Source organism: Haliotis cracherodii, unplaced genomic scaffold, assembly GCF_022045235.1.
Source record: "Haliotis cracherodii isolate W230 unplaced genomic scaffold, xgHalCrac1.p SCAF_2, whole genome shotgun sequence".
NCBI classification, from domain to species: Eukaryota; Metazoa; Mollusca; class Gastropoda; order Lepetellida; family Haliotidae; genus Haliotis; species Haliotis cracherodii.
The window spans coordinates 66161959-66286954 of NW_027266275.1; the positions used below are offsets into that span (position 1 = coordinate 66161959).

Consider the following 124996-nt stretch of genomic DNA (forward strand, 5'->3'; position numbering starts at 1 on the left):
AAGGAGAATGTATTCCATGCTTGCTATTGTAGATATCTGAAACACATTATACTATTTATAGAAGTTATCACGCCTACATTATATATTTTACATTATCTTAAAATCTGTAATGTATTCCCAATGTCAATAAGAGAGAATAATGAATCTCGATTATCCACCGAAACAGATTCCATAGGGCGAAAAAGGTAAATAGTGATGCATCTTACACGAATGGATTATTCAAAATAAGAGATGTCACCAGGTGTTTCCGAAAAGGGGGAGCATGCCCTGCTCTACCGACAGCACCTGGTGGTTCTCTTACTTGCCTAATTTAAAAAGAATCCAAACCTCCTCCTCCGACGACGACGACGACGACGAACCAGAATAGAGCATTACAATATTTCGGCTCTTCTGAAGCAAATCAGTCTTATTGTCTAAGACTACATAGATGTGAGGCATATCCCCGACATTTAGGTTCACGTGTGCTGAAAGGAGGCAACATAAAGAACTGTCCTCAATACTCACCCCGTTAGCCAGCCAGTCCGATGGGTGTAGATGTACGTTACCTAACTGTCCTAAAAATAACCGAGCCTCATTTATATAACACCTGTATTTTTAGAAACGTTTCTCAATACACGAATTATAATCGTCTGAAGAGTGTGAACCATCACAACCTTTTACATAAGTGTTTTGCACTAAATTAAAGTGATACCTTTAAAATTATATTATACCACATCTTTATCATCATTGATAAAAATGGGTTATAAGGACCCATTTTGTTTGCTGACTTAACCTGACAAAAGTGAAAAAAAACATGATTTTGTGAAATTTAGCGAAAATATCAGATACAAACTAGCATCTTTACTTCATATACTTGAACATTTGGGATTAACACAAAAGTATATACACGGAGCTAAATCTAAATCTCATGAAACTGGTCGATGTTTTCAAACTCCTTGAGTTAAACTTTCTGTGAGGAAGTTTACATTTATATCTCATTGAACATAGTCTGGGTCAAAGACTTGCTCATATCAAACACATTTACAAAACTCACAATGACGTCTTTAAAATGCTCTTTTCGCATATTTAATTTCATTTTACCTTTTCATTTTTTAATCATGAATCATTTTAATCATGTATTACGTTAACTTTAAAACAGTTTGTTAGTTCCAAACTTGTAAGGGTTTAATAGAAAAATGGTATATGGGAACGTCACTCACACAATGTTAATAAAAAAGGGAGTGTTTTGTTTGTTGCCTTTCGCCGTACCCAGCAACATTACTGCCATACGAGGGCGGCATGTAAATAATTTAATCCAGTGATCCGTATCCAATGTCAACCAAGTCACCAAGCCTGACCACGTGATCCATTGAAGTAAGTGAGTGAGTGAGTATGGTTTTGCGCCGCTCTTAGCAATATTCCAACAATATTACCGCGGAGGACGCCATCAAATGCCTCGTTAAGTCATTCCAGTCGGTCGATGGCGTCACTTAGTGGTAAGATTGTGATGGCTTGCAAATGAAAACCCAACGTTTTTATACCCCATCAAGTGGTGTTGCACATGCATGACATGTTGGTGTGTTTCGGCACCAGACTCTCAGGTGGTTATGTTTTTGCGATTTTCCCGTCTTTTCACTAAATTTCTGCAGAACCTCATTTATGTAGAAATGACCAATTCATTTTTTGTATTTATTTTGTTTGGATGTCGGCAACACTCGATTTTACTACTTTTGCGTTTCTTTTGCAGAGTATATAAAGCAAAATTTGTGTTTCCATGCTGGGTTGTGGGAAGGGTTTTACCCATGTTGTTGAAATGATCTAGACTTGGTTGGGATCTAACACATTTTCACACACGTTGGGAACTGAACTCAATTCATGATTCTGCAGTGTGACGATCGGTTGACTTCACCTCACAAACGAAACGCTAATAGCGTGAGTGAGTTTTGTTTTACGCTGCTTTTAGCACTATCCCCGTGATATCACAGCGGGGTACACAATACACGGGCTTCACATATTGTACCCATGTTTGTTTGTTGTTTAACGCCGCACTCAGCAGTATTCCAGCTATATGACGGCGGTCTGTAAAATAATCGTGTCTGGAGCAGACAATCCAGTGATTGACATCATGAGCATCGATCCACGCAATTGGGATCGATGACATGTATCAACCAAGTCAGCGAGCCTGACCCCCCGATCCCGTTAGTCGCCTTTTACGACAAGCACGGGTCTTGTACCCATGTGTGGAATCGAACCCGGCCTTCGGCGTGACGAGCCAACGGGTTGACCACTTGGCTACCCTACCGAAAGCAAAGAATAAGTGAGGGTTTCAGCAATATTCCAGTTTTTTCAAGGTGTTTCAGCTTCATTTGGGAGGAATGCACAAATCCATGCAGGTCCGCGATGGTTATCAATAGATCAAGTACATGGCATGACAAGATAAGGAGCTCTTAAAGGGTGTACATAGGAGTCGAAATCTCAGCCATTAGATCCTGTCCCGCAAAAGTCCAACAACTCTGCACCCGTGTCATCAAGTACATATGAGGGCAGGCAGTAAGGAGAGCCTGGTCTAGTGATGAGCATAGTCTGCGACACTATATCTGTGTGCCCCATAGGTGTGACGCGACCCAGAACGACCCAGAAAGCCGTACTCCACTTACAAAGATCGAGTTAGAATAGGTCTTTAGCAACATATGCTTGCCGTAAAAGGCGGCTATGCTTGTCGTGAGAGATGATTAACGGGACCGGGTGGTCAGGCTCGCTGACTTGGTTGATGCATGTCATCGTATCCCAATTGCGTGGATCGATGCTCATGATGTCAATCACAATCAATAAACGATTATTTACAGACCGCCGTCATATAGCTGGAATATTGCTGAGTGCGGCGTTAAACAACAAACAAACACTGTCTCCCTGTAATTTAAGTGTGTTTTTGTTTAACGCCACACTCATCAATACTCCCTCTATTTCGCGGTGTCCTGTAAAAAATGGAGACTGGACCAGATTAACAAGAGATTCATATTATACACTGCTCGCAAATCAATCAAGTCGCCGATACGAGCATGTCCAACCCGTCCACCGAGCTGCCTCTTACGACAAGCATGGGTTGTTGTGGGCAAATTCAAACCCGGAACCCAAACGGAATCAGACCGCCTCCGTGGTCTAGTGGTAGAGCGTCCGCCCGGAGAGCGGAAGGTCCGGGGTTCGATCCCCGGCCGCGTCATACCAAAAGACGTTAAAAGATGGAACTTGTTGTTACCCTGTCTGGCGCTCGGGATTAAGGGGCTAAAACAAGGACTGGTCGGCTCGGAGTCAGTATGCTGTGTCTGAGTGGGGTATTCATGTTAAACTGCGGCATGGTATCTCAGTGAGCTAGCACTATAAATCGGCATCAGTCCGGACTAGTACAAGCAGCCACACAAACACACACATGTACATGCACGTCGCTATATAAGTGCAATAATCTTGGACGCGACGTTAAACCCAATTTCACCTCACCTCACCCAACGGAATCAGCAGATACGAGGGATTTCTCCGACTGAATCCATGTTATGGTTGATATATAATTTCTCTATAATTTTGCAAAATGACCTATAGTTGCATCAGTGTTACTTGTTTGAAATGAACGTTCAGAATGGCAAGTGAATTCCTGGTTCAGAATCAACTGTTATAACAATAGCGCGACGTAATCATGCATGCTTATTTAACTCCCTACAAAACCTAAAGACATGTTCATCCCTCTTTTTTACTGGATTCCAAGCTCCATACAAATCCTTACAAAGAGATATATATTTCTGGGTCCAGAAAAAGTACCACCAAATAGCTGTCCTTAAGATCAACCATAATGCTATCAAGGAAGTACTTTCTTTATATTAACCAGTGGAATTAGTACCATGTGGATTTGCTTGAAATGTTGTTTGACACAATGCTATCCCACATAGCAAACTTAAGGAAAAACTTCATTCCTTGATCCATGTGGTATTTGCTACTAAACGTCGTAACCATTGACACAGTTACATATCTATCATCCAAAGTTCAGGACAATTTGTCAGATATGAAAGCAAATGCCATATGAAGTCTACTGAGAAAACAATATGTGAAATGATGAATATGCTCATTGACAAGATATATGTAAAATTTGGGGTAAGACCTTTAGACAAGAGGTAAGCATCTCCATTTGCACGAATTGTGCTCCCCGTTTTACTGATATTTTTCTTTATCCAAATGAATCAGAATTTATGTTCGGAGAGGCAAAGTCAACATAACGTAATTTAGCCAAAAAGTTTAATTTAAGCTTCCGGTATATCGATGATCTGCTATCGGTCAATAACCCTCACATAGTCGATTCCCTTCCACTGATTTACCCAACTGAGATAGAAATAAAGGAGACCAGTGAGACCGCCTCATCTGTTTCATAGTCATATCCATGCATAAAGACTCATGCACTTTCCACAAGACTGTATGACAGGAGTGAGGACTTCAGCTTTCCCAAAGTCAACTTTTCCCTGTATGTCGAGCATCGTTCCAGGCACAGCCTTTGGTGTCACAACGTTTAAGACCTGCTGTTTCCACAAAGGTTTAATAGAGCGCCATGCGACTTGCTCAAACGTCGTTTGATCAAGGTTACAACATTCAAGGCCTCAGTAAAGCTTTCAAAACGTTTTATGGTAGATATGGGGATGGCATTTCCAAATTTGACACATTTGTGACACAAAATCGATGCAATTCACTATTTTGCCTCGTACCACATGTTACGTGAACAAATGGCTTGATTTTGCATGTGTTTGTGACGGGTGCCACCGGTGGGGCAGGATACGCTCACATTTCCACAAGCACCTGGTATCATCACTATTTGATGGTAATTCATAGATTTATATACTCATGATATGGTCAGAAGTGTACAATCTTACACTCCTTGAACTTTCCTGACGAATATCGAAATGGTTTTGTCCCTTTTATATACTCATAACACGCACACCAAGAAGATTCGACTGCAGTGAAAACTTTCATTAAAAGTGACGACATCAAGGATATAGTTAACATAGCACACTATTAAAAGAACATAAAATAATGTGTACTAAAATAATAAGTGTACTGATCCAACCAACTGACCCCCATATCAAAAGCATCCACAATCACATTTGTCTTTACCCTTGGTAAGCTTGACCTCAAGATTAACTCTCGCAAAGACAAACTCGAACTAATCAATCTGCGGATTTGGATCCGTGAACTCTTCATTGGGATACTTTGTATTTCGCAAATACAACTCAAAATGTGATAATGACAACATGAAAGCAACGGTAACTATTTTCTGCTGCTGTCAATGTCCTTTGACAAACTGGGTGGTCGATGCCTTTGGCATCTTCCTGTAAGATTACACCACCACCATCTATTGCCTGCTTCAACGTCTTCTCAAACTAAGGTGCTAAGGGATTCATGTGTATGGCCTTTTACTCTGGCAGTGATTGTCCCCGAGGCGTTCAGCCTTTCTTGTCACGACACCAGAGAAACTTGCCACAATGTTCTGTAGTAACCATATGATGACTTCCTTTATGTTTGTCGGAAAGGGAAAATAGTTGAGAAATATTCCAGCAGCTCCGGCCCTTGATGTCTACATTTCACTAATGTTGAGGCACAGTCGAGCATGCTCTTTCTCTGAAGACTTTTAAGAACGTCAGAGGACTCTTGCTAAAAAATCTTTGATCAAGGTTACAACATTCAAGGCCGCAGTAATGATTTTCCCCCAAATTTGACGCCATGTGACAAAACTTATGTCTGATGCAATTCCTTGTTTTGACTTGCCTTTGCATGTGTTTGTGACGGCAGCTACCAGCGGGGCAGGATACACTCCCCTTATCGCGAATACGTGATATCATTACTATTGACAGTGAATCGTACACACGTGTTCATTAAATAGTTGGAATCTATAGCGAACTCTGCTTATAGACGTGATTCCTTGTGGATATTGAAAAGGTTTGTTGCTCAATCCATCAGACTTTACATGCTCACCAGTGAATTCAGAATTACACTCATTTTAGTATCTAGGTTTGCAGGTATGGGCACCAGAAACCTATCGCCAGGACTTTTCTGTGCTGCGATTACTTTTCCCAGGCAACTTCAGTAGCCCCGGGAAGTCTGTTTCGTAAAGAAGACACATCGTCTAGTTAGCTCAAATCTGACTGGCCATTAACTGTGACGGACGATCAGTTTTGAAAAGTTGAACGCCCGGTTGTCGGGAGTATAATTAAGTTGCTATGTTGACAAGCCACCAGCTTATTGTTATTTTCTGAGAAATAACATTAAGTTACTATTCTTATGATTACCCTTTTCTTAATTTTGTTCGTTAGTCTTAAAAATTCCGGACTGGCAACATTTTATTTGGTCTAGCAATTTGCCAGTCCGGTTGTCTGACTGAAATTTTGGGGAATTTTGCATTGTCGTTAGGCAATTTAAGCACATATAGCTATTACCTTTTCAAATGTTTACTATTGTCCAAGGGCGTTAGTTTCGTCCCTCGGATGGTAGCTCAGGGTGATGACGGAAGACAAAACTCAGGGGTGAAGTTTAGACGACAGCAGCCATATTTATTGTTGATGGTTGAAATGAGTCGAAAAGGTACATGTTGATAATAACGTGACAGAACGCACACCGGGACCGAGTGGCCAATCTTCCCGGGTGGGAGAACCGTTCTGTGACTTACACGAGTCGATCTTCTGGCTGTCTCCAGGCTGTCTCCCTGACTGACCATGTCAGTCCGGTTTTGTAGAGCGAGGTATTACGTAACGCGTGGCAAGGTCATTGTCCCACGTGTATTTATATACGTAAGCTCCGGCGACGTTAGGAGGTGTTAATTGAAATTTATAGATAGCGCTGGAGATTAAGGGTCCTCCTGAGGGGCTTATGATAAGAGGGGATACGCCGAATGGTTACTGAATATATAAAACAGACAAAGGGCATAGAATTTCGGTGGACTTGGAAACATATTGAACCAGTTAGGTATTTAGATAAATGAAATGTTAAATAAAAGTATTGAAACGATTTACACTATTACACTATGGTAAGCCAGTCATGGTGGAAGCTTGATCAACGCCTTAATGGCAACTCACGCAGTAATTTACCTCTAGGAAAGGCTTCTGGGAATCTGATTGAAGCGAACATTAACTAAACAGCAGAATTTGCTTTAGGCAAGGGACCAACACAATTAAAAATTAATTTAATTTATTAATTCAGGTATGGGCTTCAAAGGGACAGAGGGAACTCTCTGATTGGGTGGTCCTACCATCTGACATGCATCACAAATCTTACAGAACTGACAAAAACTTCGGCAGATAAAATCTTATCACAAATTTTATACCACTCTCATGCTGTATATAATTATGAGAAACAAGGTAACGAGTTCGTAATTCTGAATATTGTTGACATACTAACAAGAAATTGTATTCATTTCGACATGGTCCAATCAAATATTTAAATCATTTTTTTAAATTTTTAATTCTTCTAGGTCTCCACTTTTTGTGTCTTTGACAGGCACAAGGGAACGAGTTAAAGATATCCACTAAGGTCTACAGTCGATGCACTTTAAGTAAAGTTCCGGTTCAGGAGTTGATTTAAAGATGAACAGGCATGGTGGTTAGGTTTAAAAATATGAATGGATGTGTCGTCCTTGAACCTCTCAGTTCAAGTCGTTCAAGTTGAGATAGAAACGTTGTTGAATTTCCAACATTTTGAATCCTACTGATCCAAATCCGCATATGAAGATAATCGGCATTTTGGCTCCTCGTTTAATCCTTTTCTAAATAAGTCATTTTTTTATTTCACTGTCATCATATCTTAATTTTGTATGTATTATGTTAATTTTCCTCAGACCATATGAGAAATATAATGGAACTGTTGATCTATCTGTTCTTAAACTGGATTTAAATCGAGGGAATGTTTTAATATTCCTTTACTGAATAGGTAATGTAGTCCACAATTTGATAGCGGATGTTATAAACGAGGATTCAGATAAATTAATAGGTAATAGAGGCAAAGTTATATTGTGAGCAGTTCTAAAGTTGTATGATACGTTTGTCCCGACAGAGTGAGGTACGAGATCTTTAAGGTATGACGGTGTTATATATTTTATATATTGTTATAATTTTTTATAAAATAAACACAATTTACGTTTTCTCCTGAGCTCTGATGAGGGTTCCCAGGAAGTTTCGAAATATATATTTATGACGGAAGTATAGGTTGGTAAACCAGTAACAGTTCTTGCTGCTTCCAGTTTTTCTAATCTGTCACCCTGCTCCTTGGTACAATCATCCCAAACTTCACATGCATATTCAAAATGTGGTCTAATAAACATTACATAAGTCGTATTCAGCACACTACGACAGAGCATATACTTTAGCTTTCTCATTGAATAAATCATCTTTGATATTGTTTTAATAATTGAATCAAGACGACATGACAACTTCCCCGATGACGACAATACAACACCCAGGTGTTTGTGTGTTTTAACATTTTCAGTGTTTTAATTATCCAAAATTAATTTCAAAGTTCTCTGCGGCTCTTTAGTGGAAACAAGAATTGATTTTGTTTTGCTCGGATTACACATAATTAGCCAGTTTCGAGCCCATTCATTAATTTTGTTTAAATTGCTATTCATAGTAGTTTCCATATATTCAGTGTTATTAGATGAAATGCCTAGGGATGTGACAGTAACGACTTTACGCATGTGTGTACTACAGGGCGACCGGTCGTTGACGATGTCGTAGTACCGCATTTGTGAGGCTGCCACAGCGTAAAAGTGCCACATATATTCTGGTGTATCTATGGATATGATCAGACATAGGGCTCCGGCGGTAGATCCTTCTTAAGCAATCTATAGGTCATCAGCTTATTACCATTAGGGTTATTAGCATCATTCCACAGCTCTGAAAACCAGGCAGTTTCGTCCACTTGAAATACTTTTTTCTTAATGAGAGTGAACTGACCACGTGTCATCGAATGAAAATCGATCAAGTCGACGACGTTAAAGTTTCTAGCTAGATTGTTACATGTATGATGATTTGCGTTATGATGTAATGAACGCTATGTGTGAATGTATGCCAAATTTCTTAATCTTATCTTCAACCAAGAAATTTATGACATTACTCAGATGTGAACATGGGTGACACTCATTTAATTCTGTGTGCGCTTTACTACATGCATGTTGTTATGCTTGCGAATAGTAATATTTCTGCTTGTGATCAATATTATACTTGTAACGTTTATGTTGAGTGTCGGTGAGGAATGATGAATATTTCCTGATAATTCCATATAACATCCCCATGGAGCCCTGGGGTAGAATGTGAACCCAGAAACCCATTGCCGGTCTTTAGAGGCGACCAAATTGGGCAACCTGTTTGCCGTGGCTTGTGTCCCTGTGTCAGTGGAGCACAGGATGAGGGCACAGGTTCCAGGAATAGTGTTCCTGTGCCAAATACACCACTTCCACCCTTACTTTGGATATCTACCTCTTATCTACTGTCTTTATGATACTCTGTGGTGGGTGGGAAGCTTGGATGATGAAACAATATCAACTCAACATGGATTAAGAAACCTCCTAAAAATACCCAAACGTCCACTTGACAACGATGATGATCAGCGATCACCCAAATCCATCTATTACTGGCCAAAGGTCCTAGTTACTGAGAGACTCCCGATAAGACACCTCTATAAGTTAAACCCATTTGCAGTATCTAAGGGTGTACATGGTACAGCAGGTCACGTAAAAAACATCAAATGGTTGCAATTAGGCTCTTTGTTAATTTATGTAAGCTACCAACCGCATGGCAACTGAATTATGCCTGTTTCGGTCTCTGCACATAGAACACTAACACCAACAAAGGCATAGTGAGAGGGATCGTTTTTTTGCTGACATGACAGAAATTGACGTTGTCAAGGAAATGAAAGATCAATGTGTTACGTATGTTATATGATTCACAAACCCTTAAGAGACTTTCCAAACAAACACTGATGTCTTTTTGGTTTTTCTTCTATAAATGCTCCAAAGTCAATACAGACAGTTTAGTGTTGATGTCTACATTCCTAATCGTTTGAGATACTTCAAATGCAAACGGTACGGCCATTGTTACCTGTGCTCAGTGTGGTGAGAATACACATGGAACGAAAACTTGTGACTGTACTTTTAAATCGTGCACCAACTGCTCCGGAAGTCACTCATCCTCTCTAAAGACTGTTCAATCTGGAAATAATATTTGCAGTTAAACAACATTAAATTCACAAGAAACATTAGTTTTCTTGATTAAAAAAACCCTTGTCCAAGCCACAGAACCGAAAGATACCTATGCCACCATCACTAGAATGCCCTCTGAAACAACCTCTAAAGTAACCAAATCGCCAGGAAGCATTCAGTCAATAATCTGACAGTCAGATTTGGTATGGACTACTACGGATTTTCCTCGGACTACAGAATCACTCCATGGCACATTTCAAGTTCAGAATCATCTTGTGAACAGGATTCCTCTTTATCCCAGGAACATTCATCTCAGTCCGCTTTGAAACCCCAATCTCAAACAAAACAATTGGGAAACAAACTGTTTAACCCAGAATCAAACCTAGAACAGAATCTACACACACCCCTCCCACCCACCCACCCACCCCCCAAAAACTAAAACTAAACAAAAACCCAAACCAACATCACAAAAACATAACAACAAAAAACAACAACAAACAAAACAAACTACAATGCAAAAATCACACACACAAACAACAACAACTAACAAAGTTGCAGAACAAAAGGGTCAGTAAAACAACTCAAACTTTGTAAGAAGTGTGAATCCCTAGGATACTAGGATGTGTCTGAAGACGTCCAAAATAGGGCACATAGTTTGTTGCCCGCAAGGAAGTTGAGGGATAGATCCCAAGTCAATCCTCAGAAGAGATAGTTTCTTCGCATATTGTAAGTTGAAACTGTAGAGGACTGAAGAATATTTTTAATGAATTACAGCTATTAGTCCAGGATTAGAAATCTTCAGCGTTCTGTTTACAAGAATCTTATCTAAAGCAGACAGATGATTTTAACGTACGTCAGTTCAAAGCATATCGTTGTTGTTCTCCACCTGGCGACTGGGCCACTGGGCCACTGGGCCACTGGGGATCTTCAAATATTGTGACGCAGGATGTTATCCATTGCATTTTTCTACTCAACACCAATCTCCTAGCAGTTACAGTGCGACCTACTTTTCACGTTGCATTTACATTGTGTTCTTTATGTATTCCGCCTTCTTCAGCTCTTCAGCAGTCTTATTTTCAAACTCTTTAAAATCAACTCCCTAAGCAGTGTGTAACCATGGGTGATTTAAATGACCACAATCCACACGGGGGTGGCACCAAACACTAACCCTAAAGGTAAAATACTAGAGGATCTATCTCCGAAAACGACAAATCTGCATATCTAATGATGACGATAATTCTCATCTGCATCCTTCAACTGGCACCTGCTCTTTCTTCACCTGATTTTGTCTGCAACTGATGTTAACCTACTCAATGAATTTGAATGGTGAGCCTACAATGACCTTTGTGGAAGTGACCATTTTCCAACTTCTCAACAAAAAAGCCATCTGATATTCCACCTTCCACAAGATAAAATTTTAATAAGGCAAACTGGTCTTTGTTTCAAACTCCATGTGCAAATAACCTAAAACCTGCATGTCTTTATGACGTTGCTGATCCTAATCAGGTTATTTTTGACGTTTTGCATGAAATTGCTGATGAATATATACATATATTCCTTACAAATATTCATGTATGTAAACCATTGTTAAACAACGATTGTAAACAAGCTAGGAAAAAGGCAGAGAAATATTTCTGCCACCACCCTAGTGTCCATAACTTATTTAAGTTAATTTCTAATACAAAAACTGACGTACAACTATGTATAAGGTTTGGAATATTGAACAAGGGATAAATGGTAAAGGTTCCTAAATCTACTGTTCACCATCTTTAGGAGGGTGAGACACTATTAACCGACAAATCTGATATAACAAATAAGCTGTAGGAGAAACTTCAGTTGAAAAATCTTTCTCGTCAAAATCTGTACCGAAATTCGAAATTTAAACTGAGAACAAGAAAAAATAAAATATTTTTAGTTCTATTATAGTGAGGATTATAATGAAGTTTTTTCCATGAGTTTTCATGAGATGCATACAGTCTTTGGGCAAATCTACACGTGCTGATAATATTTAATATCAGTTATGTAAACATTTACCCGATTCCCGTCTTGAAACACTGTTATATATATTTGATCAACTCTGGACAACGGGAAATGTCTCTTCATCTTGGAGAAAATGCTGTTGTAATTCCAACCCCCAATTCTGGCCGTGATCATACTGATCCTTCAAATTATAGGCCAATATCGCTTACTAGCTGTATTTGTAAGACCATGGAAACAATGGCCAATAACAGATTCATATGATACTTCGAAACAAATAATCGTATTACAAATATTCAATGTGGTTTTAGAAAACCACATTTGGACATTTTGTTCGATTGGAAACATTTGTTAATAATGAAATCATAAAAAAACACACCGTTTCTATATTTTTCGATATAAATGTGTATGATACTACCCGATGGACATTAACAGATAGGCATTTCCAGGTACATGTGGGATCCACCTTGTCTGTTTTTTACGACCAAGATCAGAGTGTCCCACAAGGTAGCATACTATCAGTAATGTTGTTTTGTATCAAAATTTAAAGTTTATCTAAAGTTGTAAATGACTCTTTTGATGGGCCATTATTTGTCGATGATTTAAGTTATGAGGTCGGGGTGAAAATATGCACGCTTTGTCTAAACAAAATCAATGATTGGAACGGCTTTAAAATTTCTAAATAATGAAATATTGCATTCATTCATGTCAAAAATATATACTACATAGTGACCAGAATTACATCTTGCTGGCACTCCCATTAAAGTTGTAAAGGAGGCCATATTCTTTATCCGATATGGCCGAAATACTGCCGATGTGACGTTAAATTTTAACTCACTCACTCACTCACTCACTCCATATAACCTTTGCCCTAGACCTGAGGTAAAGAGATTCCTCTTTAGTTGTGTTAACCTGATCTTTAGGTGGGTGTGATTGAGTGAGTTGGGTTTAACGCCGCTTTTAACAGTATTCCAGTTATATCACGGCGTGTCAGCTTAATATGGGAGGAAAGTCCGAAGTAATGCAGGTCTCAGACGTTTACCACTTCGGGGAAACCCACGAGCACGGGTATGGTGCTGACAAACCTAGAAACATAATCGGGGCGAACCGGGATTCGAACCCACAATCATAGGTTTCTGGCGTGCCCAAGGGACGCAACTCTGCACAGCGAATCACGGCGCCATAGACGACTGGGCCACCCGTGCCGCCTGATCTTAAGGACCTATCTTGTATCTCCGCCATGTTTCAGGGTAGACACCCGATCTCATTATCTCGTTGAACAGTTTGACACATATTGCATCAACAGGAGGGAATTTTTAAACAGTTCAGCTAGAAAGTCATCCGGGAACTTTATTTTGTTTTAAATTCAGAATTACTTGTGTCACGTCTTGTGCTGTGATCGGCCATTTTAGTTATTCAGGTTGTCCAACATCACAGTCCTTACATGGTTCGGGGTCATGCGTTAGCAAATCGCGATTACTGTATCTCCTATAAAAGAGATTGATAGGGACGAGTTTAAACATTGTTTCTTGATTTCTTTCCACAGTTTATCACTATCACTTTTAATCGCAACAAACTTAGCTCTTGTTGTATCGTGGATTTCACTTTTCTTTCGATTACATAAAGACTTGAAATGTCCATGTTGTTTATAACGTTCATGGTATTGTTCAGGTGCTTGTGCGCCTTTGCAATGTTACAGCCCATATCCCACCAGGCCTACTGAGTCGAGCGCTGGAGGTCACGACTTCCGGGTCGTCTGCCTATTTGGGGAGTTGCCCTCGTATACAACTAGCATACCACGGGGACGGATTTCACAATAACAATATACATGTATATGAATGTCGTCTGTAAGGATGGATTTTGACGTTTCTTCTTGTAATAATGAGATAATCTTGTTGGGTGATTATTATACCAAACGTACGTATGACATTCAAATTCATCAGCACTTGTATCATATTTCAAACTTTATGTCAAGTTCACACACGAAACGATGATCTGAAGTATCAATATCTGATTCTCTAAAGTGTTTCATTAAATAATGACGAACTAGCAATGAAATAATCCACACCAGTGACATCTCCATTTGCTACCCAATGCATGCTTTCTGTCTTTATCTGGGGCGGTCGGGTAGCCTGGTGGTAAAAGTGTTCGCTCGTCGCGCCGAAAACCCGGGTTCGATTCCCGACATGGGTACAATGTGTGAAGCCCATTCCTGTGTGACCTGTCGTGATATTGCTGGAATATTGCTAAAAGCGGCGTAAATCCATACTCACTCACTCACTCACTCACTCACTGCCTTCATCTGATTTAACACTTGAATTGCGTACATGCTGCAAAGGTGAAGCAATCTTGGTCCATGTCTTTATTTGTGCGCGGAGAAGTCATTACTGTCATAGCAGTCAGGGTATTCAACTGGAAGATGATGTGCACTGTCATCAGTAATAAAAGCATCTTCCTCTCCAGTGCAACTGTTCAACGTTGTATTTACAGCTATTATCATCTGAGCGTCATATTTACAGCTGGTATCACCTCAGTGACATATTTACAGCTAGTATCATCTGAGCGTTGTATTTACAGCTAGTATCATCTGAGCGTCATATTTACAGCTGGTATCACCTCAGTGTCATATTTACAGCTAGTATCTCCTGAGCGTCATATTTTCAGCTGGTATCACCTCAGTGTCATATTTACAGCTAGTATCACCTGGTCGTCATATTTTCAGCTGGTATCACCTGAGTGTCATATGTACAGCTGGTATCATCTGAGCGTCATATTTTCAGCAAGTATCTCCTGAGCGTTATATTTACAGCTAGTATCACCTGAGTGTCATATTTTCAGCTGGTATTACCTGAGCGTCATATTTACAGCTGGTGTCACCTGAGCGTCATATTTACAGCTGGTATCATCTGAGCGTCATATTTACAGCTGGTATCATCTGAGTGTCATATTTTCAGCTGGTTTCTCCTGAGCGTTATATTTACAGCTAGTATCACCTGGTCGTCATATTTTCAGCTGGTATCATCTGAGCGTCATATTTACAGCTGGTATCATCTGAGTGTCATATTATCAGCTGGTATAACCTGAGCATTATATTTACAGCTGGTATCACCTGGGCGTCATATTTTCAGCTAGTATCTCCTGAGCGTTATATTTACAGCTATTATTACCTGGTCGTCATAATTTCAGCTGGTATCACCTGGGCGTCATATTTTCAGCTAGTATCTCCTGAGCGTTATATTTACAGCTAGTATCACCTGGTCGTCATATTTTCAGCTGGTATCACCTGAGTGTCATATCATCAGCTGGTATCACCTGAGCGTGCAGGATATTTACAGCTGATCTGACACAGAGCAGCATCTAGCAGGTGGAGACTGTCCTTGTCCTGGTATTGGTAATACACCGACTTCTCTGGAGAAATGTAGACACATCCTAGAATCATGTCTGTTCCTACTTTCTCTTTCTGAGACTTCATCAAGCATTAAATACACTACCACCTTGTAACAAGGTAATATTCGCTAAAACCGCGACGTACGGACTTATGAACAAACACACCCACCCTCCATGTTTAGCCTTGTCTCCACACACACACACACACACACACACACACACACACACACACACACACACACACACACACACACACACACACACACACACACACACACACACACACACACACACACACACACACACACACACACACAGGCACGCACTCACGCACTCACGCATGCACGCACGCACACACACACAAGCGCGCACGCGCGCACACACACACAGGCACGCACGCACTCACTCACGCATGCACGCACGCACACACGCACGCACGCATGCATGCATATTTGTTCAGATTTACTAGGGTAGCAATATCAGAAAGAGGGAATTCAGAAAGAGGGAGAGTTACTTGATAGGTTTAAACAATGACATGATGTTTTTAAAGAATGTTGACAGTTTTCTCACTGTTCCTAGACGTGAATTATTGAAAAGGGTGGTAAACACATCCAACCCTACAGGGTGTGAGCTGATGGATGTCTATTCTCACAAAAGAGAAAGGGGAATAAATACGGCCTGAAACAATATATAAATAATAAGACATACAAAAGACAGAGGACACTGGCATTTTTATAATATAAATAATGGCCTTAAATCTAATGGACGTTCAATTGAGTGAGTGAGTGAGTGAGTATGGTTTTATGCCGCTTTTAGCAATATTCCAGCAATATCACGGCGGGGGACACCAGCAATGGGCTTCACTCATTGTACCCATGTCGGGAATCGAACCCGGGTCTTCGGCGTGACGAGCGAACGCTTTAACCACAAGGCTACCCGACCGCCCCTCAATTGTATGAACTTAAAATAGCGAGAAACCTATGTTACTCATGCAGGAAGTAACCTGCACAATGATACAGTAACATATATGCTTATGATGCTATAATCAATTTAAACTAAACATAAACCCTGTCTACTGTCATAACATTAGACAAGTACAATACTACATGATAATTACAAAGATATACGAGGTCAGCATATATATAGATACATACAGTTATACATTCATGAATAACACATAAACAATACATACCAGACTGGTGAAACCTGTGCCGTGTCACCAAGGCTTCCAAGTTAGCGCCAGTTACATCTGCACTGACAAAGTATAAACTAATGTAGATATCTACACTATATATGCATACCTTCTTATACATAATTAGCACAAGTACCTTAATGTGATATGAGATATAGAATTACTATGAGTTTATTTAGTTTACTTAGTTAATGTTTTCAGTTAAGTTATGATAGTAGCCTAGGTAAATTACCTATTAATCGATTAAAGGAACTGTTTTATAACACTTTATCATATAAAATAATCATAACCAGTATACAATGAACTGTGAATTCAATACACAACCTGACTAGCAATAAACCTAGCACAACTTATTTCCAACTTTGAGAATTAGAAATACACAAATACATATAAAGCATCACACAAGAAATATACTACGACTAACCTTCAAATACATGAAATTAACACATCCATTGGATCCATGAATAAAATTCTGAACACAAGATCCATTCAATATATTCACAAAATGACTATGATGTATGTACGTCAAGTGTAATCTGGCAACTTCCCCAGATCACTAGAAAACAAAGGTATACCTGTGGTCAGCTGTGAGTGACCACAGAGAACAATAGAGTACTCTAAGCTCAGGGTGGGATACTAAGTGCTGTGGGTGAAAAGCATGCACTGGAATGGTTAGTAAAGACTTGATAAGTAATAGACTGAATGAAACAGATAAGCTATGGTATTAATGTTCAAGTTGAAATACAATTATATGGCAAAAGTAAGACATAGTAAATAAACTATGTAATTTATTCAAATCTGAAATATAATGTGTATAAAACTATGGCTAAAATAGAATTAAAAACCTAACTTGTATGTACATAATATTACTCTGCCACATACTTCCCCCTCCACACAAATGACGTCCTCGTCATTTGCCGGATTTATCCAGGAGGGATACTATCATCTGTGACATGGCTCCGCCAAGTGGCTCGAAGACTCCAACCTCTGCCAGTTGCTCTAGGAGTTCGGCCTTTCGTCTCCTGGTTCATAACATAGTCCCCTGAGCGCTGCCATTCCGGTGGTCCTCTCTGTCGAGTAGAGGATCTTGGTGGTGGCTTTGATTCTGGTCGGACATCAAGTGTCAAAGAGGTGGGGGCTCCTCTAGGTAAGTCTGGTTCCTGATCCTGTTCTTCAGTTCTCGGATCTCCAGCATCAACTTCTGTACTGAGGGGATCTCTGTCCTGTAGTGTATGGCCGTCACCATCAGAAGTTACACTGTCTACCCCTCCAGTCGTCAGGTCGTCACCTTCAGGCTGTGATGTAGCGTCATCTTACATAGATTCTTCACTGATGATTGTGATGTCACCAAGGTGCTCCAACTGTCAAGCTCTCTGTACTAACAGACTGGACTTCATCCTGGTCCGACACTTCTGTTTGTCCTTTCCTGCGACGTGGTCTAGGAGTTGGCATTGGTCTGGCTGGCTTGTCTGGCTCATCTGTCCTTAGCAAAGATCCTAGAGGAAGGAGGTGATTCCTGTGCAGAGTACGTGTTCTGCCTTCTCCGTTTTCCTTCTGCACAACAAACACTGGAATGCCCATGTTTGGCTGAGAAGTAACGATGTAAGAGTCCTCCTCCCATTTGTCCGAAAGCTTGTGCTTGCCTTCAAAGGCTAGAATCTTGACAAGGACTCTCTCTCTCTCTCTGGGTCGCGCAATAGCACCTCTGATCTTCAAGTCATAGCCTGCTTTCAGTTGACCTTGGGCTGTTCTTGATGCTTTAGAAGCAATATTGTAGGACTGTTCCTGTCGCTGTCTAAGGGCTTCCGCATAAGATGTTAGAGTGTGCTTGTCCCTGTTGGTTTCGATTCCAAATGCAAGGTCAATAGGTGGGCGAGGCCCTTTTCCATACATCCAGTAGAAATGAGTGTAGCCAGTCGACTCGTGCCTGATAGCGTTGTAGGCATGGACTAAGGGTCCCACGTGTGATTTTCAATCCTGCTTCTGGCTTGGCTGTAGAGTACCAAGCATGTCAAGTAGTGTCCGGTTAAACCTTTCTGTCATGCCATTCCCCATTGGATGGTACGGTGTAGTCCTTGACTTAGATACGCCTAGAATGTCACAAACCTCCTTCATAAGTCTACTTACAAAGTTTGCACTCTGGTCAGTGTGGATCTCTGCATGTGCATCCCATAATGCATGACGAAATTGTTGAAGAACGCCTCTGCTGTTGTCTTGGCAGTTAAGTTCCGAGGAGGCATTGCCTGGGCGTATCGTGTGAAGTGGTCAGTTATCACAAGCAGATGTTGGTATCCTACCTTTGAAGTCTCCAGAGTAAGGAAGTCCTACAGACCAATTCCAAAGGCTGGGTACTGGTGATACTAACCAGAGGAGCACATGCATTTGTTGGTGTCATCCTTTTCAAACATGTTGCAATTCCTGATCCAGTCTTCTGTGTCAGCTTGCATTCCTGGCCAAAAGAACCTGTCACGTAGGAGTGTTCTGGACGTCCAATCTCTTTTGGCAAACCTTGTAATGCATCAGGGATAAATCGCGATTGCAACACCAGCTGATACTTTGTCTCTCCTTCAGGCTTGATTTGGCGATATAGAATCCCGCGCTGGACAGTGGGGTTGTCGAAGCATCGATGTAATGATGTGTCAGCTGGGGTATGCCGATAGTCTTGACTCCTGGTTTTCCTCTTGGATCTTACTGCCTGGATCCCCGGATACAGTGTTGCATCAGCAGCCTGTGTCACACGCCAATCCCGGTCTGTCAGTCCTTGCAGATCAACTGCAGCTGCAGAAAGGCAAACAGACTCTACGTAAGGCTGAGTATGTGGAACTCCACAAATGGCTTTCACAGATTCCATGGAAAGTTGCTCTGTGGGGGCGTAGATCGATACTCATGATGTTAATCACTGGATTGTCTGTTCGAGACTCGATTATTTACAGACCGCAGTCAGGTAGCTGGAATATTGCTGAGCGCGGCGTTAATCATCAAACAAACAAACAAACAAACAAACAAAGCAAGCATGAAAGCGATAACCATATATCCACCTCTGTAATATATGTTCAAACTCACTTGAATATTTTTTTGATTTCAACACTCGCGTTCATATGTGCAAAATTGGCGGCCAAATGACGTGACTATTTCAAACGGGATTGCACGTTCATTTTCTAGCGTGAATACATTTTGGAAAATAATGCTCCTTCGTGTTGTGTATATGATTCGTTGATGTCTGATGATGTCATGACCTAACTTGTGATGTTAAACGATTCCCATGAACTGAAAGTGTCAGAATGGGGCACACAGAGTGAATTAGCATGGATTGGTTAGCATGTGTGTAATATTTAAAACGCATGTGTGTGACAAACCATGCTGAATGGCCACACGAGCCAGTGAACATGCCAATCTCTTTTTCGCCAAGATAGTCAAACACCGTAAACGTTTCATCCTCAGCAACCTATATGTTAATAACACAGCCTTGAAGCATCTAATTACGTTGTTACTGATTGAGTGCATGCAATTTAACTAACAGAGATTTCCTCAAATGTAAAATTGACATGAAATGGCATGCGTTTGATTTTTTAAGCATTCAAACTCTAAACAGTGTTTCTTTCAAACAACTTCAAAGAGAAGCGGTGAATGTCTGTAGAATGGTCTGTTTTATGAGTGTTTAACTGGCCATCGTAAATACTAGTAGTACTTAATTTCATGCATCGCAAGAGGCGTAAAAATACACCTGCAGTGTAACAGACAGTCTGCTGTTATAGATAATCACTCGACCTAACCCATTGCCCAGTGCGGCTTCGAAGAAAGTAATAGTGGGTATTCTACCTTGAGAGGATCAACTATCATTGTATTGTACATGTATAACAGAATCCCCGAGTGGTGTAATAGCTTCACTTGACTTTTATAAGACGTTTCGCCGACATTTGAAGAGATAATTAGAATGAGATACAGTAACACAATGTTAATATTAAGTAAAGCACTTTCCTGTTATGAACATGTTATAAAAATATTGAATTAACAATAATTAACGTTACGACACTGATTCAGAAGGAATAGGTCTACTGCTTGTGACAGTTTAATAGCTTTGTAAGGCATCCCTTTTAAACAAGAAATAAAGTACTTTTTTAAACCAGGAAATTCCTTATGAAATGGTTGTAAACAAGTGTATTGTTTCGAAAAATAACAAAAAAAAAGCTTTTGACACTATTATTTGTTTTAATTGATTACTCATGAAAAGGAAAGTTACATGTTTCTATTCTGAACCGCAAAAGAGTCGTCACCCCAAGTAATATTGCATGAAAAGTTGTCATTTAAATATCTGGGTAATTTTTGTCAAAGTTTCTAAAATTTCACATTACCTTGTCCGGGAAAATGAAATTTGATGACAAAAAATCAAAGCAGATGACAATAAAACCGAATGCCAAAGCGCATCACGGCAACGGCCATGGTAACCCGATGCACTTGAGTTCCGTGCAAATTGAAATGCACATGCGTTCCCCCGTTTCTTGCCCTACAAAAATCCACCCAGATCGGATAACATTCATTTGTTATTGAATTTCTACCACATGAAAGATTGACAAGAAAACAGCGACACCAAACCCTTGGACGATTGCAAGCTGGACAAACCGCCCGGCAAGTAGACAATGCCTTTCAAGTCCACGTGAGGACCATATACAGGCTCCAGCAACGGTACCAGACCCTCAGATGACCGACCATGTATTGGAAGACCAAGGGTCACCTTTCGACGTCAGGATGGGCAACATCTTCAAGGTCACTTTGTTACTGCTGCGGAAACTTCTCGACAGACCTTGGGGACACACAGGCGACACATTAGTGCAGTGACGATTGACGAGCAGACACCTCCACTGTCACAGGCCACACCGAGGACCCATTCTGACACCACGTCATTGCCGGGGCCGTCTTCAGTGGGCAACACAGCATCAGCATTGGCGCCACCAGCAGTGGAGTCCTCATCTCAGACGAGAGCCGTTACTATATCTCAACAGTGAGAGAGTCTGGCGACGCCGTGGGGAACGTGATTCGGATGCTTGTGTTGCTGAGAGAGACTCGTGGGGTGGTCCGAGCATCATGGTGTGGGTTTGCCTTGTGGTCTTCCAGAACATCGGTCGAGGCAGAGGCATTGTTGTCACAGCAGCTCGGTACATTGATCAAGTCTTGGGACCACACGCCATACCTCATTTGGCAAGTCGCCGCAACCACGAGTTTCAGCATGACAACGCCCGTGCCCACACTGCGAGAGCAACAAGAGACTTCCTCCAGCAGAATGGCGTCAGAACCATTCACTCGCCTGCCCTCAGTCCCGATTTAAATCTCATTGAGCAACTGTGGGACGAGATTCAGAGACGGCTGAATGACGTCCGACCAAAGCCGACAACTGTAGCTGAACGGCCTCAGAATGTGGGCTCAAGTGCCTATGGCCTTCACCAACCGCCTCATCCATTCCATGTATCGACGTTGCACGGCAGTCATCAATGCACATGGTGGACACACGAGATACTGATTTGTGATGCAATTTTCTCAGAGACTAGTGTTGTGTTTCACTTTAAGAACATTTGACACTTTAATTTCAACCTTGATAATCATTTTTGCCAACACTCATCTTTTTAATATGTCTCAAAGTATGTTTACAGTGTTCGGACAAATAAGGTTTCTCATATATCTATATATGGTGACGTTTCTTTTACGGTTCAGTATATTAACTTTTTGAAGTTCGACCAAATTAGAGTTATCTCCCTTGGTCGAGTACTGGAATCCTTCAAACTGGACTCGAGTCCCACTAAACTCAGCCCGTGCCCAAGTACTCGAGTACTCTTTGAAGCCCTAGTTCTCAGTACCCCAGGCTTGATGAATTCCTGGGTAGAATGGGTTCCCGGTAGGCCATGCTTGACGAATTCCTGTATGGAATGGGTCCCCAGTACCCCGTCCTTGACAAATTCCTGGGTAGAATGGGTCCTCACTCCCCCATGCTTGACGAATTCCTGGATGGAATGAGTTCCCAGTAGGCCATGCTTGACGAAGTCCTGGGAAGAATGGGGTCCTAGTACCCCATGCTTGACAAATTCCTAGGTCGAATGGGTCCTCAGTACCCACGACTTGACGAATTCCTGGGAAGAATGGGTTCCCAGTACGCCATGCTTGACGAATTCCTGGGAAGAATGGGTTTCCAGTACGCCATGCTTGACGAATTCCTGGGAAGAAATGGGTTCCTAGTACGCCATGCTTGACGAATTTCTGGGAAGAATGGGTTCCTAGTACACCATGCTTGAACAAAATCCTGGGTAGAATGGGTCCCCAGAACACCATGCTTGACAAATTTCTTGATAGAATGGGTCCCAAGTAGGCCATGCTTGACACATTTCTTGATAGAATGGGTCCCAAGTACGCCATGCTTGACAATGCTGGGGTTACTGGGGAAGAACAGAATTAGTTTAAGACTAAATTCTTGATCTGATTATGTTTCTAGGTCTGTCAATACCATACCCGTGCTCGTGGGTTTCACCAAAGAGGTACATGTCTGAGACCTGCATCACTTCGGGCGTTCCTCCCACATTAAAGCCCCAACAACCGATCAGCCTAATCGGGGCGCATGCGCAATAAATATTTTACGTATTAGGGAAAATGGGCGGAGCATATACGAGTGATCTGACAGGTCAATATGACGTCATGATAACACACGAATTTCATTGGTTAATGCGTAAACGGGTGACGTCATGTAAACATTCACCAACGTGGGCCGTTTGACAAGGACGACGTAAGTTTTAATGGTAATTAATATCCATCAAACGATTCCAAGACTGTTCAACAAACACGTCGGTATTTGGTTTCAAAACCTACCTGCCATGTCGTCTTCACATCTTCATAAAATGAAACCGTGGAACGTCCACGATTTATCCAACACAGTCCAACACACAAATTATAGCTTTGAGCTATTCTCTGGACGAGAACCGGAGAGCGGAAGGTACGGGGTTCGATCCCCCAAAGACCAAAAGACCTTGAAAGGTGGTACTTGATGTTAACCTGTTTGGCCCTCGGCATTAAGAGGCTAAAAGAAGGACTGGTCACCTCGGAGTCAGTATACTCGGACCCCATGGTACCGCGGCATTCATCGTATCGCGGCATTTGTGATTTCCGATAGTTCACGCGGGACACGCCTCTTAGCGGCTGTGTATTAATGCAAATCAGTAACCACGAAGTGCTCACTTCGTAAACAATTTCAATTTCCTCGGAATGTTCCGTCTGCTGTAAGTAAGGAGTTATTAATCAGTTGATACATATTTCTGGCATCTGTTGTAATATTGCCTTACCCCCATTTATCAATGGCCCACTATATAACCCGCAGTTCCCCAAGTAAACTTTCTCTATCGACCTGAACTAGACCATCTGCATATTCATGGCGACTAATGAGGTAACAGAAGTTACGTAGTCCGCACATTTTTTCCCGCTCTGTGCCCAGAATCTATTGGGAGATCATAAAGGGCCATAATGCCAAACTTAGAAATACGTTCTTCACTATTAACCAAAAGATAAATACATACTTTGGGCATACTAGGAGTGCTTTTTATATATTTATTGTTGACTTTTAACATTTTTCCATTTTGTGACAAATTATTGTCATCCAATTTTTTTTAAACAATCTTAAAATATCATTTCTGATATTTTGATGTTGACTTATAAAAAAAAAATTCTCTTACTTTTCGGTAAATATGCATTGAATACCTATTGCTGATAACACATTTTGAATTTTACTTGTGCTGTCTTTGCACTTGTCTGGACAAATCACTGATGTCTGGCATGATCATACCAAGTGGTTGGTAGAATTATGTCCTCTTTTTGTCCAATTCGGACCTCCAAACACAACTTTTCTCTGTACCACGATACGATGGAGTTCTCTCCCTTGTCAAACGGAGAGCGAGGCCCGGCTTGTACTCGGAGCTACTGATGTAAATAATGAACTTTTATCAGTAAAATATGCATTGTTTGATAACATGAATGATATCTGATACAGAGAACACGAATAAACTTAAAGGTTAGTGAGTGCATTTTGTTCCGTTTAGCGTACATGACAAGTACCGCGATACCCCAAGGTTGCAGGCTATATTTTGTGTGAGTAGGGTATTCATGTTAAACTGTGGCATGGTATCTCAGTGTGCTAGCACTATAAATCGGGCTAGTACAAGCAGCCATACACACACATCCAATAATCTAGGACGCGACGTTAAATCCCATTTCACCTCATCTCACCCACCTCCTCTTACTTTAATCTCCTCTTACCACCATCTCCTCCACTATCTTCTCATCATACTGTCATCTCTATGATAGTGACTTATATTTCCTCATACACCTCCGAAGACTGAAGTGAGCCTTGGCTTACTCTATTTCATCTACACAGCGTCCTGCGTAACACAGGTGAATGGTACGTGAATGTGTCAGTCATAATTGTAGTTTACTTTCCGAAGGCTGGCAATGTTGCGTGACGACATCGTCAGACACTTGCAAGTGAATAAAGGTCGAATGTACAGCGTTACGACAACACCTCGGAGATTAAACACGTAAAAATGCGAATTTCCTGGTACGGATTTTATGCATTAACGGTTGACTGGCATATTGTATACCTCCTCAGACAGCTGAGTATCAAGGAAGGTAGGTCGAATTTCACCATCGGTGGTACTTTCACTATCAGGAATGGCGGCAATATTTTATCATATATAATATACTTGAGGATCACGAAGCTAATTCTCATGGACTATATGCATAGATAAATAATAGATTAGTTTGTAAAGTGAAATATTCTCTCTCTGTGAGTGCGCGCGCGCGCGTGTGTGTGTGTGTTAGTAGTGTTATGGCGTGTGTACGTGCGAGTGTGGTTTAGTCGGACTCTGTGTGTGTGTGTGTGTGTGTGTGTGTGTGTGTGTGTGTGTGTGTGTGTGTGGTTTAGTAGTGTTATGGCGTGTGTACGTGCGAGTGTGGTTTAGTCGGACTGTGTGTGTGCGTGTGTGTGTGGTTTGGTATGGTATGTGTATGTGTGTTGTTTAGTAGTTTTGTGTACGTGCATGTGTGTTATAGTCGGACTGTGTGTCTGCGTGTGTGTGTGTGTGTGTGTGTGTGGTTTGGTATGGTATGTGTGTGTATGGGGAGGGGGGTTAGTAGTGGTGTGTGGTGTGTGCGTGATGTTTGGTATAGTATGTGTGTGTGTGCGTGTGTGTGTGGTCTAGTAGTGTTGTGTCGCGTGTGCGTGCATGTGTGGTTTAGTGGTGTAGTGTAGTGTTGTGTGCGTGTGTGCGTTGTGTTTGGTATGGTTTGTTTGTGTGCGTGTGTGTGTGCGTGCGTGCGTGCGTGCGTGCGTGTGTGTGTGTGTGTGTGTGTGTGGTTTAGTAGTGTTGTGTGCGTGTCCGTGCATGTGTGGTTTAGTAGTGTTGTTTGCTGTGTGCGTGTGTGCGTTGTGTTTGGCATAGTGTATGTGTGTGTGACTGGTTTGGTATGGTGAATATGTGTGTGGCTGTGTGTGTGGTTTAGTAGTGTGTGTGTCTGGTTTGGTATGCTGTATGTGTGTGTGTGGTTTAGTTGTGGTGTGTGGTGTGTGCTTGCGTGTGTGGTTTAGTCGGACTGTGTGTGTGTGGGTGTGGGTGTGTGTGGGTGGGGGGAGGGGGGGGGGGGGGGGGTATGGTATGGTACATATATCAGAAATGAACATCTGCCAACAACCAAGATTTCTTGTTACGACGTCAATTGTAATAAAAAGGTAAATTGTAACACTTGCAGCAAATTGTAATAATTTTGACGTAAATTGTTATAACAACGTCAATTGTAATAAAAATTGACGTAAATTGTAAGACGCAAATTGTAATAAAAATTGACGTAAATTGTAATAATCTCAACTTGCGGTAAAATGTAATAACTTTTTACGTACATTGTAATAACCTTATAAGTTTAGTGTCAGAGGCGTTAAATGACTAGAACCTATCCTTGTCAGGGTTGGTACAGGGTTTAGCGTACAATCGTCATTAAATATGACTTTGTGTGGGGTGTGAGAACTTTTTGAAACTTGATATATCGAACATTGTTGTATATATATAAACTCACTGGAGCGTTATTTCTGTAAGTTAAGTAAGCGGTTATCAACACAATATATTTATGTATAAAAATATATGTTTGGGATGCTTTCCTTGCATTTAAAGTGTGTTAGCAGTAGTGAAAAGAGTGATTCAGCATGAAACCAAATTTGAAATGGTGTAAAACAATTGTTACATAGTGTATGAAATAACCTCTGAAGATATATATTGCAGTCTCAAATTTAGAAGTTTTAACACAATTTCAGAAAAAAGTGATAAGGGTAGTATATTATTACAGTATATTATTACAGTGCTTGATGTTAGCCCAACTTACTTTAATCCTCTTAATCTGTCAGAGGAGGTTATGTTTTCAGGGGATTATTGTACGTATATATTTCGTATCAAGGTTTCTTGGCGCAATCCACCAACGATTGACGAGTGTAATGATCTCCAAGTACGTTTCAAGGTCAAGGTCAAGGTCAAGGTCAAAATTTACTTTAGTGACAAACATATTTTCATTATAAATTTTCAATTCCTTTCTATTTGGATACAAGCAGATATATTTCAGCAATTGATTGCAAGAAATTTATGATAATTCGTATACTCTTTGAAACTGTACAAGTGTTATCCGAAGATACCGGATGTTATTTGTGTATGCACGGGATCTGTCAACTCATTTGTTGTTTTTGAATTCTTCGTCAAAATAAAATGAATTGTATAAATATGATTAAATTCCCTCGTTTGTTTCAAGAAAAGGATCATGTACTCCTTATCAACTCGTATAGCGTTTCCACTGCAAATCGACACACTGGTTGACCAGCCTGTGTTTGTACCCTTCGTCATCCCTCGTTCAGTCGTGTCGAACTGGTCAACGTACTTTTGAAGCAAGACATGCAAAAAACATCTTGAATAGCCTTATAAGAGTATTGTATAATATGTCACAATTAAATTATTTGTCGAATATACGGTTGTGTAACCGATCATTTTTAACCCGAGGATGGATCTTTCTGTCATTTAAATTTATCGATGTTGACACCACCCTTTAATGACGATTGTACGATAAAGCCTATACCAACCATCCCTAACTTAACAGTTTTGTACGTTTGTCATCATACACAGTATTTCTCGAATTGTGCATGTGAAACGCAAGCTCAACTGACAAAGATCATTTCTAGTCAATTTGCGTCTTGGACACTACGGTAGTAAGGTTATTACAATTTACGTAAGAATTTATTACATTTTACCGCAAGTAGAGAATATTACAATTTACGTCAATTTTTAATACAATTTGCGTCTTACAATTTACGTCAAATATTATTACAATTTACGTTGTTATTACAATTTACGTCAAAATTATTACAATTTGCTGTAAGTATTACAATTTACCTTTTTATTACAATTTACGTCGTAACAGTGCTGCTTTAACATCTCCATGGCCGGAGGTTGAGACGGTTCTTGTGAATATCACCGTGAAATGTTACGTGTAATTCTCTTTTCATGGAATGTAGTCCAACGGCCCCAGGTACAAAAAGTTTGTGCAGCGGACATATCTTTTGCAAACTATTTGCTTGAAATATTCTAACGGAAAAAAGTAACTGTGCTGCATATAAAGTTCAACGAAAAAATTATTCTGAAATTAAATACATATTCATGAAGACATCTCTTCACCTTTACAGGCATGATTCACAATTTGCACGTTCGTGTTCATGCACGGCGCATAATTTGGATGTTTGCACGTGGATTTTGAATTCAAACAGCACACAATGATCGCATGCTTATAAAATAATCACCGTCAATAACGCTTGCGCAATGCCACGGCCTTCCGAAAATCAACGTCTACGTGTCGTGGGAATGCTGCGAACAGGAATGTTTCCAGACGAAGTAGCCAGACGTTTATGTTCATCGAACCACAATATTATCTCTCTGGGGGCGTTAATCTTCAGCTGCGCAACACTCATGATTTCCCAAGGGCCGGACGTCGCGTCAACAAGACAACCATATTCAGTTGGTGCATCTACGGAATCGTTACCAAACTGTTACATTAACAGCTCGGACAGTTTCTGAGTTGAGATCAATTAGTGGAAGAACCTTTCGCAGCTGTTTGAGGAAGCACAACATCCGGTCCTGGCGCCCAGCGATACGCCCAATTTTGCTTCCACGTCACCATCAGGCACACCTGGCTTGGTGTCGACAGCACCTGAGGTTCAAAAGACCAGACAAAGATAGTATATTGTTCACAGATAAGTCCAGGTTTCTTCAGCAAATGTCTGCAGACGTCCAGAAGAACGTTTTAGCGACGTTTGCGTACTCAACATAATCAATTTGGTGTGCAAGTGTTATGGTAAGTTTAATTTCAACACACCATTGTTGATGACAATTTGAATGACGTACGCTACCGAGACGACATCGTACGAGGTGATGTTCTACCCTTTGTGCACATGTGGCGAGGTAACGTCATGTTGCAGCAGGGTGATGCCAGCCCACGTTTTTGGAACAACGTCCCCAGGCTGTTTTCAGTCGTCTGGTGTCTGCAATGCGCAGCCGCTGCCTCGCCTGTTTCAACGTTAATGGTGGTTACACCCGATCTTGAAATGGTTAATTAGGTTGTTACACCATCCCTCTCTCGGGGCATGTCGCTCTGTCTCATGTTGCTCGGTGTGGGTACGGCAATGGATTTGTGGATTTGTGGATATCAAACGAATGGCCAAATAATATGTTGTTATGTTCAATAACATAAGATAACATTTACACCACTTTTTTATGAAGCACATTCACGTTTTCCCGCTAGAATACATATGAAATGTTCACACACATTGGCATATTGCATATATTGACATATTATAAATATTGGCATGGTACATACATTGGTATATTAAATTACAAATATTGGCATGGTACATACATTGGCATGTTACATATATTGGCATATTTTATATATTGGCATGTTACATACATTGGCATATTGCATACATTGGCATATTACATATATTGGCATATTACAAATATTGGCATGGTACATACATTGACATATTATAAACATTGGCATATTACATACATTGGAACGTTACATATATTGGCATATTACATGCATTGGCATATTACATACATTGGCATATTACATATATTGGCATATCACATATATTGGCATATTACATACATTGGCATGTTACATACATTGGCATATCACATACAATGGCATATTGCATACATTGGCATATTACATACATTGGCATATTACATACATTGGCATATTGCATATATTGACATATTACACACATTGGCATATTATATACAGTGGCATATTACATACATTGGCATATTACATACATTGGCATATTACATACATTGGCACATTGCATACATTGGAATATTACATACATTGGCATATTACAAACATTGGCATATTGCATACATTGTCATCTCACACACATTGGCATGTTACATACATTGGTATATTACATACATTAGCATATTGCATACATTGTATATTACATTCATTGGCATATTACATACATTACATATATTACATACATTTTGCATATTACATACTATACATATATTAAATACATATGTATATAACATACATTCTATATATTACAAACATTGGAATATTACACACATAACCGTGAAGGTCCAGGTTAGAATTGGTCTTCAGCTATCCGTGCTTGTCGTAAGAGACGACTAACGGGGTCGCAATCAAAAGTGCGAGAGATGACAGTCGGTATTGGAAGAAGATAATCCACTTGAACAGTGAGAATATCCGGGAAATACCAAACGTCACCTCGCTGTTAATAAATTGCTCTTATACGACATTGCTGAGGTCGTATTGTATTCAGGGAGTCATCATTATATAAATTCGACAGAAAAAGAGGCTGTACATAATGTTCCACATATCCCACATAAAGAAATAAACGACTTGTGGTCGTTGTTTATCGTTTATCGGGCTGCGCCCCTCATGGTTTATTCTCCCTGCAGTGTTTTATTGTACGACAATCAAAGTCAACGAGTCGTTTACTTCTTAAATTACACAAATACTGACATATTACATAATGATAAATTACATATACATTATATATTCCTCTCTGTACAAGTTTAATATATGTCAAATTTGTACAGAGAAGAATGTGTATAATACTTATTTCCCGCAATTAATCAGATTATCCACAATGAGTCTGAGTGATGGAGATATATCTGTGAATCTTTGGTGTACAATCATTATTGTTTGTATCTCTATAGTTTGACACACATCATCATACACACATCATCTCCTAGTCGCGGGTATTCGAACTACAGCCCCGCCCGCGGAATGGCCTTGACCCATGAACATCAACGTCAAAGACTAGGCGAAGACAGTATAACGCTGGTAGATCCGTGACTGACAGGGCTTCTGCTTATTCCTTGGTGATGGTCGTGTTCGGGTTTATTGTCGCTGGAAGAACGAATGGCACAATAAGGAAGTGCATCCATATGATGGCATTGGGTGATGGCTTAGGGAGACATTGGTGGCAACCAACGGACGGAACCTGTCATCATCCATGGCAAACTCAACAGCCAGATCTACAGAGATGACGTTCTTCAACCTGTTGTCTTACCATTCCTCCGCCAACAGCAACAGGAAAAAACACCTACATCAAGACAAAACTAGGCCACACACTGCAAAACTCGTCACGGGTGGCCCAGTCGTCTAGGGCGCCGCGATTCGCTGTGCATAGTTGCGTCCCTTGATTGTAGGTTCGAATCCCGGTTCGCCCCGATTATGGTTCTAGGTTTGTCAGCACCGTACCCGTGCTCGTGGGTTTCACCGAAGTGGTAAACGTCTGAGACCTGCATCACTTCGGGCTTTCCTCTCACATTAAGCTGACACGCCGTGATATAACTGGAATACTGTTAAAAGCGGCGTAAAGCCCAACTCACTCACTCACTCACTCTTAGCTGCGCATAACGTCGCCGTTCCCCCATGACCAGCTCGCTCACGAAACAATGAACACTTGTGGGATCATCTGGACCGTTAGATCAGGCGGCATCCTCATCCACCTCAGAACCGCCACCAGCTGGAAGCAGCACTCAGGGACAACTGGCAACGGATACCCAATGACTTCATCGGGCGGCTGACGACATCGATGACACGGCGAGTCGGGGCGTGCTTCTGTGCTCGTGTTGGTCATATTCTTGTTTGAGAATGTCTTGTATCTGTAAACCAACTCAAGCTGATCAAGACAATACCTGCTTCACTCTGCTCATTACTGTTAACCGTGAAATTAAATCCGTAAATCTTTGGTGTACAGTCACGAGAGCATCTCTATTGTTTGTACGTAAGATCATCATCTGCAGACACAAATCATGTTCGTGTGGGGGGTGTTCCAACTACAGCCCAGCCCGTGGAATGGCCTTGACCCAAGAACATCAACGTCGAAGACTGGACGGAGACAGCATAACGCTGACAGATCCGCGACTGGCAGAGCTTCTGCTCATTCCTTGGTGATCGCCGTGTTCGGGTTTATCGTCGCTGGAAGAACGAATGGGCGGAGACAGAAAAACGCTGACAGATTGTGAAATTATGAGCCCTCATATTTCTTGGGACGTCACATGCACGTCACCTGTTGGGAGATACTCATTGATATGATGCTTGGAATATCGCCTATGATGCCCGTATCAAATACATGACCATCGAATAACCATTTCTTGTTTGTTTCACTTTTACGATAAAACATAGGTCTCTTCTTTCTTTTGTCTGTCATTTTACAACAGATCTCTAGTTGCAGACACACATCCCTGTGGTGCGCACATCAGAAAGGGCCATCTTTATGATACAGATGGGAGCTACCCATCGCCATGGGGCAACAATCTTAGGCTGCGCGCACATCACAATCCCCAGACGGGTGACTCATTTTCGCCACGCTGGCAGTACCAGGAACAGACCTTGGAGAGGGAGATCTCCCGAGACCAGGCCCAGCGAGGGCCGGTACCTTCTGATTTTCAACCTCAGGAGCAGATTCTGGTTTGACGGTGACGCCAGCAGCTGCAACCAGTCTTGATCGTCTAGTCTGCAGATGGACATTGTTCAAGATTGCTTGGTATTCGGGAATATAGAGCGCTCTGTTGAGTAGCCCTAAGACGCCAACATCGACGTCAGAGTGAGTGAGTATGGTTTTACGCCGCTTTTAGCAATATTCCAGCAATATCACGGCGGGGACACCTGAAATGTCGACGTCAGAGAATGTCATGGGTAGTGGCAGAACTGGAACTTTCAAATATCTCTCTTTTCTGATGAGAATCGAGTCCATCTCTTCGGAACTGATGTGAGAATCAGAATACACGGCGGACGACGGGTAGGTGTTCAGAAGGTTGAGCCATATGATGGAGGTGTGATGGTGCCGGGAGGAATTCGTGGTGACGTCAAAACAGATCTGGTCGTTTTCGATCCCAGTCTGACATCGCCGACGCTATATCGACCGGGGCCCACTTGAACAAGGCGATCTTTGCACTAAGATGATCGTAACTGCCATTCTTTAACATAGGCTTGCAATAGTCGTAACGCTAAGATCGCTTTGTGCAAGTGGACCCAGATACTTAGTCTCATTGTCCTGCCTGCAGCAGAACCACAAAACACTGCTTCAACATGACAAGATCGCACACGGCAAGGACTTCCGCCAACTTTCTGTACGCAAACCACGTCAACGTCTTGTCCTGGCGGCCAAGATCTCCCGGTTTGTCTCCTATAAAGCACATGTTAGACTTTCTAGATAAATTGATCAGTTTTGACCAGTTTCTCCATTGACAAGACAAAGTCCTGCTCAGGCCCTGGATGGGAAATTGCGCCGTAGCCACCATCACACGTCAAACGTTCTCAGTTCGAAGTCGAGTCGTAGCATGGATGATATACGCGTTATTGGCGGATCTGTATAATTCCTTCTCTTCGACGTGACTTTATTGTGCATTATGTGTCTCTGACTACTTGTTCGAATACTTGACACTTGGCCCCCATGTTCTAACTGTGCGTAATTATCTGTTGAAGACCGCTTCCATGGTCTAGTGGTAGAGCGTCCGAACGGAGAGCGGAAGGTACGGGGTTCGATCCATCGTCCGCGTCATACCAAACGACGTTAAAAGATGGTTCTTGTCGGCTGGTCGGCTTGAAGTCAGTATACTGTGTCTGAGTGGGGTATTCATGTTAAACTGCGGCATGGTATCTCAGTGAGCTAGCACTAGAAATAGGCATCAGTCCGGATTAGTATAGCAGCCACACACACATTTTGACACAATGTATAAAAAAAAGACGGAAATTCTAACCTTCCATACCATGTTTGGAAATAGATATCCTATAGACATCTCCGGATGAGGACAATACATAGTCCTAACTCCAATATCTTGGTACAAACGGCGCAATGCATTTTTGATTCGTGGTGGAGCGACAAGATTGTACGTCCGCTTCCTCCAACTCTCGCATTAAAGGGTTTTTTTACCATGTTGAGAGAGAGAGAGAGAGAGAGAGAGAGAGAGAGACAGACAGACAGACAGACAGACACACAGAGAGAGAGAGAGAGAGAGAGAGTCTAAAAGCCTAGGCAAGTCTAGGTCAAACTAAACCAAGTCTAGTTTCCTTGATTCAACACAGCAGAAGAAGAAAGGTTACAATTATTTTAAAGAAATGTTTTCTTATACTTAGTTAGGGCTTTCAGTATCACTAACTAAATATCAATCAATTATCGATAACTATCAGAGAAGTAACTTTAAGAAAATGTGCGAGAAAGTCCGTAGAGAAATTGACATATTTCACGCCACTGGTGCGGAGTGACACATTTTCACATGTGGACATTTGACAATTGACATTGAGAGAGACCCCATTTCACCTAACTTCAATTTAGTTTAGGTTGTAAAAGATATTATATTTTAATACAATTTATAGAAAAGGCGGAAATTCTTAACTTCGATACCATGTTTGGAAATAGATTTATCATCCAAAACTGGCTCCCACAGGAGATATCGCTTGGATGAGATCAGGCGATATCTACACTGTAGATATCGCTGCAATGAAATTACATCACAATGCTTTGCAGACCATTGTGACGTCACCGGTTACCATGACGTCACAATCAAATGACATCACTAATGGCTCTGCTACTGAAGCTGTTAGCAGTACTTTTTACACTGAAAACACTGCTAATTACTGTCTACAAATTGAAAAAGTTGGAAGAATGATGTTGGATGATAAATAAAATCTCACCCTCGTGTCTTTTGATATCAAAAGACACTCGGTTGAGATTCTCTATATCCTGTAGATGTCACCAGATGAGAACAATACACGGCCCTACCTCCAAGATCTTGGTACATACGTCGTAACGCATTTTTGATTCGTGGTGGGGGGGACGACAAGATTGTACGTGCGCTTCCTCCAACTCTCATACCACATACATATATGATAATTATGTGATGGTATGTATTGTGTATGTACAATTAAACCTGATTTATTTTTAATTTGACAGTCATGGTGCCTTCCGGTTAATCAAGGAGTGACGAGTTTCAGCACAACTGTACACACTAGACATGGAACTGCGGCGGATGTACGTGAAATTCGAAGTTAGACACCCATCATATACAGGGAAGATTGTAGTTCATGCATGTAGACGATGTATTGTTGGAACTTACACGTTTACTAACGGTTAATATGGACACGATTAATTTGATGTCGTAAACGTAAACAGAGGGATCATCTGGGGTTACGGACTAACTAATAGTTAAGGCTTCCCTTTTCAAGAGTCTTTTTTCAAAGAATTGTCTTCAACATGTTCAATATCGTCTCCGTTTATGGAGGTATTGAATTAAACATGGGTGTGCATAGTGTGTGAATCCTTGCACTATATATTTACATATCACATTGTGTATATGTTACAGTCTTTTTCACTAAGGCAACTTACAAAACGTAAATATGTTTCAGTAATTTTACAATTATTTTTTTTCATTTATTACATTATGATAACGAGTACAAACATGTTTATGCTCTATTTCATAACCCAGTGGCAATAAATGATACGATTAAAAGAAAACGAAACTCAATTAGGGCTGGGATAGGTAATCCGGATACCCTGGTCGGGTGGGCACTGAGCAGGACCCGGATACCCACAGGACTACCCGGACCCGTGGTTAGTCACGTGATATATTGTTCAATGACAAAAGTTACCTAGAACTCAATGGTTACGCTACAAGTCATTAATGTTCGCATTTCTTTCTGACTATGCACCCATTCCTTCTGACTTTTCATATGGTTGAATTAAGATATAACTTAATTCAACTTCAGTGTATGCATGACCAGATTGTTTAATACATATATCTAAATAAGTGCTGTGGTAAAAAAAAATCCTAATCGGACATTTTGTGTCTCTTGAGACCTACAGTGTTAATTGTCCAGGTTAAAATGACAGCCATTATACACATTGACTGTAAGATATGCATGAACGCAGAAAATTGACAATCTTACTTAGTTTAGTGTAAATACATTTGTACACATATATGAGTGGTATTGGAAACAAGTTATACATATTAGAATACTCTTTCCGCTTGCTATGTGCAACTGTACAGATTTTCAATGTATGTTTGTACAATACAATACAATTTTCATATATTGCGCGAACTTCAAGTTCTGTCATTTTTATTGGATCACCACTCGTTTCCATGTTTTAACTCATTCGCTTATTGGAGTTAAAGGCGGCCTTTCCACATGTTTAAAAATAAATATGAATTTCATTTTTCAATGAATTACAAATTTCACCATGTAGATCTGTATTTAATGTGACTACAACGGGCTTTCCTAATTACTGACTTTATAATCAGGCGAATTTTCATTTATAAACTTGGGTCGGACTTTCACCTGGGCGTAAAAGGGGCTTGTTGTATAACACGCTTCTATAATGTATTGTGGCCATTTTAATTCCCAAGTGAGTATATTTGCACCTCGCGCGTGCCGTCAATTGTTTCTCTCATAGTCGACAAGATAATATAATACTATATTATAAGCGCATCCTGAAGAATCTCAAACTCCGCCAAACATCTAGCGACATCTATTGATTATGTATGGAGCTAGGGGCGGAAGTGAGTCTTTATTGACTCCAGTCGTGAGAGCTCCAGAAGCTCAGTCAGGGTCGCAGTTTAAGCAGACTGGCTAACGCTGCTACCGTCGACTCTTATGGGGTGACATAAAAGGTTGGTTGTGAAAACAGTTTAGATGCATATTCAGAATTATTTTTGTTTCATCAAATAAACTTCTCATACATGTTGATCGCGACAAGCACACATGTCAACACACCAGTGTGTGACACGAATCTCTGGACAGATGCGATAAGATTCAATAAACTTACTTAATTTAAGCTAACATGCTTCGTTTTAACATCGTCAAGTGTCCATATGTCTTTGTGAAATGTAGTGCAAGCCCCTACAAGATGATTTAAAGCGTGTCAATGTACCTATTTGTTGTGAATTAAGTATATGTATTTTTAGAGCTGAAAGGGCCAAGGCTAATTACAGCTTCATTGATCTAGGCCTATAGCCTATATAACACGATGCATGAGGGAGGAGCTTAATGAGCTCCAATTCTAATGGCTTGACATAAAAGGTTGGTTGTAATAAAAGTTTGGATACAAATTCAGATATAGAGTCTATTGTTGATTCATGAAAGACTTCTTACATTTGATTATGAGAAGCAGACCTGTCAATTAACTTGTTCTCAAAGTTGCCAAGGTGATCATGAGAAATTGTGTGTGTGACATTAATCTGTGAACAGGTGCAATAAAAATCCCTAGAATTACTTAATTCAAGTTTTTACAAAAAGATAAAATGTATGTCTGTGCAAATTTGTTGTGAATCATGTGAATGTATTTTTAGAACTGTAGGGGTCAAGGCCAGTGTGATACTGACAGTTTCATTGATCTGTATCAGGCATTATATAAAGTGGAACACAATGAGCTTAAAGCTTTTTTCAATCGATCTCCTGTATACAGTGGCACTTTTTATATTAGCATGTAAAGTCATGTGTCTTGTCAAAATGACAGCTTGATTTATTGTGGGTGTTCACCGAGTATAATTTGTTACAGGAGACTACGCCATATGATGCATGTGTTTGACAAACCGCTGTCCTACAAACAGACACTCCAGATGCGGAAGAGTTACATTGGGTAAGTTACCTTGATGACATATTTAGCTGCACCAGTAGGCACAGCCATAGACTCATTTTATCCATATTGAAGCAGTGTTGAAACTGTCACAACGTCTTACCATGGCTATGCACATGCCAAGCCAACCATCATGTTCATGTTCGAATCCAAGCCCAGAAGGATCAGAGAGAAGCAGGGGTCTGTTATTTGTGTAAGTTGATTGAACTTATTTAATGCTTTTGACATGCGTTGAAAATGCAGGTTATATTGACATATGTGATCATTCAGACATTTTGAGACATCTCCAGAGACTTACTGTGGGTACCCGGGTAGGGTAGGGTAATCGAGGGGTGGTCATCCAGGTAGTAAATTTGGACTCGTCCCAGCCCGAGACACAAGTGACCTGTGAGGTGTGTCTGTCATCATATCAATACTGAATTTCCTAACTCTAATCATGGCATTTTATAATTTATCCACTTCAAAGGCTAATCACTGTGTTACTTATGTAAATTTAGGATGCTAATGGATGACTAGGTGTCAATACTTAATCCAGTCAGTCACATGCCTTCAATTGTTTGTTGCTGCTTTGAACAGACCTGTGTGGCCGTGGATGTTTTGATAGGCTGATTGGTGATCATTATGATCATCATGTCATAAGTTGGTTTATGGCTGCTGTGTTTGTTTGTTTGTTTGTTTGTTGTTTAATGCCATGCTCAGTAATGTATGACCCCTGAATGTCACAGGGATATCGTTGTCTTCTGGCTTTCCTCCCTCATCAAAAAGTATTAAAAATGCTAGGTAATCACATGTTGTTTATTAACTGCCATCGTGTCTGCTTTTTGTACATATACATAATTATTTATTGTAATATGCTCTTGTCCCAACTTTTGTGGTTTTTGAGAATAAACTGATTCTGATCAAACTGACAAGTAAGGATGAAAAGATACAGGAAGGTCACAATATGATACATAACATGATACAATATGTATCACGATACGCATATTTATGTCAAGTTACATGGAAACTTCTTGACTATAATTATTTCAAATCTAGCTGTAGCAACATTGTCGTAGTGGTAATTTTAATAATGATCTTGAAATGCTGGTTGAGGGGGGAACTTATTATGTGAGTAATAAGTAATTTATTTGAAGAAGTGTATTTTCTTGTATCGTTACAGTTAAAAATTGTATTGTGTATTGTATCATTGCATGAAATAGTATTTTTATTTCACATAAACATTGTCTGTTAGGCGGGGTTTCAAGTTGTCTGGGGTCCAGATAATATGATGTAGAGGGGAATGTCCGAGTGACTCTCCATTCCTTAAAAATAATGGAGCAGAGACCCATTATTTTTAAGGAATGGAGAGTTTGTTTTTTGGTTTTATTTTTTATCCCCATCATTTCAAATACAAAGTATACATGGAACATATTACATTAAGATCAGCATGGTATATATTCAAATCGCCTTGTTGTACATTCAGTAGTTTGTTTCTCTGGTACATCTGGTAGATCTATATACATGTATCAGGTTTCTATACAGAATAACAGACAAATTGTAGTATTAAATCATATCTTGGTATTCTTGAATAATGTGTGGGATGAAGACCAAAAAGAGAAAAATTTAGCTTGTTTACAATTTGAGAAAGCAATAGATCTTGTAGCTTCATAATATTTAATTATTTCCCACTTTACTTGTTTAAAATGTGGAATTGATTTCTTTCTCATTTGTTTACAAATTTTGCAATTAAAAATATAATATTTAATGGGTTATTGTTTTTTCCTTTAAATCCAATTAAAAGATTTTGGTTACTACTATCAATACTTCCTTCCACTGTTGTCCCTAACCAATCTTTCAAATCCTCCCAAATATGAATTGTATATTGACATTCACAAAACATATGAATAATGGTTTCTGGTCAAGTTTTACAAAGAGTACATGTGGGGGTATCTTCATAACCAATCTTAAATAAATAACTATTTGTTGCAAGAATATAGTGTATATGTAGTATCTTAAGGTGAAACCAAATTAGGCTTACAATTTGTGTACATCTGTTAACCATCAAATTATATATTTCCCACTCTTCATTACTAAAATCTTTTTGTAAAACATTTTCCCACTTTAGCATACCATGGGTTTTTACAAATTTGGTTGTAGAAGAGAGTTATAAAAGTCTTTACTTCCGCCTTTACAATTAATTATAAGTGATACATTGAAGGGTAATATTGGTCGTAAATATATTCCCGTATAATTATCTAAATTGTTGGTTTTACAATATTGGTGGACAGCACTTAATAAACCTTGATATGTAAGAAAATCAGTTTCAATTTTGTACGCTTTCACAAATTCTTCATAGGTATATATTTCCCCGCTATCCTTCAATAAATCACAAATAAACATTAAACCTTTACAGAACCAGTTTCCATAAAATACCGGTTTTCCTCCAATCATAATATTGTTATTATGCCATAGAGATTGGCTTATAAATTCAATTTTAGTCTTTATTTTATTCATTCCCAGGTATCGCGACCATGCCTCCAAAACATCTTTCCAAAATAAATTTACAACATTTGGGATGATGTAAGTATTAATGTACATAGCATCTGCCATCCATAGTAATCTGTTTCTATTCGGTATACAATAAGAAACTAGAGTTGACCACTTGGACTGACTATACAGTAATCTCTTCACCCATACTATTTTTTGTGCTGCTGTAACATCTTTTATAATGGGTACTTTAATTCCTCCATATTTTTTAGGTAATGAAATATTGCTTCTCTTGATTTTGTCTGGTTTACCCTTCCATACAAATCTAAAACGTTTTTTTTGAAAAATTTCAATAGTTTCGACTGAAGGATTTGGTATTACAGTGAATAAATGGTTTAGTTTTGACAATAGAAGGGATTTTAAGACTACATTTCTGCCTATAGGTGTCAAACTTCTTGCTGACCATTGATTCATTTCCTTTTCAATTTTTTCCAGTTTTTCCTCATAATTAATCTCCAATAATTTTTCAAGGTCCACATCAAAATTTATTCCTAACAATATAAATTTTGTACTTGTCCAATCTAACTTCCATTCTTTACATAGTTTATACCGTGATCTCTTTTTGGATCCAATCCATATTATTTTGGTCTTATCTGTATTTACCTTTAATCCTGAAAATCTAGCAAAAAACTGTAATGTATTCATTACTGCATAGAGGCCATTTTCTGTACCATCTAAACTTAGAGTAGTATCATCAGCAAATTGAGCTAAGATATGTTCTACATGTCCCATTTGAATTCCCTTAATCTTTTTGTTGCTCCTAATCATAATTGCCAGTATTTCAGCACACATAATAAATAAATATGGTGATAATGGATCGCCCTGACGACAACCTCAGTTAGTTTAATGAAAGAACTTGCAAAACCATTTAATAGAACACTTGATTCCATACCATTAAAAAATGTTTTTACCCACTGTTGTATATTTGGTCCAAATTTAAAAAATTCTAAAACATCTAAAATAAATTTTCTATCCACTGAATCGAAAGCTTTTTCAAAGTCTATGAGTAATAATAGACCAGGTATTTGGTATGTATCAGTATAATCCATTAAATCTTATATAAGCCTCGTCACTTCTCCAATATATCTTCCAGGAACAAAACCTTTTTGGTCTTCATGTATAATTTGGGGTAGTACTTTTCTAATTCTGTTTGCAATTATTGCTGATGCTAATTTATATGAGGTATTCAAAAGTGATATTGGTCTCCAGTTATTTAGAAATAATTTAGATTTGTTTTCTTTAGGCAAACATGTAATCAATCCTTGTTTTTGTGTTATTGATAAAGATTCATTTCTGTATACATAATTAAGAGAATTTATTAGATATTTACCAATGTCATTCCAAAAGAATTTTAAAAATTCTGATGGAAAGCCATCAGGTCCAGGGCTTTTATCATTTTTCATATTTTTTAATGCTACAAGAGCTTCCTCATAAGATATTTCACCTTCTAAATCTAATGAAATATTTGTGTCTAGGAATATTTATCTCAGTGAAAAGCACTTCTAAATTAATTTGTGTACATTCTTCACTGGAATATAATTTTTGATAAAATAATTTTGTTTCTTCCAATATCTCATTTCGTTTTTTAATTACTGTTCCATCCCTTTTTATCAATTCACTAATATATTTATTTTAAAAATTTCTATGTTCTAAATGCAGAAAATATTTACTGGGTTTTTCCCCATACTCTATCCATTTTGCTTTTGACCTGACGAATAATCCCTGTGTCTTAAGTTTATATATATCCTCCCTTTCTGCTTTTAGTTCATCTATGGTGCTCAATATTTTGGTCTTTTCCAATTCTAATTCTACATTATCTATTTTTGTTTCCAGATCATACAGTTTAGTTTGTAATTCTTTATCTCTAGCAATATTTTGTTTTGTTTTTGTGGATGAATAATATATTGACTCTCCTCTAATAGCAAGTAATATGGTTTCCCATAATAACTGATCATTAATCACATACCTTTTACCTTCCAAATATGTTTTATCCTCATATTGATTAAGGGTAAACTTTATTATTTTCTTTATTTGTTCAACATATTCCTTATCGTACAACAAAGAATTATTAAATTTCCAATATCCTTTTCCTCTTTCCATGTCTGATAAATTAAATGTCATCGAAATCAAAGAATGATCAGAGTTTAAACTTGGACTAATATCACATTTAATAATTGAATACTGAAAATTTTGTGAGATTAAAAAATAATCTAAGCCGGCCTGTTTTATTGGATTTGGCTGACGCCATGTAAAACGCTTTTCTTCTGGATTAGATTCCCTCCATGGATCTTTCAGATCCAACAGATCCATTATTTCTAAAACAACCTTTCTGGATTTAGGATTATTTATGTGTTTATAATTAAATGTATCCAAATCTATATCTTGTATTAAATTCCAATCTCCACATAAAATTATTCTGTCCCCTTCTAATTCAGTTATAGTTTCTTTTATTTTTACAAAAAATTCTGGTTTATCCAAATTTGGCCCATAAATATTAATTAGTGTGTATACATATTTTTGTATTTCTATATTTAAGGCAACATAATTTCCTTCATCCTTATCTAATAATACTTTGGTAACTTTGAACTCAAAATTATTATTAAATAAAATTGCTGTCCCTCTTGCATTACTTTTAAAAGGGGCAATATGACATTCTTTATAACCCCATTGCTGCTTTATTTGTTGTTCTTGATCTGCTGTAAAATGAACATCTTGTAGACAATAAATTTGTGCTTTTTTACTTCTTAAAAATTTAAATATTTGTTTTCTCTTAAATGTACCTCCGAGGCCTCTACAGTTTAATGACATCACAGTTAATTTATTTTTCCTCATAATTAAATTTACTTGTATCTATATATTGTACTGAATATAGTTTATTAAATATTGTAAAGACTATCATCACATCAAGTTCGCACATGTAGACCCTATATTGAAAAGGGTGGGATTTTTTATACAGAAAACAAAATTCATATAACTGTATCAAAATTATACTTAAAACGACTTCCATTTGGAATCATTGTTCGCTACAACCCAGCTTTATGAAATAATGTTCATATATATGCCTCTTTGTACAATATTATTAAGAGTACCTGGCTGTATATAATTTTCATATAAAGAAAAAGAAGAGAAAAAAAGTAAAATAAAAATTAGAATAAGTTTTGTATATAACCGCTTCACAACAAAACTGTCCCAATTCTGCTATAGATGACTACGGTTAATCCAGACCTCACTTCCTATTATCATGGCTATAACAACATATGTAATTGTTTATATTATTTGTACATTTTTTGTATACCCGATCATATCACACTTAATCTCATGGTAATTAAATACTATAGATCAGGTCAAAGTCTTTTTTACATCCTTGAACAATTACAACATGATTCCCTAAGTATCAGGAGTTTCCTAATCATTACTCACATCACCATGATCTCACATAAGCTACAGCACTCCTCTTTGCTCCATTAAAATGAAATTCAAAATAGACCTTTGTGATCCCTACAGTCTATATTGATGTAATTTGTACATAGTCTATACAACAGTACTGTAGCCATGTATACACTGTGTAATAAAAAGCAAATAGACAACCTCCAAGTGATCAATACCTTGACTGAAACGTCTATTGTTTTTCTTTCAAAATTACATCACCTGAGTATTACAGACATCATAAATAATATCTTCTCAATATAAAATCAAATCATATGTTTAATCATTTTAAGGGTCATATTTCAAAACTATAAAAAAGTTCTATCATGTCTTATAGATCTAACAAATAGATCTACATATTGTCTCTTAGCACACATCTTCAGACTTTCGTTCACAGTTCTGTTAATAAAGAATAGAGGTATTAACGGAAAGATACCTCTCTCTTGAAATAAGGCTTGGATGCTTGGGGGCTCCAAATGCCTCCAATATATGCATCAGTCGGTTTCTATTCGCACGGTTCAGCATGAGCAGATGAGGTAGGGCCTAGCGAGCCAGTCGCATTGAATTCCACCGCCTCAAGTAACCCCTCAGTCTTCGTTTCCAGAGACGCAATTTCGTGCTTAAAATTCGTGTTAATTTCTTCCGTTTGTGTTTTTAACAGCGTAGTTAAAAGTTGTTTCACTTCTTCATTGGGTGTAATGGCGACCGTCGTGTTGCGGTCCCCCAAATCTCCTACATCTTCTGCGTTCATTTATTGGTTAGAAAATCATCCAAATTTGTGGTTTGTTGTTTAGATTGAACTTTTTCCTTGCTGTTTGATCGGTTTCCTTTTCTTGTAGAGGACATTATTTGTCAAGATTACTTGGATTTTCGCGAGGGATCGTTTTACCCGCCTTACTCCATGCGCAGCGCCACCTGGAAGTCCAGGAATGGAGAGTTACGAGGATATTCCCCTACTTAAAACTCATCCCTACTTTTACACTTTGACAAAATATTCTGTAGTTAAAACTATTTGAAATATTAACCAGTATTTTAACTTCGTGAGTTGCCCTTGGGTGATGCACGAGGAATGCGTTCTCTGTTGCTCTTGCACGTGCACCAAGCTCCGTCGCGAGCTGACATTGACAATGCATGTTCACGGCTCTTCATAATTTTGTTGGGTCCTAAACTAGTATTTATCAATCGCTTGCACATTGTTAATACATGCTGATGGGTATAATAGGAAATATTGAGCCCCGAACAAACGAATATTTATATTACCTTATTTGTTTTTTCACGTCAAAGGTTTATCTAACTGCTATAAATATGAACGTTGTTGTGGATAACCTGCTCTAACATAGAATTTATACATATTATTTTGAGCTTTTAAGCATTATGCAAAATTATGAAAATATTTAATAGTTAATTTCACATCATGCCTTCATGTGCCGCAGTAGCTGAGGTTGACAATTACACATTTTCAAATCTAACGATGCGGGTTCGCACCCAGCTGGCAACACATGTTTTCGGAAAAAGAATGAAAATATTCACTTGTAAATAAATGTAAAAAATAGTTCCGTCTGTTCCAATTGGAAATTAATTCAAATGTTGCTTCAAGATATTGTACAGTTGACAAACAACTATCCATTCCTGAAAAATAATGGAGCGTTCAAACAATGGAATGATATCACAGATGTGTTTTAACCCTGAATCAGCGATAGTTCTCCTCTGAAAACAACCATTTTGTAAAAGTCAGTCACTTGTATTGATGTCCTACTTTATCATTGTTGTACATATTTATCCCCCCTCCCCCCCCTCCCCCCATGCTCCCCCCCCTCCCCTCGGATGAATAAAAGTATTTCCAGTCATGTTGTATAACATGATATAATACGAGTGTCTCTTACAAATGTTTTCATGCAAAAAATAACACTATGAATATTTATTCATGTTCAGTATCATACATTACGTAGACCACAGAATCAATAAACCTTTGATAATGTTCACTTTATTTGAACATTATTAAACGTAACAAATTGACAAACAATGTGCTGTATTCCATATTTCTATTATTTGACAATTGTTAGAAGATGAAATGTAAATGTAACTGCAAACTGTATGTATTTCCATTGGAGCGCAATACTCAGTATTGTTATTCATATAAACAGGTTAATAAACAACTAGTCAATTATATCTCAATATGGATCTTTTACTTTTTTAATGTATATGCAGACATTTGTAGAAGGAATTGTTTTAAATTGTTGTTTTGGTTGTTTGATTGAGAGGACATTGATGTCTAGCAAGGCTAGTTAAACATCATTTGCAACCCATTCATAAGCCGACCCCTTTCTACAGAATCTTTTTTCTGGTCCTCAATATTTGGCTTTATCTACAGTCATATGCAGTATTACCCCTCTCGTTTTGCATAATATAATCAATATTTTCATATGTGGTTTTCAAAATATATTTTTCATAGGATATTACATTGTTTATTTTATTATCACCGCCCCAACAAAGTTGGCTGGGGATGTAGAAATAGGTTCCGTCCATCTGTGTGCGTGTGCGTTAGTGTGTGTGGTAGTGTGTGTGTTAGTGTTAGTGTGTGTGAGCGTGTGCGTGTGCGTGTGCGTGTGCGTGCGTGTGCGTGTGCGTGTGTGTGTCCCGAAATCGTTTCCGGAGCATAACTCAGAAAACGTTAAATATAAACTTTGCATATCTATCAGACTAATGCTGAACTGGTGCCTTTTGCTATTTAGGAATTTTATACTTTTTTATTTTTTACGTTTCCATGGCAACAAGTTGGACTTAGGTTCTATAAGGGTGCTGTTCGTTTCCGGAGCGTAACTCAAAAACCATTAAATACTTTCTTACAAAACTTTGCATGTCTACTTGCCACATACTGAACTGGTGCTTTGTGCTATTTAGGAATTTTATAAATTTTTATTTTTTACTTTTCCATTGCAACAAGTTGGTCTGTAAGGGTGGTGTTCGTTTCCGGAGCATAACTCAAAAACTGTTAAATCCTTTCTTGCAAAACTTTGCATGTCTACTAGGCACATACTGGACTGGTGCCTCTTGCTATTTGGGAATTTTAGAAATTTTTATTTTTCACGTTTCCATGGCAATAAGTTGGACTTAGGTTCTACAGCGGTGGTGTTCGTTTCCAGAGTGTAACTCAAAAAACGTTAAATACTTTCTTACAAAACTTTGCCTGTCTACCAGGCACATACTGAACTGGTGCCTTTTGATATATCACACTTTTATTACATTTTTATTGTTTATGTTTCCATGACAACAAGTTGGATTTAAGTTTTAATATAGGATTGGCTTACTTAAGTAGTATAACAAATAAACTGTTAAATATTTCCTTGCCAAACATTGCATGTCTATATATAAAGCGCATGCTGAACTGGTGCCATTTGATATTAAGGAGTTTTAGAAATGTTAAATTTAGAATTTCCATTGCAGCTATTTTGACATGGGCTAAGAGAAATGTTGCGTCAGTTACCTGGTATGAGACCATAACGTGTTAAAATGGGCGGGGGATATAGATGACTTTGTCAACTATACGCTTGTTTCTATAAGTACAGTAAGCTGCGGTTATAACATACTCAAAGGGACCACTAACTTTAGTTCGTTATAACTGTAGTTTGTTATAAGAAATTCAACTGTCAGACATCTTGGATCAAGCATTGTGACCACATCATGTGACTCGATAGATGACAAACATTTGCACTGTATATGTACTGTTTATACATCTCATAATTGACATGAAATACATGACACAAGTAGGGCCGGGCCAGGTAACTCGGGTAGCCGTTGTTAGTCACGTGATATGTTGTTTAATGATAAAAATTATCTAGAGCTCTATGGTTACACTACAAGTCACTAATGTTCGCATTTCTTTCTGACTATGCACCCAATTTGTTCTGACTTTTCATATGGTTGAATGAAGATACAACTTAATTCAACTTCAATGTATGAATTACCAGATTGTTTAATACATGTATCTAAAAACGTTTTGCCAGGGCTATGCTAAAAATGTTCCCTATCAGACATTTTGAGACATCTCCTGAGACCTACAGTGGGTACCCGGGTAGGGTCGGGTAATAGGGGGGTGGCTCTAGCTGATATATTTTCTCACGGGTTCATAATTCTATATACACCGATTCACAAAATGGCGCTTGTTGTTGATGGCAACATTTAACGATCATTATGAGATTAAAAAAAACCCACGAGAAACAGCTTCCCACATTATGAAAGTGGATTACTGGTTTGTTAAATCTTTATTAGAAATAATAATGACTTTTTCAATATAATTACAACGTTTTTCATCTTATATTTTTGAATATCTGCGAGTACCGGCACATGTCTTGCAGTCCGATTTCGCAGTGTTTTTTGCCTTTCAATTCCTGGTTCGGCTTATCTGCGGGTCATATCATTTTCTGTCGTATTTCAATGGTCAAGTTAACACCTCGGCTTATCTACAGGGTCGGCTTATCCGCGGTCATATACGGTAGTAAATTTGGACTCGTCCATGCCCTAGACAACAAGTGACCTGTGAGGTGTGTCTGCCATCATATCAATCTGCCATCATTTCCTCGCTTACTTACTTAAATTAGGAATTTAACGTGCGCTTTCCGACATATATGTATTTCGCGTATGGGCCCACCAGGCCATTTGGTGTTTGGTCGAAATGTCCGAAAAGTTGAGGCAACCTAGGTGGGGTTCTTTAGGGTTGCTTACTTAATTTGGAGAACAATTTTTGAATTTTGAAATATGCCATAAAAGTTGGGGGGGGGGGGGGGGGGGGGTAGGGAGAGAGACTAAAAGGAGTTTGTGTGTTTTTTCTAAGTTTAGAATTTAAGAGTTTATTGGCAGCTTGTTTGTTGTACTTTAATTTTTAAATGCGGCCAAGTAGGCCTGTTTTGATTAGATATATGCCTAGTGCTTTAAAGGTTTTTTAGTCATTTAGGGGGTTCAGTACAGTTGCTAGTGTCATTTGATTGTTGCCATTAGTGTGGATTGGAGTGTTGGTCTGTGTTGCTGGTAATGTGTGCAATATAGTATTACGTGTTCAGGCGTTTCTTTTAAGTTGCAGTGGGGGCATTTACCGGTTTGGTGTTTTTTAATTTGGTGGAGGTGGGAGTTTAACTTAGTGTGGCCTGTTTAGTTATTACTCTGTCAATTTTTTTGGTTTTATGATGGATTTTTGGTCTTTTGAGTGACTTTTGTAGCAGGTGTTTTAGTTTGCAATCAGATTTCTGATAGTTATTTTGCCACTTTTGGAAGATTTTTTCCTTTGTGACACTTTTAATTTCGTTTTTTGATATTGGTAGGTTGATGCTTACTTCTTCTAATTTAGTGCTGATTTGGCTGATTTGTCAGCGTATTTGTTGCCAAACACTCCAACGTGGGCACTCCTCACTCTAATCATGGCATTTTATAATTTATCCACTTCAAAGGCTAATCACTGTGTTACTTTTGTAAATTGAGGATGCTAATGGATGACAAGGTGTCAATACTTAATCCAGTCAGTCATATGCCTTCAATTGTTTGTTGCTGCTTTGAACAGACCTGTGTGGCCGTGGATGTTTTGATAGGCTGATTGGTGAGCATCTCAGAAATTAACTGTTCGTTATAAAAATAAATATTGTTGATCGAGAACACACAGGACCACTAAGTGAGTTTGCTATATATCTGGGTTTTTTTCATTGTAAGCATGGTCATTTTATCCATCAATTTTATATGATAATATATACAACAAATGGCCTGGACCCAGTAGACAGTTTGTTGTATCCATCAGTTTGTTATGAGCGTGTACAGTACTGTGAAAATTAAACATACACCATTGGTCAACCTTATACGATTATCAACACAATTCCATTCCTTTTTTCACATCTTTCATTGTATCAGTCTGAGACAAAATGAAGAGAAGTAACCGCTTTAAGATGAACAAATATGTGTCCATTATTAAAAATATATTTGTTTTTTTTTAAAGTATGGTTTTTAGAATTTTATTTATATAAAATTGATGCTAGGCACATCTTGTACAATCACGATATACAATATAATTTTTTATCAATTCAAGACATTTTTTACATGGTAAAAAGAGGCATTTCGTGTTCTGGAATCAATTGCTGTTTTATGAATTTCATACTTTGAATGAAAAGTAAGTGAGACATATATGAATTGATATACCAATGTCATATTTCTCTGACAACACCAAAACAAAACAATCCATATCAAACACTCAGTAATTCAATATATGATTCAATGACATATATATACATCAATATACCAATATCCTCTTTCTCCGATATCGCCAAAGACAAACAAGCCTACAAATATCAATATCATATAAATCAATATACCAGTGTTGTCTTTCTCCGATGTGGCCAGACAAAACAGTGCATGATGTGAAACAAAAAGGTTTCAAATATTCAGTAATTCAATACATTTGATGATAAGACTAGTACGTCATTAATATTGGTTCATGTACCTCACTTTTCAAACCACACACAAGCAAGGGAATGCTGGATTCTAAGGACTAATTTACATGTTAGATAGGGCCATCCATTTCATTATTACCGCATTTGACGTAATAAGGGCCCCGCTCTATAAAGCGCCCACGGCGATATTTGCTAATATATTTGCTAGTGATCGATGTACACAAGACTTATTTAGTCGTGTATAATACTTGTGTTATATGCATCCTTTATCATGGGAAATAAAATTCGGGAAAAATATATTTGTCTTTCTATAAACATTTCAGGCTGTCAGCATAAACAACGAAATTTACTATCTTTCAACTCTCTTGTTTTTCACCAAAATAATATTCCAATAAGTGCCCCCTATTTCTTATTTTGAGTTAAACAACATCCAGAGTTAAACAACATCCAGAGAGTTAAACAACATCCAGAGGGTTAAACAACATCCAGAGTTAAACAGCATCTAGAGGGTTAAACAACATCTAGAGGGTTAAACAACATCCAGAGTTAAACAACATCCAGAGTTAAACAACATCCAGAGTTAAACAACATCCAGAGCATTAATCAAAATCCGACCGCCTCCGTGGTGTAGTGGTAGAGCGTTCGCCCGGAGAGAGGAAGGTCCGGGGTTCGATCCCCGGGTGCGTCATACCAAAAGACGTTAAAAGATGGTACTTGTTTTTACCCTGTCTGGCGCTCGGCATTAAGGGGCTAAAACAAGGACTGGTCCGCTCGGAGTCAGTATACTGTGTCTGAGTAGGGTATTCATGTCAAACTGTGGCATGGTAACTCAGTGAGCTAGCACTATAAATCGGCATCAGTCCGGACTAGTACAAGCAGCCACACAAACACACACATGTACATGCACGTCGCTATATAAGTGCAATAATCTTGGACGCAACATTAAACCCCATTTACCTAAACAACATCCAGAGGGTTAGACAACATCCAGAGAGTTAAACAACATCGAGAGTTAAACAACATCCAGAGGGTTAAACAACATCCAGAGGGTTAAACGTCATCCAGAGAGTTAAACAACATCAAGAGTTAAACAACATCCAGAGTTGAACAACATCCAGAGGGTTAAACGTCATCCAGAGAGTTAAACAACATCTGGAGGGTTAAACAACATCCAGAGTTAAACAACATCCAGAGTTAAACAACATCCAGAGGGTTAAACAACATCCAGAGGGTTAAACGTCATCCAGAGAGTTAAACAACATCCAGAGAGTTAAACAACATCCACTGTGGTAGTCGTGTGAAATAGCTGCAGGATAAACCTTATAAAAAGGTTGTCTGACTGGTTTCTAACTGCTTTCTAATTGCCAAAAGAAAAAGCTGAAGTTTACCACGTTTTCTAATTGTTTTCTAATTGTCTCTTTAGCTAAAGCCTAAAGGGCAAAGAGCAAACAATTGACATCTAATTCTCTCTTGGACTCAGTTTTTCTGTACTCATTGTTTTTTTTGGACCTTTTAACTGAAGCCGGTACAAACTGCCAAGAAGCATTCGAATCATGGTTTGTCCTGATTCTGTTTCTAGGTTTGTGCTCGTGGGCTTCACTAAAGTCAACTCACTTACTGACGATTGTTCAAGATTTTGAATTAGCCACTGATTTCTAGAAAACCACTTTTGGTTGACCGTCGTCAATATATATTTTGTTACATATTAATAAATTTAAAAATTAACCTTAATCTTTCTGAAATAATTCATATCTCAATTGCAAATGCTTTGAATAAAGTTGTTGCTTATTGTCGTATTATGAATACCATATTCGACGTAATAAGCGCCCCCCCGGCGATATTTGCTAAGATATTGGCTGGTGCACGATCCCAGTTAGGACCCCTTCCGATTGATAAATGTACACAAGACTTATTTATTTGTGTATAATGCGCACTCGTGTGTTATATGCACCCTCATTTAAATTCTGGAAAAATATATCTGTCGTATGTAAATATTTCAGGCTGTCAGCATAAACCACGAAATTTACGATTTTTCAACTCTGTTTTTATTTCCCCCAAATAACATTCTAATAAGAGCCCCTATTTCTAATTTTGAGAGGGCCCGGGGGCTTATCATGTGGATAGAGAATACTACACTCTTTCTCGTTAGATACCATTTTTACGAAACGAGTGGACTTCCTATGGTATCTGACTGAGCTTCTCCTTTTACGTTAAATCAAATTGAAAGTTGCGAAAATGGTCGGGTGCGTCACGCTCAAGGGACGCGCTCGATCGGCAGTCGTACATTGTAAATCGTTTTATAGATCTAGCTCGATTATATGTCTGTAGGAGCTCTATGCATAACGTATATAGAATGCAAACCGAATTTGATGAGTGTGACTATCTTGTTTGGTTTAATAAAGTGTTTGTAAATATCTCTCGATCTCATGAATTTCTTCAGTTCTGCCTTGTAATCGCAAAATGAATGACGTCTCGTGATTTTTTATGAATGAAAAAAGTAGTCCCGGTGTGACAGAGGTCACGGTTATCCAATCAAAACGAATAAAACAAGGTCAACCTTGTACGACACACGTGTGACGTACGGATTTAGGATCTTACCACCTGTATCTTCACCACGTGGGTAATAAAATACAGTATGTGCATCAGAAACATTCAGCAAATGATGTGACTAAGCCCTGCAGTTAACATGGTTAAGTGTGAGTGATCAAGTACCCACCCACTGTTATTCTCTACATATGCACCAGTGTCTCTTGCCACTTAGGTTTTTAGGTTATTTTTTAGGATCATGCTGGGCACATCCAATATGTTTCTGAATGTTAAATATGTCTTTGAGACAACAGTTGTCAGCTGTAACATTTGTGTTGCAAATTAAACAACTTGTCAGTCTGGTTACCTGAAGCCCTGCTATTTCTGTATTCAACTTTACCTATGATCTTTTCACCAAGATCACATTTGTTTTTGAAAATACCTTGTGATGACGTTTATTGTAGGAAGCCCTTGACGAATATATCTTTTAAGTAATCTGGACAAACACAAGTAATACATGTAATATGTATGAGCATATGCTTTTAATATCAAACAGATTTATCAAAGTAAAATTACAGAAATATGTTTTCATGACTTGGCAAACTATTTTATATGTAAACCATATATATACCAAACCACTAAGCTTATAGTTATTTTAATTTTAAATATGATTAGTAAAAGCTGCATTGAAAATAACAAGATGTTAACATATGTTATTCTTGGTAAAATGATTTCAAACACGATGTCTTCCCATCATTGCATTTAAAATTCCTTTAAGTTCTGATATTGGTATTTTTTAACTGAATCACCGGGAGATGTGGGAGAAAATGTAAAAATAGCCGATGGCTATTTCCACCTTATTTTATTACACACATTCATCATGATAATCTTAATCCCTGCACGTACAACAATAAATGTTTATACAGACCTCTTGAATATTAGTATCAACCTTAAAAAGCGTTGAAGTTAAATGAGATATATAGCTTGAAAAGTCTTGAATTTGTGCCATATACATGTACTTATAAATAAAAGACCCGTGAAGATCCGGGGTATAATTTGTCTTCAGCAACCCATGCTTGCCGTAAAAGGTGACTATGCTTGTTGTAAGAGGCGACTAACAGGATCGGGTGGCCAATGACCATGAAGAATTCATGACAGACATAATTTATTTTATTTGTTGGTTGTGGAAATAAATCTTGTTGAAAAATGTTTGATGTTTATTCTGCATTTTAGGTCTTACGACAAATATATAGTATGTTGCATTTAAAACTATATTGACCGACTAAGGTAATAACTAAAAAAGCTTTGAAACTGCCACTTGAGAGCCTTGAGAGCTTTGAAAAGGCTTTGAATTTTAGTTTTCAATATCTGTATGAACCTTTACAATGCCTAGCAAAAGTAAATACAACTAAACTTGTCAGTAATCGTGTTTAGTGATTAAGAGTGTGTGGTATTACCTATATATCGGTAAATTGAGGTTCATTCTTTCCCTGATACGTATCTCAGTGTCATGTTTTAATGCTCGGTATATCGGGTGTTTTCTAATAGCAATTTTTATTATGTGTTTAATGTTATACACTTGACAAATACAGGTACCTTTGAAATGTTTCCGTGATTCCAAAATGCAAGTTCGCATTCTTGAGCTCTTCTGTGGCAGTGGTGTAACACTAAGTCATCACTGTCCCTGAGCGTGCATCATTGCGTATTTATTAAAAGAGTAAACAGTATGCTTCAGCATCTTGTTTTCTCCCATTTATGAACAATTCCTGCATTGAGGTTTTGAATTACTTCTGAATTCAAAATTTTGAATTATACACTATATTGTGATACATATTGCAATACGACCTTGTGCATTGTAAAATATTGTGATAAACTTGAAACATCCAATACCAATCCCAACTAGTGATGTTTTTTCTCCAGAGTTGAGATATAACAAAAACAGATGCTTTTCGTCTTCGACAATTGACATGATTGACAATTGACAATAACAATTCTGTTTCCATAAATCTAAACATTTCTCAACACAATAGTTGGTGTAAGTTATTATCGATGACAACAATTTCATATCGATAATTGTTAATATTTCTTCCCATCGATGATAATTCCAATTATCAACGTTTTTAGCCAGTCCTAGAGGCAAACCCCCTGTCATACCAGCAAGGCGGCTAAAAATGGTGGTGAAACAATTTAGAAGCTGTTGCAATATAAGGAAGGAGGTCTTGCACATAACTTACTATATGGTGGAAGGTATCCAGTATTCTGTATATTAACCCCTAACAACGTTTGAGGAAATGGGTAAAATGTTTACAAATGACATTGAAGGTCTTAAGCTTTTTAGAATTCTAGCTAAAATCTTTTACTTTGCAGAGAAACATAACATTTAATTATCTTTTCAGAAGATCGTGTAAACTTCACTTTGAAGTGTCACCGCTGAAGATTGTTCGAGCATCCCGACAGTATCTGTATGATGATGCTGGGAATGAGTTTCTGGACTGCATCAACAACGTCTCACACGGTAACTACTAGTACTAGAACTTCTTCATACCAGGATCTGCTGGTGTGGGTTTGAATCCCAGGTTTTCCCTTCTTTAGATTGGCCAGAACCATTCCTGTTGTGATGCAGGTCGTGGATGTATAAATACTGTGGGTTTCATCAAGGTGGTACACATGGTACAAACACTGTGGGTTTCATCATGGTGGTACAAGCACTGTGGGTTTTATTAAGGTGGTACAAGCACTGTGGGTTTTATCATGGTGGTACAAGCGTGGGTTTCATGAAGGTGGTACAAGCACTGTGGGTTTTTCCATGGTGGTACAAGCGTGGGTTTCATGAAGGTGGTACAAGCACTGTGGGTTATTTTAAGGTGGTACCAGCACTGTGGGTTTCATCAAGGTGGTACAAGCACTGTGGGTTTCATCAAGGTGGTGCAATCACTGGGTTTCATCAAGGTGGCACAAGCACTTGGTTTCATCAAGGTGGTACAAGCACTGGGTTTCATCAAGGTGGTACAAGCACTGGGTTTCATCAAGGTGGTACAAGCGCTGTGGGTTTCATCAAGGTGGTACAAGCACTGTGGGTTTCATCGAGGTGGTAAAATATGTTTTATCTAAGACTTGCCTGGTGCTGACAAACCAAAGATCTGATTGTCAGTCAGGAAAAATGTTAGATTCCAACCACTAGGGCCATGTATTTCAGTATACTGCGATACAGGTATCTATATTGCAAAAAGTATTGTGATACGTATTGCGAAATATTGGGAGCTATAATGTTTGACAGTGGTTGACACTCCTTCTACATGCAGATGAAAAATCAGCATGGTCAGTCACCATCACGTAAGAGAAAAATCACTTCCATCATTTTTTTGGGCAATTTTTAAAGGGAACTATTTGTGTTTCAATTTCTGTGTATATTTGGGGTTAAATGATACAAATAATAACGAAAAATGTTATATTTTTTTGGCACTCATATGCAGTACCGGAGGTGCAGTTGGCCTTGATCACACTTATATATATAAAACCAGACAACAAGACATTGGCTTGGTATTTCCAGAAGAAGAATGTTTTCTATCTTGACTGAAAACTACTTAGTGTAGAAGATTCTTTGATGGTGAGAGGTAGATTGTTCCAAAGAGAAGCTGATGTGAAGGTAACATGTCTCTGGCCAAACATAGTTGCTGGTATGATAAGCATTCAACTGCTGGCTGTAGGGCTGGGACGTGTCCATATTTACTACCCAGGTACACCCCTATTACCCGACCCTACCCGGGCACCCACTGTAGGTCTCAGGAGATGTCTCAAAATGTCTGAGTTACCCGTCCCAGCCCTAGCTGGCTGATATATATATATACACCCTTGATTATTCATACGGTCACAGACTTACAAACAACAATATTGTGAACTCTCTTGGGCTAAAAAAAATAATGGTCTTGGTTCTCAGGCACCGCCTGCATCATCATAAACTGTTCAATATTGCAAGTCCAACAGTAGTCAAATACTGTATTTCAGTATTTTACTCATCAAGCAATACATTTATGTAGAGAGGCCATTTCTCAGGTTGATTGTACACAAATGTTTATTTTGTTAAATTATAATTTGAACAACAACAAAAAAGACATTATATTTTCAAAAATCATTGCCTGTGAACCAATTCTTGTGTTTTTTTAATCCTTGTAGAAGTTATTTACACGAATGGGTTGGAAATAGAAATGTTTAGCTTGAGATTTGACCTGTTCCACATGGACATTAGGTTTGGACAGTCCTTGTATTCAAGCATTTGGAGAGCTGATGGCATGGATGATATTGTGAGGGTGTGGTGAGAGTAAGTTCCCGGTTCCCTGAAGGTCACAATTAGAAATACCTTGTGACATTGTTTGTTATTTGAAGCCAGTGATAAACATACTTTGGAACAACTATGCTTGGAAATGTGAACCATATGAATACATGAAGTACGGTATCATTCACAACCTATATTTTGGGATTCAGAAGTTTAAAAGGGTATTGTCAGTCTCATTGAAACGGAAGGAGGCATAATTTCTAAATTACAACTGATCATTGTCATTGATTATTTTATCTTATGATGACATTCACCGAGTTTGGAGATGGATCAAAAGTATTCTTCTTGTAGCATTCCTGAAGGATCAGGATGTCAACTGTTCTGTTGTGTTCTGTGTTTGTTGACAACAGCCGATAACCCCCGAGGTTGAGTGTCCCCACCCACCTTATTCCATTCCTGCTCCCATGACCACGCTGCCAGTGTAGGTGTATCACGTGGAAATAGTTTTTCACGTCTTAGGATATTTTCTCAATGAAAGTTAAACATCTCATGGCATTATGTTTATCTAAATGTGTAGAATCGTCCAAAATGAAACGTTGGAAATATACATGAATGGACTGTGTTAGATGTGACGATATGACGATGTGATAGAGGTACTTCGCTGGCCCCCAGGAACTCTGTGAAGGAGAGTCATTGGTTTCATACAACCGAGGCATATCTATTTTGTCATCAAGGCTTTGATAAACATTGGTTTCTAATCTAATCCAACTGGTAATTAGGTTTTTTTGTAACTCGGACGTAAGAAAAACACACACGCTTTCTCTTCAATTTGCCTCTATCAGAAAACAAAACCGAAGCTTACATCGCAATGCTGTACGGAGCTCTATTTTTTGGTTTGAGAATTGTATCAGGCATATGATGTCACACTCGGAAATTATTTCATGCATGATTTAAAAAACACATAGAACCATCGACATAGTGTCCCTTTAAATAGCAGTGGTTCACCCAGACATCTTTATGAGGCCCTGAAACACTTGAACAATCCCTGAACTGGTACTCTATGTCGTCTATTCTGTTTCTCCAAGGAAACACTGGCAGGTGTTTTTTCAACTTATGTATTCAAACGGATTCTATGCAGATATGTGAGGTTTTTTTGTCTGTTAACTTATTATTCACAGAGAAACCGGTTTTGCAGCATTGCAGAGTTTCAGAGTTTCAGATGGCCATCATAGGCTGATGAAATTCCAATTTGACAAATGCTTCGTTTTAGTAGTCGGACTTTCGACTGATAGAAATTCTAAGCAGGCATCACATGTTTCATAAGTATACAGTAAATAGTAAGGATAAGTCCTACTTGTATTATCAATTTAATAAAACAATGCACAGGTGTCAAAATTTGTTATTGAAATTCATCATACTCTCTGGATCATAGTGAAATGCTGTCAGGATCTGCAGTGACTTAGTCAAACGCTTTTCTTATTGCAAAGTTTTTTGGCCAGATGGTATATATTCATCCAATAACGAATGGTAAAAGGTTTGTCCACCTTTTTTGCTGATTTGACTTATTGACTTTTGCCATTGGCTTATTACATTCCTGGGTCCAAGTCATTGACCCATAAAACAGCTTTTTGTTTCAAAATCAATGCATTGTTAAAAGCTTAACATTCTCAGAACTGTTTTCTTCCAACAAAAAGGATAATGTCTGGCCATATGTTTTTATGTTTTTCCATGGTTACATTTATATTGGATTCAATAAAATTTCTCTTAAATTGCTGTCGGTATCAACATGGAACGCTGTTGAGATGATAAGGCTGCATGATATTTGGTTTAACTCTTTTGATGTCCGTGCAGCCTCTGCCATGTGGGAAATGTCATGTTGATTCTTACTGTGATGTTTGTAAGGGTATGTAATGTCCCCGGTAAATGTTTATTTGTGTCTACAAACACAATATTGTCACCTTTATTTTGTCTTGACTATTAAATCTTGTATTCTTACCTAGCTTTCCTTCAAACTTGAAATTTCTGAAAAAGATTCTTAAAATTTAAATGTGTTTTGTTTAAAAGCAACATACAAATATCTTTCATTCCTTCTAACTTTTGATTTCTGAAAAAAAAAGATTCTTAAATTAAAAATTGTTTTATCAAAAACAAATATACATACATCTTTCAATCTTCGAACTTAGGATTTCTGCAAAGAAGATTCCTAAAATCAAAATATTTCTGTCCAAAATCTTTTACTCCTTACTTTTGATTTCTAAAAAGAAAATTCTGAAACTTTGTATTCTTGTTTAAAAAAAACCCAAATCAAATGTTCAATTTTAGGGTATCAGACATGCCAGATCGGTTCTATTTTGAGGACAATGTCTTAGGTATTTTTCTCAGCATTGGTATAAATGAATTTTTGCATTTATATTTTTCTTTGTATCCATGGAATTAATTTGGACTTAGTCTCAATGGGGGGTGGATTTCGTGTCCGGAGCACAACTTAAAAAACATTCAATATCTCTCAACAAAACTAGGCAGATATATCGCACTGATCCTGAAGTGGTGCCTTTTGCTATTAAGTATTTGGGTCATTTGTTGTTTTCTCTGTTTCCATGGAATCAGTTGGACTAATGGTCTCCAGAAGGGGTGGATGATGTTTTTTTACAGCAGAGCTAGAAAATCATGAAATGTTCAGTTACAAAACAGGTTTATCAATAATGTTCTGCGAAGTAATGCCTTTATTTGAATTTTTTTCAGAATATTTTCCCCTTGTTACCATGGTTACAAATTGGACTTAGTCTGAAATGGCCTTGGTGTTTTTGTGAAAGCAGAACTTGACAGGCTTTAGATATCTTTATCAAGACTTTGGAACTCCTTGAAATAATTTTGATTTCGTTTTTCATATTGACAGTTGTCAGGAAGTATTATCATAGGATAAGCATCTGAAAATGGTTCCATTTGCTAATTTTAGACTTTTGAAATGTTTACTTGAACATGTGTTTCAAGGAAAATAAAGATTATTTAATCGGGTTGTGTCATTTCATTTTTCTCATAGACCGATCTATTACCGTAGGATAAACATAGAGTGAGAAGTGTTGTCTACATATCTACTACTTTTGACATGCCTATCCTAAGGGTACTATTATAGGGCAAACAATTGCAATAGGTTGATAGTTCGATATATATTGTTAAACTCAGGCAGGGAATTCTCTGATTTATTTGGCTATTCACTCTGGTGAAAATACATCATCGGTGGTTCATACTGGAAAAGGGAGGTCACTCTAATTACAATTTACCTCTGTTGTTTTTCCGAAATTGTAAAAATTCATTGGTCAAAATATTGCCATCTAACCCCTACAGTAAAAAGTATTCATAATCAATGTTTTGAATATGTTATAATTTTATAATGTTATAAGTTTCTATTGTCATTGCGAATTGTCATTTAAAAAAAAGAAAAAAGGTGGCTATGACGCTGTGACACTATCCTCAACTTAAAAATTAAAAGTCATCTTGTAAATGAAATTAAGAATGTCAATAGTAGTTTTCCCCAAATGTTGACCCAGTTTATTTTTCTGAAAAGCGATGGTTGCAGTGGGCCCACGTTTTAGGAGGTCAGTAGTAAAATTGTAGCATGTTGAGTGTGATATGCAGATCATCTTAGGTGGGATTAGTGCTGATAACAATTTATTAAATGTTGACCAAATTTTTCCCCCTAGTGATACTGTACATGTTGAAGTTAGTGTGAGTGTGAATTAACTTCACATTGATGTCTCAAAATGACTATCAACAATAAGACGGCGACACTGTACGCTTCGGATAGTGGATACTAACTTGAATATATACACAAACACGGTTTATTGAGTGTTAATTTCTAAAATGTGGGGCCCATTTTTCTCGTCATATTAAGCCATCAATACAGGAGCTTAAATAATATTGGACTAGGAGTAAGTGGCAACAGCTGGACACTAATCAGATTTAGTGTTGAGCAGGTGAGACAAACTTGTCACAAAAATGAAGTCCTGGGCAAGATGTTACTTTACTGTAACCATGGTTACATATAAATCGCAAATGAATGCGATTTAGTTGCTGTCATCTTGAATCCCATGTTTTTCATTTCATGGCTAAAACTGGAACATGAATAACAAATGTTCCCATTTTGTCCAAACTGTCACATCGCTGTTATGTTTGAACTGTTACATGGCTGCCAAGGTTACAACAATTAACCATTGTATTTCTATGTATATCACAGTCTCAGCTTTAGAATAAAGGTGGCACACCAGGCTTTATAAAGAGCCTAGACCCATGCTGGTAATATTTTCCCAGGACATTTGACAGTAGAAAGCCACAACTCCTGCTCAGGCTCAAGCAACGTCTGAAGAAATCCATGTTGTCGCCTCCTAAGTGACAAAAGTGTGGCTAAAGCCAGGTTTTAGTTTTTATATATTAAGGCTTCTTTGGACCAGAATAGCTGGATTGAGGAGGATAATAACCCAGACCAGATCAATATTGTTTAAGTCTCGTGAGCTTATTAACATTGTGCTGTGTTTTCCAATGTCCATCATGTTTGGTTTTGAATTTTTTAGATCTTCTCTGAAACTACAAGAACTGTGAAGCAAAATTTTTTGCATGAATGATCCCAGGTATAGTGACTCTAAAAAGTGCTCACTGAATTCCAATCTGATTCCAAACATGGCTACCATAGCAACCATATGTAGAAACCCATTTTGGTGGCTTTTAATCAGCTCTCTCTTTTCAGTTTGTGTTGAAATAATCAAGGTAGTGTTAGTGCTTACTGGCTGTGTCCTGATAAACAAGGTTCTACTGTTAGTGTAGTGTGTTTATATTAGTTAGTGTTTACTGGCCCTGTCCTGATAAAAAAAAGGCTCTACTGTTTGTGTAGTTAGTGTTTACTGGCCATGTCCTGATAAACAAGGTCCTGGTGTTAGTGTAGTGTGTTTATATTAGTTGATGTTTGCTGGCTGTGTCCTGATAAACAAGGTTCTACTGTTAGTGTCGTGTGTTTATATTAGTTAGTGTTTACTGGCCTTGTCCTGATAAACAAGGTTCAACTGTTAGTGAAGTGTGTTTTTATTAGTTAGTGCTTACTGGCCATGTCCTGATAAACAAGGTTCTACTATGTGTAGTGTGTTTATATAAGTTCAATGTTTACTGGCCCTGTCCTGTTTGAAAAGGTTCTACTGTTGGTGTAGTTAGTGTATACTGGTCATGTCTTGATAAACAAGGTCCTGGTGTTAGTGTCGTGTGTTTATATTCTTGTTTACTGGCTGTGTCCTGATAAACAAGGTCCTGGTGTTAGTGTTGTGTGTTTATATTCGTGTTTACTGGCTGTGTCCTGATAATCAAGGTTCTACTGTTAGTATAGTGTGTTTATATTAGTTGATGTTTACTGGCTGTGTCCTGATAAACAAGGTTCTACTGTTAGTGTCGTGTGTTTATATTAGTTAGTGTTTACTGGCCTTGTCCTGATAAACAAGGTTCTACTGTTAGTGTTGTGTGTTTATATTAGTTAGTGTTTACTGGCAGTGTCCTGATAAACAAGGTTCTACTGTTAGTGTTGTGTGTTTATATTAGTTAGTGTTTACTGGCAGTGTCCTGATAAACAAGGTTCTACTGTTAGTGTTGTGTGTTTATATTAGTTAGTGTTTACTGGCAGTGTCCTGATAAACAAGGTTCTACTGTTAGTGTTGTGTGTTTATATTAGTTAATGTTTACTGGCAGTGTCCTGATAAATAAGTTTTGGCTCCGGAGTGTTGGCATTATCACAAACAAACACTAGTGCAACAGTCCAGTGAAGCTAGCTTGAAAATGAAAAGGTCAAACAAAATGTGGTCATTAACCAGGTTAATTGTTCGGAACATAAAAAGAAGATGAATGGATTCCCTGGTTGAATATCTTGTGTATGATTCATCAGTGAAAGGAGATGCAGAGCCCTTCTCCTGAAGCCAGGAAACAGACAGGTCAAAAAATAGGGAAGGTTGACCTACTCTTGTCTACATCAACAGATGACCTGCTAAGGTCATGTTCAACAGAACATGCTATAGAATGTGTGAACCCTGAATATTCTGAACATTTCCTTACTGCTAGAGGAAAAAAACCCAATGAACATGCTATACCATATTTCCAAAATCGAAGAAAAACAAGATAATTATATTTTTTTTAGAATTAAAATATGTATATTTATGCATCTTTTTCTCAAAACATGAACCATGTTGGTTGCAGAATGTTAGGATGGAGCATTATTTTATTGATGTGCAATGCATGAATAATTTTATGACAGATGTTAATATATTTTTAGAGAAATGCTTTTTGGTATTCATGAAAACTTATTTAGGACGTAGCGTGTGTTTGATGACTTTTCCTTAGCAGTTGGTGAAGCCAGAAGTAAATCTCACGCTCACTCACTTCAGAAAGTTTACCAAAGGAATATAATGAGTTGCGAGCAAAGTGTGATCCTTATGGATCCAGTTTTACTGACGGGTCCAAGAATAGTTGCAAAGTTACACGTACCACTGTCACTGGATAATGGTAAACTGCCATATTTCGGTCGATTGGAAGATATGCAAAGCAAGTGTACCGTCAAGTCACATGATTTTATGCACTTCGCGAAGTAGAACCAGTTTTATCACAAAATAGAAATTGATTATCTACCCAATCGTCTTGACTGGGCGCCGCCATTTTGTTTGAAGCAAATGCAAGTGATATGAGAGGAGGAATCTGATTGGTCAATGGGAAGGACACAGAAGGGACATAACTCGTAGTAGCAACTGGTGGCGCCCATAAATTCTAGCCTAGTTCGGCAAGGGTGGAAACTGGACTTTACAGTCAGTTAACTCATATGAAAAGTCAGATGGAATGGGTATATAGTCAGAAACAAATGCAAACATTAGTGACTTGTAGTGTTACCATAGAGTTCTGGATAATTTTTGTCATTAAACAATATATCACGTGACAGACCACAGGACTACCCGGACCCTACTCAGTACCCGAGTTACCCGTCCCAGCCCTAGCGACTATGCTTGACGTAAGTGGCGACTGATGGGATTGGGTGGTCAGCCTCGCTGACTTGGTTGATGCATGTCATTGTATCCCAAATGTGTGGATCAATGCTCATGATGTCAATCACTGGATTGTCTGTTCGAATATTGCTGAGTGCGTGTTAAACAAAAAACAAACAAACAAACAAACAAACATTGCTGCTGTTTTTCTTCCCAGTGGGCCACTGCCATCCCCATGTGGTCAGTGTGGGTCAGGAGCAGATGGGCAAGCTGACCACAAGCGCTGGATTTCTTAATGACCAAATGTCTGAGTATGCCAAACGTCTCATCTCAACATTTCCTGATAAGCTCTGCGTCTGCTTCTTCTTGAATTCAGGGTAGGTAACTCTAATCTGTTATCAAGGGAAACAATATCCCTCTTAGATCAGACAATTTGTTTTCTTGATCCCGGCCCAGATTTTACAGACAAATGACAAAATTACATGTTTTCTTTTAGTTTTTAAGAAAAGATCATTCTTAAACATGGTCAAATAGGACCTTTAAAAAACAATTAGCAGCCTTTTATATACACGCATTTGTATGTAAGAGTGACTTATAAGAGCATTTTCTTCTTAATTAACATCCCTCAAACAGCAGTATATTGAGGCCATCCTTAAAAGAATTCCAGTACATTTTATTTGCTCATTCCCTAAATATATGTTACGGATCCATTAAGGTTTGACTGTGTATTTTCATCCCCTGGCATTTATTGCAGGTGAATATAGTCAACGCCTCGTCTGTCTGTCTGTCTATAATCATTTCGTTCCTGGCATCACTAGAAAACCGTCCAATATTTTTCAACAAAAATTGGCAAATTTTTCAAACAGATCCTGAAAAGGTGCCTTTAGCTTTTTATGGATTTTTGGCCTTTATATTTTTCTCAATTTCCATGGAAACAATTTGTACTTAGCCTAAAAAGAGGGGGAGGGGTGTAGGTGTTTCCGGAGCACAACATGAGTACTGTGGAAGACTTTTCAACCAAACCTGGTACATGTATTAACCAAAGGCTAAAGTTGTGCCTTTAGCTATTTTTTGTTATTTGATTTTTCCCTTTCCATGGAAACAAGTTTGACTTTGACTCTGTTCATAGTTGTGTGTACATGACATAGGTGTATAAAGTTCCGAATCCCAATTCCATGATGTTGTTTTGATAGCTCAATAATTTATAACTACTCTTGTATACAAACAGTCAGCTTAGATATAAATTCTCTCATCATGTTGGACTTAAAGTAACAGTCAGATGATTTGTTCTTTCGAATTTGTACGGACCGGGGAGATTTGTCATCTTCTGAGGACTCTTGTTTTTATTACTTATGAATCACCGGTTAGGATACTGTCCTCGTAACGGGGATTCAGTGTATATGTTGCTCTAGTGGACACATAATACTGTATATTATCCACTGGATGAGTGAAAAGTAACATTGTGTTTTTCAGGTCAGAGGCTAACGACTTAGCTCTTCGTCTTGCCAGGTGCTACACAAAACACGAAGATGTTGTATGTTTAGAGAGGTCAGTAGTATTGTACTGATGTTTTGCCACTAAATTTTGCAACCCGTGATGATCCGGGGTAGAAAAGGTCTTCAGCAACCCATGCTTGCTGAAAAAAGGCAACTATGCTTGTCTAAAAGGCGACTAACGGGACCGGGTGGTGAGCCTCACTGACATGGTTGATGTATATCATCATATCCAAATTGTGTGGATCAATGCTCATGATGTCAATCACTGGATTGTCTGGTCCAGACTCGATTATTTTCAGACCGCATCATATAGCTGGTATATTACTGAGTGCAGCGTTAAACAACAAACAAATTAAAACTAGATTTGCTCATTGTTTCATGTACTTCTGTCTCTGGCCCAGCTACAGAAGGTTGTTGCTAAAAACTAATTGAACCTAATTATCAAGCCGAGTAACTGCAAAATCTTTTTTCAGGGCCTATCATGGAAACCTAGCCAATCTGCTGGATATCAGCCCTTCCCGGTTTAAGAAGACTGGGCATAAACGGAAAGATTACGTGCACATCGTAAGTAGGCCTGTCATCTACACTTAATTATTTGATGGGCATTGGAGGGTTAAAGTGTATTACAATATTTTGCGATGCACAAGGCCAAATGGCGATATGCTATATATTTAATCATTATAAATTTTTAATTCAGAAGCAATCTGATACATCTGAGCATTGACTGTGTATTTGTTTTGGTTTATTGAGGTATGAATCGAAAAACTGATGTGCAAACGTCGCAGATTCTTACAAAAATTTGCACATCAGTTTTTCAACTCATACCTCAGTGAACCAAAAAAATACACAGTTAATCCTTATGATTAAATTTGACAATGAAAACATGTGCTATCTACAATAGTTTAACCAAAAACAGTTGCACATATAAAGCAGACACAAATGACGAGATTGATAAACATTCCAGGTGTAGGAATACATATTGTGGCGGGACATAAATTAGGCGATTGTTTGATATATGCACAAAAGTTGACATGCCCACAAAGTCAGTAGCCAATCAACGGAGAGTAGGATCAAACAAAGTTCATAGGACCTGTCGATCAAGGCAAGAGGTGAGAAGAACAGCAACAGTCATGCTGTAACGAACCGGAATATATATGGGACAAGGCGGCTGTTTGAAATGACATGGTCAGTTACCGCCAGATTCAAACATTTGTTCCCTGAGAATGGGAAGACAGTCCGAAAAAGGCAGGTTAGAAATTTGTGGAACCCAGGCAAGTGGGGAAAATAAAGATGAGCGAGCCTGCACATTCTGTAGTAATAAAAGTAGTACACCTCAGTAGGCGTGGCTTAATTCTTTACATTCTTTGGGAAATGAATGCAATAACATGTGACCAATTCAGCTAATCAGAATGCAGAAATTACAATGAACACAACGAAAATATGATTATCAAGGTATGAACTGAAGTTCGTAAATGGAACAAAACAAGATGCTGGTACAACATAATGTTTACTCATTCAATAAACACACAGCCATCTTGGGGCCCTGGATGAGTGCTCCGGGGCAGCGAAAGTATTTGGCAAGTATATAACATTAAACACCTGATAAAAATCCCAATTTGAAATCACCCGACATATTGAGCATGAAAAAATGATATTATGATACGTATCATGGAAAGAATGAACCTCAATTTACTGATAAACAGGCAATACCTCACACCCTTATAAATATTATATCACCATGAACGTTATAAACATTGTGAACATTATAAACGTAAATATCATTAACTTTGCATACATTGTTAAAATTGTAAAGTTTAATGCTTCTTTATCTCCGAACTGATTGGATAGCTATTTTTAACGTTGTGTCAGTCGCATCTGACATAAAATGAAGTTGTGGGAGGGAATGGGTTCTGGGTATGTTCATCAGAATCCTGATAATGGAATGGAGGTATGATACACTGGACAATTGAGGTGGGAGTACCACTAACTGAAGCAAATACTGTCCAGCGGTTTCAGATCGGTTCATTTTCTAGGACATTGACTGATTGTTAACCAAATTGTCCTGAGGATATTTTTCGATTTTAGTGATGGAATAGAAGAATGTCCAAACAAAATTTGCTAAAATCTTAAAAATGGCATAATGATATTTGTCTCAAGTCACTGCTGTACCATTGGTTTTTCAAGCATCTCAGGAAATGCCAGAAGTGTTGACATAAACAAAGACAGGAAATCTAAATTTGTTGGAAGGGACAATTCATACCTACCGAACATTGAACTGTTTGATAAACATTTCAAAGTAGACACAATTTATGGATAACAACAGTAAAAATAAAGTTTTTATCCATAAATAGTGTCTACTTTGCTATGGGACATTATTGCAGTAGTGCCATTGTAGCAGGGCGTGGAGTCATCCCACAGATGACATCCTTACCTTGTCAGCTTGACGACGCGGTTAACCTCTTTGGTCATGTGGACAAAGCGTCTGAACTAGGATCAAAAGGTCTGTGGTTCGAATTCCATCACAGGACTCGGCGTTTTATGGCCGCTACATTGGCGCCCAACGTTGGGCTGAGCACACTCATATCAAATTTGAGCAAAATAAATCTCAGCACCCTACTATGAGGCTTGGGACGTGCCTTCTGTTCAGTTCATGGGGGAAGGATGTATCAGGGCGTGGAGTCATCCTACAAAAATGACATCCTTACCTTGTCAGCTTGCTGACGGGGTTAACCTCTTTGGTCAGATGGGCAAGGCGTCCAACTTCTGATCAGAAGGTCCGTGGTTCGAATCCCATCACGGGACTGGGAAAATTAATGGCCGCTACGTCATCATTACAATAGTAATGTATAGCAATAGTGTTTGGGCCTATTGTTGCAAGTGTACAGAATAACCTACTGTCTGTGAGGAATTACGGATCATCTGACCCAAGGGGTCTCGGGACTACGACGTATTTCATTAGGAACAGATAATCCGTAACTCCAAGTTGTGAGTTGGTCATTCTATTTATTACCCATAGTCTTTTTTATGTTAGAAAAAATAGAAAAATGTGGGTTTCTGGATCTCAAATGGAAACATCAGCTGCATGAATTTATTTTTAGAATGATTGTTTGAGACACCATGAACAATGGAGGACCTCACCTTTCATTACTTGGACATCGTTGATGTGATGTAACGTTGCTGGAAGCAAACATTTTTATGCTCATGTGAGAATTACTGAAAATAATTTCGCCTATAGTCATTACATCCATGCCCCTATGTGTCATGTTGCAACATCTCAGGCCTGTGGTTATATATGTTTGGCTAAAGGATTTGGAAATTGGATTGATGATCTTTGAAGACTAAGACTATTCTATCTGCCTTGTAACCGCCTCTGCAGATGCTATTCCACATTTCGGGCTGTGCTGTGACCACCTCTGCAGATGCTATTCCACATTTCGGGCTGCACTGTGACCACCTCTGCAGATGCTATTCCACATTTCGGGCTGCGCTGTGACCACCTCTGCAGATGCTATTCCACATTTCGGGCTGCGCTGTGACCACCTCTGCAGATGCTATTCCACATTTCGGGCTGCGCTGTGACCACCTCTGCAGATGCTATTCCACATTTCGGGCTGCGCTGTGACCACCTCTGCAGATGCTATTCCACATTTCGGGCTGCACTGTGACCACCTCTGCAGATGCTATTCCACATTTCGGGCTGCACTGTGACCACCTCTGCAGATGCTATTCCACATTTCGGGCTGCACTGTGACCACCTCTGCAGATGCTATTCCACATTTCGGGCTGCACTGTAACCGCTTCTGCAGATGCTATTCCACATTTCGGGCTGCGCTGTGACCACCTCTGCAGATGCTATTCCACATTTCGTGCTGCGCTGTGACCACCTCTCCAGATGCTATTCCACATTTCGTGCTGCGCTGTGACCACCTCTGCAGATGCTATTCCACATTTCGGGCTGCGCTGTGACCACCTCTGCAGATGCTATTCCACATTTCGGGCTGCGCTGTGACCACCTCTGCAGATGCTATTCCACATTTCGGGCTGCGCTGTGACCACCTCTGCAGATGCTATTCCACATTTCGGGCTGCGCTGTGACCACCTCTGCAGATGCTATTCCACATTTCGGGCTGCGCTGTGACCACCTCTGCAGATGCTATTCCACATTTCGGGCTGCGCTGTGACTATCCCTGAACCATGGCAGCTCATTTGTCAGGTTTCCCAGGTATTCCATTCAAAGACTGGCTTCTGTTACATAGAAATGTCACCGGCAGCATCACTCACTCATTAATTGTTTTCTTCCAAAACTGAGCAAGTATTGATTTATGTGAATAGGAATCTATTATGCTTCCAGTCAATTCCAATAGAAACATCAGTATTAGCAGACACTAGAATAACTGAAGATTGATAACGATGTTCCCTTCTGTCTTTCAAGACATTGCAGAGATTGAGAATTAAAAGTTGCTTTGTGGTCATTTAGACCAATGCGGTCAGTTACATGATAAGAACCTTGTCTGACTGTGTTCTTGTTTCTTGGACAATGTCAGTGAATGTCACTGGGTTGGCTTCATGATAGATGAACACATCTATTCCAAGCCACAACCAATTAATCCTGGAATCAGTCTAAAATAGTGCAATTGTTTTATTGAGAGTGGCAATGACTGATAGTCAATAATTTGGGATATGTTACAAGCTTTGTCAATGAACTGGACCCATGTTTTTTTCATAAAGTTTTTGTAAAAAGAAAAATCAAATCAACAAAAATTCCACAAAACTAACATTAAAAAAATTCAGCCTGACAATCCGGGTTATAATTGGTCTTCAACAACCCATGCTTGTTGTAAGAGGCGTCAGCGAGCCTGATCAACCTATCCTGTTTGACAAGAATTTTATGGCAAGCAAGGGTTGCTGAAGACCTAGGTATTCTAACCTGGAGGTAAGGTAAGGTGAACAGGTAAAGAGGTCAACTATAAAACTGAAAATAGAGAAAGGGACTAATTAAAGTTTATTTGGGGGTCCTTTAACGCAGCATGTTGATGCCGCCAGAACATATAAAAAGATATCAAATTGAAAACAGCCTTTTTGTGTGTAATGAGAGCTGTTTGTGGAGGATTGTTACATGCTGACAATGAGTTCTGATTATTTTACAGCAACACAAAGACATTACCGTGAGCAAGTCACTCCAGAAATAACATGTCAACGAATCCGTACTGAAGGACACAATATAGTCCTGTTTTTATACTATCTAATCTGGTAATCTAAAATAACAAGGTAATAGAATATACTTTTTCTGGTACAATAATAGTTTTAGATACAATTTATCCTGATCATTGCTCATTGCACATGAGAAAGCTCAAATAAACAGTGTTATTAAACTCTTAATTTAGACAGGGGCACGGGTTGCCCAGTCATCTAAGGCACCGCAAATTGCTGTGCAGAGTTGCATCCCTTTGGCACGCCAGAAACCTATGATTGTGGGTTCGAATCCCGGTTCGCCCTTGATTGTTTCTTGGTTTGTCAGCACCATACCCGTGCTCATGGGTTTCACCGAGGTGTTAAACATCTGAGACCTGCGTCACTTCGGGCTTTCCTCTCCCATTAAGCTGACACGCATCAGTATAACTGGAATACTGTAAAGCCGTGTTAAACCTAACTCACTCACTCACTTAATTTAGACAGTGCTTCTCACCAAATTCATCATCATGTGTGATCAGTTTGTTTACACAAGTTGATCAAGCTCTTATGACAGATGCTTACCGTTTATGACGGTGTCTTTGGTCTTGTCAAATAATCTTAAACACTGCTCACCCACGTTGTGAAAATGTCCAGCACAGTGAAAGCGGTCGTAGTGAATACATAACACTGCCATTAACGTTCAAAGGATTGTGCTAACTTGTGTAACGATGCTTGGAAGCTGTACTATCTTTTGAATATTTGTTCCTTTGAATTTCCTGCTTTTGATTTCATAGAAGTTAGATCCGATGTCAAGCAGCTAAAGTTAAAGGGAAACAACACTCCAACTTTGCGTTCGTCATGCATTCAATATTTGCTTTAGGGCTGGGACAGGTAACTCAAGTACTCGGGTCGGGTCGGGTGGGTCCTGAGTAGGGCCTGGGTACCCGCAGGACTACCCGGATACCCGGACTACCTGGATACGTGGTTAGTCACGCGATATATTGTTCAGTGACAAAAAACATAGCTCAGTGGTTTCACTACAAGTCGCTAATATTCGCATTTCTTTCTGACGATGCCCCCATTCCTTTTGACTTGTATATGTTTGAGTAAAGATGAAGCTTTAGTCAATTCAGTGTACGCATGATCTGATCGTTTGATACATGTATCTAAATAGGTTTGCCAGGGCTGCTGTGAAACAATTCCCATTCAGACATTTTGTTCCCAACTCTTGAGACCTACAGTGGGTACCTGGGTAGGGTCGGGTGATAGGGGGTCGGATGATAGGGGGTCGGGTACCTGGGTAGGGTTGGGTAATAGGGGGTCGGATGATCGGGGGTCGGGTACCTGGGTAGGGTTGGGTAATAGGGGGGGGTAATAGGGGGTCGGGTACCTGGGTAGTAAATTTCGACTTGTTCCTGCCGTAATTTGCTTATTATGGACTATAGTCTCAACTGGTTTGACTTGTGTTCGGCGCTATTCTCGCTGCACAAAGCAACACCTATCAGAACAATAAACCGGATATCATGACAAAGGATATAAAATAACAGACTGACATGTGTTTTGTTGTTGACTTGCAAGGGTGTTACTATCAGTCCACATCATATTATTCTCAGTAAATAGCTACATTGTATCCCGTCTGTGAATTCAGGTATGATATAAGTGATAACAAACTTGGTCAATGAAAATGTGAAATTTGAAATAAGATGTCATGATGATTTACCCCTTGTAAGTTGTCTCTGATGTTCTATATGGACACATTTATGCAGACTACTGTGTGTATTTTCTCGTAAACTAAGTCGGAAACAGCAATCATCCGTACGCACATTTTCTACCAATCGACCGGTGATTTAGGTTAAGAGATACCCAATTATATAATTCAAAATACTTTTGATGCAGTGATCAAAAGAATTTCAACTGAAACAATTATTTTATCAGAAATAATATATTCCAATACATGTTTGTTAGGAAGCAGCTTCTACTTAAAATAATAATAATAACCATAACATAACATTTGTTACATTTGACCACTTTCTAAATGGCATTGTGTGGTCATAGCTTTTGGCCATGGGAGCCGTGCCAATTTACACTTTTCAGAAGGGTACACAAAGAATGTGATCTAGACTACCACTTTTGTGGAAACCTCGGTAGCTGAGTGGTTTAGATCACTGACTTTGTGGGGTGGCGATTAGGTGCCACACTCTGGGAGTTAGGGTTCAAATCCTGAATGGGACTCAACCCCCAAAAGTACTAAAATATATGGTTTGTTTGTTGTTTAACGCCGCACTCAGCAATATTCCAGCTATATGATGGCGGTCTGTAAATAATCGAGTCTGAACCAGACAATCCAGTTATTAATATCATGAGCATCAATCCACGCAATTGGGATCGATGACAAGTATCAACCAAGTCAGCGAGCCTGACCACCCGATCCTGCTAGTCGCCTTTTACGACAAGCATAGTCACCTTTTAGGGCAAGTATGGGTTGCTGAAGACCTATTCTACCCCAGAATCTTCACGGGTCAAACAAAGGAAGTGTTATCCCAGATATGTATTTGTTACATGGAGTGTGTGTGACCAAAATACAAATGTCCAATTGGCATCAAAATATTCCCGATCCCTGATTTCAACAGACCAAGCTTGGGTCGTCTAAAATAACAAGTCCCCAAATTGTCCCATTGCTCGTCATGAAGCCCGGTGTCATTGACGCTCATTGTAATTTGGTGTTTACGTGAGCTAATTGAACATGAACCCTTGTTCTGTTACTTGCTCTTAACTGCCCTAAATGTACCATGAACCCTTGTCTAGTTACTTGCTCTAACAGCCCTAGATGTACCATGAACCCTTGTCAAGTTACTTGCTCTAACAGCCCTAAATGTACCATGAACCCTTGTCTAGTTACTTGCTCTAACAGCCCTAGATGTACCATGAACCCTTGTCAAGTTACTTGCTCTAACAGCCCTAGATGTACCATGAACCCTTGTCAAGTTACCTGCTCTAATCTGCCCTCGTTGTACCACGTACCCTTGGTCTGTTACTTGCCCTAACATCCCTAGATGTACCATGAACCCTTGTCAAGTTACCTGCTCTAATCTGCCCTCGATGTACCATGTACCCTTGGTCTGTTACTTGCCCTAACAGCCCTAGATGTACCATGAACCCTAGTCAAGTTACCTGCTCTAATCTGCCCTAGATGTACCATGTAACCTTGGTCTGTTACTTGCCCTAACAGCCCTAGATGTACCATGAACCCTAGTCCTTTTACCTGCTCTTATCTGCCCTAGACATATCATAAACCCTTGTCTTGTTACCTGCTCTTATCTGCCCTAGATGTACCATGAACCCTTGTCCTGTTACTTGCTCTAATCTGCCCTAGATGAACCATGAACCCTTGTCCTGTTACTTGCCCTAACAGCCCTAGATGTACCATGAACCCTAGTCAAGTTACTTGCCCTAACTGCCCTAGATGTACCATGAACCCTTGTCAAGTTACTTGCCCTAACTGCCCTAGATGTACCATGAACCCTTGTCAAGTTACTTGCCCTAACAGCCCTAGATGTACCATGAACCCTTGTCAAGTTACTTGCCCTAACTGCCCTAGATGTACCATGAGCCCACTCTGAGTACCTGTTTCATAACTGCTCTACACATGCTTTGAGTCCCGGTCTTTTCACCAGTTTTGTAACAAGCTTACACAATGCCAATTGTCTGAGTGTGTTAAGTAATGCATGTAGGGTTTGAAGTCTATTTCACTGTGTTGAAGTTAGACATGTTGGTCAATACTGGCACACCACTAAGCAGGTGTCCTACAGGTCATTCATATCTGTGTGCAGAAGCAACACAAGTGCTTGAAACACGGCTTCTTTGTCAATCACTGTCGGCATCTGTTGATGAGTTGTGGTATTAGGTTCATTCGCTTTTGTACATCAGGATGAATGTGGGTGTTTTGTTTGTCTCTCTTACAGACCCCAGAACATATGTAAGACAAAACTTTGACTCCAATCCCCTTCTCAGCTCTAGCAGCCTATACTCACCCTCTTCTTAGCTCTAGCAGCCTATACTCATCCCATTCTCAGCTCTAGCAGCCTATACTCATCCCCTTCTCAGCTCTAGCAGCCTTTACTCACCCCATCTCAGCTCTTACAGCCTATACTCGTCCCCATCTCAGCTCTTACCACCTATACTCACCTCATCTCAGCTCTTACAGCCTATACTCACCCCCATCTCAGCTCTTACCGCCTATACTCACCCCCATCTCAGCTCTTACCGCCTATACTCACCCCATCTCAGCTCTTACCGCCTATACTCACCCCCATCTCAGCTCTTAACGCCTATACTCACCCCCTATCTCAGCTCTTAACGCCTATACTCACCCCCATCTCAGCTCTTAACGCCTATACTCACCCCATCTCAGTTCTTACCGCCTATACTCACCCCCATCTCAGCTCTTACCGCCTATACTCACCCCCTTCTCACCTCTTACTACCTATACTCACCCCCATCTCAGCTCTTACAGCCTATACTCACCCCCATCTCAGCTCTTACCGCCTATACTCACCCCATCTCAGTTCTTACCGCCTATACTCACCCCCATCTCAGCTCTTACCGCCTATACTCACCCCCATCTCAGCTCTTACCGCCTATACTCACCCCCATCTCAGCTCTTACCGCCTATACTCACCCCCATCTCAGCTCTTACCGCCTATACTCACCCCCATCTCAGCTCTTACCGCCTATACTCACCCCCATCTCAGCTCTTACCGCCTATACTCACCCCCATCTCAGCTCTTACCGCCTATACTCACCCCCATCTCAGCTCTTACCGCCTATACTCACCCCCATCTCAGCTCTTACCACCTATACTCACCCCCATCTCAGCTCATACCACCTATACTCACCCCCATCTCAGCTCTTACCGCCTATACTCATCCCCATCTCAGCTCTTACCGCCTATACTCACCCCCATCTCAGCTCTTACCGCCTATACTCACCCCCATCTCAGCTCTTACCGCCTATACTCACCCCCATCTCAGCTCTTACAGCTCTATTATATGGATTGGAAATTTGGGGAGTAGACAATTACAAGGAAATTGAATCTGTCCATTTGTTAGCCTGTAAGCAGTTTTTAGGTGTTAAGGCTTCCACATCAGACCATACCGTCCGTGGTGAATGTGGACAATATCCTTTATATATCTCAATTTATCAACGCTGCATTTCATATTGGTGTAAGATTTTGAATATGCTTCCCGTTACCCTAAAAAGAGCTACAATATGTTGTTTCTTGTAGCCTCTGATGGTAAATGTAATTGGGTGTCGAAAATGAAGTTGCTCTTGTATAAATTTGGGTTTGGTTATGTTTGGGAAAAGCAGGGTGTTGATTCCCCAAACTTGTTTATTACTGAATTTGTATCACATCTAAAATGTATTTATGAACAGGATTGGCATTCAGCTCTAAAATGTATCACTATTCATTTTTTGAAATGTCATTTTGTGTTGAACCATATATATCTGCTGTAACTATTGGTAAATTTAGATCGGCAATAGCTCGTTTTCGTTACAGTTCGCATTCCTTGTATATTGATACAGGAAGATATAACAATGTACCTAGAAACTTGAGGATTTGTAAATTATGTATTATTGGTTATGTGGAAAATGAATACCACTTATTGTTAATTTGCAAAGCCTATGATAATTTAAGACAACAATATTTCCATGGAAAGATTTATGTCCATCCTACCCGGGATAAATGTAATATGTTAATGTCTGACTGTAACCAAACTACAATTCGAAATACCGCAATGTATTTGTATTATGCCTTTATCTGCCGTGAGTCAATAATTAATACTGTGGACCAATATACGTACCATGGGCCGATGGCCTAAACATGTACAAAATAAAGAAACTGAAACTGAAGACACTTTTACTACATATATACCGTATTCAACGTAATAAGCGCCCTGCTCTAATAAGCGCCCACGGCGATATTTACTAATATATTTGCTGGTGAACAATCCATATTAGCACTCCTTCGATTGATCAATGTCCAAAAGATTTATTCATTCGCGTAAAATACGCAATTAAATTCTGGAAAAATATATCTATCGTATATATACATTTCAGGCTGTCAGCATAAAGCACGACATTTATCTTTCAAGGCTGTTTTATTTTCACCAAAATAACATTCTATGAAGAGCCCCTTATTTCTAATTTTGAGAGCGCCCTGGGCGCTTATGTCGAATACGGTACATATTATTCACCCATTCTAACAAACAGCAGTGATAAAATCTTGCATTTTCTCCGAGGCACCCTTGAGGCTCCTGCGCATGTGATCACGACAACTACATGTTGACATAGAATCGATCGTCAAACTACAAAAAAATATTACTTTTAACGAGTCCAAGTATGGCATATATGATACACCGGGGTATGTATCCATTCTCCTTCAACAAAAATTCATTTCAAAGTGCCAATAGCGGTAATCTGACTGTGGTTGCTGTTAAAAAAAAATGTGAGCACTATACTCAAGAAAATATGGTAATTGCACTGTTTTTTTTTTTATAATTTCAGTTTATTTTTTGTAAGTCTCGTAACCAACTAAAAGAATATAAGCTTTAGGTTAGAACAGGTGGTGGAACAGAAACAGAATAATGTCACAGGTGGTTCCTACACATGTGATGCATGATTCAGGCATAGAGGTATGAAGAGTTGATGTCGGTTGGCAAATCTCCTGGAGAAGTTGAGATTATTTTGACCCTAGGTAGGCTGATCTGGACCTCTGAGTGAGTTGTTCCCTACTCAGGCAGATGGTCGTCCACACTCATGCAAGCTTCATTTGCTATGAGAGAGAATAATTCTGTTCAGTCCGGTAAATTCAACTAATTAGTCCTGGCCATCGATATAGATAATCGAGATTGATATTTGCTAATTATCCATAAATATCGGAGAAGTAACTTTAGGCAAATGTGCAAGAAAGACCCAAAAAAAATCAACATACTTCACGCCACTGGTGAGCAGCGACACATTTATGCATACATTATTGACAGATGGACAAAAGTACAAATAAACGTTATTTATGCACTGCTTTCGATGTTTGAAATACAATATTTGCATTAATGATGTTACGATCTATTCAAACCTGCAAAGCTGTATGTACCCATGAGACTTGCACTTTATGTGGTCACTTTGATTGGACCCAGACCATTTGTCACACCTTTCATTTACGACACCTCAAGGTCAAGGGCATCAGTGCTGGCATACATTTGTTTGCTGCTTAGATTCCGTACATACTTATGTCATGTTTGTCCAGAGCAACAAGTACACTTTTTGAAATTATTTTCAGACAGTACAAGTTTACAAATTGTAACACCATCTTGCCATTGTTGTTCACACGTGGGACCTGTCTCTTGCCTGCGTGATGTAGACGTAATCACTTTCTCCTAATAAGGCTATTACATCGTTTAACTGATGTTTCCTTGTAAGGTAAAATTTATACAGTTTTGTTATCATTAAAATGTAGCAGTTTGGCCTCTTTCTTTTGGCTTGTATTATGTTCTGTTCTTAAAACCTTCCAAATGGCGTGCCAGATTTGTGGGGAATTTGTCAGCAAAGAGACGGAGACTATTTACAATTTTATTTACAAAAACAATGAGTGAGTGAGTGAGTTGGGTTTAACGCCGCTTTTAACAGTATTCCAGTTATATCACGCCATGTCAGTTTAATGTGGGAGGAAAGCCCGAACTGATGCAGGTCTCAGACGTTTACCACTTCGGTGAAACCCATGAGGACGGGTATAGTGCTGACAAACCTGGAAACATAATCAGGCGAACTGGGATTCGAACCCACAATCATAGGTTTCTGGCGTGTCCAAGGGACGCAATTCTGCACAGCGCCTCAGACGACTGGGCCACCCATGCCCCCATGAAAACAATGAACAATATCTTAAAATATAACTGAGGGTGCCAAAGAGAATCGGTACACCCCTGTGGTTCGTGGGTGAGAGGTTTGCTTGGTTTGAGCGTCAACCCCTCCTACCCAACAACTTTATTTACTTACTTACTTAGACTGGGAATATAACGTGCGCTTCCCAACATATGTGTAATTCGCGCATGGGCCCGCCAGGCCATTGAGTGATCTGTCGAAAAGGGTATGTCCGAAAAGGTGAGGCAACCTAGAGGGGCTTTTAGGGTTGCTTACTTAATTTGGGGGAACAAATTTTGAATTTTGAAATATGCCATGCAGAAGTGGGGAGGACTGAATGGAGTTTTTGTGAGGTTGTGTGGCTCTGTGTTTGTGTAGGTTTACAATTTTAGGGTTATTGACAGCTTGTTTTAGTTTTTTAGATGCATCCGAGTAGGCCTGTTTCATTAGATAGATGCCTTGTGCTTTATAGGTTTGTAAGTCATTTAGGGGGTTTAGTAGCGTTGCTAGTGTCATTTGATTGTTGCCATTAGTGTGGATTGGAGTGTTGTTCTATGTTGCTGGTAATGTGTGCAATCTTGTATTATGTGTTCAGGAGTTTCCTTTAAGTTGCAGTTGGGACATTTACTGGTTTGGTGTTTCCTAATTTGGTTTAGGTGGGAGTTTAACTAAGTGTGGCATGTGTGTTGTTTGGTTATTACTCCGTCAATTATTTTGGTTTTATGATGGATTTTTGTTTTTCGGAATGGCTTTTGTAGGTGTTTTAGTTTGCCGTCAGATTTCTGATAGTTATTTTGCCACTTTTGGAAGATTTTCTCCTTTTTGACACTTTTAATTCGTTTTTTTTATTTTGGTATGTTCTAATTTTAGTGCTGATTTGGCTGCTTTGTCGATGTGTTCGTTGTCAAACACTCCAACGTGGGCAGGGATCCAAACTATTTCTATGTCTTTTCCTATTTATGTAGATTGTTGGTGCTTTTAAGTATCAGAATTAGTTTTTGGCGTCTTGATGTGTTTTTGTTTTTTATGGCCTGAGCCCACTTAATGAATCTGAAAGGATTAGTTTTTTTTTATGTCTATTTATTTGATCGATGTGCAGGGCTGTTACTATCCCCATTAATTCGGCTGTGAAAATTGATTGATTATTTGGGACCCTATAGGATTTTGTTTCTTTTGGGGGTTTGTTGATATGGATGCCGAATCCTGTGCATTTTGAGCCCGGGTCAGTGACCCGTCTGTGTAAATGTGGCACCAATTTGGCCATTTTCATGTATGTATGCTTGTGTTTTGGAATTAGCTATATTTGCATCAGTTTCTTTATTTAGTTTTGTGGAGAGAGATATGTCGATTTTGGGGTTTGGGATTTTGGGTATTTGTTTTGGGTAGGTGTATTTTGGTGCTGTGTTTAGTTTTAAATTATTAACACCTTGTTTCTGTATGTATTTAACAAAACTAAGAACAATAAAAGGAATGTGATTGGTTGTTGATACACAATGGGGTATGCACTATATTACAGTTATTGAATGGCTAGACAGAGGGGAATACTTAATCCTGTTGGACTGGCACTAATCTTGTTGGCATATTTACTGGGTCCTTGGAATGAGATACCACAATAGACAAGCTTGTATGGGGGCTAATCCTTAATGAGCCTAAATTGAAGTAATTGCTGAATGTTATTCTAATATAGCTGATGACAGATTTACTAAATAAAATAGTTCAAGGCAATCTATAAAACTATGTAGACATATTTTTTGTCTTATTGAATAGTATGTCTGGGAGATGGGTTCTTGTTACCTTAGACTAGTATTTATCAAAAACATTTAAATCTATTAAACTATGTAGACATATTTTTTGTCTTATTGAATAGTATGTCTAGGAGATGGTTTCTTGTTACTTGAGGCTAGTATCTATGATAAAGACATAACTGAAACTACTACTATTTTGTATCTGCATTTTTCCTGGATCCTAATATATATTACTTGCTGTTCTATAATTACCGTATTCGACGTAATAAGCGCCCCTCTCTAATAAGCGCCCACGGCGATATTTGCTAATATATTGGCAAGTGAACAATCCCAATTAGCACCCCTTCCAATTGATCAATGTACACAAGACCTATTTATTCGTGTATAATACGCAATCGTGTGATATGTGCACTCTTAATTATGGGCAATTAAATTCTGGAAAAATATATATGTCGTATATAAACAGTCAGGCCGTCAGCATAAACCACAAAATTTATCTTTCAACTCTGTTTTTTCCACCAAAATAATATTCTAATAAGAGCCCCCTATTTCTAATTTTGAGAGCGCCCTGGGCGCTTATTACGTCGAATACGGTATATGAAAATTTGTATAAATGTTACGCCATGATAACCTATAAAAGCACTTGCTGTGGATCAAATCATTATGTGGAAACAGTGTTAATTTCATATCATGATGCCCCTTCTGCCACGTCAAGCTGACACGCCGTGATATGACTGGAATATTGTTCAAAGCATAGTTACACTCAACTCAATAAATACATGACATGCATTTTATGAGAAACGTTTTATGAATATCTATGATAAATTGGAATGAAAGCAGCTTACTGCTTTGTTTAAAATAACATCGATATGTTGATGTAATTATTGATCCCGAATTAACCAGAGATATACTGAGATGTATTTCTCCTCTCCTCTCTTCTTGTGGATGTAAACCTTAATGGGTATGCTTTTCCTTTCTTTGTGAACAAAGATTTCATAGTTGGTAAAGACATGTTATTGACTACTTACTTGAGTGTGCTGTTTTCTGTGTTTACCTGTGTTGTCAAGGTGATGGCAGGGAGCACAGGTATTTGATTGATTAAGAGGCAGATATACCAAAAGACCTTAAAGGGGAAGTGTACACGCAAAAATCACTTTCTTTCTTTTTCTAAACAAAACGCAATTTTAGAATTAGTTAGTATCTGTGTTTGAAAATATACACTCATTTTTTTTCACAGTGAAAGTAGGAAGCTCACAATAGTGTGAAAGTGATATGCCGTTATGAGGCCTTCGTTTTACAAGCGAAATAGGCCTGAGTTATCCCCCTTAGATTATGACGTAATTGGTGCCAATTCAACTGGGTCCCTGTCTATTCTCAACGCAAAAGATATCAAGGACCAGTTTGCGGTAAAACAACATGGTCTACGACACACTCCGGCGCAGTGGTGACTCAGTATAACACAATTCTGGCTGGCATCTGAGATGCTAGAATCACAAAACTGTACCTACACCACGTGAAGCGGCTCTAACAAAGCATGATGACGTCATAATGTTTATCAATTGGCACCAATGACGTCATATTGCAAGGGACATAAGCCATGGTGTTTTTGTTATGGAAATAGAACACTTGGAAAATGTGAAAAATGTAAATCGTTTTAGTGCAAAAAATATGTTAATTAAATATGATGTTTTTATATTTTTGTCTATGACACTTCTATGTTAACACATTTGATGTGGAAAAAGTACAAGAAAAAATGGTTCATTCCCGTGTGAACTTGCCCTTTAAGAGAGGGTGCTTGTTGTTACCTCCCTAGTGCCTGGGGTCAAGGTAATAAAACAAGGACTGGTCGGCTTGGCGCCAGTAGAGTGTCTGAGTGGAGTATCCATGTTGAACTTTGGCATGGTACTTCAGAGGGCTATCACTATAAAGAAAGGTTCAAGTGTTCAAGTTATGATTGTGCAATTCATGTACATTAGACATGTTAGACTAGACTCCCCACTTCCCTTCCACTGTCATGTTAACAGTTTGAGTCAGGTAAAAAACAAACAACAAAAACCCAGGTTTTTTATTAAGTGATTTGAACAATTTCTTTACCTTCTTTTGGGGAAGGTTTTTGTGCCTTTAATTGGAAAACAGCTTGACTCTTAGTTTTTGATAAGGTTGTTCTTTTATTGGCAGATTTTAATAGGAGGATGAGTGAGTGAGTGAGTGAATACGGTTTTACGCCACTTTATCAATATTCCAGCAATATCATGGCGGGGGACGCCAGAAATAGGCTTCGCCCATTGTACCCATGTTGGGAATCGAACCCGGGTCTTAGTCGAACGAGCGAACACTTTAACCACTTGGCTACCCGACCGCCCCGAAATGGAGTGAAAATATGGCCAGTTTGTCAGCAGGATATGTGAGAATGAAACATAGTATTCAGTGTATTCACGCACTCTGTTTTGTTATTGTGTCCTGTGATATTAGTCATAGTGAGTATGCGAGTCTATTTTCCCTCCAAGTTAAGTAGTATTCCAATATCGTTGTGGTCGACACCAGCAAAAAGCTTCACAAAAAGCTTCACACTAGCTTGTAGCCATGTGGGGAATCAAAACCTGGACGTTGGTATGTCTCTATAAATAAGATGATCCACCCTTGTACTGCCCAGCGGGGGGCGGTCGGGTAGCCTAGTGGTTAAAGCGTTCGCTCATCACGCCAAAGACCCGGGTTCCATTACCGACATGGATACAATGTGTGGAGCCCATTTCTGGTGTCCCCCCCGCGATATTGCTGCTCGCTCGCTCACTCACTCACTCACTCACTCACTCACTCACTCACTCACTCACTCACTCACTGCCCTGCCCTGCCCTGCCCTGCCCTTCCCTGCCCTGCCCTGCCCTGCCCTGCCCTGCCCTGCCCTGCCCTGCCCTGCCCTGCCCTGCCCTGCCCTGCCCTGCCCTGCCCTGCGACAATTAAACCAGATTTCTGTTAAACCTTGGTCTGTACAGTGAGGAGATGAGCAATAGACTTTCATTAAAGCCATTACACAGACTCTCCTCCATGTGCCCTGGAGCACAGTCATGGGTGCAGTGTGCAGCTTTGATGGCTGAGCGATGAGATGCACATCAGCTTCATCAAAGTGTTGTTGATGTAGTGCTCATTGTTTGAAGTGAGGTGACTGGTCCAGCTTAATGTTGGCCTCTTTGAAATCTGATCTTGATAATATTTTGAGGATGACTTTGAGGTGTTTGCATCTGCAGGGTTTCAAAGTGGACATTAGCGTCATCCAAAATGTCGGAAAGATTTTTTTTCCCCATTTGGTAATGATGTTGAAGAATGATTGTCAAAATGTCATAAAGCCATTTGTTACGAACAACATCACTTTCATACTGACAAAATATATCAATATGACAGGTTGCATATGAAGTATCAACACAATAGATAAAATACTGTATATCTGCCTCAGAGGGGAATAAATTTCTCTGAGGGGGGGAAAAACCTCTTATACCCCGCCACGAGCAAGTCAGACTGCACGTGGATTTCTGAGAGGCTGAATAAATAAATCCTTATACCCTGCTTCAAAGAAAAAAGCTGCACACTTTTTCTGAGTCAATGGAAGTCATGTGACATAGCGCAAGCTAAACTCTAAGCTTTTCAGACTTGGAGACTTGGTTGATGTCGTGTCCCTGCACCCCGATGGAGATGGACGCTGCTTATATGTCGACCACTGGTTTATCTCATCCAGACTTAGATGAATTACAGGTTCTTGTGATATATCTGGAATATTGCTGACTTGCCGTGTGACTGTTTCAGGCCCCATGCCCGGACACGTACCGGGGGAAGTACCGAGACAGCACCCCCAACCCCGAGGTGGCCTACGCCGACGAGGTCTACCAGCTGCTGCAGAAGGTGAAGGCCAAGGGCAGGAAGGTAAGTGATGCTTGGTGGTGCCAGATTAGACTAACATAAGTACCACAAATAAAGCGGTCTTACTTAGATATATATGAATGAAAGCAGTTGGTTTTATTTCTGGACCAGAACTTGAACATTATTAGAAGTCTCTATGAAACTTGGTACACACATTCACCATATAGTGTTGATGTGCCTTTTGCTATTTATGATTCATCCACATTTCTTTTCTTTTATGTAAATTTTATAAATTTGGACTTAGTCCCTGAACTGAATGAAAGCAGTGGGTTTCATTTCTGGAGCAGAACTAGAACATTATTTTAGTGATATATGTAAGAAACTTTTTAAAAACATTCTCCATATAGTGTAGATGTGCCTTTTGCTGTTTATGTTTCCCCCGATTATTTTGTTTTTATGTGAATGTTATTCTTTTGGACAAATGAAAGCAATGTTAACAATTTTGCCTCAGGTCTGTTATGTACTTATCCATGAAACTTTGTACAATACCAGTCTAAGGCTGTTATAGAGTCTTTGTTCATACAGATTTTATAATTATGTTTTATTTTCTTAATTCAATTACATGACACACCAGTGGACACTGCAACAAACAAAGGATTCATAGTAGATGCTTTAGAAATTCACCAGGTTTTTTAGGGGTCAGCATGCTCACAACTTCAGTACCTTATCTGTACCGTGTACCTTACTCTGGTAACTATGTAAAGTGTAGGCCTGCAACAATGCCTGCCTGTATAACATTGCTCCACAATACACTCGTGATATCTAAATGTGTGAATTGTGCAGTAATATTCTTAGCCTTCACAAACTGGAAGATGATTATAACCTTTGTTTATCATTACAGTTTACTAAATAAACAAGGTTCTACTGTTAGTGTAGTGTGTTTTTATATTAGTGTTTACTGGCCATGTCCTGATAAACAAGGTTCTACTGTTAGTGTAGTGTGTTTATATAAGTGTTTCCTGGCCATGTCCTGATAAACAAGGTTCTACTGTTGGTGTAGTGTGTTTATATTAGTGTTTACTGGCCATGTCCTGATAAACAAGGTTCTACTGTTGGTGTAGTGTGTTAAATTATATTAGTTAATGTTTACTGGTCATTTCCTGATAAACAAGGTTCTACTGTTAGTGTGGTGTGTTAAGTGATATTAGTTTACATTTACAGGCCATGTCCTGATAAACAAGGTTCTGCTGTTTGTGTAGTGTGTTAAATGATATTAGTTACTACTTACAGGCCATGTCTTGATAAACAAGGTTCTTCTGTTTGGGTAGTGTGTTAAGTGATATTAGATAATATTTACTGGTCTTGACCTGATAAACAAGGTTCTGCTGTTAGTGTGGTGTGTTAAATGATATTAGTTAATATTTACAGGCCATGTCCTGATAAACAAGGTTCTACAATCAGTGTAGTGTGTTAAATTATAAAAGTAAATATTTACTGACCATGTCCTGATAAACAAGGTTCTACTGTAAGTGTAGTGTGTTCTTTGTCAATGCCATTAACTTTACCTGGGACAGAGGGCCATGTTTCCTACCCCACATCCGTATAGTGTGAAATAAGTCCATTGTTGGTTTAGGAGCATGAGTGGTCCAGTCTAAGGCACTGCATTTTGCTGTTCACAGTTGTGTCCCTTTTGCATGCCAGGAACCTATGGTTGTGGGTTCAAGTCCTGGTTATGATTCAAGGTTTGTCTGCACAATACCCATGCTAGTGGTAAATGTCTGAGACTGAAATCACTTCAAGCTTTAGCTGACATGCCGTGATATAACTGGAGTACCGTATTTTCTTGAGTATAGTGCGCACTTATTTTCGAAAAAACACAGCTGTGTAGAAGGGGGTGCGCATTATACACAAATTATGAGTTTAGATGTTTTTTTCCCCCATGGAAAGACATTACCGTGAGCACGAAACACCGGAAATACCATGTCAACAAATCCATACTGAAGTACGCAAAATAATCATGTAATTACACTGTCTGGCTATAAAAAGTGTTCTTTGTATATCTGGACTTATGTTTGTAACTCATTTCATTAATTTTATTCAAAATTCTTTTTAATATTGTTTTTATTAATTTCGGCGAAATCGTGTGTGAAGCGATCGGAAGATCGCACAACTCACCGTTATTAACAGCAACCACGGTCAGAATACTGCTATTGACGCCTTGAAACTAACTTTAGTTGACAGAGAATGGATACATATATAATAAATGACATACTTTGACTCGTTAAAAGTCATATTTGTTTTTGTTTGACGGTTCTATGTCAACATGAAATTCTCGCGATCCCCCGATCACGTGCGCGTGAGCCTTGACGGTGACTGGTCAGACTGGTTCCATGTAAAAAATAAAACCCGGGAATAGCGATCAGCTGCTTCGCTTAGGGTTATTATTATTTTAAATATGTTTAGTATGCATATAATTAAGAAAATAATGGAATATATTATTCCTGATAAAAAAAAATAGTTTCAGATACAATTGTTGCCGATCCTTGCATTAAAAATCCTATAAAGTTATATCATCGGGTGTGTCTTGAGCGAATCACCAGTCGATTCCATGAAAACGTGTGTACAGCTGATTGCCGTTTCCGGCTTAGTTTACGAGAAAATACACAAGGTAATCTTAATCCCTAGATATAAAACAATGCCTAGCAGAACTATAAATACTATTTAATCGGTAAATAAACATGTCTGGTGATTTTTTATCTCAAATTTCGAATTTGTACTGATGCAGTTTCTCATCACCCATTCGGTGTAATTTTTTTCTGCGCATAATATTCAAATTTCTTTGTTTCCAAAATATTAAACCCACTAGAGGGGGTTGCGCACTATACTCAAGAAAATACGGTACTCAAAGCTGCCTTAAAACCTATCTCACTCACTCACCCATTGTTGGTTTCCTCCACTGACTAATGGCTGGAATAATGATTATATGTATAGAATTAAACTCATTTCATCCTTCAGTTTATTATGAGATCTGTCACAAAATCTACAAGTACAAGACAGCAATGTAGTTTTACCACATTCCTATGAGGATGATGTCTTGAAAATTTAAAATGGCCATAAACCTTCACACAGTCGTTTTTTTCCAAATCTCCTGATGAGATTGATGGGGACTTGAAATTGTTTATCAGATGGACTCAAAACTAGGGATTGGGAAGAGCTAAGTAATTTTTGCAAGTACATATAGTTAGATCCTGTTTGATTTAGGATTGCTGTCTTAACAAGTGAGTTTGTTTTGTGGCGTGTTTCTCGTCTTCTGAAGTTTCCTGTTAACCACTGGTCGGGTGCAGGTGACACTTTGTTGCATAACTCGGCTATTAACCCTTTGACTGCTGCATCATTGGAAACTTTGACCAAGGTAGCCTATGGAGATTCTGGGTTAGAACTGGTCCCCAGTTACATGCACATGTCATTGAAGTTGACCAACACGAGTGGGATGGCCATTTGTTGCGTGTCATCATGCCCTTATTGCACTGAGACATGGTGAGGTTGCCTTGTGGTTATATAGCGTTCGCTCGCCACACCGAAGACCGGGGTTCGATTCCCCACATGGGTACAATGGTTGAAGTCTTAATCAGTAGAGATGAATGTCAGTGCACAAAGGCAAATATTAGCATTTACATTTTTGTTTTAGGCCAGATCAGTTTTGTTTTTTGTTTTGTGGATTTTCTGGAGATGATGCCCTCTCTAGTTGTTTGACCACTGTCAGTATACACTATACCTGCACGAGACAAATGGTGCATCTCGAGTCATGGAACTATGAAGTCACATGTGATCGGTTCATGAGTGTTAGCTCTTTGACCGAGGCAGCCTATTGAGATTCTGGGGTAGAATTGGTTCTCAGTTACATGCACTTGTCATTGGAGGTGACCAACACGAGTGGGATGGCCAATTATTGCGTGTCATCATGCGCCCTGGTAGCACTGGGGTGGGTGGGGGGAGGTTAGCCTAGTGGTTATTGTGTTCGCTCGCAAAGCCGAAGACCGGGGTTCGATTCCCCACATGGGTACAATGGTTGAAGCCCATTTCTGGTGTCCCCTGCTGTGATATGGCTGGAATATTGCTAAAAGCGGTGTAAATCTATTCTGGTGCCAACAATTGTTTCTTTTTCCCTCATAACGTTCTTGTCCAATTTTAAGCATGAACAATTTGGAAATGTCTTTTCTGGATGAATTGGGGTTTACAATTATGGCTGTATAAAGCTTGCCTTTGCTTTTGAAAACATGAGGTATTCAGATGGTAGTATGTGTCCATTCAGGGTGAGATTTAACAACAGATTTGTATTTGGCCAGCAGGGCTTTCCCCTATTAGAATTTACTGGCCCTTCTCCAAACTAACTGGTCTACAACTAAATGTGGAGGCGTTGAAGTGGCCGAATTTGAGGTCACATAGCTACCTAGCAGGTCTCTGAAAAGTTTAGAACTGCTCACCCCAAAAATGTTTTTTCCTGCACTCTGAGATTAAATCTTGGCTTCCATTTGCCTCATTTTGTGGCGATTTTATAAGCAAATTAAAAAAGCTGTTGTACACAACTTTACAAAATGGTGGCCGGTTGTCTACATTCTACAGAGATTATCCAATATAAAAAATTAAGGGTTGAAATATTGACTTGCCAGACGGGCCATCTTTCAGCAAGCCCTTTGTTATTTTTACTGGCCACGGATCAATTGGCCAGCAGTTAAAATGACCCCTGCCAATGTAGGCCAGGAGGTGCTGCTTCCTATGAACAATTCCGATATTGACTTGCTGCTACACTGAACTACGGACTGTCTGCATAGTGTTTTCCCTGATCCAAATATGCTTCGCACTTTTTCTGCTTCACAAAGGGCATGTGTCGCGATCTAACGACAAATGATTCACTTCCTAAGACACTAGTCTTCGAGTACTTATATTGTATATAGTGCAACAATATATTTACTTGTCGAGTTGGAAAGCGCACCAGTAAAGATTATTTTTTTGCCATTCTACTCAGCAGGACATTGAAAGTTCATGGTCGACAATATAAGTACACATATCTGAAAGCAAGTGTTTGAGGAATTGGAAATCTATTAGGAAAACACTGTACGACAGCCCATAGCTCTGTGAGCGTCTAGTCAATATGGAAATCATTCATTGGGCGCAGCACTTACAGTCACTGTCACTAGCCAGGAGTTATGAAGAGAAGGGCATGATATTTATGCCTTGGTCTGTAGATCTGTAATCCCAGCATTGTCAGTGTCTTTTTCGATTTGTGTTGATTGTCTTCCATTTTTGCGTGAATTATGGGCTCTCTTCATGATTGTCTGTATCAAGTTGAGTGACTGTGTGATCTTCGTAGACAGGATGGATCGTACTCCTGCTAAGAAGTTCTGGTTTGCTTGGTGGTCATGGCATAAAACAACATTCACACACTCCCTCACTCATGTGTATCCTTGTGACTGATGTGTATCCTTGTGTTTCAGGTTGGGGCCTTCATCTGTGAGCCCCTGATGGGAGCAGGTGGCATCGTTGTGTTCCCTAAGAACTACCTCAAACTTGCCTACAGGTAATGAACAATGTATAGAGTGAGTGAGTTGGGTTTTACTCCGCTTTGAACACTGTTCCAGTTAATTCCATCGTGTCAGCGTGATGTGGGAGGAGAGTCCGAAGGGATGCTGGTCCAGACGCTTACTGTTTACCACGTTGGTGAAACCCACGAGCACGGGTATGGTGCCGAGAAACCTAGAAACATAATTGGGGCGAACTAGGATTCTAACCCCCGATCATAGGTTTCTGGCGTGCCTAAGGGACGCAACTCTGCACAGCGAATTGTGGTGGCTTAGACGAGGGGCCACCTTGTAGATAGCAGGGGGATTTATGCCTGTAGGTCATTTCAGATCCTGATTTCACCTGACTGTTATTCTATATTTCTTTACGTTTGTAAAGATCAAAGTACATTCTTCTAAGTCTTTGTAATTTATTTTTTCATGATGTTATTGAATTGCAACCTCTTTAGGAATTTGGAGGATTTGAATGACCCCTTGTCTAAGACACAGCATTTGGTGGGGCAGAGTCGCATCTCTTAGGTTTGCCAGAAACTTATGACTCTTGGTTCGAATCCTGCTTTGCTGTGATTATGTTTCTAGATTTGTCAGCACCATACCTGTACCCGTGGGTTTCAACATAGCAGTAAACGTCCAAGACCTGTATTGTGGGTTTGAATCCCGGTTTTGCCCCTATCATGTTTCTAGATTTGTCAGCACCATACCCGTACTCGTGGGTTTCAACATAGCAGTAAACGTCTAAGACCTGCATCACTTCAGGCTTTCCTCCCACATCAGACTACCTCCCTGATCTAGTGGTAGAGTGTCTGCCCAGAGAGCTGAAGGTCCGGGGTTCAATCCCTGGTCGCGTCATACCAACAGATGTTAAAAGGTGGTACTTATTGTTACCCTGTCTGGTGCTCGGCATTAAGAGGCTGAAACAAGGACTGGTCGGCTTGGAGTAAGCATGCTGCACACACACACACACACACACACACACACACACACACACACACACACACATGTTGCTATATAAGTGCAATAACCTTGGACCCATTTCACCTCCCACGACCTCCTCCCACATCAAGCTGACATGCCATGGTGTAACTACGAGGGGTGTTCATTAAAGATTTCCCCTGACCCACTTCCGATGGACCTAGTGGAATGAAACTTGGCATAGGTATTAGTCTTTCTCCACATAGGAACCACCAAGAGTTACACACTTCTCCCATCGTTTTATGCAACTATGGAGACCTCGCTTGTAAAAGCCCTCATTTTGCGTCTCAAACCAGGACTTGACTTCAGAAATCAGTGTTTCATCATCTGTGAAACGTTTTCCCTTAAAAAAAGGACTTCATGGTTGGAAAGAGATGGAAGTCAGATGGTGCAAGGTCAGGAGAGTAAGGAGGATATGGAAGGATTTCATAGCCACAGGACCGCGCTTCTGTCTGGGCAACATGAGAGTTGTGTACTGGAGCATTGTCTTGCAGCAGACGGACACCCTTGGTCAGCATGCCACGCCTATTAAGCTTGATAGCGTCCCGCAATTTCCGCAGCAGTGAAGCATAATAAGCTCCTGTAATTGTGGTACCCTTGCCAAGAAATCGATCATCACTACTCCATGCTGGTCCCAAAACACCGTGAGCATGACCTTGCCTGCAGAGGGTTGAACACGTGCCTTCTTTGGGGGTGGTGACTCCACATGCTTCCATTGCATCGACTGAACTTTAGTCTCAGGATCATAGTGATGGACCCATGTTTCATCCTGTGTGATAAGCCTGTCAAAAACGTTTGCCTGGGTTTTTTGGCACATGTCCAAAAGATCCTTTGAGCAATTGACTCATTCCTGCTTTTGGAAAGGTGTGAGCAACCTGGGAATCCATCGTGCAGACACCTTATGCATGTTCAAATTGTCATGGATGATTTTTACCACAGACCCTACACTGATCTTGACATCTTGTGCTAACTGGCGAACAGTTATACGTCGGTCTGCCAAAATGGCAGTCTCCACTTGATGGATAGTGTCCTCATCAATGGCTGAATGGGGGCGACCAGGAATGGCAGCTGTTTCCACAGATGTCCGACCACACTTGAACTGGCGATGCCAGTGTTTAACAACGTCATATAATGGGGCATCTTCCCCATAAGTTGCTTTCATTTCATCGAAAGTTTCTTTTGGTGTGCGACCTTTCAAATATAAAAACCTAATCACTACTCGGTATTCTACTGGCTCCATTGTCACACCCTACTCGATCATAACACCTGTAAAAATGGTAAGATTATTAGGTCGGTGCTGCAAATTCAGACATAACCCATAGATACATGTATCATTACACATGTGAAATTTCAACCAAATGTGATAACCCTAAGTGGTTTAGGGGAAATCTTTAATGAACACGCCTCGGACAATACTGTTCCAAGCAGTCTTAAACTCACTCACTTTAGCATCTGGTAATGTATCCACTTTAGCATTACTCAGGGGGCTAGTCTGGTACAGTCATGAGCAAGCAATGCTATAAGATGTAGACTGCCGTTAAGGGCATGCAAATCATCAGTTGAAGCAAGTATGCTGCCACTACTTGACACTTATACCCTGCAAGGGGTGTTCAGTTGTCTGAGCTGCCAAATTGCCCTGTGAGGAGTTGCCTTCCTTTAGCCATGCATTGATTTGCTGGTCATCAGTTTGAATCCCGGAGTAACTCGCCTTAAGATCCTTGGTTTGCCAGCACTGTACGTACCTGTGCTGTACGTACCTGTGGTTTCACATTAAACATTGATGACTTTTGTGTTATTCTCCAATACTACGCTGACACAATGTGATATACTTTCCAGAGAGGCATTAAACCCATGCATGATTAGCCAGCCGGACACTGATTAGGAATGTATGCTGCTCAAAAGAAGTTAAAGAGCACCTGATTCATTCATGTTCCTATAGTTAATCATGGCTGACAGATTAACTATAGCAATATGAAAGAATCGGGTATACTTAAATTTCTTTTGAGTAGTATATGTCACATATGCTGTGGTGGGGTCATTTAGTTCTCCTGTATCTCCTGCTGTGTTGCCTGGAGACACAGCTGTCATGCATAGCCACTAAATACAGTAATTGACTGTCAGGATTTCCTTGTCTGCATCAGTAGTAATGAGTGCACAAATTCAAATATTAGCATTTACATTTTTGCTTTAGGCCAGATCAGTTTTGTTATTTTTGTTTTGTGTATTTTCTCCAGATGATGGATGAAAAGAGGCTGGAGGAAATAGGAAGCACATATAATGTTAGAATTGATTTGAGTTTCATTTCCCCAAATGGGGCGGTCGGGTAGCCTAGTGGTTAAAGCGTTCGCTCGTCATGCAGAAGACCCGGGTTCGATTCCTTACATGGGCACAATGTGTGAAGCCCATTTCTGGTGTCCCCTGCCATGATATTGCTGGAATATTGCTAAAAGCAGCATAAAATCATACTCACTCACTCACTCACTCACTCACTCACTCACTCACTCACTCACTCACTCACTCACTCACTCACTCACTCACTCACTCACCCACCCACCCACTCACTCACTCACTCACTCACTCACCCACCCACTCACCCACCCACTCACTCACTCACCCAAATACTATTTAAATAAATCATTGAACAATAACACAAGCAGCATTTTCTTCTTATCATTTCTTTTACTATTGAAATATTTAGTAGATTTTTTATGTAAATCAAACAAAATAATTTGGTCCATCCAAATAAATAAATGTAAAATGTTAATATTTGGCTCCGGGGCATGGTGATGTTCATCTCTACTGATGCTGGTGAGGATGCCTAGCAGGCATATACTGAATGTAGTGGCTGTAACAGCTGAGGCCCAGACACAGCACGATTCCTGGAGCCTGTACAAGGTTCCGCTCCACAGCCCTCATGACATACAACACGTTACATGATCTTGCCATGGGGTAGAAACATGGGGGGGACTAGTGGACAGTGTTAACCATTGCACTTCTATCTGTACACAAGTTGATGAAGGTGTTAGTGTCTGTGTGGCTACACTTCAGCGGAAATGTTAAGGAGGTTTAGACTAACATCTAGTCTCGGAAATGAACATATCTTACAGAAAAAAAACAGTTGTTAAATTATCTTAATACAAATATAATATAATATAATAAAAACGATCCCCAAGACTCTCAATTTTCAGATTCCTGATACTGCAGTAATCTAGACTTGCCAAACATCATAGATTTGCATGGGCTGTATTGGATATTCAGTAAACTTCGGTTATAACGAACTCAAGGGGACTACTAATTTTAGTTCGTTATAACCGTAGTTCGTAATAAGCATATATACAGCATAACTACAGCAAATAGTCAGGACCAAAAAAGTAAGTTTGTTATATCCGTCAGTTCGTTATAAGCGTGTTCGTTGTAACCGTAGTTTACTGTATTTGGTTCAGGGTCAGTATGACAGACTAAGAGGAGGCTTGTAGAAGTGTGTTAGATTGAGATTGACCTGGGGGACACATATATATTGTCTGGACTGTTCTGTCATTGCTTTCTCCTTGGACTGACACTGAAACTGAGCATCCGCCCTCCCTCCCATTTATTCAGTAATTTATGGGGGTGGTCAGGTAGCCTAGTGGTTAAAGCATCCGCTCGTCACTGCGAAGACCCGGGTTCAATTTCCGACATGGGTACTATGTGTGAAGCCCATTTCTGGTGTCCCCCGGCGTGATATTGCTGGAATATTGCTAAAAGCGGCGTAAAACCATACTCACTCACTCAATGTAATTTTAGTATATTCTCTGTCTTCTCTATGCAAGGGGGCCTCAAATGGGCGGGTGAACTGCCAGTTTGTGAAATGCCTTCACCTTATATTAAGTCTGCTTATTAATTATTAGCAGCGTCACCCATACAATTTCTTTTTATGTCCTTTCCAAACTTCTGTTAGCCCATCAAAGAATTATTGCAAAGGTGGCTAATTTAAAAAAAGAAATCAGCTGGAGCCAAAAAAACAAAAATAAAACAAAATACATTAAAATCTATTTTTTAACGCCCAATTGTTCCTACTTTGATGGATGAAAAAAAGGAAAAGATCCAACTATACAAATGAAAGTAACAATTAAGATCATTAACGTTTTGATCAAATGCGTTGTGTGTCATCTCTGCTACTGCAAACAACTGCAAGAACACAACAAACAATGATAATTGTTCTCTTTGTACATTGACCCTACCTTGTCACAACAAACAATGATAATTGTTCTCTTTGTACATTGACCCTACCTTGTCACAACAAACAATGATAATTGTTCTCTTTGTACATTGACCCTACCTTGTCACAACAAACAATGATAATTGTTCTCTTTGTACATTGACCCTACCTTGTCACAACAAACAATGATAATTGTTCTCTTTGTACATTGACCCTACCTTGTCACAACAAACAATGATAATTGTTCTCTTTGTACATTGACCCTACCTTGTCTAAACATGTCAGCATGTATACTCATTGCCAAAAGAAACGCAAACCACTGAAACATATTGAGAAGTATGTTCTTTGAGAAGAGATGTTTCCAATGTGTACCACTTAGTGACAAAACTGACAATCAGTCAAGTGTCACCACAGAGTGTCTTTATTCTTATCAAGATATGCTGCACATGATTTTCAAACTTTACTTAAGGATTGGTGTTGTATTTGTTGATGTTCATCAGCTGATGAAGACCCTGCCTCGCAAATTCCATGATGCGCGAAACGCTTCATTGTAAATTTGCTCACGTGAGGCAGGTTCTTCATCAGATGATGAATGTCGACAAATACAACTTCAATCCTTATATTGACAGATAAATAAATCATATCAAAACAATGCATTAAACATCAAACTTTAATTATCTAAAACGAACTATATCAATGCGGAGAGTCATGACGTCATCCGTCCCAAACATTCCATTTGGAGTGACATCCCTTGGTTTTGCAAACGGTAGAAAATGGCGGCTGTGGCAATGTCATTCACTTGAAATAAAAGTTGCACCCAGTAAAGTTAGAGTTGGAAAGAAATCCAGACCCGGCTGATGCTGAAAATGGATTGCTATTAACGTTCTGTGAACTTTGGATGTGTGTTTGAGTCATACTACAGCTGCTGATAACAGGGATTATCACGGCGCGGTTGGATTTCCCGGAGCAATACACGACTGGAATGATGCAGCTGACACTTTGTTGTATTACTCGGCCATTAACCCTTTGACTGCTGTATCGTTGGAAACTTTGACCAAGGTAGCCTATGGGGATTTTGGGTTAGAACTGGTCCCCAGTTACATGCACTTGTCATTGCAGTTGACCAACACGAGTGGGATGGCCATTTGTTGCGTGTCATCATGCCCTTATGGCACTGAGACATGGTGAGGTTGCCTAGTGGTTATATAGCGTTCGCTCGCCACGCCGAAGACCGGGGTTCGATTCCCCACATGGGTACAATGGTTGAAGTCTTAATCAGTAGAGATGAGTGTCAGAACACAAAGGCAAATATTAGCATTTACATTTTTGTTTTAGGCCAGATCAGTTTTGTTTTTTGTTTTGTGGATTTTCTGGAGATGATGCCCTCTCTAGTTGATTGACCACTGTCAATATACACTATACCTGCACGAGACAAATGGTGCATCTCGAGTCATGGAACTATGAAGTCACATGTGATCGGTTCATGAGTGTTAGCTCACGCAACATAACAGTACGTTCGTTTGTGCATTGAACCAATCTAATGTCTCTTCAATATGAGTAAGTCTTATTAACCACCATGTACGGTATTCTCGTTTCCTTTGAACGATGTGTATGTGTATATTAGCTCTGATCACTTACTCAGCATTCAGCTGATGAAGAGGCAAGAAGTAGCCCTGAAGTGTTGTTACATAGGATGAAGCAGTTATTATCCACAATACAGTGCCATGTATTCACATCTATATGCATCATCTTCCTAACTTAGGATTTAGCCAACAAAACTTAATTGTGAAATGTTGACATCCTCAAAGACATTGTTTTCACTCTTTTGCTTGATATTTGGCCTTCATTGATTTGTCCAATATCATTACGTTCTCGGTGAAAGACACTTGTGCTGAATTAGACAACTAGCCCATAATCGGATTGCTGTGATTATTGTTAGGTGTGCTCCAGGAACGGGATTCCTCTCTACTTACTGTCACTCTCAAGTAAGTCCAGATGTTGACGCCCTAGGGATGGTACCACTGCTGTCACATGTAGGGACAGATAACTGATTGGAAGTGACACATACGTGTGATGTGATCATTTAGTGAGATGTAAGGTCCATCTGGTGTCGGGGGGGGGACGGTCGGGTAGCCTAAAGCGTTCGCTCGTCATGTTGAAGACCCGTATTCGAATCCGGACATGGGCACAATGTCTGAAGCCCATTTCTGGTGTCCACCACCTTGATATTGCTGGAATATTGCTAAAAGCGGCATAAAACCATACTCACTCACTCACTCCCATCTGTTGTGTCCAGTGAAGCGCCAGGGTCAGTCTTAGTGGGGGGTAAATGGAGATTATTATATGAGCATCTGTATCATACTTAAATAACTAAAGAGTGTCAGAATTCTTGAAGTTCCCAAATGAGAGAAAGGGTAATACACAATTTCTTACACGAGTTTGTTGTAATCAGTATGACACACATGCGAGTGTAATATTATCTTTATTACTCATTATTTCTTATTCCTTTTGGGTCTCCTGTAGAAATTGCGCCGATCACGACCGGCCTCTTTTGTTGAAGCCACAATTGTCAAATTACGTCAGCTATGACGTTTCTATTGAGACGTCATTCCGACCTACGATTCGGATGACAACAATGCCATCCAGATGACCTCAACAATACACTGGTGTGCGTGGAGTGATATTTGTACTAGTGCACGTACAATTTTTCTAAACTCGGTTAGTTCTAACCCCATGGATAATGAACAGTGTGAGGAGGGCTTCATACAGATTCCCTCTCGTTGACTATGGAGCAACATTGTAAATGCATTGGAATATTAACAACCCTTTTTGGTTTTCAGGTATTAACATATTTAGGGTCTTTTTCTGTCTATTTGTTATACAAGTACTTTTTATCTTCTATTCTTACGTAATTTTTGGACCCGTGAAGATCCGGGGCAGAATAGTCTTCAGCAACCCATGCTTGCCGTAAAAGACGACTATGCTTGTCGTAAGAGGCAACTAACGGGATCGGGTGGTCAGGCTCGCTGACTTAGTTGATACCAATTGCGTAGATCAATGCTCATGATGTCAATCACTGGATTGTCTGGTCCAGACTCAATTATGTACAGACCACATATTATAACTGGAATATTGCTGAGTGCAGCGTTAAACAACAAACAAACAAACAAATTTTATATTTTTTTACTATAAGTAATTACTCCTCTATTCCTTTATGTTTTGTAATAGCGGTCTATACACCCATTTTTTAAACTGTTTACAAAAAATAAAAAAGTTCAGCGTAAGAGGCGACTAACGGGATCGTGTGGTCAGGCTTGCGGACTTGGTTGATGCATGTCATCGATCCCAATTGCGTGGATTGATGCTCATGATATCAATCACTGGATTGTCTGGTCCAGACTTGATTATTTACTGATCCACCGTCAAATAGCTGGAATATTGCTGACAATATGACAATACAGTATGTTAAGGCTTGACATGTATGCCCCAACGTGTACTGTACATTAAGGCTTGATGAGTTGCCTGTATATGGATCTGTGTCCCTCCATGTGATTTGGCGGCGTAATACGTAAACTTGTACTGTGTGAAAAGTCGTACTAAAATACGCTATTTGAAGGGGGCGTGGCCTAAATGCAAATGTCCGATTGGGATTTTAAATTTTCCAGACCCCTGTTTGGCGCATAGGTTGCAGCAAACCACTTAGTCAATGTCAAGGTCACATAGCCCTTTGTCTGGTTGATAGTATTCCTAGACACTAAAGTTTATTTGTTGCCACTAATAACAAATGGCGTGATTCATGACATTACTGCATAGAGGATGCCATGTGACTCCATGCAAGTGAATATATATATGTTTGTTCTTCTTGTTTTCAACAGCTATGTGCGTGAGGCGGGCGGCGTGTGCATCGCAGATGAAGTCCAGTGTGGACTGGGGCGGAACGGAGAACACTTGTGGGCGTTCCAGTCACATGGTTGGTCTCGTCTCCTGTCATTAATTGTTGACCTGTCTGCTCCAAGATTTATCTAGACCTGCTTCGAGGCGTATATTCGCCCTAAGTCTGCAACAAATGTCAATAAAAAAACATTCCCATACTCTTACTATTCCACTAATGTTATCACTTTGCAGAGGTCACTTTTCTTTCACTGATAACAGGACCAGTACTGGTATTTGCTTTTTCATTTAGCTATGTCATTACATTAAATGCAAAGTTTCAGCAGAGATGCAAAGAAGCAAAATGATAATTTTTCCCAGTTTGACTGCAAGGATACTTAGTTTCAAATCCAGGATACGCCCTGTCTGCTGGGCAGTTTGTGTGCAAGGAGTCGAGAGATGGAAATATTGTTTAAATCTGCAGTCGGCAACATCCAAGCTGCAGCATGGCAGGCTGCCAAGTGATGCATCAGAGCTGCATCTTTTTCTGTCTTTTGGTTGACACAGATGTGATCCTGTCACCACCTACTGCGTCCTGCTTGGTGAAGTCTTGTCCAATGAAGGACATAGTTTACCAGCCTCACCTGCTCTGGAGCTCAGATTCAAGACTGCCGCGACAAAACACCTTAGTAAAACAATTACCTTCGCCAAGTTGTTAGATGATTAAGCCTGGTAGTACTCATACATGAATATGTTATAAACAAAACAGTTGAATTTGATTGAGATTTGACAACTTCGGTTAGTTTTCCACATCATCCTTCTAGCTAGATAGTTTGGTCGGCGTGTCAGTGGTTGCCTGACAATACTACAATATATACTCACTTCTATTCACATTTGGTCGGGTAGCCTAGTGGTTAAAGCGTTCGCTCGTCATGCAGAAGACCCGGGTTCGGTTCCTGACATGGGCACAATGTGTGAAGCCCATTTCTGGTGTCCCCCGCCGTGATAATGCTAGAATATTGCTAAAAGTGGCGTGAAACCAAACTCACTCACTCACTCACTCACTCACTCACTCACTCACTCACTCACTCACTCACTCACTCTATTCACATTTATTTTGGTAGGGGGATATGTGTGGATCAGTTATTTATCGCCATGCAATTCGCTGTACAGAGTTGCTTCTCTTGAACATGCCAGAACAAACCTATGATTGTGGGTTCGAATCCCGGTTCGCCCCGATTATGTTTGTAGGTTTGCTATATGGACGTGCATCACTTGGGCTCTCTTCCCACATCAAGCTGACACTCTGTAACTGGGATACTGTTCCAAGCTTTGTTAAACCAAACTCATTCTGATTGGGTATGACAGGGACGTTGGTTGTGTTCATTGTCTAACGCCACACTCAGCAATATTTCAACTGTATAATGGCGGTCTGTATGTAATTGAGTCAGTACCAGATGATCCAGTGATAGATATTATGAGCAACAACCCAGTATATGATGGCACACTGTCAATCAAGTCACCGAGTCTGAGAGACCAGTGAAGAACCAGGCTAGAATAGGTCTTCAGCAACCCATGCTTGCTGTAAAAGGTGACTATGCTTGTTGTAAGAAGCGACTCACAGGATTGGGTGGTCAGGCTCGCTTTCTTGGTCGATGCATGTCATCGTATCCCAATTGCATGGATCGCTCATGATGTCAATCACTGGATTTTCTGGTCCAGACTCGATTATGTACAGACTGCCGTTATATAGCTGGAATATTGCTGAGTTCGGCGTTAAACATCAAACAAACACCGAGTCTGAACATCCGATTTAATAAGTCACCTCTTATGACCAGCACAGGTTGCTGGGGACAATCCGAACCCAGAGAACAGCTGAAGGTTGCACTGGTAAATGTTATATTTTGTTTTCTTCTGATCCTCAGATGTAGTTCCTGACATTGTAACCATCGGCAAGCCTGTGGGCAATGGCCACCCCATGTCAGTCGTCGTCACCTCTAAAGAAATTGCCGATAGTCTTGGAGATTTCAGTTCCACAGTAAGTGTTGCTTGGATGAGTGGTGTACTCATGTGACGCAATGTTTTAGTTCAAGGGGTAGGGCTTGTTGTGTGTGAGGGTTTAGGGGGAGGAGGTTGGGGGTTGGGAAGGAGGGAAGGAGGGTAGCATGTACATGTGTGTTTCAACATTACCAAGATACTGTAGGAGTCCAGGTGCCATATTCGAAGCGGGAACCAATCTCATTAAAATCAGACCTCAGTTCTCGCTACCGCTAAACAAAGATCTGAGGACATCCCATTAGGGGTCACGTCAGAACGACCTTTCATCCGACCAATCAGAGCATCGCTTACCAGATTATGAAAGTGACAGTCGGAATGTGATTTCTGATGATGCAGCCTCGAAAACTTTAACTCCGAACGATAGTTACGGGTTTAATGTCTGTATCCATACAATCTAGACCATCTATTAGCCATTCCAGAATGTTCTTTTGTTCAGGTTTCAAATTTGTAATCGAGAATTTGTCAAAATATGTTTCGAAGCGTAGTCGCCAATTTGAAATTAGTGCCGTAAAGCACGAGAAAGCTGCCTTCTGATTGGTCATTCCATTGGTCGGTCAAAGTTTGCGCAAGGTCGGTCTGACATGACCCGTAATGGGATGTCCTCAGATCTTTGTTTAGCGGTAGCGAGAACTAAGATCTGATTTTAATGAGATTGAGCGGGAACTGGAAGCCCATACATAGTTATTCTGGTGATCACTGTGTAAGGGACATAGTGTGAGAAAGCACCTGCAGTTGAATTTGACTTTTCATGTCAGTGTGTTGGTTTATGTTTACAATTTGTAGCTAAACAAGTTTGGGTTTTGACAGTTCGGGGGTAACCCTGTCTGTTTATGTTGACAGTTCGGGGATAACCCTGTCTGTTTATGTTGACAGTTCGGGGGTAACCCTGTCCGTTTATGTTGACAGTTCGGGGGTAACCCTGTCTGTTTATGTTGACAGTTCGGGGGTAACACTGTCTGTTTATGTTGACAGTTCGGGGATAACCCTGTTTGTTTATGTTGACAGTTCGGGGGTAACCCTGTCCGTTTATGTTGACAGTTCGGGGGTAACCCTGTCCGTTTATGTTGACAGTTCGGGGATAACCCTGTCTGTTTATGTTTACAGCTAGGGGGTAACCCTGTCCGTTTATGTTTACAGCTAGGGGATAACCCTGTCCGTTTATGTTGACAGTTCGGGGGTAACCCTGTCTGTTTATGTTGACAGTTCGGGGGTAACCCTGTCTGTTTATGTTGACAGTTCAGGGGTAACCCTGTCTGTTTATGTTGACAGCTCGTGGGTAACCCTGTCTGTTTATGTTGACAGTTCGGGGGTAACCCTGTCTGTTTGTGTTGACAGTTCAGGGATAACCCTGTCTGTTTATGTTGATAGTATTGGGGTAACCCTGTCTGTTTATGTTGATAGTTTTTGGTTAACCCTGTCTGTTTATGTTGATAGTTTTGGGATAACCCTGTCTGTTTATGTTGATAGTATTGGGGTAACCCTGCCGTTAACAGTTTTTGGGTAACCCTGTCTGTTTACAGTTTTGGGGTAACCCTGTCTGTTTACAGTTTTGGGGTAACCCTGTCTGCTTATGTTGACAACTCGGGGGTAACCCTGTCTGTTTATGTTGATAGTTTTGGGGTAACCCTGTCTGTTTATGTTGATAGTTTTGGGATAACCCTGTCTGTTTACAGTTTGGTGGTAATCCTGTGGCTTGTGCCACTGGAATGGCCGTCCTAGATGTCATACAGAATGAGAAACTGATTTCCAGTGCACAGTCTGTGGGGAAGTGCCTGCTGGAAGGGTTCTCGGCCATCTTGCCCAATCACCCTATGATGGGCTGTGTCAGGTAAATCTTGGAACCACTTGCTTGTACAGGTCATGTTAAATATAAACTGACAGATCTCAAGCTGGCATCATGTTATGTCAGTGCTTGCAATGTATTCAGCCTTGATTAAACCAACACTTAACTAGGTGTCATTGGAAATATCGCTTGTTGTGGCCTAGCCCAGAGTCTTAGGAGGTTGAGGGACATGGTTGACATAAAGTATGAATGATCAAATCAGCAAACCATAGCCGGCCAAGTACCTTAACAACAGTTTGGTTAACTGATTGAAAGAAATATCACCTTTGAGATTTAGTGGGTAATTTGAGTAAGTGAAAAGTCAGACTTTCATCTCATTGACCAAATACTCTTTAATAGGTGTTTGTGTTTTCTGTTCTTAGTTATCACTGTACAGGTGTTAGTGATTAGCGTACAGGGTTTGTGATTAGTGTACAGGGTTAGTTATAAGTGTACAAGGTAAGTGATTAGTGTACAGGGTTTGTGATTAGTGTACAGGTGTCAGTGATGAGTGTACAGGTGTTAGTGATGAGTGTACAGGTGTTAGTGATTAGTGTACAGGTGTTAGTGATGAGTGTACAGGTGTTAGTGATGAGTGTACAGGGTTAGTGATTAGTGTACAGGTGTTAGTGATGAGTGTACAGGTGTTAGTGATGAGTGTACAGGTGTTAGTGATGAGTGTACAGGTGTTAGTGATTAGTGTACAGGTGTTAGTGATGAGTGTACAGGTGTTAGTGTTTAGTGTACAGGTGTTAGTGATGAGTGTACAGGTGTTAGTTATTAATAAAGAATGTTCGGGATGATTGGTGTTTGTTGTTAAACGCTACACTCAGCATATTCCAGCTATATGACGGCAGTCTGCAAATGATTGAGTCTGGACCAGACAATCCAATGATTGATAACATATACATCGAGCCAAGCAATTGGGATACAATGACATGCATCAACCAAGTCAGCAAGCCTGACCACCTGGTCCCATTAATTACCTCTTACGACAAGCATTGGTTGTTGAAGACCTATGCTACCCCGGATATTCAAGGGTTGATTAGCGTAGGGGGTTTGATTACTTTACTGTGTGTTTGTTGTACAGAGGGATGGGGATGCTGGTTGGTGTGGAGATCGTCATGGACAAGGAGAGCAGGAAGCCGGCCAAGGAGGCAGCAGAGATTCTTGCATACCAGTAAGTGGGGACAGTTATCGAGATTCTCACATACCAGTAAGTGGGGCCGGTTATCGAGATTCTCACATACCAGTAAGTGGGGTCGGTTATCGAGATTCTCCCATACCAGTAAGTGGGGCCGGTTATCGAGATTCTCACATACCAGTAAGTGGGGCGGGTTATCAAGATTCTCACATACCAGTAAGTGGGGCCTGTTATCGAGATTCTCACATACCAGTAAGTGGGGCCGGTTATCGAGATCCTCACATACCAGTAATTGGGGCCAGTTATCGAGATTCTCCCATACCAGTAAGTGGGGCCGGTTATCGAGATTCTCACATACCAGTAAGTGGGGCGGGTTATCAAGATTCTCACATACCAGTAAGTGGGGCCTGTTATCGAGATTCTCACATACCAGTAAGTGGGGCCGGTTATCGAGATCCTCACATACCAGTAAGTGGGGCCTGTTATCAAGATTCTCACATACCAGTAAGTGGGGCCTGTTATCGAGATTCTCACATACCAGTAAGTGGGGCCGGTTATCGAGATCCTCACATACCAGTAAGTGGGGCCGGTTATCGAGATCCTCACATACCAGTAAGTGGGGCCAGTTACCGAGATTCTCACATACCAGTAAGTGGGGCCTGTTATCGAGATCCTCACATACCAGTAAGTGGGGCCTGTTATCAAGATTCTCACATACCAGTAAGTGGGGCCTGTTATCGAGATTCTCACATACCAGTAAGTGGGGCCGGTTATCGAGATCCTCACATACCAGTAAGTGGGGCCTGTTATCAAGATTCTCACATACCAGTAAGTGGGGCCTGTTATCGAGATTCTCACATACCAGTAAGTGGGGCCGGTTATCGAGATCCTCACATACCAGTAAGTGGGGACGGTTATCGAGATCCTCACATACCAGTAAGTGGGGCCGGTTATCGAGATTCTCACATACCAGTAAGTGGGGCCAGTTATCGAGATTCTCACATACCAGTAAGTGGGGCCAGTTATCGAGATTCTCACATACCAGTAAGTGGGGACGGTTATCGAGATCCTCACATACCAGTAAGTGGGGCCAGTTATCGAGATTCTCCCATACCAGTAAGTGGGGCCGGTTATCGAGATCCTCACATACCAGTAAGTGGGGCCTGTTATCAAGATTCTCACATACCAGTAAGTGGGGCCTGTTATCGAGATTCTCACATACCAGTAAGTGGGGCCGGTTATCGAGATCCTCACATACCAGTAAGTGGGGACGGTTATCGAGATCCTCACATACCAGTAAGTGGGGCCAGTTATCGAGATTCTCACATACCAGTAAGTGGGGCCAGTTATCGAGATTCTCACATACCAGTAAGTGGGGCCAGTTATCGAGATTCTCACATACCAGTAAGTGGGGCCGGTTATCGAGATCCTCACATACCAGTAAGTGGGGCCAGTTATCAAGATTCTCACATACCAGTAAGTGGGGCCAGTTATCGAGATTCTCACATACCAGTAAGTGGGGCCTGTTATCGAGATTCTCACATACCAGTAAGTGGGGCCAGTTATCAAGATTCTCACATACCAGTAAGTGGGGCCAGTTATCGAGATTCTCACATACCAGTAAGTGGGGCCGGTTATCAAGATTCACACATACAAGTGAGTGGGGACAGTTTTCCAGTAAGTTGAATTTGTATCCACGTATTTGTATCCGATCTCTGTTTAACTGAATATTGATGTTTCTGTTACCCAGGATGAAAGAAAAGAGGATTCTGATGGCAAACGACGGTGAGGACCAGAATGTGATGGTGTTGATGCCGCCGATGTGTTTCACATGTGACAATGCCAGACAAGTGATACAGGCCTTTGACAAGGTGTTACGAGATATAGAGACTGGCGCTGTCAGTGTGGGACTCACCCATGGGGGAGACAACTTCACAAGTGCCCCTCCATTGGATGTGCCTTTACAAGTGTTATCAGAGACCCACGAACTGTCAGACGAGGATGACAGTGATGATCCGGCCTTGAAGAGGCCCCGATACGAAGAGATGGACTGAAGTTGGAATTTAATCAGTGAAAATATCAAATATTATTTTAATGATTATTTTTTTAAATACCATGGAGAAATTTTTACAAAATGGTCAAAAAGGGCCAGTATATTGATTACAGAATAAGATTTTCTGTATGAAGTGTCAAAATATTCCGTGCCATAAGATGTGGCAGAACATAAGACAACCGTCACTGTCATGATTTGGGTGTCAGGGACATTGTGAAGACGAAGTGGTTTAGGGCCTGCTTTAATAAGGTTGTGGTGCTGACAATAGTGAAGGTGAGCACATAAAATCCAAGTTGGTCTGTTAAAACACATACTGTATTCGACGTAATAAGGGCCCCGCTCTAATAAGTGCCCACGGCGATATTTGTTAATATATTGGCTAGTGAACAATCCCAATTAGCACCCCTTCCGATTGATCAATGTGCACAAGACTTATTTATTCGTGTATAATACGCACTCATGTGTTATATGCACCCTCAATTATGGGCAGTATCGTATATGTCGTATACAAACATTTTCAATTTATCTATTTATCAATTTATCTATACCATTCTAATAAGAGTCCCCTATTTCCATTTTGAGAGCGCCCTGGAGGCGTATTACGTCGAATATGGTAATGGGTTTTTTTTAAACTGGAAACCATGATTGGTATGTAATATCTCAAGCTTCACAAGATGAATTGGTGATAGATTAAGGCAGTCTAGCAGTCTGGGGGAGGTGAATTGATAAATAGGGTACGGGTGGGCCAGTCGTCTAAGGCGCCACAATTCGCTGTGCAGTTGTGCATCTTTGGCACGCCAGAAACCTATGATTGTGGGTTTGAAGCCCGGTTCGCCTCGATTATGTTTCTAGGTTTGTCAGCACCAAACCCGTGCTCGTAGGTTTCACCGAAGTGGTAAACGTCTAAGACCTGCATCATTTAGGGCTTTCCTTCAACATGAAGCTGATAGCCATGTTAATCTGAAATAAAGTTCAAGGTGGCATTTAACACAACTCACTCACACACTTGGGCATGACAGAAACCTACGATCATGGGTTTGAATCCCAGTTCGCATATATTATGTTTCTAGGTTTATCCGCACCATACCCGTGCTCATGGGTTTCACCAAAGTGGGAAACGTCTAAGACCCGCTGCATCATTTCGGGCTTTCCTCCCACATCATAATTGGACAACTGTTCAAAGTAGCATTAAACACAACTCGCCCACTTTCTCACTCTTCATAAAATTTTGTTCACACTCAAGGCAAAAGTCTAAACAGGACTTCATCGTCAATAATTGTTTTTATCTGTTGGTACCATTTGATTATAATAGGCAATTACATATTGTGTGTACTTTTGGGAAATTTAAACTTCGAAGTACCTCTTTTTATCGTTTATTGAAAACATAAGATCCTGCTCATCTGGAAAGTACCTGATATGTTGCCAGTTATTTGTGTTGCGTTGAATTATTCATTGGTTTAATGAATAATTGAACATTGAAATCAATACTTCACAAGGAATAGTATTTTTGCTAATGATCAATAGTGGATATTCATGATTGAACATCGCATCATTATTGAGTAAGTAATCAATCATTGATTTGTAATCACAGCTGACAATGGAAATTTCTTTAATTGATATATGATAAATGCATGAACATTTGTACACAAGACAGCCAAGTACGACAGCATTTTGGGCAATCAAAACTTTGTCCAATGGTGACTGTGGCTTGGTGGGGGGCAGGGGTGCACGGGTGGCCAAGTCGTCAAAGGCGCTGTGATTTGCTGTGCAGAGTTGCGTCCCACGGCACGCCAGAATCCTATGATTGTGGATTCGAATCCCTGTTCGCCCTGATTATGTTTCTAGGTTTGTCAGCACCATGCCCGTGCGCGTGGGTTTCACCGAAGTGGTAAACATCTGAGACCTGCATTACCTCGGGCTTTCCTCCCACATTAAGCTGACACGCCGTGATATAACTGGAATAATGTTTAAAGTGGCGTTAAACCCATCTCACTCACTCATAAATGGCAAGAAAGGACAACTAGTTATCTACAAGTGATACGGCAGTACATGAATGTCAAATTATTATTATTATGATTATTATTATTATTACATGATATCTTGTTCCAATTAGTTGCTGTTGCTTTGTTGTGTAGAGTGACTGAGTGAGTTTATTTCAGTAAAGAGGCCACCGGCCCATTATACAATGTGGATACAGTGGATTACATCAAATGCAGGCCCCAGATAATATAAGGGGTATACATAGTGAAACAATTGAATTATATGATAAATCTCTGATGATAATAATTGTTTTACATGAAAAGCCCAACATTCAATACCTTTATCCGCCAAGGACACTTGATACTCATAAACATGTTTCAAAATAGGATTATCAGTTTGAAATATCAATCTAGTCCAATATTTAATAATTTTCATATATTGGTTTACTTTAAGTGAATAACGACTTATCTTATATCCAACAATATTAGGTGTACTCCGTCTTAAATGTAAAAGCTGTTTACAGAAATTGTCATGGAATGTATTAATATCAGGTGAAGGATGAACCCCCCAGACTTCACTGCCATACAACAAGATTGGTAGAAGCTTGACATCAAATAAATGAGTCAAACCGTGTAAAGGTAACTTATGAAAATCAATCATGTTTGTTTTTAGTAACTGCAAAACTTTGTTTGCCTGGAGTGTTAAAGTCTTCTTAGTATTAAACCATGAACCAGAGCTTGAAAAATGTACACCTAAATATTTATACACTGAAACAATTTCAAGCGGACCTGTATTTAGAGAAAAAAATTCATATTTCTTTAATCGACCACCTTTTAAAAAGACGATGACCATGCTCTTGACATTATTTTCACAATATTGGGTAAGTTTATTTAATCTCTTTTGAAGACCAATAACTGTACTATCTATTACCACAATGTCATCTGCAAAAAGCAGAACAGATAACTGAAGAGTACCTATACTAATACACCATTGCTTATCTTGTTTAAAAAAAATCTACATTGTCATTAATAAAGAATGAAAATAAAAATGGTGACAACTGGCAACCCTGTCTAACTCCAAATGAACAGTCAGAGAATTGAGTAAATCCAGAATTCAGAGATATGCATGATTTCACATTTTCATACCTATTTCTAAGTAATCTAAAAAACAGAACCTTTAATATTACCAGTCCAAAGTTTGTACATCAGAGCATTATGTGACACAGAGTCAAAGGCTGCTTTTAAATCAATAAAGACACAGTATAGTCTACCTTTATATAATCTTAGATATTTATCAATAAAAGTTTGAAGTATAAATATATTATTTGAAACCCCTTTCTAAAACCTGCTTGTTCAGGGATAATAACATTTCCATCAGTTGCCCAATTGGTGAGTCTAGTACATATAATTTAAGAAAAGATTTTACCAGATATTTCTAAAAGAGTAATAGGTTTGTAATTACTTGGGTCATTTACATTACCCTTTTTATGCAAAGGAAGAATGACCCCACTCCACTCTTCTGGATAAGTACCAGTCAGTAAGATTTTATTAAACAAGGATAACAGCATTTCAAAACACATGGGAGGGGCATATTTAAAAAATTCAATGTGTACAACACTAAACCCTGGGGCTTTTCTATTTGGCATATCATCAAGAGCCTTAAATATTTCATCTAATGTCATTCTACTATCTAACCCATTGTCATCTACAGTAGAGTTAATCAACTCTTCACTCATAGATTCAACAAAATGTTGAACATCTGTATAAAACTGTTCGTATATAGAGCACTGATGTTCATCCTCCTACCCTACCACAGTTCAGCAATGACAATGTACTGTACAGAGTCGGTATCACGCAGACCTCTACTGTCATACTCTCATGTTTTTGCCAGTATTCATGTTTAATGTCAAGTTTGTTCACTGTGGATAGTCAGAAACATATGTTGTGGTTGAAGATTGCTTACATTAAGCTGTCATTAAGAGACATTACAATTGCTCATGGTTTGAGTGTGAAGGTGAAGGTCATAGAGTTCACCTCTGGAAGTATGGAAGCTGTTGAAGGTCATAGAGTTCACTTCTGGAAGTATGGAAGCTGTTGAAGGTCATAGAGTTCACTTCTGGTAGTATGGAAGCTGTTGTAGGTCATAGAATTCACTTCTGGTAGTATGGAAGATGTTGAAGGTGAAGGTTAAGGCCATAGAGTTCACTTCTGGAAGTATGGAAGCTGTTGAAGGTCATAGAGTTCACTTCTGGTAGTATGGAAGCTGTTGAAGGCCATAGAGTTCACTTCTGGTAGTATGGAAGCTGTTGAAGATCATAGAGTTCACTTCTGGTAGTATGGAAGCTGTTGAAGGTCATAGAGTTCACCTCTGGAAGTATGGAAGCTGTTGAAGGTCATAGAGTTCACTTCTGGAAGTCTGGAAGTATATAACACATGCAAAGATTCGTTTGATGTTTGGTATTGTTAGAAAGCTCCGAACATCAATAATATTACAGTAACCTCGCCAGGAGTATTTTCATCATTGTCACATGCAATTTTATTGGATAGATATTGGTTTCTAATGACGCTTGTGCCATAATCTAATATAAGGATCGTAATTGGTCAAAATCAATCACATGACCTAAAGCAGCCAATCAAATTACAGCAATGGATTCTGCCCTCGTGTATGATATATTTCAGGTGAGAAATATGTAAAAGGACGATATTATGACATGAATCATGATGATAAATGAAGATCTTAATGCATTTTTTAATATTAATTCTTGAATTAAAATGAAACTTAAGAATATCATTATCAAACCTTGGATTTTATTTATTTTGTTATTTTATCATTACCGGGGTAATCCTCTCCAACATGCCCATTTTAGTTTATCAAGTGCCCTTTTAGTATGAAGTTACCCCGCCCTTTACAAATCCTAGGGGGAACACTAAATGTATCATACATACATACACATTGCATTCAAGTGTCCAGGTTTGTCTTAATTACTACATAGAAAATAACCAGATAACTGTGTAAATGGACACATCTTGTTTATCATTATTTTGACTATCATGACTGAATTCAACGGATTTCCTACAAAATGTAGAGTTCATGTTTGTTCCATGGACAACTTAGGACACTTTGCCTTGTTACACGCCTATCAACGCGGACATGTATCAAGTATGCATTCAAGTGAAGACATTCAACAGGTGCAGGTTTGGCCTAAATTAATATGTAGAAAATTATTATTAAAAGAGCCTCCAAACTTTACTGGATAACAACATAAAGTTTAAACTGATTTTTTATAATTGAATTCAACACGTTTTGAAATAAGCGGACATTTAAACTGATTTTTTATAATTGAATTCAACACGTTTTGAAATAAGCGGACATTTAAACTGATTTTTTATAATTGAATTCAACACGTTTCGAAATAAGCGGACATGTATGTTCCTTGATGAACAATATGAGACATTTTGCCTTCTGACACCCATATCAACTGAGGACCAGTCTTCATTCCGTGTATATACAGTGATAGATATATAAACTACATGTGGTTCAGTGTCATTTGATTGGTTAAGCAAGTAATTATATTTTGTGTTTATTATTCCATAAGTGGATAAATAATCAGGCCAAGCCCACTAATAGAGAACTGTCTTCTGATTGGCTGATGTTAGAATGGGTATTATTGTGTTGCTTTTGCTCAGAACAATGTACTGTTGTCTATGTTTCTGTGTCTGTTAATTATTAAACATGCAGAATATTAAATTGTTATTGTTGAAAGATTTATTTATTAGAATTGTCTTCGCTATGTTTTTGTGTTTAGTTAAGGATTGACTGTGTATTTTTTTCGGTTTGCACATCGTTTTTTTTTATTCAGTGAACTGAAAAAAATACACAGTGATTGCTTATAAAGCATACACAGCCAATGCAAGGAAAATTTAATTATGGAGGTATAAATGTAAATATATGTGTGCACACTTTGGGTATATCCACTATGTAGTTGACACAGTATGCATACTATTATATCTTATATATTATTATCTTTTACACTTTTACACTAAAGTTAAAAAAATGTTGAAATCAATTCTTAAACAACCTTTATTCTTATTAGTTTAAGTTATAATTAAATTTTTCTTGTGTTCATTGAAATTCCTGCATTCTGATTAGCCGAATTGGTCACGTGTTATTGCCCACCAAAGCGGTCTACTTTTATTACTACGGAATGTCGGGGAATCCCAATGTTACAGTCGAGGGAATTCCCTTTCTGCTCACGTGTATTGTCATGCACATGCCATTTAGCGACTTTCATGCATATTCATTGTCCAAACTACCCTTTGAAACCGAAGGCCAAGAATGAATGAAACAGCAAACGTGTAGGCTCGCTCGCCTGTTTTTTCCCGCTCGCCTCGGTTCAACTTTCTAGTCTTCGTTTTTCATTTCTAACTAGCATTTTTCCAACTGTGTTTTCCCATTTACAGGGAAGTAATGTTTGAATCTGGCAGTAACTGACCATGTCATTTGAAACAGCCGCCTTCTCCTGGGCATATTTCTTCCGGTTCGTTACAGTCTGACTGTTGCCTTAATTGACAGGTCCTATGAACAATGTTTTGACCCAACTTGGCTGCCGACTGTGTAGGCGTGTCAAGTTATGTGCATGAATTAAATGATCACCTGATTCATGTCACGTCACAGTATGTCTTCATACACCTGGAATGTTTTTCAATCTCGTCATTTTTGTCTGCTTTGATATATTTAACTGGTTAAACTATTGTAGATAAAACATGTTTTACATTGTCGAATTTAATTTTAAGCATTGACTGTGTATTTTGTTTTAGTTCATTGAGGTATGAATTGAAAAACCGATGTGCAAACTTTTGTAAGAATCTGCTACGCTTGGGCTTTGGTAGGTTTAGAAGTATTTTCTTTGGAGGTGGTATCAAACACTAGCTGCCTCCAGATAGCCCTGTCATCCATTTGTGAAGAGTCAAGACCCCAGATAGCCCTGTCATCCATTTGTGAAGAGTCAAGACCCCAGATAGCCCTGTCATCCTTTTGTGAAGAGTCAAGACCCCAGATAGCCCTGTCATCCTTTTGTGAAGAGTCAAGACCCTGATGTGGGTTTCGCATGGGCTTTGGTAGGTTAAGAAGTATTTGGTTGGAGGTGGTATCAACCACTGTCTCCAGATAGCCCTGTCATCCTTGTTGAAGACTCTTCAGAAGACTCGGGTGTGGGTTTTGCATGGGCTTTGGTAGGTTTAGAAGTATTGTGTTTGGAGGTGGTATCCAACACTGTCTCCAGATAACCCTGTCATCCTTTTTAAAAACTCTTCAGAAGACTCGGGTGTGGGTTTTGTAGAGGAAGCATGTAAAGCGTGTCCCTTGAAAGTTCATCATAGACCATCATCAGTAATGATGGCCAGTATGACTTGTGAATGAATATTGTCATTTTTATTGTCTTAAACTAAACATATTGTTTTTATGCCAGTATTACATTTAATTTGTTTCATTGACATAGTGTTTTACACAGAACACCACTCCAGCACATAGATTTAACGAAGTTTAAATATCTGAGTCAGTGTTTCACTGGATAAATATGTATGTCAGTGCAGCATTTGTCCCTAGGTGTCATGCTTCATAGTCTCTCTGACGAGTACAAACACACAACACAGCCCAACACAACACAACACAACACAAGTATGCAAGTCGCTATATATATGCTCAACTTCATTTGACCTTGCCTTGTTCCCATGGATAGAAAAGCTAGGTCCCTAATGCTCAATTTTGTCTTCCATATACATGGGGATTCAGGGGTAGAATAGGTGCCCTGTACCTCAAACTTGTCTCCATTAGGATTTAGAGGCAGAATAGATTCCCTGTACGTCAAACTTGTAGTTGTACTTGCGGTTTATGTAAGCTGTCTTGACTTGGGGAGAAAACACAGCTAGACCTCCAGATGGACTAGCAGACCCAGTGCCCCTGTATGACATGGAGCATATTAGTCATCATCTTTCAAATCTGTCCATTCATCCAGCCGTAGCTAAAGGGGAGTAACTGTTCTCAGACTACTTGTTCTCTAGCATATCACACAAACTGCTTGGGTACTTCACTCGAAGGAAATATGTTCTGATCTGAACAGCATAGCCAGTATATTGTCATGAAGTGGTATTACCAGCTGATTCTTTCCAATAATGCAACTCTCCAATATACTAACAAGGCAAGGCCAGTTTTTTTTTGTGTTAACATTTTGTTAAAGTAAAAGAACTAAATTAAATTAGATGCCTTGTTTGATTGAAGATAACTATTTGTCATTTCAAAAGCCCTATTTGTGAATCAACCTGAAATGAACACTGACATCTCTTGTAATTTATTTTATAGATCCTCCTGTCTCTAGATGTTTGAAGGGGCAGTCGGGTAGCCTCATGATTAAAGTGTTCGCTTGTCACGCTGAAGACCCAGGTTCAATTCCCCACATGTGTGAAGCCCATTTCTGGTGTCCTACACCATAATATTGCTGGAATATTGCTAAAGTGGCGTAAACCATACTCACTCACTAGATGTGTCAAAGAAAATCTTTAAGATAAAAATATATATTGCATGCACAGGAGAGTCCAGGAGCTTTACTCTCTTCATCTGTGTCTGTTGAGAGGCATTGTTGCTGCAACAGTAGACTGTGGCTGAGCCAGCATCATGCAGGTCCGGCCACAAATGCCGGTTTAGACTACTCCGAGTTTGTCAGTTACAAAAGGAAATATCGAAAGAAAAATTTTTGGCGCAAAAGTTGGGTTTATTAGAAGATTGGCGTTGCAAGTATATCAGGTCTGTCCGCTTAATGTGGAAGAAAGCCCTTAGCGCCACAGATTGTAGAAATTTACCACTTTGGTGAATCTCATTAAAATTGAGTCTTTGATGCAATACTTGTCTCAGGCTATCTGCATGCCAATATTAGAGACAATATAGTTCTCAGATGCTGGTTACGACAGTCCACTGTATTGAAACTTGGTGTGTTTGTCCTTTAATCCAGAAGAATCAAATGTTCCTCTTTCAAATTCTTTATTCAAGTGAGTGAGTGAGTGAGTATGGTTTTACGCCGCTTTTAGCAATATTCCAGCAATATCACGGTGGGGGACACCAGAAATGGGCTTCACACATTGTACCCATGTCGGGAATCGAACCCGGGTCTTCGGCGTGACAAGCGAACGCTTTAACCACTAGGCTACCCGATCGCCCCTCTTTATTCAAGCCATATGGAAATAACTACGTTTAGCCAGGTTATGTGTTGGTGCAATGTTTAGTATGAAGCAATTTATAGAGGATGTTAATGTTTGATGTTATAACACCAGATGCTAAGATGAGCGACTATTCAACTCACGTGTTAATAATGTCATGTATCTTCTGTGTTGTCTCTATGTCCCCCACATGGGGATTCTGGGATGGAGAGGTCTCCAGCAACCTGTGCTGATTCCCCCATGGGGATTGTGGGATAGAGAGGTCTCCAGCAACCTGTGCTGATTCCCCCATGGGGATTCTGGGATAGAGAGGTCTCCAGCAACCTGTGCTGATTCCCCCATGGGGATTCTGGGATAGAGAGGTCTCCAGCAACCTGTGCTGATTCCCCCATGGGGATTCTGGGATAGAGAGGTCCCCAGCAACCTGTGCTGATTCCCCCATGGGGATTCTGGGATAGAGAGGTCTCCAGCAACCTGTGCTGGTTTCTCCATGGGGATTCTGGGATAGAGAGGTCCCCAGCAACCTGTGCTGGTTTCCCCATGGGGATTCTGGGTTAGAGAGGTCCCCAGCAAAATGTGCTTGTCTCCCCATGGGTATTCTGGGGTAGAGAGGTAGGTCCCCAGCAAAATGTGCTTGTCTCCCCATGGGGATTCTGGGTTAGAGAGGTCCCCAGCAACCTGTGCTGGTTTCCCCATGGGGATTCTGGGTTAGAGAGGTCCCCAGCAAAATGTGCTTGTCTCCCCATGGGGATTCTGGGGTAGGGAGGTCTCCAGCAACGTGTGCTGGTTTCTCCATGGGGATTCTGGGGTAGGGAGGTCCCCAGCAACCTGTGCTGGTCTCCCCATGGGTATTCTGGGTTAGGGAGGTCCCCAGCAAAATGTGCTTGTCTCCCCATGGGGGATTCCGGTTTGGAGTAGGTACCCTGCATCCTGTGCTTGGCTCCCCATGGAGATTCTGGGGTAGGGAGGTCCCCAGCAACGTGTGCTTGTCTCCCCATGGGGATTCTCGGTTAGAGTAGGGCCCAGCAACAAATGCTGATCGTAAGAGACGACAGTGTGGATCGGGTGTTCAGCTCACTGACTTGGTTGATTGCACGTCTTATACCCTGACAGACTGTTGCTCAATATATTGATCACTGGATTGTCTGGTCCAGACTATTTACAGGCCGCTGTCATACAGCTGGAATCATTAATTGCTGACACACATACCAACACTCACACTAACACACTATGTAAAATACATGCATTGAAGTCTTGGGACATTAAAAACATATCAAGGTGTCTAACAGGATTAGACTCTCCTGCAGATAAGGCCACACTTTTTTAATTTTATGTTTCACAGATTTCTTCCATTTTTTCCACACAAGATCGATCGAAATAAAAATATATAGCTATGTCAATCATATATACTCACACTCAAAAGAAACGCAAGTCAAGTATGCAGTGTACATGTTATTTATTTTCAACAGTAAAGACAAGAAATACTAATAGGGTAAGATTGACAAAAATTTGACTGAAGACAGTTTAATGGAGTAAAAGGCACATGTCATAATTGTTTTTTTCAAATGTTAAGGGCTTACATTTTCGGGTCAATACCAATAATGTCAGTCAATACCTGGTTTGACCACCATTAGCATTGATCACTGCCACACATCTCCTGTACGTTGAGTGGATCAGACGATTTGTGAAGGCCCTAGGGATCCTCCTGCACACATCCAGTGCAGCTGTGCGTTGGTCATCGGCAGTTGTTTGAACGCCTTTGAACCTCATCCCACAAGTGTTCGATGGGGTTCAGATCAGGGTTGAGGGCTGGCCACGGTAGAACACGGATGTTGTGTTGTTACAGAAAGGCCATGGTAGCTCTGGCAACATGGAGACGAGTGTTGTCCTGCTGGAAAATGTGTTGTTGATGTTGTGCCAAAAATGTAACAACGTGGGGTCTGATCACTTGGTCGATATAACGCTGAGCAGTGACGCCGTGTCCCCGACCTTGACCAACATTCAGAAAGCACATGGGTCCAATTCCTGCCCATATCATGACGCTAGGCCCACCCCATGGATTTCTTTCCACAACGTTTCTGTCAGCGAAACGATCACCTCGACGCCGCCAAATTCTGACTCTTCCGTCTGCACGGGAGACACAAAAGCGACTTTCATCAGTGAAGATGACACGCCTCCACTCACGATGACGCCAATTTACGATGACTCTGTGGCCACTGAAGTCGTGCTTGTCGAGCCCGTGGTTGGAGAACAGGGCGACGTGCTGGTCGGCGACATCTGAGGTTGTTGGAACGGAGACGTCGGATCACAGTGTCCTGGCTAATGTGTCGATTATGTGTTCCTATGGTCTGTCAAGCACTTTCACTTGCAGTTAGGAACGGATGTCGCTGGTGTTAACGGGTAATCTGCCGATCTTGTCGAGGTGTGGTGACCCTAGGACGACCGCTCCGAGGAAGGTCATCTGTGGTCTGTGTAGCATTTTATCGATACAGGAGACGGTAAATTGTAGTTTAAATGACGGGCAACATCTTGGACAGACTCTCCAGCTTCCAAACGTCCGATAGCCTGGTTTCTCTGAATTTGAGTTAGGCGTGGCATTGTTGACCAAGGAGTGGTAGGTCCAAGAATCGGCCACAGTTTTATACCCACTACAGTTCGTGACAGTTCGTGCATTTTCGATTTCGCGAGAAATAGGTGCATGATACCCACGTATTCATTGAAATGGTGCGTTTTGGCGATTCGTTTTTATGTTGCGTTTTTACTCGGGGCTTCCAAAATCAACCCAAAATATTGATAACACCATCAGTCTTCACTACATGATAAAACTCGTATCAATTTATGGTTCCGTGTTTGTTACCTATTTGCTTTAAACCGCTTGCGTTTCTTTTGCGTGTGAGTATATTTATTTATATGAACGTCAGTCTACCGTGGAGTTAAAACTGCAGCTGACTTCTTGAATCACTGATTGTGATGTAGGCATGGAATTTATAGTTAACATTTAAAGCTGTATATGAGGGTCCATACTACTAGAGGGGCGGTCGGGTAGCCTAGTGGTTAAAGCGTTCGCTCGACACGCCGAAGACCCGGGTTCGATTCCCGACATGGGCACAATGTGTGAAGTCCATTTCTGGTGTTCCCCGCCGTGATATTGCTGGAATATTGCTCAGAGCGGCGTAAAACCATACTCACTCACTCACTCACTATACTACTAGTGGGAGACCTAATAAAAATTAATAATTTTATGTTTCATTTATTTCTTTTCCAGCTGTGTTTCTGTAGGGGCGGCGGCCGTGAAACAAAAAATAAAAAATGTTTGGCCTAAACATTCACAGTGAATCTAAATAACAGTTAAATCATCTCAAGCACTGATACAGCTGTAATTATAATTAGAGAGATGCATTGTGTGATCACATACAAATGCATTTAGTTGTCATATTTTGTTTTTATAAAACATGTAGCCAAACGAGTGACTGTTTTGAGCCACTGACACTTAGTGTCTAGAATCACCTGTAAACCACGCATATGTATATGTATTTAATAGAGCACAAGAGGGTTAAAGAGTTCTTGTTACGATGTTAAAAGTCAACAAGTGTGAACACAGTCAATTTGGAGAAAACATTGTGACATAAGTAAAAGCTGGACAGCACGCTTTGATGGATTTTCTAGCAGCGGGCCAATCAGAATGCTAGATTCTGTAAGAACAAATGACTGAGATCAGTGTTACTGTGTGGGTACAGTGTTCCTGTGTGGGTACAGTGTTGCTGTGCGGGTACAGTGTTGCTGTGTGGGTACAGTGTTGCTGTGCGGGTACAGTGTTGCTGTGTGGGTACAGTGTTGCTGTGTGGGTACAGTGTTGCTGTGCGGGTACAGTGTTGCTGTGCGGGTACAGTGTTGCTGTGTGGGTACAGTGTTGCTGTGTGGGTACAGTGTTGCTGTGTGGGTACAGTGTTGCTGTGCGGGTACAGTGTTGCTGTGTGGGTACAGTGTTGCTGTGTTGGTACAGTGTTGCTGTGCGGGTACAGTGTTGCTGTGTGGGTACAGGTTCTGGATGCTTGGTCCCGTTCCACAAAGCGATCGTAGCGCTAAGATGATCATAACTTCTGTACTTGTATGCTTCTGACAGTCATAGCGGTACAACCCTGTTCCACGGAACATTATTAGCGCTAGGCCATCTATAACTGTCACACTTTGGAGAATGGAACCCAGAGCTTCTGTGCCGCTGTGTTGAATTACTAGAGGAAGTTTTATTGGGATTTATGAGACCTTGGTGCAAAACAGCCTCAGTGCTATGACTGTCTATGTCTATGTTTAGATATGGGAGGTACGACCACCTTAGCGCTAAGATCGCTTTGTACAGCGGCACCCTGGTCCACATTGCAAAGTCAACAATTAGGATCAATAGGTAGACAGGTATGTTTTGGAATTGTTTAATTTGTATGTTATAGTGCAGTGCTAATGTTGGTAGAAACCAATCTCATTGATATAAGATCTGTCACTAGTTGCCTGGAATGAATGAGTATGGTTTTACTACGCTTCCAGCAATCTTCCAGCAATATCACGACAGGGGACACCAGAATTGAAAGTAGATTGTATATGGCGGTGTCGTTACATTGTTGTAGAGTATTTAATACATCTTGGCATGTCTGAGCGCCTGGACATCTACACCCCAAAGAGAGTACCTTCAAAGGAATATTCGTGAACTTAGTGGGTTTTCATTTGTACAACTCCAAATTTCTGATTCAAGGAGGTACAAAAAGGAAGACCCGTGAAGATCCGGGGTAGAATAGGTTGCCGTAAAAGGCGACTATGCTTGTCGTAAGAGGCGACTAACGGGGTCGGGTGTTCAGGCTCGCTGACCTGGTTGATGCATGACATCGATCCCAATTGCGTGGATCGATGCTCATTATATCAATCACTGTCTGGTGATTGTCCGGATTGTCTGGTCCAGACTCGATTATTTACAGACCGCCGTCATATAGCTGGAATATTGCTGAGTGCGGCGTTAAACAACAAACCAACAACAACATAAGGAAACTGAATCATTTTGGAAAGCAGACAGTTGAATGGCTACATTAGTAGGTAAAAGTTCAGTTTTTGTAGATGTCCTCAGATTTTAACATAGAGAGGTACTGTATCGGAGTAAAAGATCTGATTTTAACGAGAGTGGGTGGAAACAGTAGTCTTGTCATTGTGTTTGGTAGGCTGGAAATGTGGAGCTAATTTAAGGCATTTCCAAAGAGAAAAATTATCTGTGAGTGATAATCTGTGTGTTAATAGTTATAGTTCAAATCCATGAAATAATTAGTATTATGCCATTGGAGGATGATATAGAGCTCGATTTGTGCAATATGATGAATCGTTGTTGTTCAATTGTTTATTCAAACAATGGAATTAAACAATTGAACTTCTGTTAGAAATGACTATATGTTTGAATGTCAAAATCTCGTGTTGGTCTTCATGGTGTGGGGCACGGGTGGCCCAATCGTCTAAGGCGCCGCGATTCGCTGTGCAGAGTTGCGTCCCTTGGGCACGCCAGAAACCTATGATTGTGGGTTCGAATCCCGGTTCGCCCCGATTATGTTTCTAGGTTTGTCAGCACCATACCCGTGGTCGTGGGTTTCACCGAAGTGGTAAACGTCTGAGACCTGCATCACTTCGGGCTTTCCTCCCACATTAAGCTGACACGCCGCGATATAACTGGAATACTGTTAAAAGCGGCGTTAAACCCAACTCACTCACTCACTCTTCATGATGTTAATGGTTCCCGACATGGGTACAATGTGTGAAGCTCATTTCTCGTGTCGCCCGCCTTGATATTGCTGGAATATTGCTAAAAGCGGCGTAAAACCATACTCACTCGCTCACTCATTCATGTTAAGTAATCAGATGTTGTAGTACTCATTCATCAGATGTTATCATGTTGTTTTTCGTGTACAAAGATAGCAACTGTCAAATAAAAATAATCATATTCTGACTTTGTGTTTATGAGTATCACTAGGAGCCAGTTTATTTATGGCCAAACCAATCTATTTTAATCTGGTTTTACTCATGAGCCAGCCCCAAAGTTTCAGTGTAATAAATTAGTTATTCTTTTCATTTTATTTTATACATGTTTTTGATGGATAATCGAGACTGGTTAATCTCTGGTATTTACATTTTATATTTGGTAAGAATTATTATGACTGTTGTGCAAAGATTTAATTTTATGAAATTAGCCTCAGTTTTATTTGTTATCTTATTTAGGTTCCAGGCAAACTGAGCAAAAATTAATGTGCGAAATTTGAAAAGTCTGGCATAAGTATTATGTGCATGGAGCCGATCGGAATAGTTGTTGGCAAGACAAGAAACGGTTGCTTTGTCACTAAACTGTTTTAACCTCAACATGTTAAATGTGGACACTATTTTTGGTTGTTTTTCAAAGAAGCTGAATTTAGCGTCTTAAGAAATCACAAAATGTTTAGAAGTTAAATTGCTCAAATGTATAGAAATTGAATTGATTCTAAATCAAAGATGGCAGCCAAATGTTGCAGATATTGAAGAACCAATGAAAAAGTCTTTGGATGTTACACATAGTGGAAAAAAACTAAAAAAATTCGTATGGTAAGATAGTTTGCTAAATTTGAAAATGCTTATACACAAACACATGTTACACAAAGGTGAATTGATTTTAACAGAGCTTTGAGCTATTTGTACGTTGAGCTAGCCAAGGTTGATGATTAGTGAAGCAGAAAAACCAGGTGAAGTGTAAACGTCTCCAGACCCAGTAGATCAACAAGGTCCTATCATCCCGACATTGAGACGAGGGGTGCCATCATCTGATGCTGCTAAGCTCCTACCTGGTGGCTGTTTTGACAGGGTCTTGTCATCAGGAGGGTTATGGAGCTGGGGAATTGGTGGATGCAGCTGCTAATACCTTACACATCAGCTTCCTTTACACAAGATCAAATAGCAGACTGTCATAACAAACTGGAACAGGATTCCACTTGCCCTATCACCTGTAGCTGTTTAGAACCAGAAACGGTATTTGCTTCATTGAAAACAGGGGGAACGGGTGGCCCAGCCGACTTTGGTGCCGTGATTCGCTGTACAGAGTTGCGTCCCTTGGGCATGCCAGAAACCTCTGATTGTGGGTTCGAAGCCCGGTTCGCCCTGATTATGTTTCTAGTTTTGTCAGCACCATGCCTGTGCTCGTGGGTTTCACCGAAGTGGTAAACGTCTGAGACCTGCATCACTTCGGGAATTCCTCCCACATTAAGCTGACACGCCGTGATATAACTGGAATACTGTTAAACTGAACTCACTCACTCACTCATCGAAAACAAATGTCTTTTCCATATTTGTTTGCAAATTGCTGAATTTATTAAACAAATCAAGTATTCCTGGTGAAAAGTCACAATTTTACTATATTGTAAGAATCGATTAGTTAAGATTACTTAAGTCCTTGAACAATCTGGAAACGACCTAGTTTTGAAAAGTATAATTAGGGTTTCGGGAATAACTACATGCAATACGTCATCAGTGTTTCTCATTTTCAGGTACCTGTAAGCATATGGCCACATTTTAGTTTGAAAAGGTTTTACTTCATATTGAAAAAAGGGGGAAATCCTTAATCATAAGAACTCTTCTAAAAGCAGAGACCATTGTGCGATTCCGTGTATATCATAATATTAATCTCTATCAAATAGTGATACTACCAGGAGTTCGCGAAAAGGCGAACATGTCCCACTCTCAAAGAACTCTGTGCTGCTCTCACTGATGAGTGAAACAGGGTGTCAAGATGACATTAATCCACTCACCAGAAACATGCCTCGAAGAATTGCAGCAGGTATGATCATATCATTTCCATTTGCCAATATCATGTAGATCAGAAGTATGTCTTGATTATTTCAAGTACCCACTACCGTTTTTGCTTAGTATAGAACTCAACGGTACTGCATAAACACAAACGACTGATACATACTGGTTTGATAAATAGTTCAGTGAAAGTTATGGAAAGGCCACAAAGCGTCCCTAGTACCTTTGTCCAGTTTGATAAGCCATCACTGGATACAGAAAAATGTATCTATGTTAACGAGACTTTTCAACTGTACACACGTTCTGCCGATTCCTATTGATTCGACTGAGGAAAGGAACGTCAATGAAGAGTTTCTAAGTATTCTAAGGACATTTCTCCACCTGGACAAGTTGTCACACTAAATCAGCCATGTTGCATCCGCACTGGACCCTGAGAGGCGTGTCACCCTGGCATGTGACCGTCTTTAGTTTAGGTCTAAGGTTCGAATCTACAGTGTTATTTCTCCGCCTCCGTGGCCTAGTGGTAGAGCGTCCGCCCGGAGAGCGGAAGGTCGGGGGTTCGATATCCGGCCGCGTAATACTTAAAGACGTTAAAAGATGGTACTTGTTGTAACCCTGTCTGGCGCTCGGCATTAATGGGCTAAAACAAGGACTGGTCGGCTCGGAGTCAGTAAACTGTGTCTGAGTGGAATATTCATGTTAAAATGCTGCATGGTATCTCATTGGGCTAACACCATAAAATCGACATTAGTCTGAACTATTACAAGCACACACACACACACACACACACACACACGACTGCACCATGCACGTCGCTGTATGAGTGCAAACATCTTGAGCGCGACGTTTAACCCCATTTTACCTCACCTAATTCTACAGAGAACAAGGGTCCCGATCCTTGGTGTGACTACAAACATCCGTATTTATGTTTCACCAAAATGGTAAACGTCTCCTGTCTCATATCTTACTTTACTCCATACCAACAATAAGCTGATAAACCACGGTATCATTGACATGCTAACTCACCAACTCACAAACATTCTAATCGCAGTTTTACCGTAAACACATATACACACGAGCATTCATTTAGCAGCACCTGATTCAAAATCCAATTCCGAAAAATAGTAATAATAATGACAAACCCTGATCAAAATCCAATTGAAAACCTTTGGGGATTAACTTGGCCCCCTACTGAGAGGTGGAGACCCTTCAGATCAAAGCCTGAATGAACTGACCCAGACGCTGCACCAGGAATGGCGGAGGATCCCAATGTTGAAAACCAGATGTCTGACCAACAGCATGAGAAGACGCCTTGCGAATGTAATCCATGAGAGGGGTGGATATTCCAGGTACTGGTTGCACAGTCAGTGGTGATTCCCCGGTTGACCACAATCGTTTTTCCATGCAAAATATTAATGTGACTGTCCGATTCGTAGTGTGGGCTGGTGCTGACGCTTTTCAGCATTGTAGCATTAACGTTTCTTGACTTTTTCGCATAACACCAATAAATCGGTACCTGTGGCTGGTGTCAGCTTCATTATGTGTGTGGTGGTAGTGCCAGGCGTTCTAGTTTTTATGCTACTCTTTTGTCGTGTTTCCAAATTGAATCACAGCAGTATAGTCATTTTTGATGTACCGGTACTGCGCGTTCTAAGCCCTGGGCTTAATGACGGATTTTGCCAATTTTAGTTGAATAAGTTTTTTTTTATCCAAATTTAAGCCCAGGGCTTTAAAACGAAAAATAGACAAAGACAGGATCGAAGTAGTGAATATCCCGATTGTTAATACTCGCAAATGGAATGAGAGAGGAACGCTTGGACATAAGACATGATTTTTAAGAACACGTTCAAAATTGAAATGAACGCTGTAAAAAGGTAACTACAAACCAATATGTCTGTTATGCATGTTTGTCACATGTGTTTACAATGTGGCACACTGAATGTCCGGGTTACCACCTGAATTAAGGGTCTTTGTAATGT

General features: G+C 39.8%; 1 protein-coding gene across 1 annotated transcript; it reads left to right on the plus strand.

Annotated features, from left to right (window-relative positions):
* Positions 1–36927: 36927 nt before the first annotated feature.
* On the plus strand, positions 36928–108479 carry LOC139469450 (5-phosphohydroxy-L-lysine phospho-lyase-like). The gene is made up of 13 exons (XM_071251628.1): positions 36928–37015; positions 37903–37983; positions 55283–55401; positions 64378–64537; positions 65634–65708; positions 66130–66220; positions 84286–84402; positions 89835–89917; positions 98964–99058; positions 100884–100996; positions 102690–102844; positions 103929–104018; positions 105733–108479. Exons 2-13 carry the CDS (start codon positions 37916–37918, stop codon positions 106034–106036), a joined length of 1470 nt encoding a protein of 489 aa, XP_071107729.1. The 5' UTR covers positions 36928–37015; positions 37903–37915; the 3' UTR covers positions 106037–108479.
* Positions 108480–124996: the final 16517 nt, after the last annotated feature.

Excerpts from the sequence above, each read along its gene's own strand:
- LOC139469450 (XM_071251628.1), top strand. The coding sequence starts at position 37,916 with ATGATGCATGTGTTTGACAAACCGCTGTCCTACAAACAGACACTCCAG. Across the intron at positions 64,538-65,633 it reads TGCTTCTTCTTGAATTCAGG|GTCAGAGGCTAACGACTTAG; the intron begins GTAGGTAACTCT and ends TGTGTTTTTCAG. Across the intron at positions 84,403-89,834 it reads TGAAGGCCAAGGGCAGGAAG|GTTGGGGCCTTCATCTGTGA; the intron begins GTAAGTGATGCT and ends CTTGTGTTTCAG.